Source organism: Dromiciops gliroides, chromosome 3 (genome assembly GCF_019393635.1).
Source record: "Dromiciops gliroides isolate mDroGli1 chromosome 3, mDroGli1.pri, whole genome shotgun sequence".
NCBI classification, from domain to species: Eukaryota; Metazoa; Chordata; class Mammalia; order Microbiotheria; family Microbiotheriidae; genus Dromiciops; species Dromiciops gliroides.
The window spans coordinates 596558187-596699511 of record NC_057863.1 but is presented as its reverse complement, the minus strand read 5'-3'; the positions used below and the strand labels follow the sequence as shown (position 1 = coordinate 596699511).

The following is a 141325-nucleotide window of genomic DNA, read 5'->3' as shown; positions in this document are numbered from 1 at the left end:
GATTCTATGTATTTTAATTTATGTATTTAAAAAGATTCTTCCCGAGAATGGATTCATAAGCTTCACCAGATTTCACCAAAGACACAAAAATTTGTAAGAATTCCTGTATCCTAAGGTATAGTTTCCAGTTATTTCCAAAAGTACATAGCAGTAGCACAAGCCAGAATTGAAGGGGAGCCATTAGCTGAAGATGGTGAAGACTAACTTCCTTTTTTTTGTCCAGGGCAATGAGGGTTAAATGATTTTCCCAGGGTTACACAGCTAGGAAGTGTCAAGTGTCTGAGGCCAGATTTGAACTCAGGTCCTCCTGAATCCAGGGCTGGTGCTTTATCCACTGAGCCACCTAGCTGCCCCCAAAGACTAACTTCCATAGCAGAGTAGAGACCGAAACCAAAGTCTGCAAGATCAGGGTAAGGACATCATTAGCAGCCCTGCAACATCAGAGGCATGAATCTTTCCTCCTTAAACATGTCTTGGCCACAGGTGCCTAAATACTCATTACCTTTATATGTATGCCTTTTCCCTGCTTATGTTGTGTGTATCTGTGGGAGAGTATATACCAGGTTTATGGGGCGGGGAAGGAGGAGATATAATATTGCTCATCCATACTGTCCTATTTCATTAAATGCCTTGAGCTAATGTTGCACTCTGGATGACTATTAAAGAGAAATATATTTGTGAGGGCTCACAAGATCTGATTTTTAGGAGTTCAGGTGTACAGAGTACTCAAGATGCAGTGAACTGGGACAAGTTAGAAAAACAGAGTAGGTTACAGTTTTCATGCTTTGGTTTTCCCACTTCTACTCTGGGAAGAGAAAGGAAAGAAAGAAAGAAAGAAAGAAAGAAAGAAAGAAAGAAAGAAAGAAAGAAAGAAAGAAAGAAAGAAAGAAAGAAAGAAAGAAAGAAAGAAAGAAAGAAAGAAAGAAAGAAAGAAAGAAAGAAAGAAAGAAAGAAAGAAAGAAAGAAAGAAAGAAAGAAAGAAAGAAAGAAAGAAGAAAGAAAGAAAAAAAAGAAAGAAAGAGAAAGAAAAGAAAAAAGAAAGGAAGGAAGGAAGGAAGGAAAGAAGGAAAAGAAAGAAGGAGGGAGGAACAAAAGAGATAAGGGAGGAAAGAAAGGAAGAGAGGGGGAAAGAAAGGGGGAGAGAAAGGAAGGAAGAATAAAAGAAAGAAAGGAGGAAGAAAAGAAGGGAGGGAGGAAGCCTAAAATGGAAATCAAATCTGGAGCAGCATGGCTCCATCCTAAACTGGCTAAGGTTGAGGAGTAGATTAAGTCCATCCTCACTGAAGACTTTCCTTTGAACTCCAGCACTTCAGATCTGAGAGCCACCCACACATTACAGAGAAAACACAGGATTGGAAGTTAGAAGACTTGGCTTCTAAAGCGCTGGTAAAATGATGTAGAAAGACAACTAGACTTCGGGTCAAGACACTAAGGCTGGTGTTTCAGCTCTGCCACTGATTCACTATGTGATCATAGACCAGTTACTTCACTTTCCTGAACCTTGGTTTCTTTATCAATAAAATGGGGATAATAATGCCAGCATTGTTCAACACAGTTTATTTATTTATTTATTTTTTTTTTTAGTGAGGCAATTGGGGGTCAAGTGACTTGCCCAGGGTCACACAGCTAATAAGTGTTAAGTGTCTGAGGCCGGATTTGAACTCAGGTACTCCTGACTCCAGGGCCGGTGCTCTATCCACTGCGCCACCTAGCTGCCCCCAACACAGTTTTTTTTTTTCCTTTCTTTTTTTTTTTTTTTTCAGTGAGGCAATTGGGGTTAAGTGACTTGCCCAGGGTCACACAGCTAGTAAATATTAAGTGTCTGAGGCCGGATTTGAACTCAGGTCCTCCTGAATCCAGGGCCGGCGCTCTATCCACTGTGCCACCTAGCTGCCCCTCCCAACACAGTTTTAATGAAGAAAAGGCTTTGTAGTACTTATTGTGTTCTATAGAAATAGAAATGTCACTAGTATATCAGGCAGCTAGATGGAGCAGTGGATAAAGTGATGGATTTGGAGTCAGGAAGATCTACTAATTGCGTGACCCTGAGCCAGTCACTTAACCACTTCCAGCCTCAGTTTCTTCATCTTTAATATGGGCATAATAATAGCACCCACCTTACAGGGTTGTTGTATTAAAACAAATAGCACAAGTAAAGTGCTTTGCAGACCTTAAACCCTGCATAAATGCATGTTGAGTAGTCATATTCATGTTGCTGGTAAGAGAAAAGGATTGGGCTGGATGATCTCTAAGGGCCCCCCAACTTTGAAATTTCTTTGACTCCTGTGGCACTGCATATGACAATAGTTCTGAGAGCCCAGTAGGTGGCAGCTGAGCTCTGTGCCTCCCCAGAGCAGGACTGGAAGCAGTTCCACCCTGATCCCCTCCCTAGGCCAGAACAGGAGGCCGAGAGGCAAAGGCATTGACCTCTTGCTGACCCTGTTTGCCCAGTTCTTCAGGTTGAGGCCCAGAACTGATTCAGCTGTCCCAGTGTCCTGCCCTCCCCCTTCCAGACTTCCCCTTCTTGTGAGCCCCTCTTCAGGGCGCCTGCTGGTGGAGGGTACAGCGGGTGGGGCTGAGAAGTGGAAGGGGGTGTCAGAGGATGAGACAACAGCTGCAGGACTAGAGAGAGACTGAGGAGGAAGATGATCAGACTGAGCTTAGATCCTGGAGTTTAGAGCCTGGAACCCAGAGCCCAGCTCCAGACTCCGAGAACAGAAGACCAGACTAGACTTCCCGCCAGGAAAAAGGTGTGTGGTGGAGGCATGGGGGTGGGCCTGGGTGAACTTCTCATTGTAGGTTCCTACTATCCCCTATTACTCTCCTCCTTCCCTTCTCTTTCCCCCCCCCATCCCTTCCCCCCCCCCAAGGCTCTGACCCAAAACAAAACCACTGTCTCTCCCTCAGTGAGCTCCCCTCTATCCTCCCAGCCCTGCTCCTTCCTAAATATTCACCCTAGCTCCTGACCCATCCCCCTCCACTTTCTGATAATGACATGCATAGCCCCCTTCCACTGGGGAGGGGGTGGAGACAGACAATGCTGTGCTCTGACCTGGCTCCTATTCCAAGCTCTCTCCTGGATTTGGGATGTGACCTTGGGGTATAATGATAATATTACTGTAATTAATGTCAATGTTAATAACTCCTATTTCCAAGGCACTCCAAAATTTTCAAAGTGCTTTTTTTTCCCCAACCAGCCACTGAAGCCAGGAGTATAAATACTCTCACTCCCCACCTTTCAGATAAGGAAACTGCCCCTTCTTGTCTCAGGCTCTTAGGTCAGATGGCCTATAAGTCTAAGGTATTAAGACCCTGGAAAATCAGAAAGTTTTCTTAACCCAAAGAAATGAGTAGCTGTTAATGGTGAAATACCAAGTAATGTGATATAGGGGAGGGGGTGGGGAAGAATCATCCCTTTTAGATCAAACCATCCTCATCCATGAGTTGCTTTGTCCTCTAGGGATTTGGGAAGAGCTGCCCTCTTCTCCAGAGGGGATCCCAGGCATCCTTAGCCCCCAGGGCCTCCCCAGCCTGGAGGTTCAAACAAAATCCAAAGGAGGTGGTGGGAGTAAGTAGGAAAACTCCCTGCTGTTTTCAGCATATGTGGAGATAGCCATTGAGAAAGAAATGGATGACCCTAAAAAACAGAGGCCCTTGGAGGACTTGGGGGAATCTTATCCCTTGTTTTAGCTAGATGTGGCATGTCTGTGCAAGGTAAGCCAGGAGCTTACCTTGGCTCCAACTTTCACAGGGAGAAGGGAAAAGAAGAAGCATTTATTAAGTGCCTAATGTATGCCAGGCACTGAACTAAGCCCTTTGCAAATATCTCATTTGATCCTCACAACAACCCTGGGAGGTGGGTGCTATTAGCATCCTCATTTTACTGTTAAGGAAAATGAGCCTGAGAATTGCACAGTGTCTGAGGTAGGATTTGAACTCCAAGCACTTCATCTGCTCTGCCACCTAGCTTCTTTAAGGTAAACTTGTTCAAGGTTCAGAGGATTTAGATTTGGAAAGGGCTTTCAACATTATCTAGTCCAACCTCCTCATTTTAAAGAGGGGAAAACTGAGAAGGGAAACAACTTACCTAAAGTCTCTCTGGTAGTTAAATAACAGAGCTAGAAGTTTAACCCAGGCCCTAATTTCAAGTTTCATTTTTTCCCCACTGCATCATAGCACCTTCCTGGAGGACTGTAGCCCCTTAGCATAAGGTGCCCCAGGACACTGTCTTCCCTCTCAGCACCACCTCCATATGCCTCTCTCTGACCATACTCAGAGGCCAAGCATCAGTCATGGGGGTAGAGGGAGAGCAGGAGATTCACCGTTGTTTGTGGACTCTGGGTTTTGCCTGCATTTGGCTGGGGTGAGAGGTATGTTCAAAGGAGTCAAGGGGGCTCTGGGGTCTCCTAAGCTCAGATGTCACCCCCCCTCTCATGGCACCCTTCTCTCCCTCTCACCCTGAAAAAAAAGCATAGATAGGATAAAGGAGAGGGCAAGGTCATTGCTCCAAGGGCACTTTGAATTTTGTGGGTAAGGAGCTGAGGAGGAAGGAGAGGGGAACAGAGAGGCCGAAGGTTTTGAGGAAGACTGGGAAGGGTCAGGTGGCGGAGGGATTGAGGAGAGGGAGGGAGGGGAATGAGAGGTTCAAGGACTGAGTAGACTGAGTGAAGGGGCGAATTAAAGGGGTTGAGAAGCTGAATGAGGTGGAAGGGACCGAAGGGACTAGAGGGGCTGAGGTCCTAAAAAGACTGGGCGGGGGGGGGGCGCTGAAGGGCTGAAGAACTGAAGATACTGAAGGAGCTCAGGAGACTGAGTCTTAGACTCGGGTCTTAGGCTGAGGCACTGAGGTGACTAAGGTGCTGAGGAGCACTGAAGGCCTGAAGGTGGGACTCGGGGACTGACCGCGGAACTGAGGTTATGAGGGAGATGACGGGAAATGAGGGGCTCCAGGAGAGGTCAAAGCTAGAGGCTCTACCGTGTGTCTCCGAAGGAGAGTCTTGGTTAAATGGGCTGGGGAGGAAAGCAGGGGCTGCAGGAGCGGAGGGAGGCGACGGGCGGGGCCGGGGGCGGGGTGCACAGTCCTCTTCCACCCCCTCCCGGCTCCGGCCCCGCCGGGACAGCCACCGAGCCTTTGGCTTCCTCTGCCAGCTCCTCAGGCAGCTGCCGTGCCCGTCCAGGCTCGCGCAGGTAACCGCGGAGCCGGGTCACCGAGGGAGAGCCGGACTGAGCAGGGGGGGACCCTCGCCGTCCCGGCCCGGCCCCTACCCCGTGTCTCTCTCCTTCCAGCGGGGGCGCCCGCCCCTCCCGTCCCTGGAGCCGAAGCTAGAGCCCGAGCCCAAGCCGTCAGCGCGGCGGAACGAGCAGCGCCAGCCCAGTGGGGCTAGTGGGGCCGCAGCCGCTGTCCGCGGTTCTGAAATGAAGGCGGCGGCGCGCCATCGGCCCTGAGCCCCAGAGCAGGCGGCGGGGAGGTCGGAGGGAGGAGCCGCCATGCGGGCGGCCCGGCCGGCGGACGCCTCCCTGCTCTGCATCCCCGCCACGCTTCTGCTCTGCCTCAGCTCCGCCAGCCTGTGCTTGGTGGAGGCGGGTAAGGGGCCCGTAGGGTCGGGACCGGGGGTGGGAGGGCTGCGGCAGCGATAGGGTTAAGTCTCGGGAGGATTTTACTGAGGGGAAGAACCAGGCTTTGCCCTTGGGGTGAGAAGCCGGGGAATCAGAAGAGGGAGAGCAGACGGGTAGGGGATTCTCCCTGCAGACTGTCCCTCAGTCCCCCCCTCCATTTTATCCATTTCCCAACCCGCTGTCCCCCACCCCTAACTCCCCGTCTTCCCATACGCTCACTTCCAGGTCTCTGTCCCCAGGCCCAACCTTTCCCTTCCCAATCTGCCCCTCAATACACTTAACAGCTGCTCCTCACCTCTCCAACCCCTCATATCCCAGGCCCTGTCGGTTTCCTTTCCTGCCTTTCTGCCCCTAACTCCAGATCTGTTGATGTTTCAGCACCGCCCTCCAAATCTTTCCGTCCACCGATCACCATCCTACATTCCCGCTGAGCCCCCCTTGTTTGGACAGGGATATTTGTTTCCAGGCTGTCCAAGGCCATCTCTCTAGCCCTAAAGGGAACAAATGAAGTGGTGGGAGAGAGCACAAGACCAGTCTTTAGTGTCCCGTGGTGTGCCCCTTCTCCCCACCCCAACCCGTCCCCCACTCAGCCCTAAGGTATAAACTCAATCTACATTCCCTACCCTCCCCCCACTTGCAAAGTATTCACACAGAGCACAACACAACACAGACACACGCCTTCAAGTGAATTCTTCGGGACTGAGAGCCTGGAACAGGGCAAGGGGTTGAGGATGTGTGTGTTAGGCAGAGATGCTCGAGGTGAGTTGGTACCTGTAGTCTGGAAAGAAGAAATATTTCACCCAGTGATTATATCAAGGAAGATGTCACACACATGCAAGACTGTCTGTCCCCCTGCTTTGATGATTCTTTCCCATCTGTCTCTCTCTCCCTGCCTCCATCTCTCCCTCTCTGTCTCCTTCTGACTCTATGATTCAGTTTTTCTGACTTTCAACCTCTGTACCACTGTTTCCCCAGCTCTTTGCCTCCATTTATCTACTCATATTCTCAGTATCTGTTTTTTCTGTTTCTCCATTTCTGTTTCTGGTTCTTTGTCTTCACATTTCTTAGTCTGTCTTAATCTTCTGTCTCTTCATCCTTAATGTCTCCATTCCTTCTATCTGGGAGGAGGTTGGGGCAGCATGAGCACTCCCCAGGCTTGGATTCCTCTAATCATTATGCCCTAACTCCACCAAACCTCCCTTCCCATTACCTTCACCCTCTAACATTTAACCCACAATAAATGATGAATTGTTTTTTTGTTTTTGTTTTTAAATGGTGAATTGTAAGGGAGTATTCCTGGGAGGAAAAGAGAGGACAAAAGAGTATAGGGGATATGTCTTCTCAACTATACTCACCCCTTACCAATCTCTTGCCCCCACCTTTGCCTTCTTCCTTACCTTTACATCCTATTCTTTCCCCCACTTAACCTTTACCTCTCCTTTCTCTCCATTTTCCTTAATCTTCCCTGATATTCTCTTTTTTTGTTGTTTTGTTTGTTTGTTTGTTTGTTTTTTTGGCAGGGCAATGAGGGTTAAGTGACTTGCCCAGGGTCACACAGCTAGTAAGTGTCAAGTGTCTGAGGCTGGATTTGAACTCAGGTCCTCCTGAATCCAGGGCCGGTGCTTTATCCACTGTGCCACCTAGCTGCCCCCCTGATATTCTCTTTCTCTCTCTCTCCCCATCTTTATTCCTGCTTCTCTCCTCTCAGAAGGACCTTACTGACCTCTCTCAAGTGCTCTCCTGCCCTCTGTCTAGACCTTAACAGTGACGCATCCAATTCTTTACTTATTCTATGCCCTATTCAGGATCAAGTCTTAGGGATAGGCCCCAATCAGGAACCTTCCAATATCCAGGTTCAACTCTATTCCTGCTATTCCTCCCCATGCCCTCCCTTAGCTCTCAATATGTCAAATTTGGGAAGTAAGAATCTACTGGTGACAGACCTAAAGATTCTTCCTAGTGTCTGTGTTCCCCCAGAATTAATAAGCTTTTCTCTCCCCATTCTTCTGGACCATTACCCTGAGCACAGCTTTATGGGGTTGTGGAACTGAGCCTGTTGCTAAAGGTCATTGTCTCAGGGAAGGTTGTCCCCAGCTCTAATGTATAATTGTCTTCTCTACTTCCCAGAAAACTTTGCCCTCTTGTCCATCCGGAAGTCCCAGGGGTGGAAGGTAGGACTTAGCTCCTCCTGGGTCCTACTATCTTCCTATCCCATGGTTGGGTCAAGGTCAGGGAATTTAGTCTCCATCCAAACCTAGATAAAATCCAGCAGTTATGAACCAGGTTCAGATCTATTTTCTCCATTGGTAGACTCTGGTTCTCACCCATGACTAATTCAGAGCAGGAAATTTGGAAAGCATGGGACCCCTGATCCTCTTCTTTATGTAGAGTTAGAAACAGAGCGGAGGATGGCCCTTCAGATGGGTTGAGTTGGTTGTGGTTTTCATCAGAACTAAACTGAAGGGCAGCTAGGTGGTACAGTGGATAGAGCACCGGCCCTGGATTCAGGAGGACCTGAGTTCAAATCCGGCCTCAGACACTTGACACTTACTAGCTGTGTGACCCTGGGCAAGTCACTTAACCCCAATTGCCTCACCAAAAAGAAGAAGAAGAAGAACTAAACTGAAACTACCACCACAAATAGCTCTACTCTTCCCCAGCCAAGCAGGGAGCTAGGACCTGGATCTTCTCAGCCCTGTATCCACCTCAGACTTATATGTTGTTGACATCTCTGTTCTTCAGTTTCTTTCTCTGCATGTGTACATGATTCTTGGTCCATCATTGGGTGAGAAATCGAAAACAAGTCAATAAGCTCCCCAGAGAGATGTCCTGAAGGAAGTTAGGGAGAGCATCTTTGCCTCCATTAGTTCTGATTTCAGCTACCATTCAGCTGGACCCAGGAAGGCAGAGGAGGGCCCAGAGAGCTAGGAGCTGGGGAGTGGCGTGGTTTCTCCTTCTGCCCACACCTGCTCATCAGGTGACTTGGGCCAAAGAGTCTGTTTTGGTTTCAAATTCTGCCTCCCCCTGTCTGCAGACAGCCCCTCTGCCCCAGTCAATGTCACCGTCAAACAACTGACGGCCAACTCAGCTATGGTGAGCTGGGACGTGCTTGACGACGAGGTGGTCATTGGTTTTGCAATTTCCCAGCAGGTAATATCAAACCCGGGGTAAGGTGAGATAAGGGAGAGGTGGGGAAGAAGTGGAGAAAGGGGAAATGTATGCATGGGGCTGCAGGACCTGGCTTCCTTCAGTCATGAAGACTGGGCCTGCAGGTGGCTTGTTGTGGGGAGGGAAGTATGCATGGTAGGAATTGGACCAGATATGTGTGAGTGGTGGGGGGTGCTGTTGGGATAAGGTAGGGGGTTGGAGACAAAGAGAGTTCAGGGAAAAGGAAATGGGGTTGCATGGAGAGAGGCTGTAGGAGATGGAAGAAATAGACAAACTGGAGGCAGTGGAATACTGGTGGCAATGTCAAAAATGAGGAAGAAATGGAAAGCAGTATGAATAGGGGACTGCATGGAGTGGGGGATAGGGTGGACAAGGGGCCAGGGGCAGTGTGGGTCAGCATGGACAGGTCTAGAGGGGCCGGAGGAAGTAGGGGCAGCATGCACAGGCTGGAGGGATTGAAGGCAACATAAAGTGGGAGTGAGGAGACAGAGAGGAGAGGGGCCAGAGGAAATAGTGTCATTATCTAGAGGGGTTCTGGTCTTTGCTGTTACTTACAGAAGAAGGATGTGCGGATGCTGCGGTTTATCCAGGAGGTGAACACCTCCACCCGTTCTTGTGCCCTCTGGGATCTGGAGGAGGACACAGAGTACATCGTTCACGTGCAAGCCATCTCCATCCAGGGCCAGAGCCCTGCCAGTGAGCCTGTCACCTTCAAGACCCCTCGAGAGGCAGAGAAGCTGGCCTCCAAAAACAAAGGCAGGAGCCCAAGGACAGGGTTAGGGAAAGGGAAGCTGAGGGAGGGGGATATAGGACCGAGTAGCTTGCTCAGGTCCAAGATTTGTGCTCTTCAGCCTTGAACTCTCTTAAAGGCCCCCTCTAGTCAGTCAGTGGGGACAGAGGTGGGTTTGAGAAACTTGCAGGTAGGGCTCTAGTTCTGTTACAATGTGAGGTGTGAGGTGGGGCAGGAAAGAATAAGCATTTGCATATCACCTACTATATGCCAGGCACAGTGCTAAGTGCTTTACAAATACCATCTCATTTGATCCTCACAAGTCCTGGGAGGTAGATGCTGCTGATATTATGTCCATTCTACAGTTGAGGAAACTGAGGCTGAGAGAAATGAAGTGATTAGCCCAGGGTCACATGGCTAGTAAATTTTTGAGGCTGGATTTGAACCTGTCTTTTGGACTCCAGGCCCAGGGCTGGTACTTCTGGAATAACAGACTGGAGGCCAGTCATTCTTCCTCCTATGAAGAATAAGAAGACCGTCAGGTCTAATGCTGAGTTGTCTGGAAAAGAGCACTGAGCTTACAGACATGAGAAGGCTGAGTCTGAATTCAGGTTTTTCCATTTCCGGTTTGACTTTGGGCAAGGAGTGTCCCCTCTGCTCTCTGAGGTTCGTTTCCTCCCCATATGTAAAACAGAGAGCCGGGCTCTCCAGGGACTTTGTGAAAGAGGGCTCTCAAGCTGCCAGTGTGGTCTCCCTGTGAAGCAGGGCCTTTTGTCAGGGGATTTGCCCCCCACAGACAGGAGGGCGTCTTGTTGACATGTGGGGGTGGCTGCTGGGTCTCAGTGTCCCTCCCTCTCCCCTACAGATGAGGTGACCATGAAGGAGATGGGGATGAAGAGCCAGCAGCTTAGGACAGGCGAGGTGCTCATCATCGTGGTGGTCCTATTCATGTGGGCAGGTGAGCCTTCTGGTCCCAGGGAGGGGAAGAAGGGGGAAACAAAAGGAACCCAGAGGGCTGGACCCCCTCTGTCTTCCCTTTGGCTATGTCAGAATCACTCAGGATTGAGCTCCTCAGCTTCTTCTTTTCCTCAGTGGCTCTGAGGTCAAAATGAAGTTCAATCCTTTTATGACATTTGACCTGAGCAAGAACTGCAAGAGGCATTTCAATGCCCCTTCCCACATATGGGGGAAAATTACATCTTCTCTTTCGAAGGAGCTGAGACAGGAATGTCCGCTCCATGCCCATTCGAAAAGATGATGAAGTCCATGTAGTTTGAGGACACCACAAAGGACAGCAGATTGGCAAGGTAGTCCGGGTTTACAGAAAGAAGTATGTGATCTACATTGAGTGTGTGCAGCGGGAGAAGGCTAATGTCACAACTGTCCATGTGGGCATTCATCCCAGCAAGGTGGTTATCACAAGGCTATAAACTGGACAAAGATTGCAAAAAGATCCTTGAACAGAAAGCCAAACCTCACCAAGTAGGAAAGGAAAAGGGCAAATACAAGGAAGAAACAATTGAGAAAATGCAAGAGTTAAAATGACATGGCTGTTGGGGCAGCTAGGTGGTGCAGTGGATAGAGCACCTGCCCTGGAGTCAGGAGGACCTGAGTTCAAATCTGGCCCCAGACACTTAACACTTACTAGCTGTGTGACCCTGGGCAAGTCACTTAACCCCAATTGCCTCACCAAAAAACAAAACCAAAAAAAATGACATGGCAGTAATTAAATTGCTAGAATGGACCAAAAAAAAATCACTCAGGATCACTCTCCTGTCTTCCCACTTAACCTCTTGCTCTAAGGCCTCACTGCTTTGGGCAGGAAGGAGCCTGAAATTAGGGATATGACCTCTCAGTCAGGAGACCTGAGCTCAAAAACTGGCACTTAGATTTACTGACTAGTTAGATGACCTGAGGCATGTCACTTCACTTTTCTCTGCCTCAGTCTCTTCTTCCAATGAGGATAAGAACACTTGTTTAGGAGAGTTATCATCAATTCCCTTCCATTCAATTAAATTCATTGAGCATTTATTCATATGTTGGGTGCTGGGGATACAAGATAAACAAGAAACAGTCAAGGGGCAGTTAGGTAGTGCAGTGGATAAAGCACTGGCCCTGGATTCAGGAGGATCTGAGTTCAAATTCGACCTCAGACACTTGACACTTACTAGCTGTGTGACCCTGGGAAAGTCACTTAACCCTCACTGCCCCGCAAAACAAACAAACAAAAACAAACAAACAAACAAAAAAAACCAGTCTCTGCTAGAAAGGAATTTGTATTCATAAGGAAAGAGTTAATATACCAGAAATTATAGAAGGTGAGTTCTTGGTGATGCTAGTGGTGAGCTCTGAAAGAGGGCACCAGAATGCTGCATGAAGTTCTTCCCAGGACACCCCTGGGGGACCTGGGTCCCTGACCCTTTGTCCTGTATTTTCTCTGGGGCGAAAGCTGTGGGTCTTTGGCTGCTACTACATCCAGGCTAGGAGATCCACACTTGGAGGGGCCTCGGCCCTATTGCCTCCAACTTTCTCTCCCTTTTGGCCTCAGGTTTCTCCTCCTACCCCCAAAACTAGAGCACTCTCTCCAGAGGCCCCCATGCAAGTGAGCCAAGACTCTGCTCAAGCAGACAGTCTCTTAATTGGTGGGTGATGGTGGGGAAGAGGAAGAAACAGCAGCAAGAATACCCTCCCTCCCTCAGCCCCACCCCCATATCGTGTCCCGTGGGCTGAGGGCTGAGACCCTTGCTCTGGCCTTTCACTGCTCTAACCTCAGCTCTTGCCTCCCTAGGTGTCATTGCTCTTTTCTGTCGCCAGTATGACATCATCAAGGACAATGAGCCCAACAACAAGGAGAAAGCCAAGAGCGCCTCAGAGAATAGCACCCCAGAGCACCAGGGTGGGGGTCTCCTTCGAAGCAAGGTGAGGGTACACTTGGGCCCCAAGGGCCCTAAAGGTGGGGTAAAGGTGGGCCTTGGCCAGCCCCATTCACCTCCTTGGCGATGTCACCAGGGTCAGCTCAGGGCCTTGGCACTGCTACAGCTGGACAGAGACCAGCTTGGCTGCAGTCCATGTCCCAGGGGAATCTCCAAATTAATTTTGGATCCTCTCTTTTCCTGGGGTGCCAAAGGCCAGTGCCATTGAAGAGAGGGGGGAGGAAGAGGAGGAGGAGGAGGAGGAGAAGGAAGAGGAGGGAATTCTTGATTGGATGAGGTAACAATTTAGGAAAGCTGCCTGACTCAATGGCCTTGGGCAAGTCACTTACCATGTTTGGGCTTTTGTTTCTTTCTCTATAAAACAGATCTGAAAACCTCTTACCTACTCAAAGGGCTTTGAGCACCTGGGAAGAACAGAACTAGAGAATCGTTGTTCTGACAATGGTCATTCAGATCCTGGTCCTCTCCATCTCCTCCTCTCTCTACACTATCAGCCTTCTCACCTCCCTACCCCCAGACTTGGGTTTCCTCTTCTCAATCCCTGCTCTTAGCTGTTATCTTTCCACTGTGCTTTCCCTTAAGAGCAACTCCTCTTACACACACACACACACACACACACACACACTCTCTCTCTCACTCTCACATTCTCTCTCTCTCTTCAAACCTCCCCACCAGTTCCAAAAACACTTTCAATGGATGTAGTTGTCGTGGGTATGCTGAGAAGAAGGGGTCCCCGAGCTGCAAGATGCCAAGGATCAATGGGAAGGATTGTAGTGAGGAGTGATGTTCATGCTGTCCCTGGGCACCCAAGAAGTTGGGTGAGGCTTCAGGCCAAACAAGTGGCTGGGGAAACAGGAGACTCCAGCATGTTCACTCCCTGGAGGGGCTGACTGGTTCCTACCTTTCCAGTCCCATAGGCCCAGGCTTCAACAAGGGCAGCCTGTTCCCACCACCCCCATAGATACTCCACCTCTGACTTCTCACCAGCTCCAAGCCTACTGACTAGGCCTTGGCAATTCCTTCCATCTCTCTCTCCCCACCTTCCAAATCTAAGCTCTTTATGAGCATCACTGAAGCATAACTGGCTTTCTGCAGGGAGACACTCACCCTTTCTCTTCCCTTTTCCTTTTCCTTCTACGTCCCTGTACCCCATTCCAAAAAGCCCTAGGAGCAAGGATAGGAAGGGCTGTTCCACAGTTTGGGAAAGCATTCTGTTGACTGTTTCTCCACTCCTGCCTTCCACCTCCTTGTCCTATACTGGAAAAGGCAACTGAACTTAAAATGAAATTCCAAATCCTGATTAAAAAAAAAAAAAACCAAGGGGGCAGCTAGGTGGTGCAGTGGATAGAGCACCGGCCCTGGATTCAGGAGGACCTGAGTTCAAATATGGCCTCAGACACTTATCACTACTAGTTGTGTGACCCTGGGCAAGTCACTTAACCCCAACTGCCCTGCAAAAAAAAAAAAAAAAAACCCAAGCCCAGAACCCAGCCTGATCACCAGCTCTTAGCATCTCCTATATGGAACCAGTGAGCCTCTATCATGGTACGCATACAAGCCATTCTTGTTTTCACCTTCTCCTCTCTCCCAGACCACTTTCCCCTTTTGGAAAATGCACAATGTTTTCAGTCTTTCTGCATCCATGCCCGCTAGACTGAAAGCACCTAGGACCTAGCCAAGCCATGTTCTTCAAATAACTTGACAGGGAAGGGGTAGGGCTTACAAACAGGCAGTGATTTGGCTGCTACCCTACTTCTTCCCATCCAGCCATTAGCAACTCGGGTTGGTTTGAGTGTGATGCACAATTTCCAAGATGACATATGACACTCTTAGACTCTGTTCCAGTGAGTCTGGGATGCCCCCATGGGACCTGGTCCATCTCTCATTACTCATTCTCCTATCTGTCTTCTTATGTCCTGCATCAACTTGGCTCCTTGTGTCTAGTATGAGATGATGAGAGGGAGGTCAGAATCATGTTCAGAAAACTTTAAGCAGTGAAGGGAAAGGGGAACCTGACCCTATCTCTGATAGAGTTTTATCAATGATGGATCTGGCAAGTGCCACCATTATCTGTTCACATCTTACACCTGGGTGGTCATGAGAGATTTCTGACACTGAGCTGATCCTGCTGGAGGAGGATTGGCAGAACTGATCAATTCACCAGCTGCTTGAGCACCAAGATGGGCAGAGCAGAGCAGGCCTGGCCACTTCCTCTCTTCTGGGCATTTCTTTAATTCACCATCTCATCCAGGACTCTATGAAAGCCAATGGATCCCCTCTATGCTGCTTTGGGTCCTTAGACAGTTAGTCTAGGAAAGATCTCCCTACTGCCTCTTCTGAGTGAAGATGCTTAAGAAGAGACTGGTAATAGAGGGAGAAGAATTAGAAGTTAGTATAAAAAAACCTGATCTTCCCGAATCATGAAAGATCATGACATGAAGAAAGACTGGTCCCCGCGCCTTCACCAGAGTATGAGTATGGGACCCTGAGATCCAGGAAAGAACACCAGCACCCAGGCCATAGCACCTATAGCTGCTGCACACAGTGATAGTCCCATCCTACCATCCCCACCCCCACCCCCACCCCCAGGCTCCCACTAGCCAAGGTCAGCCACCACTTCATTTCCCCATTCTCTTTCAAATGGGTAACGAGGAGAGGTGAGAATGGAGTGAAAGGCTGAGCCTCTCCATGTCAAGGGCTTCCCCACCACACCAAGAGAGGAGCCTCTCCATCTCTCTCATCTTGTGACTTCCATCCTTGCTGAAAGGGGCTTCCAGCCAAGGCTCCTTAGGGAAGAGGTCTTTACCTCCGGTACTGTTAGAGCAATAACCAATTTTTAATGTAAAATAAAAAGGAAAATGAAAAGGCAGATTGTTGTCATCTGGTCAATGCCCTGGTGCTGCCCTCGACTGTCAGTGGCTGGTGGTAAGCCAGGGTGGGCTGGGAGGGAAGTCCAGAAGGAATGGGTTTCTTCTCTCCCTCTTGGCCTGCAACTTCTTGAGAGACAGATGCCTGCTAGCCTGGCTTGTGCTGGAAGGGAAATTTTGAACAGATGGGGGTGCCATACAGGAAGAGAAAAGAGCTGCTCTATTATCATCTTCCAGAGGCTCACCCACCCCCACCCAAATCCAAACCCAGGAGCCTGACTGTAAAAACATCCAGCTTGGGGGCTGCTGGATGAGGTTCTTCTGGTGCCTTTAGACAAAACACAGTAGCTGGATGTGGAAATGCAAAGTGCTTCCTTTTTTGGGATGTAGGTCAGTACTTCCTCTGGCCTGGGTAAAAGCAATTCTCCCATCTCTCCTGGGCAGCTGCTTTCTCTGCTCCAGACTTCCCAGTGGGGTGTTCTAGGCTATAAAAAGAACATTATGATGTCCCCTGACAGAAGGCTGAAAGGTTGGAGAATAGCTCTTATTAGGTGAGGAAAATACTGGGTTTCTAAACTGAAGACAGGATTGAATAGAAAGCCCACACTGGTCTGTCCTAAGGGATCTCCCCTTGTGGGAGATACTGAGATAAAAGGGAGGGGACAGAATCCTTCTGAGACTGATCAAGATGGGGGGATGGGGCAGTCCACTCAGAAACTGAATGGGAGGAGAAGGGAATGGTGCTTTCAAAGGCCCTCAGAAGACCACCTAGTGTGGCAGGGAAGGGAAGTAAGGAACTCCCATAGCTCAGACTTAGTGTTCTTGGGAACCTGGAGCTGCTGTCTCCATTCTGCTCAACAAATGTCAAAAGAAAAAACTCTTTGGAGATGATGATATCATCTTTATATAGTAATTGAAGGTTTGCAAAGTGCTTTACATACAGTATCTTGTTTGAGATGTTGTAGCCCCACATAAATGTTATGTTCCCAATAAAATGTAAGCAGCTTGGGGGCAGGGATTGTTTTTGTATGCCCCGGTGCCTGGTACTCAGCTGGATTGGATTGGATTGAACTTTGCAATAGTCCAATGAATACAGTGAGTACTGCAGGCATTATTAACCCCCTGCACAATAAATAATGCTGTGTCAGAAGCAAGATCTGAGCCCTCTGTCTTACTACAAGTCCAGCACTCTAGACATTATGTAAAGTCCTATATATGAGTTCAAAAAAGTCAAACACATAAAAACAGGGTCTAAGAGGCAGAGCTAGACAACAGTCTGTGAGGAAAAAGATCTGGGGTTCCTACCAGACTCCAAGCTTGATGAATCAATAGTATAATTTGGCAACCAAAAAAAGCATGAATTTAGTTAATTAAAAAAAAAACAAATGTGTGGATAACTTGTTTTTACATCCTTTTATTTCCCTTTCTGACTTCTTCCTTCCTTTCCCCCTCCCCTATCCAATGAGTCATCCCTTCAATAAACATTTATTAAGCATCTAAAATATATTTGAGGATACACGCTGCCTACCTTCAAGGAGGCCATATTCTACAAAGAGTAAATACAAGAAAATTTGAAAAGGGAGAGGACATTAACAACTGGAAAGGACTCAGTGAAGGCTTCATGGAGGAAGTGGCCCCTCAGCCTAGTCCTGAAAGGAAAGCATATCTAGAACAAGGAAAGCAATAGTCCCATTCTCCTCTGCCTTGGTCAGAACACATCTGTCCCATTGTGTTTGGTTCTGGGATCACCTTTTACAAAGGACATTGACTGGGGCAGCTAGGTGGTGCAGTGGATAGAACACCAGCCCTGGAGTCAGGAGTACCTGAGTTCAAATCTGGCCTCAGACACTTAACACTTACTAGCTGTGTGACCTTGGGCAAGTCACTTAACCCCAATTGCCTCACTAAAAAAAAAAAAAGAAAGAAAGGACATTGACAAACCAGAACCAGTCCAGAGAAGGACAAGAATGATGAAGAGGGAACTAGAGCCTTGAATCATAGAATCTGAGAATGAGAAGAGACCTCAGTAGCCATGTAGTCACACCCACACACAAAAGGAACCCCCATATAACATACTCAACAAGTGGTTGTCCAGTCTCTTCTTGAAAACATCCAAGAAGGGAGACCAACCAGCTCTTGAGGCAGCCCAGTCCACAGATGGAGAGCTCTCATGGCCAGGAAGATGCTCCTTGACATCAAGCCCTAATTTGCCCCTGTAATTTCTCTTCATTGCTCTTCGTTCTCTGTCCCGGAGCCCAAAAGACTGAACTGAATCCCTCCTGCCCTTCAGGTGACAGAATGGTAGCCCTTTGGATATTTGAACACAGTTATTATATCCTCCCTGAGTCTACTCTTCTGCAAGCTAAACATTCCCATTGCCTTCAGCCCATACTCACAAGGCATGGACTCAAGGCTGTTCACCATCCCAGTTGCCATCCTAGACTACTCTCCAATTTAGCAGTGTCCTTTAAACGATGAACTGAACACAGCATGCCAAATGGGCTCTGATGACCTGTAGCATGAAGGGACGGGGAAGTTGTGTTCAACCTAATAATGAAGAAGAAGAGAAGGAGGAGGAGGAGGAAGAGCAAGAAGTTTCACTTGTATAGCACTTACTCTGTACAGGCACTATAATAAGTATTTTACAATTATTATCTCATTAGATCTTCACAACAACCCTGAGAAGTAGGTGGTGTTATTATATCCACTTTACAGTTGAGAAACTGAAGCATACAGAGGTTAAGTGACTTGCCTGAGGTCACTCAACTTGTAAGTTGACACTTAACTTGTAACTGTGACACCCAGCTGCCCTAAGTATGTTCACTGAATTTTCTTTCAAACTCCCATGACCCTTAAAATAATCTAATACTGCATTTCTTTTTCTTTTTTTTTTTTTTTTTGGTGAGGCAATTGGGGTTAAGTGACTTGCCCAGGGTCACACAGCTAGTAAGTGTTAAGGGTCTGAGGTCGGATTTGAACTCAGGTCCTCCTGAATCCAGGGCCGGTGCTCTATCCACTGCGCCACCTAGCTGCCCCTGACAGTAGTGGTCAGCTCAGACTCACAAGCAGAGAAAGCCTGGTTCCTAGCACTGTGAGTTTAGAGGCATTGCTCTTGTTGTTTGTCCTTTGTTCTCAAGGAGAACTATGACAGATGTCATGACTTGCAATGAATTTAATTTAAGTAAGGAAAGGCTATGCAAAGTTACCAGCCTCATTCTTTCCTTCGGAGCCATCTGGGTCCAGTGGCAAGATATACATCAGGATGACTGGAGGTGGCCCCAGATATTTCAAGGCAATTGGGGTTGTGACTTGTTCAGGGTCACACAACTACTAAATGTCTGAGGTGAGATTTGAACTCAGGTCCCCCCAACTTCAGGGCCAGTGATCTATCCACTGCACCAACTAGCTGCCCTATAAAGGCATTGCTATCATCCAGCTAGCTGGCTTAGGGAATAAATCACCTGCCTTCAGTACTTGGCCTACTTTACCCTGTCTTGGTCCCAGTGCTCACACTGGAACTCAAGGGCTAAAAAGGGTATATATTGCCCCTACTTAAAGAGTGCTGGATTTAGAGTCAGAAGGCCTAATAGGGATAATCTGGAGTACCCCTTGATCTGCTGGACTGGGTCATCTCCCATAGAGCTTTGCTTGTGTACTTTTGCTCTGTGGGGAATGACATATGTATAGCCCCCAGTCATGGGGACCAGCCAGGAGTTACTGGTTTCCAGAGTTCTTTAGCAAGGAGTAAGAAAGGTGCCCCCACCCTAAAGATCAAGAGGTCATCTTTGTTATACTTGAGTTCAAATTGTGGCTCTCTTATTTACTAGCTGTGTAACTTTGAGTAAATCATTGAAACTGCTTCCTCATATGTCAAATAAGGGGGTTGGCATGAAGGATCTCTAAGACTGGGGCAGCTATGTGGTGCAGTGGCTAGAGCACCAGCCCTGGATTCAGAAGGACTCGAGTTCAAATCCAGTCTCAGACACTCAACATTAGCTGTGTGACCCTGGGCAAGTCACTTAACCCTCATTTGCCCCGCCAAAAAAAAAAGGCTCTCTAAGACTTCTAGCTCTAAAGCCTCTCATTCTTTGACTTCCAGACCAGACTTAGCCTCACCTCAGTGAGGTCATTAACTCATGGTAGGAAGTGAAGAAGTAGCAAAGAGGAGAATGAGACTGGATTTAAAGAGGAAGCAAGGATAAAGGGTATTCTAGAGACTAAAATAAGGTTTGGGGGCAGCTAGGTGGCACAGTAGATAAAGCATCGGCCCTGGATTCAGGACTACCTGAGTTCAAATCCAGCCTCAGACCCTTGACACTTACTAGCTGTGTGATCCTGGGCAAGTCACTTAACCCCCATAGCTCCACAAAAAAAAAAAAAATTTAATAATAAATAATAAAATAAGGTTTGTCACTTAGAGTGAAATGAGAAGCCAAGGTCGCTTTTCCTTCCTTCCATGGAGCCCAACAGATAATTCTATCCTTCTCAACTGACTTAATACAGGAGGGCCTCAGAATCACTCCTTCCTTGGACATAAATGAAAATATTAGTTTTTTACCACTTTATTTCTTAAATAAATGTCTAAAGACCTATTCATCACTTCTTACCACCACAGACCATTTGCTAGTTTCTACATTAGTCCTATCTATTGCCTGCACCCTTTGTTCCCTGTGTCTAGTATGAGATGATTGGGCTAAGGTCATAGGTTTTTTCAAGAGACTAAAGGAAGGAGGAACAAAAGGTCTGAGAAAGTCCTAATCCAGCCTCTTTCAGAGTCCCATCAATGTTGAATCTAACAAGTGACACCATATTTGTTCAGATCTGACAACTGGGTGGTGACATGAGATTAGCAGCCCGGAGCTAGCCCTGCTTTGGAAGGCAGCTGGCAGAACTGATCTGTTTGCCAGCTGTTCAAGCACTAAGGAGGGGCAGAGCAGTCTATCCCCTCTTTAAATCTGGGCTTCCTTCAGACTCCACTAGATCAGGATCTTGGAACCTCAGGGGTAAATACCCTAAATTCACCCCTTCTAATCTTGAGAGAACATTTGAAAAATAATTTTTTTTCATTGATATAGTTTGCTTGGATATTTCAGACACTTTCCAATAAAGAACACTCCTCCCCATTCCCACCCAAGTATCTCTGGGATCATTTTATCTACTCTCATTTTTTCCAGTCAAGAACAGCTCTGATGGTTCCTTGGCATGGGGGTGGGGCACACTGAGCTCTTAAAGTATGAGGTTAATGCAAGCTCTTCATGCCTATGAAAAGACAATGCAGGAGGGGGCAGCTAGGTGGCACAGTGGATAAAGTGCTGGTCCTGGATTTAGGAGAACCTGAGTTCAAATCCCGCCTCAGACATTTGACACTTACTAGCTGTGTGACCCTGGGAAAGTCACTTAACCTTCATTGCCCTGTTTAAAAAAAAAAAAAGGCAATGCAGGAGAGTAGAAAGAACCCTGGAATGGGAGTCAGGAAATCTGGGTTCTGGTGTAGGCTGTGCTGCTTATAGTTAAGTTCCCTGGAACAAGACTTGACCTCTCTGAGCTTCCCAGCCTACGCCTAAGATAGTGTTTTTTTCCAGCATCTATTACAACATCTGGCACATAGTAGATACTTAGATGCTTGTTGAGTTGAATTGAAGTGTATCCTAGGGCAAGTCACTTAATCTCTCTAGCACGTCATCTTCCTCATTTCTAAAATGGGAATGATAAGGCTTACATTACTCACCTCAAAATGGAGCTCTGTGAGGAAAGCATGTTGTCGACCTTAAAAAGTTACAGAAATGTGAACTGGGTTATTACTGTGTTTCCAGCCTAGAAAGACTTCAAGTTCTTTGTATCTGTTGTCTCTGGGGCCACCCTAGACAAGTTCAGAGACTTAGCACCAGGGGACTTAGTGCTGGGTGGGAAAATTGGGGTTGGGGCTGGGGGATTTTAGGGAGGTCCTGGATCTCTGTGACAGTCTGGTAAAGCCTCTAGGCCCCTTCTCAGAATGTTTCATTTTATTTTTCGGTTCCAAATTTTCTTCCCTCGCCCATTGAGAAAGCAACAAACACAAATCCCATTATACATATGACATCATGCAAAAAAAAAATAAAACAAGAGAAAAGAAAAAAAAAACTTCACTGCACTCTGAGTTCATCAGTTCTCTTTTTGCCAATAGATGGCATTTTACATCATGAGTTCTTTGGAATTGTGGTGGATCACTGTGTTGAACAGAGTTTCTAAGTCTTTCACAGTTGATTATCTTTACAATATTAGATTGTTCCCTGGTTCTGTTCACTTCACTTTACATAAGTTCATATGAGACCTTCAGGTTTTTCTGAAACAATCCCTATGTCATTTCTATAGCACAAGAGTATTCTATCACATTCACATGTCATAACTTGTCCAGCCATTCCCAGTTGATAGGCATCTCTCTGTATAACTTTGGGGGGGGGCAGGGCAATGAGGGTTAAGTGACTTGCCCAGGGTCACACAGCTAGTAAGTGTCAAATGTCTGAGTCTGGATTTGAACTCAGGTCCTCCTGACTCCAGGGCCCGTGCTCTATCCACTGTGCCACCTAGCTGCCCCCATAGGCATCTCTCTAAGAATGTTTCAAATGCATACAATACACAGGATTACAAACAAAACCAAGGGCTAATTAAAATAAAGATGTAATTTTTTTCATATTCAAGTTCAATGATTCCCTAAAATCTATCTCTGTCCTACACTGTCCTGCCTTCCTCTTTTGGAGAAGTTGGATAGATTTTTGTGGCGAGTGCACAAGAAATCCAGATCATATAAGAACACCTGTTCCAAAGGTATGGAAAATCCATGATCTATGTCAAGTGAGAGGAAGGACAGTCTCCACTAGAATGAAGCCACAGATCCTCGAATTATGGAGACTTAAGCAAAGGAAACATCCTTCAACAGGTGCCAGAGGGAAAGAATCAAAGAGTTAGATTCTCCTCCTGGAATCAAATTCCAATTGTCACTTGGGGGTGGGTGGAGAGAATGCAGGCAATGAAATGATAAGACAGCAGTTTGCTAAGAAATTCCACTGGTGACCAGCTGATGACTTCTGTGACAAGAGGAAATCTCTCTCCTAACAGGTGCTCTGGTCTACAAAGGGAGTAGGCTTTTTCTAAAGCTGGCTTAGTAATCATTCCCCTTTTGTCTCAAAAGTGGGGGAAATATTTGCCCCCTGCCAGGTTTTGTGGGTGTAGGTGGCTTTTCCTTGGGTGAAGATGCCGTGCTGGATAATTACGCCCCCAGTTATGAAGGATTAGCTCATTCTGCTGGAAGACGGTAAACCCCAGCCCCATTGCTACTGAAATGGAGACTCCCTACCCCAGAACAAAGCTCTTGGCATCATAGAGAGGAGCAGTGGGTAAGGAAATGGATTTTCTAAGGCCTCCAAAGTTAGACCTAGCCGGCCCCTAGAGCTTTTCACAATTTGCTGGTACTTTGACCAACTTCCATGCTGCTGTGGATGGATCCATGAGCTTAGTAAAGTGGATACTCCCTTCAACAGTGCAGGTCACAATCTCTTCACTGTCTCCTCATCCTGTGCAGCTCTTGCCATGGTCATCTTCTGGGTGTAACGATTGGAATGACGCCGCCTGCTGGAGACTTACTGTAGAAGAGTTCTGCCCATGAAGTGAAGGTCTTTGAGGGCAAGACCAGGAGTCTTTTCTTTGGCGTCAGGAAGTGACGTTTGCTTGTGGGAGGAGGAAGGAAGAGACTGGCGCTCAGTCTCGCTGTCTTTTCCTTTGGACTCTGGTGGAGAGCGGAGCTAGAAATGTGCTCTCCCTTTAATAGATAGGAATCTAGGCCTTTCTCTCTCTCTTTACCAAATTCTTATTCTCCTTAATAAATGCTTAAAAGTCTAACTCTTGCTAAAGCTTATAATTTATTGGCGACCACTCATTAGATATTTTAGACAGTTTAGCTAGAATTTTAGCCCTTAACATGGGTCTGCTAGTATTTAGTGATACCAATGTAGCACTTGGGTTATACATCCACTGTCTTTCACTGTGAATAGCTGACCTTTTCCAATCACATGTATCTTTGATAATATCTTCTCTGAGGCAAGTCACCATTGGCAGCATACTCACATCAACCTCGAGTCTTTCCATTGCCCCTTAGAACCCTGCATAGTACATTGGATAGACAGAAGACTGGGGCTGGAGTCAGAAAGACTTGAGTTCAAATCCAGCCTCAGACACATACTAACTGTGTGATTCTGGACAAGTCATTTCACCCTGTTTGCCTCTGTTTTCTCATCTGTAAAATGGAAATAATAACAACATCTACCTAGAAGGGTAGAGATCAGAAGAGATAATGTTTGTAAAGCTCTAAGCACAGCACCTGGCACATAGTAGGCACTATATATTTATTCCCCTCACTTCACCCCCCCCATTTTGATTCTCTTGAAATCTTGGGGTTCCACAAAGGACAGACACACAGCATTACCAGGAGAACAGGCAGTTGTTAAGAAGATGGGTTTGGGCAGCAGTGGGTAGCTTAGGATCCCCCAGTGCAATGGGATTTAGTGTGGGAAGGGACTTTAGGGATAATCTAATCCACCACCTTAGTTTAGCCAATAAGGAAATGGAGGCCCAGAGAAGAGAGATGATGCAGAGGGGCCATCCAACCCCCGTCCTCAGACTCCAAAGACTCTTTCCTCTATTCACTCGGCTCATCAACACTCCCCCAAAAAGAGGAAACTGCAGTGCATATGATCCATATGATATCAAGGGCACAAACACTCACTTACATCGAAGAGCAGAACACTTCTTAGCAAACTCCCAGGAATGGTAGAATCCATACCAGTCAAAACATATGGTGCGAGAGGAAAGGCTGCTCCCACTTGTTGCTATTTTATTTTCTCTGCGTGAAGCAGAGCTCTTAAATACCGGCTAAGGAATGACAGCTATTGTTGCTTTCTGAAACCCTTACCCCAGGGACACCTGGAAGGAGCCTGGGCACACAATACAATAGGCATTAGATAAGGAACACAGGGTCTCTCTTCCATCCACCCCCATCCACCCGGGATAGGCTACCCTAGAGAAAGGGTTTCACACAAAGCAAGCACTTAATAAATGGTTTTTGCATCGAAATTGCTCATCAAGCTTGGCCCCAGGGCTAAGAGAAGAGAAAATGCACTTCCCTCCCTTCTCTGCAGAAGGAGAGGGCTAGGGATATGAAATGTTACATATATGGCCAACTTTGATTCCTTAGTTTTGCTTTTTTACCTTTCTTTTTAAATCTTTGATACTATGGCTGGGTGGGAATGAGGAGGGAGGGAAGGAGAAGGGAAGGGGAAGGGATTTATTTAGAAATGAATGGGTAGGGGGCAGCTAGGTGGTGCAGTGGATAAAGCACTGGCTGTGGATTCAGGAGGACCTGAGTTCAAATCCGGCCTCAGACACTTTACACACTTACTAGCTGTGTGACCCTGGGCAAGCCACTTAACCCCAATTGCCTCACCAAAAAATTTTTAAAAACATTGGCTTGATCATGTCATTTCCCCAAAGTTTAGGGAGCAAATATCAAGTCCTTTAGTTTTCATTTAAAGCTCATCATAAGGTGGTGCAGTGGATAAAGCACTGGCCCTGGATTCAGGAGGACCTGAGTTCAAATCTGGCCCCAGACACTTGACACTTACTAGCTGTGTGACCCTGGGCAAGTCACTTAACCCTCATTGCCCCGCAAAAAAAGAAAAAAGAAGAAATGAATGGGTAAAAGGGAAAGCTAGTGCTGTGTCCAGAGTCAGGAACACTCTTCTTCCTGAGTTCAAATCCAACTTTAGACACTGACTAGCTGAGTGACTCTGGGCAAGTCATTTAAACTCAATGTTTATCCTTCTGACTTCTCTATTTCTGTCAGCAGCAGCTCCAATCACCTTGTCTCCCAGTTTCAAATCTTTAGGAGTATCTTTTGATTCTCCTTCAGATCAGCTAGTGAATCTTTATAGTTTTACTCCTAAAACTTCTCCTATTCCAGCTTTTTCTCTCTTCTCCCTAATAATAAAAACAGATCCTCCCATAATCTGGCAGTAATCCATCTACTATGCTAGCATTACCTCATCTTGCTCTTCTCTACCCAAACCGGATGAACCTATTGCTTGATAATTTCCTACATTTCCCCCCTCCTCTCTTTTCTTATTGTTTTATATGCTTGGAATGTCCTTCTTCCACCTATTGGCCTAGTGTATTTCTACATATTTTTAGGATTCAACTCCAATGACACCTTCTCTAAGAAGCCCTCCCTGCTCTTCTGTTGGCTATAGGCTTTGTTTCCACCTCTTTGAGGGTCTGCAATTCCATCAATGCCAATGCCTCCTTCACCAAGTTAGACTACAATTCCTTTCCAGACTTGGGTTGCAAGGCTAAAAAGTCCTCCATTGTTGGCAAGTCTCTGGTGGTGAGCCTCAGGGGGGAAAAATCTCTGTCTTTATTTGAAACTTCTCCTACTTTGGTTAAGACCTACTAAGAGCTTCAGCTCCAAGGTCATCTCTCCACGAAACAGGGCATCAAAGGACTCAATATCAAGAAGCAGATTTCTACTAGATTGTGAGCTCTATGAGGGTAAAGGACCACACTTTAACTAATCTTTGTATTTCTTCCTTTTGTGTTCTGCACAACAGGATCAAACAGGCTATTTGAAAAGCACTATCACAGAGACTAGCTCATAGAACATGCTTAATAAAAGCTTGTTCTCTTCTTCCCTCCTGGATGAGATTTTCTAATCCAATCGACTCCCATTCATCTCCCTAAAGAAGAAATGCATTAAGATGTGGGCTTCCTCCTTGTTTATGGTCCTGCTGCATGGTGAGTTGCCCCTTCAGCACCCCACTCCCCCACCGCATTTTGGGCAGGAACAAGGCTCTGATATGAACAGAAACCCTGACCTTTCTTCCCAACTCAACTAACCACAGCAGCAGCAGGAACACGATCCATCTTCTCCTGTCAAGTTCTTGATGTGTACCATAGAGGTTCAAACCCTCATCAAATTTAAACATTTCTCCAAATGTAGCAATGCCTTTCTCAACACTATAATTTACCCTCAAAGAATCAGGAGCAGCCACTCCCACATCCCTGGCAACATCATTCTAGATATATGTACTAGAAGAAAGCCGCCACCCCCTCCTCAGCAACGACCCCACTAACTGACTCCCCATGCTGTGCGGTGAAATGGCAGGGCCCGTTTCCTCAACTTTCCTCACACACACACACACACACACACACACACACACACACACACACACACACACACACACACACAGAGCACCGGCCAAGAATGTTACCACTGGATGTTTGATGGCAATTAACTCAGTTTCTATTAAAGGAAAAAAAATGCTTAAATGGGAAGATTTCAAAGTCATTTCAGTCTTTTGGTCGTAAGGTTCTTTGGGGCTTACATTTGATAGTGAGCTGAAATTTGCATTAGGTTCTAAACCGACAAACTTTAGCCAACACATTTGTCTTTTCTTTGTCAAGCCCAAAGGGAAGAGCTTCTTCATGGGTAATGTTAAAGTGGAGTGATCTCCAAGCCCTACTTTTCACTGGTGCAAGAGCTCCAGAATACAATCCCTCTGTGCCTCTTGCTCTTGCCCATAAAGGGTAGCAATAGATAGTTGGTGTTTAATTTGAAAAACATCTGCCAGGTTTTCTTACTGCTACTTAGTTGTTGGGGCAGCTGGGTGGCTGAGCCTGGGGACAGGAAGACCTGAGTTCAGATGCTGCCTCAGACACTTCCTGGGTGACCCTGGGGAAGTCACTCTGTCTGCCTCAATTTCCTCAACCGTAAAACAGGGATAGCTTCTGTTTTACAGCACCTACCTTCCAGGGCAGCTGTGAAGACCAAATGGGCTTAGCATAGTGAGTGCTTCGGACATAGTAGACACTGTATGAATGATCATTCCCTTTACCCTTACCTTAGTGCAATGAGTCAACAACATGATATAGCAGTTACAAGAAGTAATGCAATCATAGGCTGTATTGAGAGGCAAGATGTCCAGGTCTAGGGAAGTGATAACCCCATCGCAGGCTGCCTCGGTTAGACCTCATCTTAAATGTAGCTTCCCGATATAGATACCACATTTTAAGAAAATTGGGCGTGTCAAGGGGAGAGATGAAGTTAAGGATGTGGGGGTATTTAGCCTGGAAAAGTTGGGGGTGGGGGGAAGAGGGTCTCCAAAGCATCTAAAGGGCCTTCACCTGGAAGACAGAAATAAGAGCAGTGCGGAGTACTTGTACAAGCATGTTTAGGGTGAATGTAACGAACACTCCCTAATAAATGAGAGCTATCCTAAAGTGGAACAAACTGTTTCAGAAAGTGGTTAGCTCCAGCTCCCCCCCCCCCCTCCTCCTCCTCGCTAGGCTCTTGGAACAGAAGAAAATGAGACAGGAGACTGAACATCCGCTTGGGAGAACAGCTACCAGGCCAGTCTGGCTGGGATGTAGGGCTCCGTTAGATGGTCACTGTCACCTCTTCTGATTCCAAGGTGCACTGGGGTCCACCCAACTAGCTGGAGGCCTTCCTCTGGCCCTTGAATGTTTTGTGAGTGGCCAAGGCGGCACGCAAGCAGTCTCTACCTCTTCATTCTCAAGACACCTACCTTTTCTGGTCATCCACGTCCCTGGATGACATCTTTCACGCTTTTCCTCACACACAAGTCATTCCCTACCCGTTACACAAATAAAAGCAGAGAAAACTCATAAAATAATCTTTCTGCAGAAGGACTGTAATGCAATAATCACCATGCTGTGATGAGAGGCAGAAGGGGCCCGGGTGTGCCATATATTGAATGAATGAGGCAGGTAGGGGACACAGTATGTAGTAGGATGAGCCTGGATTCAGGAAGATCTGAGTTCAAATCTTACTTCTGTGTGACCCTGGGCAAATCACTTAATCTGTCTGCCTCAGTTTCCTCATCTGTAAAGTGGAGAGAATAATAGCACCTACCTCCCAAGGCTGTAGTGAAGATCAAATGAGATATCTGTAAAGTGCTTTGCAAACCTTTAAGTGCTATTTAAATGCAAACTTTCATTATCATCATCATTACTGTCACAGATCGTGGGAACCTGGTAAAGCCACAATCTGAGCCTGATAGAACTGGACTAGATTACCAGGTGTGCCCAAGCTCTATTCTATGATTCTTTAACTTAACTCACACAAGTCAACACCAAATGCACACAAATACCAAACTTTGAAAATACAGATACCTATTATACTACTTTACGCCTCACCACCATCTTCAAAGAACATGTTATGTCAAAGAATTGTTCTTGGTATTGTTTTTGTTTCATGGATTATCATGTTAATCTTAGGGAACAGCCTTCTTCTCTGGTCCAAGTCAGTTAAGTGCCAAAGCTTCAGAAAAACAGGATTATTTAAATAGGAAAGCCATGTGACTATCACATTCTCTGGCTATCCCCTCATTTATCTGATCTGCCTAAGTAAGGCAAGATCTCCCATTACAGGTCAGCCTGCCATAAAAAACCCTACAGCTGAGCCTGCAATGGGATGCTTTTAAACTTAAGCCAAACACTGGCCCTTAACCTTTCCGGAGGCAGGGTGCAATCGGTTCAGAAAACAGACTCCTGAAACAGCTGCCGGGCCTGCTCTTTCAACTGGATTTATTTTAACTTCTCTATTAATAATAATAGCTCCCCAAGGCAGCCATATTCCATGTCTTACTCACTATCAGTCTACTTCCAGGGCCATCTTGTGAAGTAAATCAATGCACAAAATAACAGTTCAATAAACTGATTTTGATTCATTTTGTAGGGCAACTTGCCTTTTGCCTTCTAAGTTCCAGAATCTGGACTACTCAGGGAAAGAATGAAGTCCTACCCAGGAAAATGGAAAATACTTTTTAGGCTTGTTCCTTAAAACCTCTGTGGCCTACCAGATTAAGTATGCCTGAGTCACTTTTCTTTAAACTGGGAGAGAAATTCTACCCCCACAGGTTAAACACACATACCAAGGGCAGGACCAGGTCAAAGCAAAGCCAAAAACAAGACAGAGGCTGACTTAAAAGCAAAAACACGACCACAAGAATGCCACCACCCCTAAGATGTGTATAACCTCTATGGAAACATTCGACAATAGGCAACATTCCTAAGCCTAGGGAAGACGAGACCTGTATCATTTTGGGAAAGGTGGCTCAGTACAGGAGGCAGATCTAGATTAAAGTTCCAGGCTCCTGTCACTTCCTCACTTGCAAAACAAGGGCGCTGGACTAGACAAAAGGCAGGATGGTACAATAGAGAGCCCTAGGTTCTAATCCTGCATTTGCCACTTCCTACAAGACGTGGCCTTATGCAAGTCACTGATATGTGCGAGTCTCAGTTATCTTCATTTGTAAAATGAAAGCTTTGGACTAGATGACCTCCAAGTTCTAAACTCTAAATCTGTTACCCTCTGATTCCTATGTCTCCCCCATTAGAATACAAGCTTACAGGGGGCAGCTAGGTGGCACGGTGGATAAAGCACCAGTCCTGGATTCAGGAGGACCTGAGTTCAAATCTGGCCTCAGACACTTGACACTTGCTAGCTGGGAGACCCTGGGCAAGTCACTTAACCTTCATTGCCCACTTAAAAAAACAAGAATGTAAACTTACCAAGAGCAGGGATTGTTTCATTCTTTGTACTTTTGCTTTGTACTTACGTTACCAGCACCTAACACAGTGCCTGACGTGTATATATATAGTAAATATTTAATACTTGTTGACTGAACAACTATACTGACTGAAGCATTCTGTGATTCTCTGTGTATTGAACAGGACCATACCAGACTTATCCACAAGATCAGGGTTCGAGTCTTGGTTGACACCTAGTGACCTTAGGCCATCGGTCATTACAACTTCAAGCCTCAGTTGCTTCATCCAAAAAATGAAAATAATACCTGCAAATACCTATTTCCACTATTTTTATGAAACTCCAATGGCAACCTATATAAAAACGCACTTTGAAAACCTGATGGTACCATATAAATACAAGCCAATATTAAAAGAAGACAAGAGACTTAACCATTAAGACACTAGTCCAAATCATGTCTATGTCAACTAGAACAAAGCTTCTTAAGCTGTGGGTCGAATAACTGAATGTGGGGGTCATGAAAAATCTGGCAACATGGAAAATGGGTCACAAGTGGAAAAAGTTTAAGAAGGCCTGAACTAGAACACTGAACCCTAAGACCAGATATTGCTTGACGCTTCACAGGCTCCCAGGAGATTCCAGGGAGAATGTTGCTATGCTATCAGATGGGGTCAGTGTGTTAGCTGGTTTGGCAGAACCTTTTTTTAACCAGTCGTTTGTGCCCACATCCCTTTCCCCAAATGATCATGAGTACGTGTTTACAGGGAAGGAACTTTTTATTTTCTCTTTGTATGTCTTACACAAAGTAGATGCTTAATAAATGGATAGACAAGGGAAGGCTCAAGCTTTTTTTTAAACACCAAAGTGAGTCAATGTGGCCCAGTGAAGTGCTTTATCTGCTACTGTGTGGGAACTCCAGTTCCCCTCCAGGGCAGACGGCCCAAGCCCTCAAAGTATCCCTGGATCAGTAACAAAGACACTAGCGCCCACTGCTGATGCCGGATAGGGAATCAAAGTAAACAGCACAACAGCTTGTATTTAAAGCTGAGAAGGGTAAAGACCTACTGACAACTTTCCTTTCATCTGAATTTCTAGTCTGTTTTATACAGGCAAGGCTTCAAGGCGCTCCTCCCACAAGGCAGCAGAGAAGTTGTGGGAATGCTCTAGGCAGAAGCCCTAGGTGGTAGCTACTGTAGAAGAGGAAAAAGGAAAAATTCTTTAGGAAGGGGGATGCAACCAGACCCAAAGATATTGGTCAGGCATTGTTCCAGTTAGTCACACGATGTAGGTTCCAGGAGTGTGCAAATACTGGCAAGCAAAATGAAATGGTTTAATGAGGAATGAAAAGACCAAGACAATGGCATCTTGAAGATACAGAAAGAGAGCTCATACATTTGCTCTATCATGTCCTTTCTGTAGAACTTCTGCCTTACTTTACTCAATTCAATTGCCCTGGCTTTACTCATTTACAAAATACTGATAGGCATTTTGAGTTCAAAAATAAAAAACAAATCCAGTTTGTTAGTTGCAGAGTAACTAAAGCTAAAATACACTTCCTTGTGGACTGGTATTGCCTCCCTTAAAAAGATCTAAGAATTGTTTTTTCTAGATATCAGAAGTAGATCTCTACTCTATAGGGTAGGAGCTCACTCTGCTTAAGGCTGAGTGTTCTGGCCAGATATGGGCTTTTGAGAGACCACTGCCTTTGATCCAAAATGAATTTTTAAAAATACACAATAACACACCACCTTACTATATCTAAAGAAAACAAAAAGGACCTCGTACAAAATAAATCAAGTCTATGAACGAGCATTTTCAAAAGGTGACAAGTTCTTAAAAAAAAGTCTCATTAAAATAAAATTATTCAGGAATCTACAAAGCAAACAGAAAGGCAAAAATTGCTCTGAATACTGATGGGGTGGGCAACTCCTTCATAGGTGGGGGGATGAGACAACTGGCGTGTGCTGGAACTGATCGGCAAGGCCTTGGAACCGACGATGGCTTCGAAAGTTCCTGTCCACCCACTGAGTCAGGCTATACTTCTGTAGGGGCTTCTGTCTGAATCGGGGGTAGTTTCTGCCAGGAAGAGAAAGTAGAAAAGACAAATGGTGAAAGTGCTGCATGTTGGTATGGAGGTTTGCATGCAGAGAAGGTCGTCATTTTAGTGACCTCATTAATTTGGGAAAATCTCTGAAAATGACATTTCAATGGTTGCAATTAGACAATACTTCCCTCTCCAAAGCCATTTTTTGCTATGGTTTTTCATATTGGTATAGTAAATATGATAGCTCTTTTTTCTCCCCTCAGAACCATTTTAATTAGCACCTAGACATTATGGTGCTAGGTGCTATAGAAACATACAGATGCTCTTACTATGTAGAGTGGAAGGCCAATACATAGACTGAGAAACCATAGGGACATTTATAGCAGGATTTACTGCATTCCTCACATCAGCCCTATACTTCCAAAAGGACCTCAATGTCTTGACACAGCTGAAGGTTGTTTAGGACAAAACAGTTAAAATTAGAATTTCCCAGAGAAAATAAATCATCATGTGAGCATTACAATGCAGGTTTAAGGACTGGCCAATTCCGTGGATTGAAACAAAGAGGTTCCATATTGCCCTTCTGTGACAAGACACAGAGTAAAAGAACACTTCTGATTTAAGAGGCAGAAGGCCTAGATTCAAGTTCCTAATCAGTATTCCACTAGCTATGTGACCTTAGACCAGTCATTTAAGCAAAGCCACACCTTCAAGGGTAAAACAAGACAGCACTTGAATTGGGAATATTATATGGGAAGAGTTTTAGAAAAACCTTAAAATGTAATACAAATGTGAGCTATTATATGCAACATCAAGGAAAAAAAAATAATGGGCTTCGAATCAAAAGACCCGGGTTCGAATGACTGTTCTAACAAATTAAGTTCTAACTTGCTAAGCTGTGACAACGGGAAAGCGGTTTATCTGAGTTTCTGTGTCTTTGTCTTAAAAATGTAGTAATAATCCATGTGTTGTAAGCAAAGGAGGGTGAACAATTATAATCTAAAAGTAAAACTCTAACCTCAGTATAATCTTCTTTAAGACAAAGAACATCCAAAGTTACCTTAGTTAGCCAAAATTACCCTGGGTTTACAGGATTTTAAAACTGAAAGGGACTTTAGACATCCAGTTCAAATATTATCACTTTATGTATGAGGGAACTAAGACCTAAAGAGATGAAACAGTTTGCCCATGGTCTCCTAGCTAGCAAGCAGCATGGCATTCAAACCCAGGTCTCTCATTCCAAATCAATGTGGTTGCTACTACAGCCTCTTTCTCACTCTACTACATTCAATCAATAATTCCTCCTTCTTAAAATTTCTCCCATTCATTCCTTTATAGTACCACTACAATCACCCAAATCCAAATTCTCCTTGTCTGATTCATCTTACATACACATCAACACCAGATTCACAATGGCATTTAGCACATCAAAAAGAAACCTACTGGGGCAGCTAGGTGGCACAGCAGATAAAGCACCAGCCCTGGATTCAATTAGACTTGAGTTCAAATCCGGCCTCAGACACTTGACACTTACTAGCTGTGTGACCCTGGGCAAGTCACTCAACCCTCACTGCCCTGCCAAAAAAAGGAAAGAAAGAAACCTACCAACCTCAGCTGAAGAAGCAGCTCTGGGGCAGGAGGTATTGAGTACAAACATGAATCAGGAAATGGCTTAGGTCAAGGTCTTAAAAATTGAGTTTCATTCAAAATAATAAAACTCGGCAATAAAGGTATTAGGGGAGTGGCTACATCCATGCTCCAAAAGTCCAGCATTCATTACCATAAAGCATGCTGGGGACATGACTGTACAATTTGAAGAGGAGCAAGATTGGTTAGCTGAATGAATACCTCTTTATCTAGGCTCACTGGGAAACCCAGAGGACCTGAAAAAAAATTCAAGTCTACTCAATTAATGAATGAGGAAAAAAGGAAAAGAAGAATGACCACATAACCTGGACTAGGCCTATCCTAAGACAGGAGTCCTTAGCCTACCTTATTAGGGGATTGTCTTAACTTCTCAATTCTAAAAGTTTATAAATCAAGCGTACCTGAATGACTTAAGAGTTTTCCAAGGTCCTTTTCTCCATACCCAAACTGCTACTTCTATGTTACTCATGGGGCATGTTTTCATGTCAGACAAAGCATGGTATCGCCAAAAGTACAAAGAACAGAGATCAAGAGACCTGGGCTCCAGTCCCAGCTTTGCCATTGTGTCAGCTGGTACATGGCCTCTCAAGTCTGCCGGATGACACGAACTCTAAGGTCCCCATCAACTTAGATCTCAAGAGACTGGAGCATGAGGCCTCATCAAGCCAAATGTAATTATTACCTTTTGGGGGACTAGGTCTGTGAGCCCAGGTGTGTAAGGACTTCCTGATGGAGAAGCCACCTCAACTACTGCAGATTACCAAGTGCTCTTCCAGTTAGTCTTTGTGTGTGTGTGTGTGTGTGTGTGTGTGTGTGTGTGTGGCAATTAGGGTTAAGTGACTTGCCCAGGGTCACACAGCTAGTAAGTGTTAAGTGTCTGAGGCCAAATTTGAACTCAGGTCCTCTATCCACTGTGCCACGCAGCTGCCCCCCAGTTAGTCTTAAAGAGTTTCTTGGGGCCCTGGGATTGAAGGAACTTGTCTAGGGTCACCAAACCAGGATGTGGCAGAAGGATTTTCCTCCCTCTGAGGCCAGCCCTCCATGTACTCTGCCACACTGCTTCTCAAGAAGAAATTTAATAGGGCTAAATATTGTTGGATTTTTTCCCTCCATTAAAAAAAAAAATCAACCTTAAGACCACAGTGGGGTAAATGTGTCTAGACAACAGTTTACATGACAAAACTGGGGTTTTCCTGCACCAGAAGGTCAGTCAACTTAGTGTCCAAAGGGAGAGAAGTGACCATCCCATCTTCATCTGCCAAGGTCAGAACACAGACAGATTTTCATTTTGAGCACCATATTTTTTTTTTTTAGTGAGGCAATTGGGGTTAAGTGACTTGCCCAGGGTCACACAGCTAGTAAGTGTTAAGTGTCTGAGGTCGGATTTGAACTCAGGTCCTCCTGAATCCAGGGCCGGTACTCTATCCACTGCGCCACCTAGCTGCCCCATTTGAGCACCATATTTAAGGAGGGACATTGATAATCTAGACCCTGTCTAAAAGGGAGCAACCAGGATAGTGAGGGGACTGAGAACTAATGCCTGTCCACCACTAGAATTAGACACAAGAATTGACATTTAACTTGAAGAAGATTTACACAGAAGAAGGGAAAAGGGATTCAAATTTAATGAAGGGATGTCACTGGGGAAAATTATGCTTGTTTTTGTAGCCCCAAAAGAAAAACCAGGATCTAAAGGATGATAAGAAAACCAAACTTTATGACCTTGGGCAAGTCACTCTACATCTTTATGACTCATTTATCTCATCTAGAAAATAGGGTTATTAATATTGACTTCCCCTATTTTGTAATATTCTTTTCTTTTTTTTTTGCGGGGCTATGGGGGTTAAGTGACTTGCCCAGGGTCACACAGCTAGTAAGTGTCAAGTGTCTGAGGCCAGATTTGAACTCAGGTACTCCTGAATCCAGGGCCAGTGCTTTATCCACTGCGCCACCTAGCTGCCCCCCCTATTTTGTAATATTGTAGTAATGTAATTGCTTTGTAAATAGTAAAGTACTAAAATAAATGCTATTAGTAGAATTTCCTAACAATTTTTTAGAGTTGACCAAAATTAAAACAGGCTATGATAAATTTCCTATTCCTATAGATTTTCAAGAGTAAGAGAAATGACCGCTTGTTGGAATGGTGCAGAAAGGATTCATACTTCAGAGAGAAGTGAACTAGACACTCACTGAGGTCCTTTCCAAATCATCCAAGGCTTGCTCCAAGATTCAATGATGATGAAATGCCAATACAATTCTATCAACATTTTTTTTTGTTTTTTTGTTTGGTTGGTTTTGTTTGGTTTTTTTTTTGGTGAGGCAATTGGGGCTAAATGACTTGCCCAGGGTCACACAGCTAGTAAGTGTCAAGGGTCTAAGGCCGAATTTGAACTCAGGTCCTCCTGAATCCAGGGCTGGTGCTTCATACACTGTGCCACCTAGCTGCCCCCATCAACATTTTCATTATCAAATTCCCCTAATTCAGTCAGAAAATAGAGAATCTTAAAGAATGCAACTGAGTATGAGAAGCAAAAACTGGGCTAGGCATTCGAGACTCAGACAAGACTGACCTACATGAGGACAGAAACCCTACTTTATTTAATCTTTATCTCTCCGCCTATGTTAATAATTAGGGACACAGCAGGTTCCTAATAAATGTTTGTTAAAGTAAACCTGGGTCTCCTGAGGATTATCTTGCTGGATCATTGTTACCTCCCTTAGAATTACAGAATTTTATAGCTAGAAGGGGTCCAGTGCAATCCCCTCATTTTATAGATAACAAATCCAAGCCCAGGGGTTAAGTGAGCCAGGCAACAAGGAACAATGTGGTAACTAGAAGCCAGGCTCTCCTAATGTGGTGCTCTTTCTGCTACCACAGTGGACTGTCGCCAGACACACAAGTGACTTGCTACAATGTTACCCAGGGACCAGGTGGTGCAATTTTTATTTTTAAAATTTTCTCTTATGGCTATGAGGTGCAACCTCAGAGTTGTTTTAACTGGCATTTCTCTAATCAATAGTGATTTAGAGCATATATGACTATTGAGAGCTTTGATTTCTTCTGAAAAATATCTGTTCATCTCCTTTGACCATTTGTCAGCTAGGGAATGGCTCTTATTTTTAGAAATTTGGCTCAAATTTCCTATTTTGGGGGAAGTGAGACCTTTACCAGAGAAATTTACTACAAAAAATTTTCCCCATTTTCCTACTTTCTGATTTTGGCTGGACTGGTTTTGTTTGTGTAAAATCTTTTTAATTTAACGTAACCATTATCTATGTTATCTCCTATGATCCTTTCTGTTGTTTGGTCTTCCCTTATCTATAGATCTGATGGGTAATTTTTTCCATGCTTCCCTAATTTGCTCATATCACCCCTCTATATTTAAATCATGTACCCATTTTGAGCTTATCTTGCTATATGGTGAAAGATGTCCCTGCCACACTATATCAGCTATGGGCAGATACCAAAATGACTGAATCTGAAAGAGACTGTTCTTTGACCACCAAACTATCTATAGTCCTGTCTCTTCTATCTTTCAATAGTTTGAGGTTATTAATTAATCTTAAAAAGACATACTAGGAGCAGCTAGGTGGCACAGTAGATATAAACACCAGCCCTGGATTCAGGAGGACCTGAGTTCAAATCCAGCCTCAGACACTTGACACTTACTAGCTGTGTGACCCTGGGCAAGTCATGTAACCCTCATTGTCCTGCCCCCCCCCCCCCAAAGCACACTACCCTCTTTTTGCAGCTAAGTCCCACTCTTCTCATCCTTCAAATCACTTACTTACCTCATGGTGAGGTCTGATGGGTGCTGCCACCGTTGGTCATGCATTTGATATTCCACATTAGCAACTTGGTCCATCAAGGCATATAACTCGCCTAAGGTACCTACAATATACAAAGGTCAATATTTGAGAGTACCTCTTTGGGCTGGAACCTAAGAACATCATCTGGGTTGGTATTCAGGACGCAGGTATGTGGGAAACAGATATTTCATCTAAAGGCAGTCAACTCACAGGAATATCATAAGGCTCATGTGGACACAGGCAACCAAGAAAACCACAAGACAAGAGGAGAGAAAATTTTTAGTGCTTGTTTGGCTGTAACTTCCCAGAACTATGAAACTTTCATAATATGCATCAGAATATCAACAATAGCTTAGCATTCATGCATTAGATATTTCTTTGAGGCCTATGATAATATCTAAGAATTCTTCCAAACTCACATTACTTTCTAGTTTTCAGGGAAAAGACCAAATAACAACAGTTAAATGAAGGAATCAGTTGAAATGTAAACTAAACCTGAGTCCACCGCATGACAAGGCCTTCGAGATGGTCAATACTAGCTTGGGTTTCATTAAGAGGACTAAGGAGGTGACAGTTCTGCTGCCCTCTAAACCAGGACATATCTGGAATATTGTATTCAGTTCTAAGTGCCACATTTTGGGAAGGCCAGTCACAGCTGGAGGGCATCCAGAAGAAGATGAGCAGCACGGTGAAAGGCCTCAAGTTTATAAGGGTTGGCTGGGAGAATGGAGGATGTTTAGCCTGAAGAAAAGAAGACTCAGGGCATACATGATAGCTACTTTAACATGAAAGAGAGATTTGACTTGTTCTGTGTGGCCTCAGAGTACAGAAGTAGGAGCAAGGAGTGGAGGTTGAAAAGAGACAAATGTAGACCCTAATATAAAGGGAAACTTCCCAATAATTAGAGCTATCAAAAGTCTGCCTTGGGCATTTGTACCCACTTCCTCCTCACTGGAGCTCTCTGAGAACAAGCTGGATGATTTGTTGGGTATGATGAAGGGAGGACTTTTATTCAGGTACACATTGGACTTGAAGGACTGTGAGGTCCTTTCCAACTCAGATTCTGGAATGAATCTGTTCTCAAGCATGTGGTTACAAATTGTGCCTTCCCAATTGTGCAGAAATAGCCCTTTCAGAAAAATATCAACTCTTCCAAGGTTTCACATTGCAGTGATCCTGCCAGAACTTCACCAAGGGAGGTTTGGCAAAGTACGCACATCCTGGTGTCCAGGTCTCAAAATGGAACCACTGACAGCTCCAAGACTGTCTCTGCGGTGCATGTCCCTTAGCCCACTCATCTCTCACCACCTGGTACTTGAGCCTTATTACCCCAGCAGCAGAGACTAAAAACCTCTCATGACGAAGTTTACTCATTTCAAAATAGACAAGGAAGAAAGAATGGCAGGCTTAACACTCTGGATTCTAAGCTACCTGAACCACTGAGCAGCTAGAAGGGATCACTCAGCATATTCTACCTAAACTGAGACTCCCTGCAACCTTTCCTTGCTATAGAAGTGAGACAGAAGTTTGGTAGCTGGAATCTACACGACCAGATTGATGAGTTTACATTCAAACAGGATAATCTATAGATCAAAGAATCTGTACTCTGTCTAGTATGACTATAGTCACCCATTTTCTAGCTGACTCTACCTGAAAGTTCTACAATGGCCCAGACCTTTGCAGGAGATAGAAAACCCTCAAATAACAGGAGAAGCAAACACAATCTGTGCTGGGTTGTTAGTTTTTTGTTTTGTTTTTTTAATTGCTTATACAAAATCAAGTGCTGATGGGGTCAAAAATTGAACTTATTCATCTTCTACAATTCTTTCTATTCTACCCATCATCATCACTAACAGAACAGAGTCTCTGATTTCTCCACGAGGTCCCAGGAAGCCTCAGAAATTACTGGGATACCCACATCATCCTGTCAAGACCTCATCAGTGGTGGCACTCTGCCTCATCACTAGCCTCTGCCTCTCTGATTGGAGGGGAGGGCCATGAACTCCAAACCTTCATTTAAGGAGAGAGCTCAGACATGTAATTTCTCTCCTGACTGCACTACTTAGGGCCTTCTCTGATTGACCTTTCCACCAGGCCCTGATACCTTCTGCTCCTCTCCTTTTTGGCTTCCTTTTGTATGTTGCCTTCAACATTAGATTGTAAGCTCACTGGGGGCAGGGACTAAGTTTCTTTTTTCACATTTGTATCCTCAGCACTTAGCACAGTGCCTGGTGTGTAGGAGGTGTTCAAAAAAATATTTATTGCCTGATTGATAGAATCTAAAAGTCTGAGGGGCCTTGAGCATCCATCTAGTCCAATCCATAAACTAAAGGAATCCTCACTGACACCCAAAAAGTAGTCATCCAGTACCTGTATGAAAACTTCTAACAAGGAAGAACCCACCACCCACCTCCTGAGGAAGGCCATTCCATGGGATGTCCTATATGTAACCTCTGCCCTTCCCACCTCTACCTCTGCTTTTCTGTGTTCAGAGAAGAAGCCCTAGAAATTGAGGCCATACAGTATCATCACAGGACCCTGGAAAATGGCAGCCCTGCTCAAGTGGTAATCTCTCAGTCCTATGGTTAACAAACTTATACCTCCTACTCACCTAATTCCAGTTACTTCCTTCTCCTTTCTGAATATTAATCCAATCCAAAAAACTTTATTAAGGTCTACTCACGTGAGAGGTACAATGCTAGGCAACGGAGACAGAGATAAAGCAAAACAAACAAAAAACCACTCACTCCCCTCTGGGGAGCTTACATTTTTCCAGAGAAGGGATAAAACATGTACACAGCCAAACAATTGTATATGCACGATAATTTGAGGAAGAAAGCACCAACAACTGGGGAATCAGGAAAGGTTTGCTACATGGACTAATGTTGGAAGGAAGTCAGGTAGTTTTAGAGGCAAAGGTGAAATGGTTGTATATATCACCTTATATTCTATCAGTCAATATCCATCCCTTTCTCTTTGCTCATATGGCTGCTCCCCTTGTTCAAACCATTATTACCTTTTACCTGGACCATTATAATGGCCTCTTAATAGGTGTCCCCACTTCTCTCCTCTCTAATCCATTTTCCATAAGGCTGCCAAAATGATCTTACAAAGGAACATGTCTAACTGTGTTACTTCACTGCGCAGAAGGCTCCGATGGTTCACACAATCAGACACTCCCCACTGCCTTCAATATAAATGTCACAGCCTCTCCTTTCAGGTCCTCCACAATCTGACTACTCCACTACCTTCCAGCCTGATTTCATACCCTCCTCATTCAGACTCCATATCCCAGTCCAACTAGACTACCAACTCTTCTCTAAATGCAACACATCATCTCCTGCCTCCACACCTTGGTACCTTTATCTCTGCCTTACAGAATTTTTATCACTTAGCTCAGATGTCACCACCTCCAAGAATCCAACTCAATTCAACAAAGTTTATCAAGTGCTTCCTACACGACAAGCACCAAGAGGACACAAAGGCAAAAACAAGCAAAACTAGACCCTGCCCTAAATATGTAATAAAAATATTTTTAAGTGAAACTTTATTCTCCTGGGAGGATCCAGCCTATACACAAATAACTACAAAGTCATTTCAGTGCTTGCAGACTGGAGCCTGACCAGATTCCTCTCCCACGCCTACCCCAAGTTGTTGGTCTTCTTTCCTTCCTCACTTTACCTTGTAAAATTTTGTATATCCATCAGTTCCAGGAGAATGCAGGAGCCTTGAGCAAAGAGACAATTTTGCTTGATAAGCCCAGCGCCTAGTACAAAGGAAGGATTTGATAAAAAGCTTTTGGGGTGCTGTTGAATTTAGCAAGGAGAAAAGGAAAGCTCAGGGATGGCTATAACCACTCTATTCTAGCATTTGAAGAAGTGTCATTCAGGAAAGGAATTAGATTTGTTTTGCTTGGCCCTAGGGGCATAACTAGGACCACTGGGAAAAAGACAGAAAAGCAGATTCATCAAGCTCAATGTAAGGAAGTGCTTCCTAACACTTAGAGCTCTCTGTAAGTGGAATGAGGGAGGGTTGTTCCCTCTCCCTTAAGGTTTGCAAGCCAAGAGTGGATAACCACTTGCCATGGATTTATAAGGAGATCCTTATTCAGGTACAGGCAGGACTAGATGGTCTGAGGACTTTTTTTGCCCTGAAACTCTATTATATTTACACTGATTTGATTTATAATTGGAACTTTCCCACTGAGCTTGAGAATGGCCAAGTCACTTTTAGATTCCCTATAAGCCCCCTCAAAAACAATCCAAACATGTACTAAACACCTACATGCCAAGTCCTGTGGTAGACCCCAAGAATACAAAGATAAAATTAGGCATAGTTTCTGCCCTCAAAGACTTTATAGTTTAATAATAAAGAGGAGACAATCACGAAAAATTGTAATAAAAATCGGAGTAAGAAAAGTGCAAAGGAGGGGTCCAAAGTAACGGGTGAGTGGTTCCCTGACAACTAGGAGCAGCAGGAAAGCTTCACGGGTGAGCTCATAAGCAAGTTGGACTCTGAAAATTAAAACAGGCAGTGATTGCGAAAAGTAACGGAAAACAGTCCATGCCAAGTACAGAGGACAATGTAAGCAAAGGAGAAGATGAGATCAGAAATAAGAGAAGAATTCGATTTATCTTCAATAATTAGAGTATGTAGGGGCAGCTAGGTGGCGCAGTGGATAGAGCACCGGCCCTGGATTCAGGAGGACCCGAGTTCAAATCCAGCCTCAGTCCCTTGACACTTACTAGCTATGTGACCCTGGGCAAGTCACTTAACCTCAATTGCCTCACCAGAAAAAAAAAAAATAAAATAAAATAATTAGAGTATGTGAGATAGGGCTTGAAAAGTAGGTTGTGGTGGGGCAGCTAGCTGGCGCAGTGGATAAAGCACTGGCCCTGGATTCAGGAGGACCTGAGTTCAAATCTGGCCTCAGACACTTGACACTTACTAATTGTGTGACCCTGGGAAAGTCACTTAACCCTCATTGTCCCATTAAAAAAAAAAAGAAAGAAAAAGAAAGAAAAACAGGTTGTGGCTAGCCCTGAATGCCAGGATACTGAGTTTCTTGTTTTCATTTGGTAGCTCCTAGGCAAGTAGTCATGGTTTTAAGTACAGGAGTGAAATGATCAGAACTGTGCTTTAGGTAAGTTATTTATTAGTAGTGTGAAAGATAAACTAGATTGGAGAGGTGAAAACTGAAAGATTAATTAGAAAGCTACCATAATAATCCAGGCAAGACATTTAGAGAGTTTGAACTACAGTGGCAGCAATGGAAATGGAAGCAAGAATGGATTCTAAGAGAATTTTTTTTTTTTTGCGGGGCAATGAGGGTTAAGTGACTTGCCTAGGGTCACACAGCTAGTAAGTGTCAAGTGTCTGAGGCCGGATTTGAACTCGGGTCCTCCTGAATCCAGGGCCGGTGCTCTATCCACTGCACCACCTAGCTGCCCCCAATTCCAAGACATTTTAAGGAAGAATTATTAGGATTTGTCAACTAATGACATGGGGAAAGGATGAGAAAAAAAGGGAGGGAAAAACTAAAAGATGACTCAGATTTGGAACCTGAATGACTCCTGATAAGATAGTAATATCTACCAACAGGAAGTTCAGAGAAAGTTGGCTTCTTTTTGTGGGGAGAGGAAAAGGGATAACTTCAATATGTTGAGTTTGAAGCGCTAGCTAGCAAGACAAACAAATAGCAACATCCAGATGGGGAGTTGAAGATACAGAACTGATGTTTAGGGAAGAGACTGAGGCTGGGTATAGTTTAAGTCAACTGAACAGAATACATGATTGAAAGCATGAAATTAGTTAAGACTGCCAAGAGAGACTATAGAAATTGAAAAGAGCCAAGAAGAGTTCTTCGGGGGAGGCTCACATTAAGGATGTGGGAAGTCTCTGAAAGAGACAGATGGAATTGTCAGAAGGATAGGAAAATTATGAGAGTACAGTGTCACGAAAGCAAGGGGAAGAAAAAGTAACAAGAGAGAATGGTCAATAACAATAAATGCTAGAGAAAGATCAACTAGGATAAAAACCGAAAAAGGTCATTATAATGAAGTCATTCTTTTTTAAATTTGGGAAAGAACAATTCTGGTAGTGGTAGGAACTAAAGCCAGTTTGCAAGGGACTTTAGGATTAGTTGGGAGAAAGGCAAATAATGAATGATGGGAGAAATATGATAAGAGCTACCTTCAAAGAAAGGTTTTGCTTAAGTATTGATCAGAACTACAATCAGGTAGGTTAAAAAGTTTTTTGTTGTTTTTTTTTTTTTGCTGGGCAATTGGGGTTAAGTGACTTGCCCAGGGTCACACAGCTAGTAAATGTCAGGTGTCTGAGATTGGATTTGAACTCACGTACTCCTGAATCCAGGGCCGGTGCTTTATCCACTGCGCCACCTAGCTGTCCCAGGTAGGTTAAAATTAAAACAGGTCAGGGCAGCTAGGTGGCGCAGTGGATAAAGCACCGGCCCTGGATTCAGGAGTACGTGAGTTCAAATCCAATCTCAGACACCTGACATTTACTAGCTGTGTGACCCTGGGCAAGTCACTTAACCCTCATTGCCCCACCAAAAAAAAAAAAAAATTAAACAGGTCTTTAGATAGGGATTTTTTTTGACCTTTAACAAAAGACTACAAAAAAGATGTTGTGGTTTTGGGCTCAGAAAGACCCCTACTAGACATATACCCCAAGACAGGTCATAGGGAGAAAGGCCTCCCTATGTACCAAGAATACTGTCAGTGGCACTTTCTGTGGTAGTAAAGAACTAGAAGCAAGGTGGTGCCCATTCATTGGGAAGTAGCTAAACAAAGTGTACTGCATATGGCAAACTCAAAGGAACACAGGAAAACATATAAGCTGAAGCACGGTGAAGTAAAACAAAGCTACAACAACCACAACAAATGAAACTGAAGGCTGTGGAATCTTAACGGCCATGCTTGACCCCATGAAGAGCTGAGAAGATGATTCTCCCTCCCTTCACTACAGAGGTGGGTATAACGTGTGTGGAATAAACAGCCATTTGCAGTCAATATACTGGTTGGTTTTGCTGAAATGCTTCTCCAAACTTTTTAAATTCTTATTACATGGGGCAGCTAGGTGGCACAGTGGATAGAGCACCAGCCCTGGAGTCAGGAGTACCTGAGTTCAAATCCAGCCTCAGACACTTAACACGTACTAGCTGTGTGACCCTGGGCAAGTCACTTAACCCCAATTGCCTCACTAAAAAAAAAAAAAATTCTTATTACAAAGAAAGACTCACTAAAGGGAGAGAGGAGAGAAGTCTGGAAATAAATTTAATGTAAAAACAAAATGCATTTCTAAAAAAAGCACTCATAGTACTCTGAAAACTGAAAAACAAGAATATTCTCCTATATGATGGCCTAACAGCAGTTAAGTAGCTCTTCTCTGGTTCAAGATCTACCAGGGAGGCTCACTGGGTAGGGGGAAGCAGGGAGGGAGAGCTAGATTCTGAAATGGAGGTAAGATAATAAAAATAAGTTATCAATAAGAACGGCATTATTTTTTTGGGGGTGAGGCTATTGGGGTTAAGTGACTTGCCCAGGGTCACACAGCTAGTAAGTGTTAAGTGTCTGAGGCCAGATTTGAACTCAGGTCCTCCTGAGTCCACAGCCAGTGCTCTATCCACTGTGCCACCTAGCTGCCCCAAGAACTGCATTATTTTTCATTTGTTCTCTCACTCCCTACTGCCTATATAACAAAAGTCTAATCTCTTTTACCTGGCACTCAATGTCCTCCAAAATCTGTGTCCAAATGGCCTCTAGATCCTTACTTCCCACTATCTCCTTACAGAACTCTGTTCCAAGTAAGTTCTTCTCCTCGATACACCAAATAAATTCCCGTCCCTGTGCCTTTGCTTGTGTCATTTCCCTCTGCGTAGAATATACGGATGATGGGTTCTTAGTCACTGATACAGTGCACCCAAAAAAAAGCCAATAATGAACCCAAGGCAATTTTATGTGTAATCTTTTTTTTTTTCCCAAGTGAGGCAATTGGGGTTAAGTGACTTGCCCAGGGTCACACAGCTAGTAAGTGTTAAGTGTCTGAGGCCAGATTTGAACTCAGGTCCTCCTGACTCCAGGGCCGGTGCTCTATCCACTGCGCCACCTAGCTGCCCCCTCAAGGTAATTTTATGAAACCAAGCTAGACCTAGATGTCATCTATCACCTAACTTCAGTGGGTATTTTCCCTCACAGTGTAGACCACAGCCCACCCATACCTTCTCATCTAATGCAATTCTTGTCCACGTCCTCCAGAGTAGATCAATTGCATTTGAGACCTTCTCTCTGGGTCTACTGGTATTCCATGGATATCAGTGCAGCATTGGGGCTGCCCATCTATTTTTCTCCTGCTCTTGTTATACTCTTTCCTGAGTCACATCCCTCATACCAGTTAAATGAAGTCATCACTGGTAGGTAACAAGCTGCAGCCTTCTTATTCCTATCATATATCTCTGGGTCAATCACAATTCTGCTTCTTCAAAGTCTGTAATATTCCATGATTTCCAGTCACACCACATTACCAAAAGACTACTGCTATTAAAAAGGATAGATCCCGGGGCAGCTAGGTGGTGCAGCGGATAGAGCACCGGCCCTGGAGTCAGGAGTACCTGAGTTCAAATCTGGCCTCAGACACTTAACACTTACTAGCTGTGTGACCCTGGGCAAGTCACTTAACCCCAATTGCCTCACTAAAAAAAAAAAAAAGGATAGATCTGTGTGTCAAAGAACATCTAGGGATTGTGGTAAGTACTCATAATTTCTCAAATGCAATCTAGCCAGCTCTTTACATCTTATTTAATTTTAGGCCCAGGCCACTGCAATTTACAGTGCCCATCCAGGGCACTTGATGGACTCTCAGTGGGCATCCAATTCAAAGATAGGTGATAGTCTGACAATAAACAAACCATTTGGTTTCTCTGGTAGAGATTTTTGGCCCATCTCTTGAGTGGCTGTGGATTTCACTGAGAAAGTCTTGTGGTTTAGTATAATCAGCACAGTCACCCATAAACCAAGTCAACCTCACCATCTGAATGAATGGCCAGATCCAAAAAAGAGTCATTAATAACTCAATGTCAAGTTGGAAGTTAATCTCTCAATGGAATGGTCTAGGTGTTGTGTGGCATTTAAAAAAATAATAATAAAAGTATTTTATTATTTTCTAGTTACATGTAAAGATAGTTTTCAACATTTGTTTTTATAAGATTTCTAATTCCAAATTTTTCTCCCTCCCCCCTCCCCAAGACAGCAAGCAATCTGATATAGGCTATATATGTACAATCATTGTCGGCGTTTTTAACAATGACTTGGATGAACATAAAGATGGCAAGCTTATCAGATATGCAGATGAAACAAAGTTGGGAGGAATCTCTAACATAACAGATGACAAACTAAGCATCCCAAAAGATCCTGACAGGCTAAAAGGATGGGGATAATAAGAGGAAATGTCATATAAATAAATGTAAAGTCTTATACTTGGGCTCAAAAACATCATTTTCAATTTATCTGAACTGAAACAGAGGAAAATAAGCAGACCCAGAGCAATCTGGACAGTGACCACAAGGAAAACAACCCTGTAAGAGAACTCCAGTGTAGGCCATGGCCTGGCCTGACCTCAGAGCACTGACAGTGCAAGTGCAGCATGGCACCCCCTATTCTCAGGGGGAGGTGGGAGACTACAACTACCAAATGAAGCAGACACTATTAGGGATGGTCTAAGGACTGGCTTGGCTTAACTGTATTTCCTCAGAACAAGAGCGGGACTGGAGAAAGATCACTGGGAAGCAACACTGACATAAGGAAGAAAAGGCATTAATAAAAACATGTGTTTTAAAAAGAAAACCAAACCAACCTCACTGATACAACATAGAAGAGACATGGCTTGGCAAGTGTATGTGGAAAAAAAATGAGGGGTTTTAGTAGAGTGCCAATCCAGGATTGTGGTAGCACCAACAAAGCAATAACTGCTGCAAGGAATTTCTCCATAGGTCTCTACTACTTTTGAAAACATACATACAGGGATATATACCTATCATTTAAGAACTTTAAAACTTACAAACGCTATTCTCGCAAGCAAACTGACATTGTTTGCTAGAAACAAATCAAGTGAGAGGTAAAGTAGAGGCTCTATTACTCTTCACCAATGAACTTCAAGGCTAGTCCCCTCAGCAATAGAAAAGCTTGTCAGAGAGAACATCCCCTTAGGATACTTTGCTTCTTTTCTGCTAACCTATCAATTTATTTACAATTTCATTCTTTTGCCTTATACCTTTAAACTCCTGGAAAGAGATATTCCTAAAACGGTGATAATGCTCAGTTCAGCCCAAATCAAAGTTTTATGGCTCCTTAGTTTTGTATCCTAAGAAGAAATTAGAAGGATGAGCCTTCTGACCCTGAGCTCACTGCCTAAGAGCTCTGAAAACTAGAAAACTGAAACAACTCTAGTACGTGTCAGAGATGGAACCATTTTTTTTTAAAGTATAAAAAGAGAATGCTTGTGAACTATCTTGGGGAGCAGCTATCATCTTCCTTCCTCCTTACTAGCTTGAAAGTGCTAACACCTGATGATGAAGATAAGATGGGTGCTGGGACCTTCTTCCCCACTCCCACTAGCTAATTCAAAACTGCAGCCAACTGTAGTACCCAAGCAGCTTACATCTACATAATCATACATGATTGATGAGAGCTATAAAAGCCAGTTGGTTATCTTTTCATTTCCCCCCAGGAAATCCTTGAAATATATAGATCATTGTCACACAGGTTTTGGGGTTTTACGGCGGCAATCAGGTTAAGTGATTTGCCCAGGGTCACACAGCTATTAAGTGTCTCCAGCAAGATTTTAGCTCAGGTCCTCCTGACTCCAGGGCTGGTGCTCTCTCCACCGAATCACTTAGCTGCCCCTCTCATAAAGATTTTAAAGAGATAAGTAGGCATAGAGGTTGGTAGTTGCTGATGTCCTCTTGATCAGCTTTTCACAGTAAAATACTCTCTGTAACTACCCCTCTCCCATCATTTAATATCTCCCTCTTTTTAGATACCTTGAACATTTTTCCCTCAATGCTTCTACAATCACATCACCTTCTTGCAAGGCTATTTTCTGTGTGTATTTGGCCTGGAGTGCCACTCTGCCTGACTTAAGAGCCATTTCAAACTCCTCATATAAGGTACTGAAGTGCAATATGGGGGGGGGGGGGGCTCCATAGTCATCGATGACAAGGCATTTCAATTTTGTTGTCCTTTCATTTCATTCACAAATGTTCTTGGGATCATATCATTTACTTGGGTTTCATGCCAAGCCTTCCACAGATTTGTCTTCCCACGACACTTCTACTATTGTAAAAGGTTCTATTGCTCATCATCTTCCACTGTTCTCCAGTGTCATATTTCACAAGTAAATCTGTATTCTAAACAGATATTATCCTGGGCTGCCATGACTCTCCATCTGGCACAAAGAGCAAGTATATACTAGCTGAGGTACTTCCTGAGCCATTTTGATCTACTGAGTGTGACTACTGCATTGCTGTGCCTTCTGTAAGAAATTTCTGTAAGAGAAATGGTGAAAATCTAAGTCAATGTCTTTACCTTTATCCATTTCTCACTTCAACATCAGCAGAGCCTATTAAAGAGTTTAGGTTAGCACTGTCATGATTGTATAACACCTTTCTTTTCTTCATGCTTTCTTCTAGTTTGTTGATTTGATCTTTGGCTCAACTAGTCAACAGTCTGAATGTATACAACTGACTCAAAAATAACAGCCATCAGGAACCAATTATTTCCCATTAAGATAGAGTGAACTTGGGGCAGCTAGGTGGCGAAGTGGATAGAGCACCGGCCCTGGAGTCAGGAGTACCTGAGTTCAAATCCGGCCTCAGACATTTAACACTTACTAGCTATGTGACCCTGGGCAAGTCACTTAACCCCAATTGCCTCACTTAAAAAAAAAAAAGATAGAGTGAACTTGAATTTTTGTGATGTTTGGTGCTGGCCATATCCACTAGCTTCCCAATATCTTCTTGATATTCAGACATAAGGTTTCACAGCAGTCTATAAGCTTCGGTTTATTTCTTAATCCTGAACTTAGTTTTACACTGAAGCCATTGAATATTTAGGCCTATATTAATGATATGGAGATTCTTGACAAGTTTTTCATAGAATTTCTTTACTTCTTCATCCTCTGTACATAAGCGGCAATTATCTTTAGAGTGCTCTTGTTTATGTTTATCATAGCACTGCAAGGTCACGTGATCAAAAGTCCCATGAAATAATGTTTCTTGTTGCATTTCAGTGAACCATGAAACTGCCTCACTCCTGTGTGTCAGAAGAGTGTTTACTGTCAAAGGACCTTAAGGTTCAGCTACGTACAAAGAATCACAAGCAGAGTAAGCACTGGGTGAATTATTTGGCTATGGCAAGATATGGGTGTGATACCTGGCCCAAAGTGACCTCTCCCTCCTCTAATCTCCACAGCACTCATCTGCACTACTCATTTCAGCACCATTTAAATAACAAAGCAGTCTTAAGTGATTTCTTTTCATACATCTTATATACCAAAACGCCGAGGTACATCTCTAGGTCCTGTCTCAAGGAGACTGTAAGGGCTTTCTCTCATGCCTCTTTTTACCCACAGCACCTAGCACAAGGTCCTACATATAGAAGATTCTCAAATATTTGTTGATGTTACATAAAAGATGACAATTAAGTCTGTTTATTATGTATATTCTTCTCTTCCTTGAGAAAGCTTGCTTTTCATCCTCCAGGCTAGTACATCAAAGGGACTTGTGTGATGCATTAGACATACAAACATTTTGTATTTATAATTTGAGAGGAAGGAAGAAAAGATCAGGGATTACTCTACAACAAGTAGAACTCCCTAGTATTGTTTGTGCTGTATTCATAAACCAGAAAGCTGCCCATGAATATAACAGTTGCTGGTATGGAGTATGTAGCCTGCAAGTGATGGGCAACTCAACCTTCATCCTCCCTCCCTAAACTCTTTCATTGCAATAGCTGCCAGGCTGGTGGAAAAAGAATGTAGCACAAACTTGGACTACCAACGCTCAACTGGTTTCACTTAACTGTAGTTTTTCTTCTATTGGGCGGGGAGGGGGGGATTCTTAGGAAGTGACAAGAAGATTAAAAAGGACCATCAATAAAACTTAGCTTAAAAATAAAAATACAGTTTCATCTTTATGACTATATCTGACCAGCAGCTTTTTAATCTATGGTCCTTTGGTTTTGCCCCAACAGGCCCCCCTATTCCCCTTCACCATTAGAAATTTCCACCAGACAATTCTTAAGAATGAATAGCACTAGGGGCGGCTAGGTGGCGCAGTGGATAAAGCACCGGCCCTGGATTCAGGAGTACCTGAGTTCAAATCTGGCCTCAGACACTTAACACTTACTAGCTGTGTGACCCTGGGCAAGTCACTTAACCCCAATTGCCTCACTAAAACAAAAAAAACAAACAAACAAACAAAAAAAACCACAAACAAACAAACAAAAGAATGAATAGCACTAGGGGCAGCTAGGTGGCGCAGTGGATAGAGCACCGGCCCTGGATTCAGGAGTACCTGAGTTCAAATCCGACTTCAGACACTTGACACTCACTAGCTGTGTGACCCTGGGCAAGTCACTTAACCCCAATTGCCTTGCAAAAAAAAAAAAAAAAGAAAAGAAAAAGAAAAAGAAGAAGAATGAATAGCACTAGGGGCAGCTAGGTGTCGCAGTGGATAAAGCACTGCCCCTGGATTCAGGAGGACCTGAGTTCAAAGCCAGCCTCAGACACTTGACACTTACTAACTGTGTGACCCTGGGCAAGTCACTTAACCCTCATTGCCCTGCAAAAAAAAAAAAAAAAAAGAATGAATAACACTAGGGGGCAGCTAGGTGGCACAGTGGATAAAGCACCGGCCCTGGAGTCAGGAGGACCTGAGTTCATATCCGACCTCAGACACTTGACACTTACTAGCTTGTGACCTTGGTCAAGTCACTTAACCCTCATTGCCCTGCAAAGGAAAAAAAGAAGAAGAAAAATGAATAGCACTAGGAGCACTGTCTCTTTTGGCCTGGAGGCTGAATTTGGCCCCAAGAGCTTTCGATGTCTTCTAATGGAGGATTTCTTTTATTTATTATTTTTTTTAGTGAGGCAATTGGGGTCAATTTGTCAATTCCAGACTCTTGATGGACTTATAGACCTCCTGGGACCACCTTCCCCTCAAACAACTTATCCCCTCCCATTGTTTCCCCACATTACTCCCTCGACTTTATGATTATTATGTGAAAGAGTCCATCTACATCAAGTAGTTTCAGGGGCAGTTCTATTGTTTCTTTTGTTAAAGGTTCATTTACATTAAGCAGCTGTACCCGACTCAGGAATAATCTTTTGGTTCCCTTTTTGTTCTGTTACCCCATAAAAACCCTGTCCTCTGTTCTCATCTTTGGGTATTCCTAGCTTCTGAGCTTTGCAATACCACGTGCTATAGTTCCTCTGCCCCTTATTTCTCCTATATTGATTGTTTCCTTAATTTTCAGGTTAACAGCTTAAAGGACCTGGAAAATTATTCATAGCCTTTCCCCCAATTCAGGCTCTGAGGTGGAAAGGATCATAAAGAGTATGGAAAGAGGAGTCCTCTACAATATCCATGACCAACACTTCCCCCAGCCTTTGCTTGACAAGCTCCAGTATGAAGAGTCACCTTCTTCTCCAGACAGCTCTCCTCAGGACAACTACCAGTATTAAGAGCTTTGTCCTTCCATCGAGCTTTCAAATCCTGTCCCTTCCCCACTGCTCCTTTATTTAACTTTGGTGCTGATGAGGTACCTGGCATTTGCGATGCAGGCAACGCAGAAAAGGGAAGTAAGTTCATCAAGTACCATGAAGCCCATGGAATACTATGCTACACAGCACCCAGTCATCTAGTCTAGCAGGAACTTTATCCACAAAACCACAAGACCACAGCACAGTGCTTAGAGGCCACGGAGAGAGGACCACACGGCCTGGGCCTGGGCTCTAATCTTAGCGCTGACATTTACTAACCATCTGATCTTAAGTCAATCCATTTCCTTCTCTTGTTTCCTCATCTGTAAAATGTGGTTAGCATCACCTGCCTTGTTTATCTCTCAGAGCTGCTGTTAGGATCAAAAGAGATAATATAAGCAAAAGTTACTTTGCAAACTGTAAAGCGTTATACAACTATTACATAATAATTCCCGTTAATACATACTTTACAGAATGATAGGTTTGCATTGGTTAATAACCACAAAAGATACAATCTCCATTTCCTGGTACTAAAAGCATTATGTCTTCACTCTAAGGCTGGTCAACAAAGTGACTTTTATAACAATCTTGAGTGGAGCATTCCTTAAAGTTATAGCCTTTGGGTAAGGTAAGCTTCAGCAAATTAAAACAAATCAGTCCCACTAGCCTGAGCCACACTGGGGTGAATAAAAAGAACCCAGCACCTTCCCCCATCCCGTCCCTGTTTACCTTGGTTAGATTCCTGAGGGTTTTTTAAATGAGCAATGACGTTCTTAAGATAAATTTGCTTCTTCTGTTCCAGCTCAGTTTTTGAAAATGTCTGAATCTTACTCCTTCAAACAAAGCACACCAAGAAAAAAACAAAAACAGTTCGTGAGTTTCAGCTTAACACACGCAAGAAGTCAGGCAAACTAGTAATTTGGCTACTACAACGAGCACCCAAAGGCAATTTTCTCTTCAGGATTTAGTGACAGAAGACAGTATTGATTTACCACTATGCTAAAAGCATTTCTTGAGGTTGGAGTTTAAAATTAAAAAAAATGTACTTGAATGATTTGGTCTCCTTTCACCAGGACTAACAAAAGGGAGGAAGAACATTCAAGTTCTAGAAAAAGAGTTTCACACCCACTGAGTGCTTCGATGATAGTTTAGAAACCTCAAGGGACCTCATCAAGATGGGATTTTAAATTGGAAAAGAGCCAAAATTCCCTGGGAATATGAATGCTTGAGCTGTAAGAAAAACATCTGTGTGCATTTAAAGTGATAAGTTATCAAATGACTTTTAAATTAAGGCAGAACAATGTAGCTGTTGCTAACATCTTCCTTACTGAAAACCAAATAAACCAACCTCAAAACTTTCTACCTCTTCCCCCCAAAATGTTCAAACTCTCGAAGTGATCGACTGGAGCATGGTCTTGCTATAGTGACATAACCAAATCCCAAGCCTACAACAACACTGAAAATGTGAACCCACAAAGAAATTGCTTTGAGCCTTTAGAGTGTGAAGTCAAGCTGACAGTTCATCCCAACACCTCCCTTCTGGACTGAAATTAACCATGCCAATACTGCCACCTCCTGGAAAAAGAGGCTATGGACTGTGGAAAGCTCCTACATCTGTAAGGCTCTACAGATAAAAGGCACCTTTATCATGACCCAACCTAACTACTTTACAACAGAAGAGGCAATGGTAGAAGGAATGTGGGATGGAGAGTCAGAAGAGACCCGAAGTTCAAATTCAGCCTCTGAAGCCCACTCCCCAGCTGGGGGATTGGCAAAGTCACTTTTATGTTTCTGAGACTCCATTTTCTCATCTCTAAAATGAAGATGATGATATCTGTGATCCTAACCTCACAGACTCATGAGGATCAAATGAAGAAACAGGTAACGTGTTCTGCAAACCTGAAAGCATTCAAAGGTCAGCTACTACAACTAAGAGGAAAGGGACTTCCTCTATGTCACACAAGGAGCAAAGGCTGAATCTGGTTTTCTGACTCCCAGGCCAGTGCTGTTTCCACTCCTAGGACATTTGCCTCAATGCCTTATCCAGTTGCAAGAGAGTTAGGCTGACCTCTGCACATTTCTACGTGAGAGTGATGATTTTTTGTACATCCCATCCTCCCAACCTGGTTATCACGGTTACTATTCAAACCTACTGTGACCAGACCTCCCCTTCAACTGTAAGGGGAACAAGAAACAGTAGAAACTAGGGTGGGGCAGAGGTGCCAAGAATAGAGTGGGGACAGGGGACCCTAGGCACCACAGACAGAGGATTAGAGTTTGCAACATTACCTTGCTTTGGCCTGGAGAAGTGGAACGACTTTGCCTAATCTTCTCTCATACCTTTCCTTCTTCTCAGAACCCTTGTCTAGTCTGACCGGCTTTCATGAAAATAAAAATACAGAAAGGAGGAAAATGTCCAATTAGATCTTAGCAAAAGCAAAAGCAAACAGCAGCAGTGATAACAAAAGTCTTTTGGTGAGAATGTCCTAGATACTGGTGAGGGCTGAAGAGGCACTGGATTAATCTATGGAGAACAAGGGCAAGATAAGCTAAAAGCCCAAAGAAAAAGGAAACATATGAATCAATTTCCCCAAGATGCAAAGAAATCCAAGACCGTGCTTACTTTAGTTGACTGAACAGCCGGAGGCCTAGTTGTGTCACCTAATTTGCGCCCACCATTCCCTGACGACATTGGGACCTCTGTCCCACAAGGCTGTTCCCAGGCTGGAGAAGCCGAGGGTACTGACTCTTCACAACTACGTACGCCTGCTCTAGGAGCCCCCTTCAGAGGGCCAGCTTTCTGAGGCTGGGGCCCTTCCCAGACAGAACAAGTAGAGCTGGTTTCTTTAGTGCAAAGTTTGCCATCATTGTGGCCATGATCTTCTTTACTCATATCTTCTTCCAGGAAGGGAGGAGTTCCCAAACAGTCTGCATTACTAGTTCCATCTTTGGAAGAAAACTCAGTCTTCTTGGGACCAAGCACATCATCACAAACTGTTGTATTAAAGGGTGGGACAACAGTTATTTTCAGGAGATTTTTTTCTGGTACAAAGTGTCTGCTAGGTGATTTGGTCAGAGTGGGTGCATTATTAGCTGGGGCATTTTTCTGAGGTAGTTTAAAGATGGTAGCCGGCCCAGCCCTGGGTCCCAAGCTACAGCGTACATTTATATCTTGGGGAGAGTCAAGTGAAGGACAACTATAGCTCCCCAACGTCTCAGTTTCACCACCTGCAGACAGTCCTCCCAGACACTGTTCATTTAGTGAATCATCATCCTTCAAGAGCTCCCGAATCTCTTCTTCTGTGTAACTGAAGTGACCATCATCCTCTTCTCCCTCAGAGAGCTCCAGTAAAGAGTCATCTAGTCCATCTTCATCCTGTCCAAACGCCCCCCATGAGACTGGAACACTGTCTTTGGGTAGGAGAGGGGTGATTTTAGTCTGCTCAGACCCTGAGCCATCAAAGCCACCAGAGGAGTCTAAAGAGCAGGTCATATCTGGGGAGACAAGAGGCAGTATTTTAGACAAAGAAGAGAATTTATCATGCCAATTCCAACACTGTTTATGCAGAAACAGCCTCATCTCTGACATATCTAAAGCCCTTTTACCCCGGGGATTTTATTATTAAATATAACTTTAAGATCATGCATTAAAAGTTAAGAGCAGAAGAACATAAAGGATTGTCTTCCATACTGTGTGGAAATGTTGAAGCAATCAACAACCTCTCTGCCTCTGCCACGAGATCAATTGGAAGTAGGCTTCAGCTCCTGCTGGATGTTCCTTTCAGGAGGTGTCAAAATGACTGACTCCCACCTTCCTGCAGACACAAAGAAAATTAAAGGATCTTCTCATCACTTTCACCTCAGTTAATTATAATAGGCAACAATGCTGTACTTTATTCATTTTAATCTTGATAGAGAACATCAAAAAGTTGGATTTGGGGGTCAAGAAAACAAGAAAGGCCTCTAAGGAAAGAGTTATATAACTAAGGCTCTAGTCTACTCATTATAATTACTTTATCAAAAATGTTTTATTAATGCTTTAAAAAATTATTATTGTCCAAACAAACCCTTACCCGCCCCAAGTGACTGAATTTCATTTTTTCTTTTTTGTTTGTCTGTTTTTTTGGCAGGGCAATTGGGGTTAAGTGACTTGCCCAAGGTCACACAGCTAGTAAGTGTTAAGTGCCTGAGGTCAGATTTGAACTCAGGTCATTCTGAATCCAGAGCCAGTGCTTTATCCACTGAGACACCTAGCTGCCCCTTCATTTTTTTCTTTTCTTTTTTTTTTTGGTAAGGTAATTGGGCTTAAGTGACTTGCCTAGGGTCACACAGCTAGTAAGTGTTAAGTGCCTCAGGTCGAATTTGAACTCAGGTCCCCCTGAATCCAGGGCCAGTGCTTTATCCATTGCACCATAGATGCCCCCTTCATTTTTTCTTAAGGAGCTAAAGGGAGATAGCAAGAGTGGAAAGAATACTGGCCTTGAATTGTAATGCAAATTGAAAGCTTTGAAACAGGGGAAGGACAAGTGGAAGGACCACATTAAGAAAGTCAATCAGGGGCGGCTAGGTGGCACAGTGGATAAAGCACCTGCCTTGGATTCAGGATTTCCTGAATTCAGATCCGGCCTCAGACACTTGACACTTACTAGCTGTGTGACCTTGGGCAAGTCACTTAACCCCCACTGCCCCACAAAAAAAAAAAAAGTCAATCAGATGTAGTTACTAGAAAACATAATCACTTGTCCTTTGGCAAAAATAATTAAGGCACCAGCTTACCTCTCTCTTCCCTTGGCCCCACCACATTAAGAAAGTCAATCAGATGTAGTTACTAGAAAAAAAAATCACTTGTCCTCTGGCAAAAATAATTAAGGCACCAGCTTACCTCTCTCTTCCCTTGGCCCCAACTTTGTTCCCCCTTAAAGCTCAAAAAAAAAAAACCCAAAAAACTGAAATTATTTAAAATATATTTATTTAAAATATGCAGGTAGAAAATTTCGTAAAAAAGAGACATTAATGGGAATCATATCTTTCACTACCACTGCAACTCAATTCCTGTATTTCAAGGGGATAGAATGGCACATCTACTATCTTCCTGCTTCAGCTAGAATTACTGAGAAACTGCTTTATCCAGGAGAACAGAGAGAATTTTCCTAAGAGGTTTTCCTACAGAAAGCTTTCTAGAGGCCTCGTACAACAACCTAAAGATTCCATTCTGAGTTCTAAATCCCTTCTTTCCTTTGCCCACTTCCAAAGTCTTAGGAAATTATAGGAGGGGGAAAAAAAGGAAAATGAGAATAGATCTTTTCCTTTACCTGTTTGGGGAATAATTTTAAGCATTTATTAAGTGCTTACTTACTATGGGCATTGGGAACACAAGTAAAAGACTGTGAGAATCACTGCCTTTGTATGTCACAGGGGTGATGAGGGAAGGCACCAGGAGCTAAGTAGCAATGGTAGTATTGATTTGATTACTCTTTCCAAAGGAAGAGGGGGTAGTGAGCAAGTTTTGTCAACGGATAATCACCCACTTCACAACAGTGAGACACTTGTACCCTAATGTAGTGATCTATAATCCCACTCTGCTCCCTGCAAAGTCACCACTGAGACATGGTGGTGTAGAAGACGTAGGGTCACTAGTCACAACCCTAAGTAAACCATTCAACCAGAGCCCCAATTTATATGAAATAGGAAAATTGTCCTCCATTGTTCAACGCATTATTGTTGGAATCAAACAAGATAATGAACGTCAAAACACCTTGTAAGTTGTGATGCACTACCCAAATGCAAGCTATTAAATTCAAGTGAGGGACAGCTAGATGGCGCAGTGGATAGAGCACTGGCCCTGGAGACACTTAACGCTTACTAGCTGTGTGACCCTGGGCAAGTCACTTAACCCCAACTGCCTCACTAAAAAACAAAAACAAAAACAAAACAAAACAAAAATTCAAGTGAAAGGTCTACAAACAAAAGTAAAAGGGTTAGGGGCAGCTAGGTGGTGTAGTGGATAGAGCACTGGCCCTGGAGTCAGGAGTACCTGAGTTCAAATCTGGCCTCAGACACTTGACACTTACTAGCTGTGTGACCCTGGGCAAGTCACTTAACCCCAATTGCCTCACCAAAAAAAAAAAAAGTAAAAGGGTTGGTGCAGGTAGGTGTCACAGTAGATAAAGTACCAGCCCCAGATTCAGGAGGACCTGAGTTCAAATCCGGACTCAGACACTTGACACTTACTAGCTGTGTGACCCAGGGGAAGTCACTTAACCCTCACTGCCCCTTCCAAAAAACAAAAAACAAAAGTAAAAGGGTGAAGTGTAAGACAACTGTAGTACTTCAATCCCTGTCTTTGTAGTTTCCAGAGGCAGGGATAACTAAAGAGCCTTCATCTGAAAATGGGCAAGTCTCCTTTATAAATCTTTCTCACAAGGGGAGAAGAATCCTCCCATTCCCAGAATCCTGCCTTTCAGTTTACTCTGCTTCCAATCACTTCTGTGACCCTATTCTGTCCCTTCACTTGCCACCTGTCCACCCCCAGCTTAACACTTCAATTTACCACCCCCTCTCTGTTCCACAGCCTCCCAAATGGAGCCTCAGAAACAGGTTCCTTTTCTATTTTTATCCTACTTCAGAAAACCCACTGCTTTAGAGCACAAAGATGGTTTTTATCCAGGGAACCAAAACAATGTAGCACCTGACACACCAAAACCCCACTTATCCTAAGGCTGATTATCAGCCTGCTGGCAAAAGCCAAGGCCCTGAACTGGCAGGAGTGGCCAAGGGAAGAGCAGAAACAAAAGCAACAGGATATCATTCTCCCATGCTGCATGACTTCCAGAATTGCCTACCTAGAGTAACATCAGGCATTTCTAAGCTCTTCCACTTGCTAACTCATTCATCATGTTTGATTTTTGACACACCTCCATGCTTACCAAAAACAATAAACAAAAAAGCTGCCCCACAGCATGTACTTGAAACATAATGCTTTAAAATATAGTCATTTTGTCAGTTTTGCTTAACTTTTTTGTTGTTACAAAGGAGGGCTCAGTGATGAGTAAGGCATCATGGGCAGAGCAGGAAGGGACCTTTGGAGCTATTTATCTTATCTCAATTCACAGATAAAATTGACATGGTGACATGATAGATGTCAAAAAGCAAAATACATTATTAAAATTTTTTAAAGAAATGAATGCTTTTCAGAGCCAATAAGAAAACACACAATGATTATGGCAATGTAAGATTATTGCTAAAAAGCAACAAAATCCAAGTTAAGTTCTACAGACAATTCTGGTACCAAATTATTAAGGTTAAAGGACACACCTTTCCTTTCTGTTATCAGCAATAAACTACAAAAGTGAAAAGTGATGTATGTACATCAATCACAATCACTATCAGGTTGTTTTGTTAGGGGGAACTGGTAGGTAAAGAGGCTGTCGCATCAAAACAAAATCAATCAATAAAATTTTTTTTTAAAGAAATGAGTGCTTTATACTGCAAAGCACTTTACAAACACTAACTCATCTAATGCTTACAATTCTCGTGGGGTAGGTTATACAGTTACTACCTGTGTGATGTTGGGCAATTCATTTAACATAGCTGGGCCTCATTTTCCTCACCTGTAAAATGAAAAGATTGGACTAAGGTCCCTTCTGGCTCTAAAATCCTACATTCCTAAGCATCATTACGTTATTTTAGAGATAAGAAATCTGAAACAATGACTTACCCAAGGGCACACTAGTCTTAACTTCGGGTTACACACTTAAGGGGTAGGAAGAGATCCACTTAAAGGTGGCCCTAAGACAAGTCACTGGCCCAGGGCACCAAGAGATCCACTTCAGTGCTTCTTCCACAACCTGAGGTCAAGGAAAGGAATCCTCCAGTTCAAAATTCCCACTGTGAACTGCACCAAAGGTCATTACTACTCTTCTAGGTACTGAAGGGCAAACTAACCTAACCAAGAATAGACACAGAGGGCATAAACCACTTCCCCCCAAAGTGGGCACCGCCCAAAGAAGGGCTCCAGCCCAGCTCCCAAGGTGGCTTAATCATAAAGCTAGAGCTAGAAGGGACCTTACAAGAAATCTACTCCATCCCCATCATTTTACAGATAAGGAAAGTGATGCCTAAAACCCCAACCCCAGATGAAGTGACTTGTCCAAGATCACAAGTGAACTAAATGTCAGAGGCAGGATTTGAAACCACATCCTCTAGACTCCATAGCCAGTGCATCACAATATATGGTTGTAAGGGAAGGGGGATAAGGCATCAAAGATCCACCCCATCCCCACTTTGAGGGGTGTGATAGGGCCAAAAGGGTCAGCCACTCCTTTCTGGGGGTGGAATGGGGCTCCCACCATCCACCTCTCAATTCTGCAGGCAGTAGGGAAATCAGCCCCTCCAACCCAAGGGGCAGACTGAGGCAGGAGACATCAGCTCCCCATCTCTAGGAACAGGCAGGGGCCTAGGACAAAGGCCTGCAGCTGGGGGGGGGGCATTGGCAGGGGCACTAGGCCCCCACCTCAGGGAAACTGGAGGGGCCTGAGACATCAAACACCCCCCCATCTCTAGGAGGGAAAGAGGGCAGGGGCATCATCCTCCCAGGTCTGGGAGGCAGAGAGGTGCCTGAGACATCGGTCCCTCATCTCTTGGAGCTGGGGTCCAGGCACGAAGGGTCATCAGCCCCGCCCCCCCCCAGCTCTGGGGAGAGGCAGGAGCACAGCCCCCCACCTCTAGGAGGCAGAGAGAAGCCTGAAACATCAACCACCCAACTCGGGGGAGGAAAAAGGGCAGGGACACCAGCTCCCCAGCACGGGGGAGCACGGGGGGCCAGAGACGGCAGGAGAATCAAGCCCCCCATCTCTGGGGGACGGGGGCGGGCAGGGGCATTAGTCTCCTCTTCCCGGGAGAGGCTCAAACCCGCCACCAGGTGCTCCCTATCTCCCGCCTCCCCCGGGGTCTGGGCCTCCCGCTCCCGCCCCCGCCAGGCTCCAAGGAAACCCCCGAACCGCGGGGTGCTGCCTCGTCCCCACGGCCTCGGGGGTCAGCACACCCTCGCCGCTCTTCACCTCACGAAGCCGGGGCGGGCAAGCAGGGTTCACATAGGCCGCGGCGCCATCTTACCGCTCGCCCGAGCCCCGGCCTCGCCCACCCGCGAGGTAGCCCCTGGGCAAACGCCGGCGTGGGGGCGGGGGTGTGAGGGCCGAGGGCTACGAAGGAGGGATGCGGCGGGGGGAGGGGCCGGCGCCAGGTGATTGGCAGGAAACCGCCCCGCCTCTTAGAAGGAACGGCCTGGGCCGTGCGCAGGCGCAAAGGCTGTTTCCCTATACCCACCTCTCCCTAGCGCCGCTAGCCTCCGCCTCCTCGGTCCCTCTCTCCTTCCCCGCCTTACCTCTTCTCTAGGCTGGCGACGAAGGACGCAAAAAGGATTATCCATGTGCTCTGTTTTCGGCTGCTCCGGCCTGCTTCAGGCCAAAGCCGGAAAAACGGTCCCAAGCAACGCGAGATGTTCCAGAAGCCCAGATGATGCAACTTGGCGAAGACTCCACGTGACTATTTCTAAGACTCGCGGTTCCGGCGCCGGCTTCGGTTGGGGAAGGGGCACAAGCTAAGGCCGGAGGCAGGGCGCGCTGACGGGAATCTCTTTTCTGCACCTAGCCCTTAGAGGACTCCATCATGGGGGACGCACCGAGCCCGGAGGAGAAACTACATCTCATCACCCGCAACCTACAGGTAGCGCCCCCTACGACTACGCAGACCCTCCCCATCTAAGACATTGCCTGGCCCCCTCCCTCACCGGAGACCCAGCCCGGCCCCTCCCCATTGGAAACCCAGCCAGTCCTTAGCACCGCCTGAAGCCGAATAAAACATTCCTTTCCATTGGAGAGCCTGCATGGCCCCCTGCCCATTGGAGATTGCCCATCTTTTGTCCAAGTGAAGACTACCCCCCACCCTTCCCCTTTTAGTGACCTAGCTCATCTCTTCTCCTGGGGTGGGGGGGAGACACCTTCGATCTCTTCCACAGGAAACTTTTATTCTGTCTCCCTGGGAGATGGGGATTCCATTCCATCCTCCGGCGTGGGGTCCTTCCCCTCATAGCATCATACATCTAGAGATGAAAGAAATTTAAGAAGTCATCAAGGGGCAGCTAGGTGGTGCAGTGGATAAAGCACCGGCCCTGGATTCAGGAGGACCTGAGTTCAAATGTTGTGGCCTCAGACACTTGACACTTAATAGCTGTGTGAGCTTGGGCAAGTCTCTTAACCCTCATTGCCCCGCACAAAAAAAAAAATCATCAAGTCCAATCTTCTCATTTTACAGATGAGGACACTGAGGCCTAAAAAGATTAAAGGTACTTGTCTAGAGCCACACAGGTAGTAGAAAGTGGCAAAGACTGGATTCAAACTCACTTCCCCTCCCATCGGCAAATGGGGGATCTGTGCCCTCTTGGCACCCATAGGGTCCCTCCCCATTGTGGTGGCCTCCTGTTCACCATCAGTGGACTTCTTTTGCACCCTACTCTAAGTCTCTCCTGTCTACCTTGCTATTGTCCCCTTCACTGAGCTATCAGCCCTGTGCCTCATCTCATACACTGAGCAGAGAGCACCACTGTCCCTCACACACATACACAGCATAATGTAATGTCCTCCCCATCCCCCATGAAGAAACTGGTCCTCACTAGTTTCTCATTCTACAACAGGAGGTCCTTGGTGAAGAAAAACTGAAGGAGATCCTGAAGGAGAGGGAATTGAAAGTTTACTGGGGGACTGCAACCACAGGCAAACCACATGTGGCCTACTTTGTGCCAATGTCAAAGATCGCTGACTTCCTGAAAGCTGGATGTGAGGTGAGAACTGTCGCTCCTGACCGAGGCTTTGGGCTTAGGGAATGGCCAAGAGATGAGCTAGCCTTCTCAATGTTGTTGTGATAGACAGTAAACCAAAGAATATTTGGCATGGGGAAATATCTCGGCTATGCTTCTTGTTGTTTCCTTCTCTCCAGGTGACAATCCTCTTTGCTGATCTTCATGCATACCTGGACAATATGAAGGCTCCCTGGGAGCTCCTGGAGCTGCGTACCTCCTACTATGAAAATGTGATCAAGGCCATGCTGGAGAGTATCGGAGTTTCCCTAGAGAAGCTAAAATTTGTCAAAGGCACTGATTACCAGCTCAGCAAGTGAGTGTTGGTGCCTTCCCAACCTTTCATCCTCACCCCACCTAGCCACCTTTCTCCTCCTTGCCTCTTTTTTGTCCAGTTATGGGCCTGTGGAGCCTAGATGCTCTTTAAGTATAGGGTTGGAAGGTACTTTATTGTTGGATTTTTAAAAATCTGTCAGCCCATAAAAAACATCAACCCTTCATTCACCTACCCAATAGTTCCCATGTGGCTATAGTTGTATATTTGGGTTTTTTACAGCTCTTTTATGCCTGAGCCTTGGTTTGTTTTAGACTTGGTGTCTCTCTCTCTCTCTCTCTCTTTTTTCAGGCTATGGTATAGAAAGGTGTAAAACTGATTTAGCAAAGCAGCAGATCTCATAGCAACTCATGATAATGTCAGGCCTCAAGTCTATGATCTCATCTCATTAAAGGCCCTAGAATGTTTTGGGAGTGACCATATTCTAAGATTCAGGAAAAGATTATTTCTCCCTGGGTTTTTCCTAGACCTAGTTAAATCCATTATGTCGTGGGTTGAAGGATAGGACCTTGTATCTTTGTTGACTTTCATGTCTTCTCTTTTCCCTCTCAGAGAGTACACACTGGATGTTTATAGACTCTCCTCGATGGTCACTCAGCACGATGCAAAGAAAGCTGGGGCTGAAGTAGTGAAACAGGTGGAACACCCGTTGTTGAGTGGTCTGCTCTACCCAGGACTGCAGGTATTTAGAGGAATAGAAGGTAGACAGATTACTTTCTTAAAGCATTGCTTTCTTAGTGAAAATCCTTCAGTGGCTCACCACTGCCTGCAACGAAGTCCATGCTGCTTGGTGTAGGGTTTCACAGTCCTCTAGAGCCTGGCCCCAGGCTGCCTTTCATGATTTATCTCCCACTACTTCTCAGCTCATCTAGTACTTCACCATCCTTTGTTCTTACCATTGGAGCACCTATACCTGTAAAATATTTCACATTAGAAGATCCAGGCACATCAATTGATGCAAACATTTTTATTAATTTTACTTGGAAATAAATATTTTCATCTTATTCCTGTTTGCTTTACAAATTTTTAAAAAATGCACTGTGTTAATTGACACAGCTTGATCTTTTAAGGCATTCTTCTTTTTTTTCCTTTTTTTCTTTTTTTTTTTTGGTGAGGCATTTGGGGTTAAGTGACTTGCCCAAGGTCACACTGCTAGTAAGTGTCAAGTGTCTGAGGCTGGATTTGAACTCAGGTCCTCCTGACTCCAGGACCAGTGCTTTATCCACTGAGCTACCTAGTTGCCCCTTAAGGCATTCTTAAATTCTAGTTCTTGTAGTGTTAATATACATTAGAACCTAGCCCCAACCTTCCCCTACTCTGTAGTCTGACCAGATTGGCCCTCTTACTTGTTCTTTACACATAGTATTCTGTGTACCTTTCCTCTGCCTCCTGCCTCCCTGTGATGAACTCCCTCCTCATTGAGGGCTTTTAAAATCTCTCACTTCTTTTACAACTCAACCCTGGTGCTGCCTCCTCCTCCTCCTCCTTCTTCTTTTTGTTATTGTCGTAGTTGTTTTGGGGGGGGGAGCAATTGGGGTTAAGTGACTTGCCCAAGGTCACACAGCTAGTAAGTGTTAACTGTCTGAGGTCAGATTTGAACTCAGGTCCTCCTGAATCCAGGGCGGGGGGTACTCTATCCACTGTGCCACCTAGCTGCCTGCTGCCTCCTTCTTAAAGCCATTTCTATCCCTAGAGCTGCTACTGTCTTCTCTTCCCTTTTCCCCTCCCCAAATTAGCTTGTATTTATTTTGTACATGCTGAGATTAGATGTGGATGTACTCCTTTCTCTCTCTCTCTCTCTCTCTGTCTTCCTCTCACATATGTGCCCTCGCTCTCTTTTTCTCCCCATGGCAAACCACTGCCCCTTGGTTTCTTCAACAATAAAATGAGGGTGTTGAAATTGATGAAGGGGAAGGAAATAAGGATTTATATAAAGTATCTATTAAGTGCCAGGCCCTCTCCTAAGCACGTTTACAGATATCTCATTTGATATTATTTGATGACCTCCAAAGCTCCTTCCAACTATATATGAAATCTTTTTCAAGTGAACCACTCACTGTTTAGCCATGTCTGTCTCTCTTATGCTGTCTTCCCCAGTAAACTCTTCAGGCTAAGGATTATTCTTTTCCTGTCTTTGTGCCCCCAGGGGCTTAGTTCAGTATTTGCCATACCGTAGGTACTTGGTAAATGCTCATTGATTGAATTGTAGAAAGAGGAAAAATCGTTTGAGTTTGAGTCCCCTCTAGGGAATTACCATCTCTAGGAGAAAGGATTCTCCATGTTCCCCAAGCAACAAGGTAGGGTCATATAAGGGTCAAGGACAATTCCAGGCAAGGCTCTATGAAATTGAAGAAAGGGAGAAAGCTATTTTCAGCTGGAGGAGAGGGCTGTAAGGGAAGACTTCAAGGAGACAGCACCTGAATTGAACTTGGAAAAAAAGACTTTTAACAATCCTAGGTGAGCAGGGAGCATGTGCCAGCCTTGAGGTCAAGGATGGCGTGAATGCCCAGAGGAGAAGTACAGAACAAGACTGACCATGCGCTAATTTGGCTGGAATATAGAGTGCATAAAGGAGAGTGGCAAGAAGTGAATCTGGAAAGGAGGATTGGGATCAGTCTCAGAGCTGAACGGCTCCTCAGTGGACATACAGGCCCCATGAAGATGGAGAAAGCCACCTCCTCCCCCAGTATTACCCTCTACTTTTGAATGGCAGATCTCATTATCCCAAGGTTTTCCCTCAAGGCTAAATCTGCCACTTTGCAGTGTCTAGTAGTTGGCCCCAGGTCTGCCCTCCAGAGGCCAGAAAGAGTAAGTCCAGTCCCTCTTCCATATGACAATTGGTCAAAAATCTGCAGGCAGCCACCCTGACTCAGCCCTTCTAGCTAAACACCCCTAGTCACCTCACGTGGTGACCTCAGAGGCCTGTCACCATCCCAGATGACCTCAACTGAACACCCCGCAGCTTATTGATGAACTTCCCAAAATACGGCCCCAGGACTGAATTTTATTATACTCCCAAAATGGCCTGACCCTGGGCAAATCCAGGAAGCTATCTGCTTGTCTTTTTTTTTGTTTTGTTTTGTTTTTTGGGGGGGTGGGTTTTCGGGGCTATAGGGATTAAGTGACTTGCCCAGGGTCACACAGCTAGTAAGCTTCAAGTGTCTGAGGCTGAATTTAGACTCAGGTACTCCTGAATCCAGGGCCGGTGCTTTATCCACTGCGCCACCTAGCTGCCCCCTCTGCCTGTCTTAATGCAACTTAAGGCAGCCTTTGCCTTTTGTGGCTACCCTATCCCATGGTTGACTCATTTGAACTTAGCAGTCAACTAAAAACCAAAAAGTGACATAGTAGAAAGAGCAGTAGATATGGAGTCAGAGGCCCTGGGCCCTAATCCTTGGCAAACCACTGCCCCTTGGTTTCCTCAACAGTAAAGTGAAGGCATTGGAATTGATGAAGAGGAAGGGAATAAGAATATCTCATTCAGTAACATATGATGACCTCCAGCTAAGCCCCTTCCAACTAGAAATCTATCTGAAATCTTTTCCAAATGAACCACTCGTTGTTTAGCCATGTCTCCCCATCTTGCACTTGTGAAGATAATTTTTAACACAAGTTTAAGATATAACATTCATCTCTATTAATCATCTTATTCAGTTCTGCCCATTTTTGTAGCCTGTTGAGCTTTTTTTGAATCTTGACTCTAGTCGTCCAGTGTTTTAGCTGCCTCTCCTAGCACTGTGTCATCTGCAGGTTGGACAAACATGCTCTGTCTACCTTAAAGTCATCACTAACACTGTTAGCACAGGGCCAAGTGCAGAACCTTGGGGCACCCCACCAGAGACCTCCTTGCAAGGTGACATCAACTAGCCTTCGACCCTTCCCAAAATCCCTTAGCCCATTTGTCATCAGCCTTTCCACAGGCCTTTGTCAAATGCTTAGCTACAGCATTTGACTCATCAAGCAGTCTAGAAACCCTAGCAGAAAAGGAAATTAGGGTAATCTTGTAGGACCCGGATCTCTGGTCCATTGTCTCCTTTTCTAGATGTTTACTAAGCCTCTAATAATACATCTCAGAGTTTTGCCAGGAATTGAAGTCAGACTTTCCAGCTTCGAAATGGTGAATTCTATCCTCTTGCCTTTTTTAAAAAATCAGGACATTTGTGTTTCTCCAGTCTTTCTCCTGTTCTTGATTTTCCAAGTAGATCACTGACTGGCTCAGCAATTACATTTGCAGATTCTTACCCAAGGATGTGGTTCATCTGGGTCTAATGACTAGAACTCATCAGCAGCAATTAGGTGTTCTCTTACTCTCTCTCTATCTTGGGTATCAATTCCTCATTAGCCATTTTAGTTCTGTCTTTTCCAATGCAAAGTTCACTCTACTTGTCAGAGTAAAAACAGGGCTACTCTGCCTGCTCTCCTGTCTAGTCCAATCCCATGAACATTTATTAAGCACATCCTATGTGCAAGGGCATGCTGAGCCCTGGCAAGATAAAGATCATATGAGAAACAGCCTTTGCTTTCATTCCACTGGGAGGAGAAGGGGAATGAGATATGTAGAGGGGTGTGTATCCATGTGATACTGTGAAGAGGAGTCAAGAAAGACTTCCTGGGGGCAGCTAGGTGGCACAGTGGATAAAGCAACGGCCCTGGATTCAGGAGTACCTGAGTTCAAATCCGGCCTCAGACACTTGACACTTAATAGCTGTGTGACCCTGGGCAAGTCACTTAACCCTCATTGCCCAGCAAAAAAAAAAAAAAAAGACTTCCTATAGGAGCTGATACTGAGCTAAGCCTCAAAGAAACTAGGCCTTCTAGAAATCTGTGGGGAGGAGGGAGCTCATTTAAGGGATGGAAACAGGAAATGAGGTTGCACAGAGTCCTGTCCCCCCCCAGAGCAGTGCTCCTACCCCCTCTTTGATCATTCTCTTTTCCCCATTATAGATTTTTGTTTTTGTTTTGCAGGGTAATGAGGGTTAAGTGACTTGCCCAAGGTCACAATTCTTTTTTTTTTTTTTTAGTGAGGCAATTGGGGTTAAGTGACTTGCCCAGGGTCACACAGCTAGTAAGTGTTAAGTGTCTGAGGCCGGATTTGAACTCAGGTCCTCCTGACTCCAGGGCCGGTGCTCTATCCACTGCGCCACCGAGCCGCCCCAGCCCCATTATAGATTTTTAAATGCTTTGGTTGTTTTTAGCATTCCTCCACAGCATAGTTCATTCTGAATTTGAACATTGCTGACACTTTTCTTGCTGGACTGTGTTACACTTTTGTCAGTTTGCTTCTTGTACATATCTTTGTCTCCAAAAGTTCCCTGTGTATCCATATCAATCTCTTGAGAAAACTCTCCTTTTCCCCCTCATTGGAATCATTTCTCCATGTCTTCTGACTTGCATTCTTTTCAACTTTCCATCCTTTTTAGCCTAACTTCCCCTATAAAATTTTAGTCCTATCCATTATTTTCTTTATACCTTTTGAAATTTTTTATCCTAAAACCTATGCTGGATGTCAGACTCTACCCATCTCTCCACCTATTAGAAATTCAAAGATACGATAATCACATCCCCCAAGTTTCCCATCTCTTCCATCCCAACAACTAGTCCTTCCTTGTTGATAAGACTTTTCTACTAAAGACAGCAGTTCCTCTTATTGTTTCCCCACCTTTCAAAGGATGAGATTATCATCAAGACAACTCAGATTATTACTTAGTCTGCTTTGTTCAAAGAGAGCTTCAGCAATTGGCTGGGTTGAATTTCCCCTTGTTCCTCCAAGCCAGGCTTATGATGTTTCCCAAACTTGTCATCTAGTTTTTCTTTCAAACCAGGTAGTTTATAGTAAATTCTGATTACAATATTGCTTCTCCCTCTACCCCATTGATCTTTCAGCCAAATGTTCCTCCAGGTATACTTCCCTTTGACTCTTGCTTCCTGATCTCCTCACGTAAGTATTTATGTTTTTAATAGGCAAGGCTAATGCCTCACCTATGCTTTTGTTTGTTTGTTTTTCCTTTTTTGGTGAGGCAATTGGAGTTAAGTGACTTGCCCAGGGTCACACAGCTAATAAGTATCAAGTGTCTGAGGCCGGATTTGAACTCAGGTCCTCCTAACTCCAGGGCCAGTGCTCTATTCACTGTGCCACCTAGCTGTCCGTCCCCCCCCCCACCTATGCCTTTTTAAGAAACTATCCCGTTTTTTAATGTGGTGTGCCTTTCCAGAGCCAAATTATAATCACAAATTTCAAGCTGCCAAGTCTCAGTAATGCAAATTTTTTTTTTTTTAGTGAGGCAATTGGGGTTAAGTGACTTGCCCAGGGTCACACAGCCAGTAAGTGTTAAGTGTCTGGGGCCGGATTTGAACTCAGGTCCTCCTGACTCCAGGGCCAGTGCTCTATCCACTGCGCCATCTAGCTGCCCCAGTAATGCAAATTTGATCCTTTGACTTCAGATCTCTTGCTTACCTTGCTTATTGGCCATAATTTGTGCATTGTGGAGCTACCATGGGCACATATGGTCCACAGTATGTATTGGCCTCAGACCAGGCTTTACATCCCATCCAACTATCCACCCCAGACATCTTGCCAACCACCATCCCTGTGACTTACCAACTACCACAACTGCCTTCTGTGTATTGTCTCCCTCTACCAAAATGTAAGCTCCTTTATGGCTGGGACCATCCTTTGTGTTAATTCATCCCTTGTACTTAGCATAACTCTTGATACAGTGTAAGGCTTACTAAATGTTTTTCATTCCTTTATGTATAGACATGTAAGACCATTAGTCTTATTACTAGCTCCATCCTTGGATTTTGTGACCCTGTAGGCAGTCTTCTTCCTGTTTTGTAGCTGTTCTCTAGGGTACCTCTAAGAGACCTTGTTGAATGTGTTTTAGGGAGTCCATTAGATTTGCAAGTCTTGCAAATCTTTTTATTTCTTTTTGGCCTTTTAAAAAAATTTTGAATTCCAAATTCTCTTCCTCCAGCTCTTCCCCCAACCACTGAGAAGGCAAGCAATATGATAGCCATTATATAGGTAAAGTCATGAAAAGCATTTCCATATTAACAAAGTTGCCCCCCCCAAAAAAAAAAAAAGGCAAGAAAAATAAAGTGAGAAAATTCTCCTTCATTTTGCATTCAGAGTTCCTTAGTTCTTTCTCTGGAAGTGGCTAGCATCATCATGAGTTCTTCGAAATTGCTTGGATCATCCTGATAAGAGTAGCTAAGTTTTTCACAGTTCATCATCATCTCAATATTGCTGTTACTGTGTACAATGGTCTCCTGGTTCTGATCAGTTTGTATGGGTCTTCCCAGGTTTTTTTGGAATCATCCCCCTCGTCATTTCTTGTAATACAATAGTATTCCATCACAGTCATATACCATAACATCAGCCATTCTCCAATTGATGGACATCCGCTCAATTTCCAGTTCTTTGCCACCACAAAGAGAACTGCTATAAATATGTTTGTTTATGTAGGTCCTTTTCCTTTTGCTTTGATCTCTTTGGGATAAAGACCTAGTAGTGGTATTGCTAGATCAAAGGGTATGCTCAGTCTTGCATGACTGCTCATATATAGCTTATATTGAATTACTTGAGTTCTTGGTTGGGGGGGGGGGCGGGATTTGGAACACTAAGTTTTAAAAAATTGATGTCAAAATTTGTACTTTAGGGGCAGCTAGGTGGTGCAGTGGATAAAGCACCGGCCCTGGAGTCAGGAGGTCCTGAGTTCAAATCCGACCTCAGACACTTAACCCTTACTAGCTGTGTGACCCTAGGCAAGTCACTTAACCCCAATTGCCTCACACACAAAAAAATTTTACTTTACATGTAATTTGGTTGGTTTGTTTTTTTGGCAGGGCAATGAGGGTTAAGTAACTTGCCCAGGATCACACAGCTAAGTAAGTGTTAAGTATCTGAGGTCAGATTTGAACTCAGGTCCTCCTGAATCCAGGGCAGGTGCTTTATTCACTGCGCCACCTAACTGCCCCATTTTGCATGTAATTTGGGAAAATAAAATTCTAAACCAAAGGGTATTCTCAGTTTTATAGCTCTTTGGGCATAGTTCCAAATTGTTCTCCAGAATGGTGGAACAGTTCACAACTCCACGGATAATGCACTAGTGCACCTATTTTCCCTCATCCCTTCCAGCATTTGTCACTTCTGATGGATGTGAAAAGGTACTTCAGAGTTGTCTTAATTTGCATTTCTCTAATCAGTAGTGATTTAAAATACTTTTTTCATATGACTGTAAATCGTTTTGATTTCTTCCGGAAAGTGAGGCAAAGACATTTTTACTGGCCCTTGTTATGTGCATTCATCTCTGACAAAAAGTATGCTCTTTGTTTTCAGCTGTGATTCAGAAAGTAAAATACCGGGGGCAGCTAGGTGATGCAGTGGATAAAGCACTGGCCTTGGATTCAGGAGGACCTGAGTTCAAATTCTGCCTCAGACACTTGACACTTACTAGCTGTGTGACCCTGGGAAAGTCATTTAACACTCATTGTCCCACCAAAAAAAAAAAGGAAATTCAAATCCTATTATCAGATATCCTCTTCCTAACCCGATCCTCACCTCTCAAAACTGCCTTTCTTTTTGGACACTCTTGCTTTTATTGAGGAAGAATTGAAGAAGATGCCATGTGAGCCAGGCATTTGAGGGCTTTAGGTTTTTGCCTAGTGCTTGAAATCTTTTAACAGGACTGTCTAGATCTTCCTATTAATATAACTTGTGTCTGTGTGAATCACTGGCAGTGGGCATTGGTCATCTGGTTTGATATCACAGGTGGGTGGTTTCCTTGTCTGTTGTAGATCAGAGGTACCAAATTTGGGAGTCCCTCCTGAGTAATTTTCCCACATACATGGAAAAAATACAATACGATAACAATATTGTTAATTTGTGGTTTTCAAAGTCAATGTGTACCTTGCAGGGATCCCTTTCTATTTGAGTCTCACACCTCTGGTGTAAATGCATTCCCCAGGAAGCCAGAAGGTTATGGAAAGTCTTAAATAAATACCATGCTTAGAAGTTGGTGTTTTATCCTCTAGGCAGTAGGAAGCCATGAGCCTTCCAGATCTTAATTTGAACAAATCTTGAGCATTTTCTTTTGGAATTAATTGGGTTCAGGGCAGCTAGGCGGAGCAGTGGATAAAGCACCAGCCCTGGATTCAGGAGGACCTGAGTTCAAATCTGGCCTCAGACACTTGACACTTACTAGCTCTGTGACCCTGGGCAAGTCACTTAACCCCAGTTGCCTCACCAAAAAAAAAAAGGAAAAAAATTAATTGGATTCAGTTGGGGTGAACAAGAAGTATCACAAGTGAGTGGTGGGCCAGGCTTATCCAACTGGTCTAAATGCCTCTACTTGGAATTTGTAGGGGAAGAATCGACTGCAGGAATTGACTGCTAACCACCCCGTGTATATCAGGGCAAGTGAATGTTGTCATGTTGTCTTCTCACTGGTTTGCCTCTTGGCATTTTTTTTTTTTTATCTCTGGTAGGCTTCTGTTTTCTCAAAAGGAAAACTCTGCTCTCTTTTCTTCTCTCTCCATAGGCCTTAGATGAGGAATATCTGAAAGTAGATGCCCAGTTTGGAGGAGTTGACCAAAGGAAGATTTTTACCTTCGCAGAAAAGGTGAGAGCCAGATGGGGCCCCAGATTTCAGCTGAATATTTCTATTGCTTTATGACCTCACTCCTAGGCATTGCTACAGGCCTCTTACCAGTGGGGGTCTTGGCCATCCTGTGGGTTGTGTGATCTTTATTTTTATTTCCCAGAAGAATGAGTCCTCTCCCCTCCCCCCCCTTGCATCTGGGCCTGTTGATCTTTTTTGATTTCATTTAGATAGAAATAGTTTGCCCACATTATTAAAGACAATTCAGTGTATTAGAAAGAATATTGCACTGGAATTCAGAAGACCTGAATTTTAGGCCTGACTCTCAGCTACCTCATTGCTGTCTAATATTTAGCAAGTACTGTAACTTCTACAGCCTTGGCGTGAGCAACATGGAAAGAGCCTGGACTGAGAGACCTCAGTTCAGATACTTCCTCTGACACTAGCTGTGTGACCCTGGGCAAGTCATATCTCTCAACTTCTTTATCTGTGAAGTGCCCATGCCTTCACAGGATTATTGTGAGGTTCAAGTGAGATAACATAAAGCATTTTGCAAAAGTTCTGCATTATAGAAATGCCCCTAGCATTGCTATCTGTCTGAGGAGACTAATACCTACCTTGCCTACTTCCTAGCTTGCTTTGAGAGGTACTTGGCCAGTGTTTGTTCATTTAAATCTATTAAATCAAATGAGAAAATGATGTGAAAGCATTTTGCAAACTGTAAAGGATTGTTCAAATACAAGGGATTATTGTTTGAATGGGAGGGGGGAAAAGGAAGTCAATATAAGCCCGTGGAGTTCCTTGTTCCTTGGAAAACTGGTTGTTTTGGGCAAATGGAAAAAACCCTTGCAGTCATGGAGCCTTGCAGAAGGTAGAGTAGGCCATACACAGAAAGCAGGGTCAGGTAGGGAGAATGGTAACCACATGAAAGAAGCAGGCTAGCGTGGTGGGTGGAGAGCTGGTTGGGCAGCCAGGAAAGGCTGGGGTGAAGCCCCACCCCTGACCAGACCACATCCTGGCTGCCTCTAACATGAACGGGCCAGGGCCATGGTCCGTACTGGTCGTACTGAAGAAGGGGGCGCCCATATAAGCCCAAAGGAGCACAATTTTAAATCAACTGAATGACTCCTGGTGGGGGCTTGTTTTAGGTCATGCCTTTGCTGGGCTCTTGAAAAGTCCTCTGCATTCAGGCTGCCATAGGACACATAAAAGGGACTGGTGAGAAGTGACTGGCATGGTCAGAACCGCTCTCTTGACCAGTTGCCCTCTTGATGCTTATGCCTTGCCCAGCGCCAGCTCTGCATGATTCCTTCCATCTGCCTGCTCCTGCATGGAGTTGGAAGAAGTCCCCAAACCCTGCACACTAGGTTAGGTCTATCACAGATGGAGGATGTGTAATCTCAGCTGGGCCCTTACTGTGGCAAAACACATTCTTTATTCTTCATCTCTCATTGACTCTCTATCCCACTGCCCCCCCCCCCCCAGGCTATTCCAAACCTTCTCTCCTCAGACCTTCCTCCCTTTCTCAGCTAAGGACCTCACCTCAATATTGAGAAAATAGAGGTTATTCTCCATGAATTTTCCCTTTTCTTCTTTTAAAATAGCTAGCATTTATATGGCGCTTTAAGCGCTTAAACGTCCTCTCATTCTCTCACACAAACCATGCATAGTAGGTGCTATTATTATCATCCCTGTTTTGCAGATGAGGAAACTCTAAAGTAAAATTTAAAAAACAGATGAGGAAACTGATGCACAGAAAGGTTACATGGTTTGCCTAGGGCCACACAGCTAGTGTCTTAGAAAAGATTTGAACTTAGATCTTCCTGACTACAAAACCACTATTCTATCCAGTAGGCCACCTCATTACCTTCATCTCCAAATCCCTCAGTGTCATCCCCCACACTCTGTCTCCTTCAAGTTTCTATTAATAAGGTGACTCTTCACCTTGCTACTCTTACAGGTGCCCTTGAAAACATCTGTCTCTTCCTTCTTTCCCCCTCCCTTCCTTTCCTTCCCTCTCATTCCTCTCTTCCCTTCTCCCCTTCTCTTTCTCTTTTCTTCTCTGTCCTTGTACTTGATAAGATAAACTCCAGTGATTTTTCTATTGCCTCTAGAATAAAATAACTCCTCTGTTGGCCATTTAAAGCCCATCAAACCTGGCCCCAACCTGTCCTTTCAATTTTTTATATGTCACTCTCCTTCTCTTGCCCTTCCTTGCTCTGCTGTGCAGCCTCACAATGATATCCCACCTCCTGTCCCAGGACGTCTCCCTCCTTTTCTCCGTCTTGTTGGTTCCCTGCCTTCCAGAACTCTGCTTCTCTGTGTACTTAGAGAGGATAGGAGCAGGAGCTGTTTCCCTTCTGTCTTTGTATCCTCTGTGCCTGGCTCACAAAAGCTGCCTAAGAATTGCTCAGTGACTGCTGGATTCAGCAGATCCATGTGGGGCACCAAGCCAGCAATCGCCTTGGTGATGGCTTCTTTTAGCCGCGTTTCATTCCTGCTTCTAGTACCTCCCAACACTGGGCTACTCAAAGAGGATCCATCTGATGAACCCTATGGTCCCAGGATTGACGGGCAGCAAAATGAGCTCTTCAGAAGAGGTGAGTAGTTCATTTGTGCCTCACTGCTGGCTGGAGTTGTGGGGCAGAAGATGATGGGGACTCGGAGGGATAAAAGACAACAGCTTCACTAGGCTGGAATTCCCCTTGAGATCATTTAGTCCAACCCCCTGTTCAGTATCTGATTAGATGTCGGGAGATACATGTGACTGTTTCTCATCCATATGCACACATATCCTTCTGCTTTAAAGGAGTGGGTGACTAGCATGCCATTCTAATGCTTCTTTTCCTCTGGTGTTGCAATGTTTCATGTGCTGGCCTGTTTCTCCTGACCCGACTGTCCTGTTGGGTGGCATTCACCTCCTCTTATCCCTGAAAAGGATGCTAGGGAAAGAAGGCTTCTGTCCATGTCCATTTCCCAGGATACGTTTCTAGGGGCATGAAAACATGGGTGGGAGGACCTGTCCTATGGGGGAAACATCTCATTTGAGAATCAGCTGGAATATTCTCATTTTTCAACCCATCAAAAGGTTCTCTCTGCCCCATGGGTTACAGGAGTCCAAGATTGATCTTCTGGATCGGAAGGAGGATGTGAAAAAGAAACTGAAAAAAGCCTTCTGTGAGCCAGGGAATGTGGAGAACAATGGTGTCCTGGCCTTCATCAGACACGTGCTTTTCCCCCTCAAGTCAGGTGAGATGCTCTGCCATTGCCATTTCTGTCCAATGAAAGCTTTACCCTGCTGCAGTCCCGGGGTGGGGTGGGGTGCGTGGGCCTGGAGAGAGCCCTGAGATCAGGCTCCACATCCAGGGGCTTTCAGTCCTGCTTCTGCCTCTCCCCCTTGGGGACCATGGGTGAGACTTTAGACAGTCCCCTCACCTTCTCTGGATGGTGGGGGCTCCCCACTGCTCTGCTCTGCTCAGCTAGGCCTGCCCTCCCGGTAGTGGGCCGCCTCATTGACTGAATCCCCCTGGTGTCATGCTCTGGGCATACAGCCCTTCACTGTCCATGGTCTTGCTTGGGTCACACAGACATCTCAGGACAATCCCCATTTTACAAGAGTGGACACTGAAGTTAACATCGGTAAAGTGACTGCCCATGGTCATCCAAGCCAGAAGCAGAGCCCAGGCCTCTGAGCTCCTAGTCCCCTGTCTGCTCTGTCACCCCGCCCTTGGGGCTGCTCAGCCCTCTGTCTAAGTCGTGTTAACCAGTCTCTCCTGCCTGCCTTGTTCCTGTGTCTGCATTAGGCACTGGGGGCAGGGTGGACAAGAGAAGCCCAAGGTGTCGTGCACATAAGAGCAAGTGATTACCTGTGCAGCCGTATGGCTGTGTGTCATCAACTCTCTGTGAGCCTCTTCTCCGCTTTGTAGAGTTTGTGATCCTTCGAGACGAGAAGTGGGGCGGCAATAAGACCTACACGGCTTACTCAGAGCTGGAGAAGGACTTCGCGGACCAGGTAGTACACATGGAACCTGCCAGAGCTCTTCTAGCTCCCTCTCCACACTCTCTCGCCTCCTGCCCCGTGACCACTCCCCTGTCTCCTTTCCTGGCTCTTTATCCCAGCCACTTCCTCAAAGGCTGTGGGTCTCCCAAGGCTCTGTCCTCTTCTCTCCGCCTTCCGCATGCTGTTTGACTTGGTGGGTCTCCGCAGCGCCTGTCACCTCACCCTAACCTCTTCAACTCAGCATGTCTAAGACGGAATTCATTCTCTTTCCCTCTGAACCTTCCCGTCCCCCTAACTTCCCTGTTACTGTTGAGGGCACCACCATCCGCCTGGTCACCAAGAAAGACTCACACCTGAGGTGTCCCCTCAGCTTCTCAGCCTTACCTTCCTCCCCCACATCCAATCTTCTCTCAAGTGCTGTCATTTGTTTCCTTGTTGGCATCTCTCAGACACACCCCACCCTCTCCTCCAGCTCTGTCTGCCTCAGGTAGGCTTCTCTCAGCCCATCTGTTGGACACTCAGCTGTCAAAACGAGCTTCCTCGGGTGCAGGTCAGAACACGTCACCCCCTACTCCATAAACTCCAGGGGTTCCCTCATCACCTCCAGGATGAAAAGCACAATCCTTTTTGGCATTCATAGCCACCCTAACCTAGCCCCACCTTCAGCCTTCTTACCCCATACCCACTCGCCCTGGCCTCCCTGCGCTGTCCTGCACAGGACACTCCCTCGATCTCTGGGCATTTTCACTGGCTCTCTCCCATGCCCAAGATGCTCTCTGTCGCTTCCTTCACGGCTCGGCTACCGTCCCACCTTCTGCAAAAAGCCTTTCCCAGCCCTTATTCATCTTAGTGCCTTTAAATTCTAGTGATTTCTAATTGGTCCTGTCTATAGATTGTACATATTTGTTTGCTTGTGTTTCCCTCATTAGATTACAAGCCCCTTGAGGCCAGGCACTGTCTTTTGCCTCTTTGTATTCCCAGCACTTAGCACAATGCCTGCCATATAGTTGGCATTTAATAAGTGCTTACTGACTGATAATACCATATATAGCATAATCCCATCAGACACACCACATGGTGGTTCTCTACTTCTTCTGGGACAAAATCCAAACTCTCCTGAGCTTGTCCATCTGCCCTGGCAGCTCCCCTTCTAGCAGGTTGTACCCCAAACTTTGCACCCCCTCCCTGCCTCCGTGCATCACAGGCCATTCTGCCCCACCTAGAATGTTCTCTTCCATCTCAAACTTGGAGAACCCTGATTTTCCTTCAGGGTTCAGCTCACATCCTCAGTGTTTCTCCAAGCATGCCTTCCTCATTTTTTGGTCTGATCTTTCCCTTGCCACCTTCACTCCCTACCTCGTATTGTGCTGAATGGAAGCTCTTTGAGGGCAGGCATTGTTCCCATCTCTATGTATCCCCAGGGTACCAGGTGTATGGTAAATACTTAGTGTTTGTTTGAATTGGATAGAAAGGCCTGTGGGAACCTGGTCCTGAAGGAGTCATCTTTGCTTCTGAGATCTTTCCATCTCTGGATGACTCTGCACTGCAACCTCCAGTAGGGCAATAGGAAGGGTCTGCTTTGCCTCATCACCTCAGAAGGGATGCCAGGGCAGTTGTTGGGGGTGGGATTGTTCATTCCAGTCAGAAACAACAGCCATATTCTCTTCATCTGCCACATCATAAGACACAAAGGCTATTGGGGCTGGCAGTGTTTTGTTAAGGGCTAAAATTCTAGCTAAACTGTCTAAAATGTCTAATGAGTGGTCGCCAATAAGTTATAAGCTTTAGCAAGAGTTAGACTTTTAAGCATTTATTAAGGAGAATAAGAATTTGGTGAGGAGAGAGAAAGGCCTACATTCATCTATCTATTAAAGGGAGAGCAGGTTTCTAGCTCCCTTCTCTGCCAGAGTCCCCAGGAAAGAGCCCGAGACTGAGCGCCAGTCTCTTCCTTCCTCCTCCCACTAGCCCGCGTCACTTCCTGACACCAAAGAAAAGACTCCTGGTCTTGCCCTCAAAGACCTTCGCTTCATGGGCGGAACTCTTCTACAGTAAGTCTCCAGCAGGTGGCGTCATTCCAATCGTTACAGTTTGGAGAACACACTATCCAATCCAGCCTCACCATCCTGAGGCGCAAAATAAGCAAATTGGGTCAGCTCCCTGAACGTCCCCTTCCGCCCGGCCCCCAGGCCTGCCACTTGCTTGGGCCGCCTCTTTGTATCCACTTCACTGGGGCTCTTCAGTCTGTAGTCTGTGAATGGAGGATATTTCCTCTCCTTGTCTTCCCCACTGCTGCCGCCCTCTCCCCCCAAACCACCCTCCATTCCTTTTGTGTATATTGTACATGTGTGTGTGTCATGTGTACACTTGGCGTTGTCTTTACATTGACATGTAAGCTGCAGGAGGGCGGGGTTTTGTCTTTGTATCCCCAGTCCCTAGTAGAGTGCCCGGGACACGTGATGGTAGGTGCTTAATAAATGCATGTTGATTGGCTGAGAGCGTGGATATTAAGACAAATAAACACAGTCTCTAAGAATGATTTTTTTAAAAAGTACAAAGAGATGGATGAAAAGGGGGAGGGCATCTGGATGTCACAAGATTCAGAACTGGCTTTAATTAATGTGTGCTGGTGATTTTTAAATGGGTTACAGTGTCCCCACCACTTCCTCTCTGATTTTTTTTGTTTCACGGGTTCTCTTCTCCTTGTTTAGGTGGTACATCCTGGAGATCTGAAGAATTCCGTTGAGGTGGCCTTGAACAAATTACTGGATCCCATTCGGGAAAAGTTCAATGCTCCTGCATTGAAGAAACTGGCCAGTGCAGCTTACCCTGACCCCACAAAACAAAGTAAGGCCCGCTAGGCTGAGTGAGGAAGAGGGGGAGGGGGTAAGGGCTCTCCTCCTGGGATCCCAGGCCATCCAAAGAGTGCCCCGGTTACTTGGCTGGGGACCCAGAGTCATCCTCCATTTCCCAGCTCTGGGCTAGACCAAACTAGAATCAAAAGTCTCATCTCAGGAGGCTTTCTGGTCACACGGCGCATTGGATGGGTTAAACCCACTTCTTATTGGAATGGGAGGCTAGCTGCCCTCAGGCTAGGGGCTGGCAGCTTTGGCATGTATGACATGGGTGGCAGATCATCTGGCCCAACCCCCTCACATCCCAGAGAGGAAATTACTTCATTCAAGGCATACAGGTCACCATTTACTGTGGCGCAGACCCCAGATCTAATGCTCTTTTCTACTTCGTGGTACTGGTTCTGTGTAAGAAGACAAAACCTCGTGACATTAGGGAAGTTTGGCGTCACCCTAATTTTAAGCTAAGCGTTAAGCCTTGGGTTCCCTGTGAGGTCACAGTCGTGCTCTTGATCAGCCTCACATCTTCCAGGGGCAGCTCCTGATCCCTTTATTCTGTTGTTGTCACCAGAGCCAGTGGCCAAAGGCAGTGCCAAGAACTCAGAGCCAGAGGAGGTTGTCCCATCCCGGCTGGACATCCGTGTGGGGAAAGTGGTCAGCGTCGAGAAGGTAGGTGACTTCATTTCCTCTGGGTAAGACCTTCTGTTTCCATCTGGAGGGAAGGCCGCCTCCCTAGCTATGGGGTGACTCAGAATTCAGGGACTGGATTCCCAGGCCACGTTGTATCCATCAGACCTGCCCCTGCTTTACAGCCAAAGCCAGCCAGGGAAGCAGGGAGGAGGCTCACTGGTCTCCTGATTCCAGTTCTCCAGGCTTCAGCTGGGCCTAAAGAGCATCCCCAGACTGGCTAAGGGCCTTATCCTGCTGCTGCCATTTTGCCCTTGCCTGGGGAGGGCAGCCCACAGAAGGAGGTAGAAGAGAGAGGAGGTTGCACAACTGCGGAATTGGAGCCTGTTGGTTTCTGGCGGTTTTTTCCCCTTCAGCCACCCTACAGCCGGCACGTCATTGCTGGCTGTTGGTTCTCAAGCATCCTGAGTCATAGGTGGCATCTGTCAGTCTCCCTCCAGTGGGGTCACCAGCCCAGAGATGGGCGGGGGGCCCTGCCACTAGGCTCATCTCACCCAGCAAGCATCTCTCATCACATTTGAGAGGGAGGATGTGCCCAGAGGGCGTTCTCTAAAGCACCATCTCCTATGATGGGTGTGTGGCTGGAGCAGGGCACTAACCTCACACCTCTGGCAATCCTACCCTTCCCCTCCTCTTTAAAACGGGCCGTGACAGTCGCAGTGCGTGTGGCCAGTGCCTGCTCTGCAGCTCAGTGCACAGACTGTGATCGCCCCTCGGGTATTCAGGGAGGTCAGGACAGGAGCAGAGTCTGGATTCAGAATCCAGCCTTGTTTGCAGCGGGCGAGAGCTGGGGTTAGACCAGCCTCGGACAATCTGGGGGCTGGGAGTTAGTGAATGTGTCACTTTGTTCTTCCTGAGCCACCCTCACTCCCTCCTTTACAAATGTGGCATCCCCCAGTGCCCCACCCTGGGCTTCACTCACTCGAATCTCTGCCTCCCTAGCACCCTGATGCAGACAGTCTGTACCTGGAGAAGATTGATGTTGGGGAGCCTGAGCCACGGACGGTGGTGAGCGGTCTGGTCCAGTTTGTTCCCAAGGAGGAACTACAGGACAGACTTGTGGTGGTCCTGTGCAACTTGAAACCCCAGAAAATGAGAGGAGTGGAGTCACAAGGGATGCTCCTCTGTGCCTCCACGTAAGTAAGGATTCCTGGGAGGCCGTGGAGGGCAGGAAAGGGATGGAGCTGTGCCCCGAGGTGGGCAATGCATTGGGAATCAAAGCGGCACGTGGGCTGCCAGTTGGCAAGGCATGGTGAAACCTGCCTTTGGAGGACCCATGGAGCATGAGGTTTAAAGTTAGACTTTTGGGAACAGACTGGAACCATTCTGAGGTAGCATGCACCCTCACACCCTTTGAGGAGCCGGCTGCTTGTCATGTCGTCTCCCCCATTGCTGGGATCATGGAAGGGGGCAGGAGTCACCTCTCACACCTGTTCTGACTTTGCCCTGTAGCTTGAGGCAGCTCTAGAGCCTCCTTATTTATCCTTGTGCTGGTGTGTGTCTTTCCAGGGAAGGAGCCGACCGCCAGGTGGAGCTCCTGGACCCTCCTTCCGGCTCAGCCCCCGGGGAGCGTGTGTTTGTGGAGGGCTATGAGAAGGGCCAGCCTGACGATGAGCTCAAGCCCAAGAAGAAAGTCTTTGAGAAACTGCAGGTAAGAAGAGCTGCTGCTGCCCACCCACCCCCCCTCCCCCCCTGCATTTTATGGAGAAACTGAGGACCAAAGGGGGGACTCCCCACAGGGGTTTAGAGCCAGCTCCAATGCTGGGGACCAGCCAACTGCCCCTCCTGCTGCCTCCCCAAAGCAGGCCTCTCTTACTCCTTTCACTCTGAGGCAGTTGGGAAGCCATGACTCCCTTAGCATGGCCTCCATCTGTCAGTGACGGCATTGCCTGTGTGGAGAGAGGTAAAGCCAGGCCTCCTGTTCATTCATTTGCACCTTGGCTCCCCAAATAGATGTCGGGCTCCTTGAGGGCAGACAGAACATGTGCCTTCTAATTCTCCAGCTCTGCCTCAGTCTCCTCCTCTGTAAAATGGGAACAGCATGTGCCTCACAGGCACACATGAAGTAACTTACAGTAACAGATGCTCGCTAACCATCACTGTGATTAGAGCTACTTTATATAGTCACTGAACACTTGCTCGGTCATTGTTTGGTAGTGTGATCCCCGTGTTTCTCATTCTTCCCAGGCTGACTTTAAAATCTCTTCGGAGTGCATTGCACAGTGGAAGCAAACCAACTTCATGACCAAGCTGGGCTGTGTCTCTTGTAAAACACTTAAGGGAGGGAGCATCAGCTAACTGCAGGGTTGTCGCCCTCTGCCCTCCCGCCTCTCTCACAAGCTGCTCTCCTCCTTGGCTTGCCTCCCCATCTCTGACCCACCATCCATCAAGGAGACTCATCTTCCAGGTGCTGTCGACGGCAGAGTTGAGACTCCAAATTCCAGATATCCAGTGCTAGATCCGTGCCCCTTGAGCAGATCTGGAGACCTTGGGCTTGGGGCTGGCTGCTGCGGGAGCCCGGCCTTCCACACCTTTGCTACAGACTAGGGAACACTGAGTGAGGGAGGCCAGCAGAGGCAGCTGTTTTAGGAACTCTTTCCCCCAAAATCCGGTTTCAGTGTAATGGGGGGGGGGTTATGCTGTAATTGTTCAAATTGAAAACGATCTGTTTCTGGGCTTTCCAGGGGGATCCAGCAGCTGTGCTCCAGGGGCTGGGCCTCAGGCTGGAGCTCAGTGCCAGCAATAGGATAATTACAGCTTTTCAGTAAGTGGTGGGGTTTGGGAAGGCAAATATTTACAAGGAAAGGAATGATGGCTCAATGTTCCAGCCCCCCAAAAGAAGGAAAGCCAAGAACCTGGCTTGGTCTTACCATCTGCCTGACCCCTCACTGGCTTCCCACTGAGACTCCCTTAGTGATGCCAGGGAATCCCACACCCCCTAAACCAGGTGTGGGTATCGTTAGCATCACACTGTATGGGGGGAGGGGGAGAAGTGACTTCACCTGAATCATGGTCATAAATCAAAATAAAGTGTTTGAAAGTGCCCAATCTAGTATTTTGAGGGAATGCAGCAGGGAGTCACCATCTGCCACCCTCAGGCTTGCAGCCCTGTGTGAGCCACAGAAAGGGAGCCCTGCCGTGCCAATCACTTCCAACTCCAGGCTGCACTAAGGGGAAAGGGGAGAATGGAGGAGGAAGCGTGGAGTTTGTTGATGTAGCCACAGAGGTTGGGAAAGGAGAAGTGGGAAGGCTTTTGAGGCCTAGCCTCAATAAGAGGATGGGGTTAAGGCCAGCTTCCGCTTAAGTCCTAGTTGAAGTCCATACCCCTGAGACTAACCACTCAACTCTGGCTTGGGGGGAGGGGGGGAGAGAGGCAATGGGGGATTAAGTGACTTGGCTAGGGTCACACAGCTAGTAAGTATGAAGTAGACTCTAGCTTTTGAAGGAGGCAGGAAGAGCTGGGGCTCCCCAACCAATTTAAGCCACCTATTGAGGAAGAAGAGGAAGCAACAATTCAGCTTTAATCATATAATTAACATTTTAACCAAAACATATACAGTTTTTCATTGTATCTCACTTAGGCTTTTCAAGGTAAAGGGCTGAGGTCGTCTGGGGTATTGGAATGAGGGGTGGGGGGTGGTTTTTTTTTGGCTTTTTTAACAATCAAAGTGAGGTCAATGTTTAAAGAAATATATATATTTCTCTATATCTAACATTTCTGTAGAATAAAAATCAGAGGCTTTTGGTCTCAGTTAGTGCTAGGTCCAGCTTGGTTCCCCAAGGGGATAAGGCAGGGACTTGCCACTTCCCTTCCTTTCCCCCCCTTCTCAGTCCCCACTGCCATGTTCTCTGTCCAACCAGGAAAGGCTTGGGTGAGCTGGGCATTGTCAGGTGCCCTCACTGGAAGGGACAGGATTCCAGTAACAGAACTGAGCAAGGACGGTCAGGCAGCAGGAGTTTAGAATGGACAGGAAGAAGCCCACCCTCCCTCCCTCCCAAACCTCAGCAGTTCTGCAGGCAGTGTGGACGCTGCCCCTCAAGCTTGCTCTTACATCCAATTATATCAAGGAGCAGAGCTCAGCACAGTTTGTACAGTGGTTATTCACTCAATAGGTGTCATGACCCACAGGAAGAGAAGGACACTGGTACAGAGGCACCCTCAGGAGTCCCTTCAAGAGGCTCAGGCCCCAGCCTAGTCGAGCTCCGCAAACACCACCAGGACCAAATGAAAACATCCCTGGGCAAGGGAGGGGGGTGGAGAAGAGTTGGCTGATGGCTACCTAGTGTCTGGTGGTGGTAGCCACCGTCCCTCCAGTAGAAAAACGCCCTTCCCTGCCCAATGTGGCCTCGCCTCCCTCACAGTACCCCCCAGCCGCTTCGGAAACAGTTCCAAATCTACCTAAATAGGTTATTCTGAAAGATTTACTAGCCTTGAAAACAGGTTTCAAGAGGGTTTTGATCAAACCCATGGTCGATGAGATCTTGGCCAAGTTACTAAAGAGAAATCCAAGGTTGTTGAAGAGCATCCCTAACTTTTGGAGGCTGAAATCATAGATCATGCCCATGCTCTCCTGCTTATTCTGGCTGCCAAAAAAAATAAAATAAAACCAAACCCATGAATCCCAGGCTGGTTGGACCAAGGGACAGGCCAGGGAGGTATTCATATTCTTAGAATAGTCCAAGGATGCCTTTGGCATGTGTGACTGACCTCTCAATCAGCCTTTGCCATTCCCTAAACAAGCATCCGGTGCAAAGAGGCATATCCAGAAGGTGGAATCCCACCGAAAGGGGTGGAGGAAAAGGAGAGTACATGAGCAGCACTAGTACCAGTGGCAAGAGGTATCCCTCCTCCTCCATACCCTGTGCAGCCTACAGCCGCCTGCCACTGCCAACCACAAAAGCCAGTACCTAGGGCTGGCCTGGGAAAGGAGAGAAGCCCATCAGCTCAGAGAGGGGGCTCTCAACCTCTAGAAGTGAAGAGAGCCAGAGCTGCTACCGAGCGCAACTTCCTTTCTCTTCTCCAGTCAAATTCTGATGCCCTGAGAAGGGAGTGGGGACAAGTCCCTTCCTTCTGACCTGGGGTCATGTTGGCACCATCCCCCACTACTGATGGAAGCACCTGTTGGGAGCAGGCAAGTTGGGAAACAACGCGGAGGCTTGTGAAAAGATGTGGCCGCGGGAGTTCAGCCCTCTCCTCCGCTTTTGTGCTTTGCCCTTGCCTCCAAAGGTCAGGGACTGCTACGCCCACCCGCCTGTCCCCCTTCTGAAGCCTCAAGACCCAAAGGAATGGGGCACACCAGACAGACGCCCACACCAGCCTGAGAAGGCCAGCCAAGACCCAGAGGGTGAGAATGGCTGCCATGTAAACAGGAGCCTTGTGGAAAGGAGGCGACAGCTGGCAGGATGGAAGGCCGGCCACGTGCCCTGTAAGATGGACAGGCCGCTGTCTTTGAAAAGTGCTTTGATTCAAAACTACTATTGTGTGCTTGATTACAGGACTAATTATCCCAGAAATGGAAGGGGGGGGTAGGGAAGGCAGGGGAGAGGAGAAAGAGAGGAAGTGTTTTCAACAGAAAAGAACCAAAACATCAAACCCCAGGGAGCTCTGGACCAGGCACCGGCCTCTTTAGGGCTAGGGCCTTGGGGCCGGCTGAGATCGCTCCCTCTCCCATCATCCTCTGTCCTTCCTCGGCCAAGGCAGGATGGGGTCGGAGAGGGAGATGCGGCGACTCTGGGAGCATCCGTTATTTGTTGTAAAAAGGCAAAAGCAAACTGCCTAACTTGGTGGGGAAAGCTGCCCTCACCAGGGTTTGCATAAATATCAAAGGCCGTGGAGGCTAAGGCGGAATTCTTCCTTTGTATTAAGTCAAGCATCTGTCCAGTTCTCCAGTTGTTCTCACGCTTCCACCTGCTCAGGTCCCTGAGAGATTGTGTTCGTAGGATAGGTCAGTAGTACCAGAGTGCTGTCCCCTCAGGTCAGTCAGACCAGCTCTTCCTGTTTTTCTGTGAAAAGCAAGGGGAGTGGCCTGTTAGAGGAGGGCAGGTCCATGGATCTGAACTGCCCAAGAAGGGCCCTGGTCTGTATTTTCAGGGCTTCTCTGCTGGGCCATCCCCACTGCCCACTGCTAACGGTGCATTTATTAAGCACCAACTGTGTACGAAGCCCTTTACTACAACTATTACCTCATTTGATCCTCACAACCACTCTGTGAAGTAGCTGCTGGTATTCTTTTACAGATGACAAAACTGAGGCAGAGGCTAAGTGACTTACCCAGAGTCACACACCCAGTAAGTACTTAAGGCCAGATTCGAACTCAGGTCTTTCCAACCCCAAGTCTAACGCTCCATCCATTCGCCCCTCCTAGCTGCCAATGGTGCCACTAAGGCCAGGTGGCATTGTCAGAGATGTGGCAGAGGGAAGTTCAGTTCAGGTGACCTCTGAGATCGCTTCTCAGCTCCAAGATGCTCTAAATCTTGATCCTTTCCTCCTCCCCCAGATGTCCACATAACCTCCGTCCCCTATCACCTCTCCCCCATGCTGGGACCCTGAGAAGGGAGTAAAGAAACTCAGACCCTTCAAGGGTTCATTTAGGGTGTCAGTTCTCTCATGACTGCCGGGGTCTCCTGAGGGGACCAAGGGAAGCCCTGGGCCTGACTGACTGGAAAGAGCACTGGCCTCCCTAAGACCCGAGTTCAACAACTGGCTCTGATATTCCCTTGCTGGATGACTCCAAGGCAAACACCCAGATCAGAGCCTCCATGCCACATGCTGGCAATCGGGGACTGCACGCCCGTGTAAGGAAAGTGCTTTTCTTTTCTTTTTTTTTTGGTGAGGCAATTGGGGTTAAGTGACTTGCCCAGGGTCACACAGCTAGTAAGTGTTAAGTGTCTGAGTCCAGATTTGAACTCAGGTCCTCCTGAATCCAGGGCCGGTGCTCTATCCACTGTACCACCTAGCTGCCCCAAAAGTGCTTTTAAACCTCCAAGTGCCTCCAGGAGTAATGAGGAGCTGCAGCTTGTGGCTGGAGAGCTCAACTCCTCATGACTACTGGGGGTCCTCTAAGCACAAGCAAAGCTGGGCCCACTGTGCGACAGGTCAGCAGGGAAGGAGCCCCACTCCAAGGACCCAGGTACCTGAGGCAGTGGGATTCAGTGGCTGCGGCTCCAGGCCCGCCAACTGCACAGTGCCTCCATTCTCTGCTAGCTCTCGCTTAGTCCTGTCCTCGGGGCGGGCATGCCCATTGGCAGGGGAGGCCGAGGGGCTCTCGGCCGGCTTGTTGCCAGGGGAGCCAGATGGGGAAAACCCCAGTGCCGGCTTGCGGGCCACAGGCGGGGCAGACTTGCTGGGTTTCCTCTGGACCTGCGGCCCCCGATGTTCAGACAAGGTCCGGAGTTCAGCCACCAGGTTCCGCTGCAGGTCAGCCTGGGCCTCAGGAGAGACGGGGCGCTCCAGCTGCAGCTTCTTGGCACCCTTGGAGAAGATGAAGCTGGCGGTGGAGGCGGGAGAGGCGGGGGACTGTGGCCGTGGTGACGAGGCCTCTGGCTCGGGCGGGCCATTGGGTTGAGGACTGAGGGGGGCTTCTGTGGAGGCCAGGCTGGAGACCTTGAGGCGCATGGCTGCGTGAAGCCCAGTGGAGGGCCCAGGTGCCTGGCCACCCCTCACAGACAGTGCCTTCCGCAGTGGTTTCTGCGGGGCGGGGGCAGGGGCAGGGGCAGGGGCAGGGGCAGCTGGGACCTCGGAGGCTGGAAGAGCCGGGGGAGCAACGGAGCGTAACCGCACCATCTGCAACAAGGAGGGCGTGACAATAGGGAGGCTGGCATCTTCCTTGGGCGCAGGGATGCTCTTACTACGCCCCAAGGGCTCCTTGACTGGCTCGGACAGCTTCCCAGAACTAGGTTGAAGGACGGGGGCTGGCAAGGGTGGAGCCACGGGTGGGGGTTCAGGTGTAGGCTGGGACTCAGACTGGGGTTGGCTTTGTGAGATGGTGGCCAAGAAGGAGCTGGAGGCCTGCATCTCAGGCTTGGCCACAGACTGAGGAGGAGACTCTGGAGGTGCAGGAGAGGCCTGGGCTGGGCCAAGAGGCTCGGTGGGGGCAGGGGGCGAGGCCATAGTTGGAGCTGGGGACTCTGGCCTAGCAGGCGAGAAGAAGGCCTCATCTGGTGGGGGGAAATCAGCCATGGACAGGTCGTGTTCCTCTGGAGCAGGGGGAGGCGGGGGTGGCCAGCTGGGGTCCTGGAAGGCCTCCCCATCAGAATTCAGAGGTGCTGAGGGTGGGGCCTCGGCAACTGCCTCCACTTTCTTAGCAGGTGGTGGGGGTGGGTGATAAGATGGAGGAGGGGAAGGGGGAGGAGATCCACCCTTGGGGGGTGTAGAAGATTCCTGCTTAGATTTCCCAGGGGTCATGGACCCCTGGATAGGAGAAGGAGCAGAATTAGAATTGGAGTTAGGGGTAGCTGCAGGTGCAGTTGGAGTGGGGGGCTTGGGTTTTGAGGGTGGTGGAGAGAAAGGGGCCGGGACTTTAGGGTGAGGGGGAATGACAAATCTGTCAGCCGGGTTGGTTAGGGGCAAGGGAGCATCTGGAGGCTGCACAGGGACACCCTTATCTACAAGAGCTGGGTCACAGGATGAAACAGAGGAACAGAGGGAGGTGAGTGAGGAAGACACTGAGGCCCCAGGGGACCTCAGAGAGCAAACTCGATCAGGCTTTAGAGGCCTTGGGGATCGCTTGCCTGGGGAGGCAGGGGGCCCCACCAGCCCCTTGGGAGGCAGTGTAGGGGTGCCACTCTGGCTAGAATAGCCACTTGACGGGGAGAGTGTACGCTCAGGGGAGCCCACTAGGCGCTGCGAGGTGCTGGGAGACAGAGCTGGGACCTGCACTCCAGGGGCCGCCTCCTCGGGCTCCCCAGCAGCAGGGAGCTGTGGCTGCTTTCGTTCCGGCTTGGGGGGCAGCCCGGGGGCCCCATCGGCTGAACCTCGCTGGTGAAGGGAATAGGTCCGGCGGGGGGGTGCCGGAGCACGTTTGAGCTTCCGCAGAGACACGCTCCTGACAGACGAGTGTCCACTCTGAATGCTGATGGTGTCTGAGCCATCGGCCTTGCTGCTGCCCACGCTGGGCGAAGCCTGCCCACTGCCTGTGGCCACAGAGGCCCCGCTACCTGCTGGACTGCGGGGGCTCTCTCGGCGGGGGGCACTGCCCTCCTCATGGCCCGGCAGCCCGTCCACTCGCTCTTCCGAGCCCCCCTGGGATGACAGCGTAGATCCGTCCGACACGATTGTTTCTGTGGACTGTGAGTGGCTCCAGTTGTCACTGGAGGAAGAGGCATGGCGGCTTCGGGGTCGGCAGGAAGAAGAGGAGGAGGAGAAGCGCCCCAGGGAGCGAACAGAGGCTGGGCTGGCTGACATGAGGCTGCAGCGGCTCAGGGTGCGGACGCTGCAGCGGCTCAGGGCCACTACATCCACAGTTGGTGGCAAGACTGCATTCGGGATGATCTTGGAGAGGTAGGTGGCCTGGGGTGAGATGGACATGGCCGGGCTGAGCGGCTCTGGGGATCCCGCCCCACCGGTCATCCCCGGCACGGCCAGTGACTTGGGTCGGACCAGGGGGGACAGCCGAGCCCCTGTCCTTCGGCCAAGAAGGCTGTCATCTTGGTAGACACGATCGATGTGGCGTTGTAAGGCAGCCTCATCCCCAGACCCTGCTTCCAGCCTGACCAGTGACACTCGAACCCCAGGAACATCACTCCCAGGGACCGCCAGCTGCCCATCCACTGTGGGGATGTGGACCACTCCCCCTGCTGCACCATGACCATTGGTAAGGCGAGCAGGAGGCCTGGCCATGCCGGGCAGGTCATGCCCATTCCTTAGACCTAGAAGTGGACAAGAAGAGGAGAGGAACCAGTCAGTGAGTTAGAGCTTCTCCCCTACATAGACCAAGTGGAGGACAACGAAAACACCACCAGATCCGGGGTCAGAAGAGATCCAGCCCTGACACTGCTTAGCAGTGTGACGCCTGAACAAGTTGCTCCCCCCAGCCCCTCTCATCTGTACCAGGCAACAGCTGCCTGAACTCTCGCAAGACTCCTGCAGGAGAGCCTGAGCCACTTATTCTCCAGACCGGCTCCACTTTCCTCCTCCTCCTCCTCCTCCCCACCCGGGCGACAGCTCACCCAGCTCTTTCTGGACGTGCTGTGGGAGCCCCAGCACCGTGCTCCGCCTTTCTCGCCTTCTCCGGCCAGATTTCCCTGATTTGGAGGGGAATGAGTCATGAGGTCGGAAGGTGGAGCCTGCAAGGGAGGGAGTTAATGAGGCACGATGAAAGGGTTAATGGACACGCACAGGGAGGAGGTGTGGCGGCTGGCGAGACCCCTGCCCGGTCCCCAGCTAGGCACCTTTGCGCTGGATCATCTCAGAGCGGATGGACATGGCATCCTCGGCGGCGGAGCTCTCCATGGTGGATGTGGTGCTCTGACTACAGAAGGAAATATTGTCCTGCTCCTCGGTGCCCATCTGGGATGACTGTGGGGACAGAGAGAGAGAGAGAGAGAGAGAGAGAGAGAGAGAGAGAGCAGGCTCAGGGATGGGCCAGGGGCATGCCAGCCTCTGCTCCTTCAGGATTCACGGTACTGACAGAATGAACCCACAGTCCCATTCCCTGACTGAAGATTGGGCAAGAGAGGACCAGAGATAAACAGCAGAGTTTCAATGTGGGCCAGACCCTCTAATGCTAAACCCACTGCTGTCTGCCCTCTAACGTGCTGCTTCTTCCTCAGGCACGGTCCCTGAGGGAACCTGGGAAGCTCCGGGGAGAAGTGAGGGAATGCAGGCCAGGACAGCAGCCTCTCACCTTGATGCTCTGATTATCTCCATGGTCCCAGCAATCCTTGTTCTGCTTCTGTTTTTCTGAAAGATGGAAAGAGAGAAACTATCCTGAACTCCAGCCTCTAACTCAGGGACCTTGTGGTCAGAGGTGGAAAAGAGGAGGTGGCAGCCCTAGCATCCTCCTAATCCTGCCCTCATGGCCTCCAGCCCCAGGATGCCCCAGCGTCACACAGTACCCAAAAAGCCTGGGGAATCACAGGGCCTAAAATGGAAAGGAGGGGGGCAGCTAGGTGGCACAGTGGATAGAGCACCAGCCCTGGAGTCAGGAGGACCTGAGTTCAAATCCAGCCTCAGACATTTAACACTTACTAGCTGTGTGACCCTGGGCAAGTCACTTAACCCCCATTGCCCCGCAAAAAAAAAAAAAAAAATGAAAAGGAGGCCCAAGAGCTCATCTGGTTCCACTTGCTCCTTTTGCAGATGAAGAAACTAAGGTCCAGAGGAATCAGCCTTGGACCTGAGACACATCTTCTCACACCCTCTAACCATCCTCTGCAGTCCACCTCAAACGCCACCTCTTCCAAGAAGCTCCCTCAGACTTCCCAGAATGCTTGCTTATGCACTTCGCATGTCAGATAGTGAATCATCTCGCTGTCTGCACTGGTGTGTGCTTCTCTTCTATGCTAACAGTGCCCCCAGGGCTGGGACAGAAGGGGCTCAGCTGCCTGGGGGGCACTGGCACCTTGGTGCTGCAGGGATCGCAGTCCTTCTTGGGCCTGAAAGTGCAGCTCCTCCAGGTGAGGGGGTCGGCTGCTGGGGAAGAAGACATTGTCTTGGTGGTCATCCGACGGCAGCTGCTTGTTGTCTGCTTTGCTCGAGCCTGCGGACAGGGGAAGAAGAAAGTCTCAGGTCACAGAGCTGGAGCTGGAAGGGACCTCAGAGGTCATCCACTCCAACCCTCTCATCTTACAGATGAAGAAACTGAGGCCAGGGAGAGGAAGTGACTCAACCCCAGACCGTCTGGCTAGAAATGGTCTTCTTTCCAATGTCCTATGAGGCTCCCTCTCACTGTCTGGTTCATTTCTCCTTTTACAGAGGAGGCAAGTGAGGCGGTAAAGGACTTAGCCAAGGATGGATGGGAGGGAAGGAACAAAGTGCGGCTCTGCAGCCAGGTCCTTGGACTCCCCATGGTCAAGGGAAAGCTGCCCCACCCTCCCACTCCCCCTCCCTCCCCTCTCACTGTGTGCTCAGGGAGCAGGCACTAGCTTTTGCCTTTCTTTGTGTCCCCAGCAATGAGCACAGTGCCTAGAAAGAAAGGAAGGAGAGGAGGGGAGGGGAGGGGAGGGGAGGGGAGGAGGGAGGGGAGGGGAGGGGAGGGGAGGGAGGAAGGGAAGGAGGGAGGAAAGGAGGGAGGAAGGAAAGGAGGGAAGGGAGGGAGGGAGGAAAGGAGGGAAGGGAGGGAGGGAGGAAGGAAGGAAAGGAAAGGAAAGGAAAGGAAAGGAAAGGAAAGGAAAGGAAAGGAAAGGAAAGGAAAGGAAAGGAAAGGAAAGGAAAGGAAAGGAAAGGAAAGGAAAGGAAAGGAAAGGAAAGGAAAGGAAAGGAAAGGAAAGGAAAGGAAAGGAAAGGAAAGGAAAGGAAAGGAAAGGAAAGGAAAGGAAAGAAAGGAGGAAGGAAGGAAGGGAAGAAAGGAAAGGAGGAAGAAAGGAAGGAAGGGAGGAAGGGAGGGAGGGAGGAAGGAAAGAAGGAAACAAGCATTTATTAAGCACTTAGTATGCGCCAGACACTATGCCAAGGCTGAAGTTAAGAAAAAAAGAGAAGAACTTACATTCTAATGGGAGTAGTAAATTCCTCCCATCTTTTGGAGAAGTAGCTAGGGGATACAATGGATAGAGCTCTGCACCTCAAGTCAGGAATCAAGATGACCTGAGTTCAGATCCAGCCTCAGACACTTACTAGCTGAGGGACCCTGGGCAAGTCACTTAACCCATCTGCCTCAGTTTCCTCAACTGTAAAATGAGAATAACAACAGCACCCACTCCAAAGAGCTGTTGTGAAAATCAGATGAGAGAGGAGCACAGTACCTGGCACACACGGAGTGCTCCTTCCTTCCTTCACAACCCAATTCAAATGCTACTATCTCTAAGAAGCCTTTCCCCTCAGGCCTCACCCTGCACTTTGTTTTGGATCTTTCTACCACACTTTTTAAAAACCAAACCTGTGATCTCATTAGCAGAGGGGGGCCCTGATGCGGAATATCCTCTCCCAACTGGGATGGGCACCTTCTTTACCGCTGAGAGTCTCAGAGGGTTGCTGGGCCACTGAAAGTGTCGCTGTCTTGCCCTGTCTCCCAGAGCCGATATATCACCCTGGCACCCAGGCTTTTCTGAGTACGAGACTGGCTCTCTATCCACTGCCCCATGCTACCTTTCTCTAAGGCATTTGGTCACATAATACTGTGTATCACTGCACTCTCTTTCTTTGTGCCCTAGCCCCTACCACCCCGTGACCTCTACGGTACTGGGGCTCGGTGCTCTGTAAAGGGCCCTGGGACACACGGTCGGAGCTTGCTCGATGTTCCCTTTCAGTCCTGCATTGACTTATGTGGCAATGGAGGGGGAGAAGGAAGGAGATGGTTATTAGGGACAGGGTTCAGAGCCCCACTTTTCTTTACTCCCGCAGCAGACTGTCACTCTCTCACGCCCAGAAAGATCCCCGGGATGAGGCTGGCTCCCTTACAAGAGATCCTATTACAGACTCCTCCTCTGGGGGGGATGGGGAGGGCCTACAGAGTGCTGACACAGTCCACTCTGTCAAGTGAAGTGGCCTCTGCCCCTTTAAACAGAATATACAACATAAGCAACAAGGGGGACATGGGTCATATGACCTTGGCTAAACCTTTCTGTACCTTACAAAGGACTATTTAAAGGGGAGCCCCCCACCCTGAGGAGGAGAGGACCTGGTCACTAGGCTGGACACTGATGGCCACCCCCAGGCTCACTGGGCAGGCCATTGATGATCAACCCCCTATTTGAAATGCTTGGAGATCCCCAGGCTCACTGGGAGGGAGAAGGAGGCTAAAGGACCTAGTCTAACCCTACCCACTCCCATTAAAATGCTCAGAGATAGGGGCAGCTAGGTGGCGCAGTGGATAGAGCACCGGCCCTGGAGTCAGGAGGACCTGAGTTCAAATCCGGCCTCAGACACTTAACACTTATAAGCTGTGTCACCCTGGGCAAGTCACTTAACCCCAATTGCCTCACTAAAAAAAAAATGCTCAGAGATTCCTTCACTCTCTACCAGAAAGGTAGAGTCACAGCTTCCACCCTGACTCTCCAAGATGATCTTCTGAAGTTTACCTACTTCACCCCCCCCCACACTCACCCCAACTGTAATGGGGAACTCCAGGTTCTCCATTCTACTTCCCACAATTCCATTCAATCTCACTGAGTCAACAGGTAAAACAGTGCCTGAGCCCCAGAGATGAATAACTTGGTACTCCCTCCAACCTTCCCTAAAATAACTCCATCATAGATAATCTCTAGGGCAATATGAGAGGCACAGAGATACAGGCTAAGTTGCTTTCCCAGGGTCACGAGGTCATAATATCATAAGGACCCTACTAGACTCAGAGCTAAACAGAATTCTAGAGATTATCACAACCCTCTCGTTTTACAGAAGATGAAACTGAAGCCCAGAGAGGAGAAGTATTTTGCCCAAGGTCACAACGGTAAATAAGTTAGAGCTAAGATTCAAACCCAGGTCCTTTCTATCATGTCAAGTAACTGCATCTGAACCCAAGTCTTCTTCATTCCAAGCCAAATTCTATATTCACCATGACAAGTAAGGAAAAACCTGAGGCCCAGAGAGAAAAGAAGGGCCTTTCCCAAGGTCACATAGGAAATTAGTGGCAGGACTTGAAACCCAGGTCTCCTGACTCCATAGTCAAGAGCTCTTTCGTTGGACCGGCTTCCCAGATACCTTTTAGCGAATTCCAGGGTCTCACTGCATCCCTAACTCAGATTCAACCAATGTCGGTTCTGAAATTTAGGCCTCCCTGTTCCCAGAGGCCTCAAATCTGAGTTTCAGACTGTGCCAAGGCTTGTTGCTCAAAGCTAGGAAAACCAACCCAGTAGAGGCCCAAAGGCCCAAGAAAGACCCCAGGGGGGAGAGAAGTGCCCTGCAGAAAATGGACGGTAGCTAGAGATAAACCCTGGAGGGGCAGCAGGCAGGAGATCAGACAGGCAGGCCTTGAGGACACTGAGGGAGGCAGGACAGAGGCTTACAAGATTTCTTGGGGGGATGGGGAGAGTGACGGGTCTGTTTCTGACTTCCCAGCTCTCCCTTCCTGGCCCAGATGTACCTGCACATACACACATCCATAGATATTCCCAACCACAATCACACAGATAGCTACGATGCCCTACACTCACACACCCAGCCCAGTCTGCAAACATCAACCTTCACCCCCCCCCATGGGGCGGTGGCCAGACAAAAGGAACTCTCAGGGGCTGATACAGGAGGAAAAGGAAAAAGACCATCCCTCCTGCTTTCACCTCTAGAATATGGGGGATGGGAGAAAGCCAGTGGGCCCCACATCCCCTCCTCATCATCACATCACCTTCTCCTGACCTTCTGGCCACTATGCCCAGAATCTGCCCCAGGTGGGGGGGGGGGAGTCAGAGGGGCACCTCCCCTCCCCTTTGAAGAGCTTGGAGATTCCCCAGGCTCAGGGAGAGCCACAAGGATGCTAAAGGACTAAAGCCCCACCCCCATTCAAATGCCCAGAGAATCCTACACTTTCTCCAGGAAGGCAGGAATCCCAGAGAGAGCCAGCAGCTTAGCCCCATACAGAGTGCTTGGAGAGCTCCCCAGGGCGGGGCAGGGATGCTAGAGGATGCTCGCCCCACCCCACGCAGGCTGCTCCCCACTCACTCACTCACCCCTTTTCTTAAAGAGCCCGAGGAGCGAGGGGAGGTGCCGGCCCATAAACACAACCATGGTGGCGGCGGCTGAGGGGACCCCGAGCCCTGGGTCCCCGAAGGCTCTGGGGCCCGCCCTTGCCTGTTGGAGCTGCTCCGCCTCCGTCCAGGCTTTGGCGAGGACTGGAGACGGGAAACTGCGCCAGCTCGGAAAGGAGGGAGGGCGGCGACTCTAGGGCCGGGGGAGGGGCTGGCCGGCCGCCACTGCACCATTGGCTCCCGCCCCCTCCTCTCTCCCCTTGGGTGCTCCAGCCGGGCGGCTGGACCCCAGGCCTCCCAGCCTCAAAAACTAGAGCAAAACGGATGCCTGGGGGCAGAGGGGGTGACAGATTGGAGTACCCTCGGCCTTCACCCCAGAGCAAAAAAATAAAAAGACTGGAGGATTTGACAAGAAAGGCGTCTCAGAGAGGTTTGTCTACCTAACTCTCTCCTCATTTTTACAAAAGGGGAAACCGAGGCCCAGAAAGGGCCATGGGCTTGTCCAAGGTCACACAGCTAGTGAATAGCAGAGATGGAATTCAAAGCAGGTCAGAGAATCCCAGGATAGTAGTGCTAGAAGGGAGCTCGGAACTCAATTTATTCCAGTCCTTTGGGCTGGGCTGGGTTTTACAAAAGAGGCCACTGAAGCCCAGAGCTTCAGAAGGGACTTCCCCAAAGGTCACAAAGGTTGTAGACTCACAGAAATCCGGGGGTCATCTCTCCTCCTGATGAAAGTCAAACCCCAAACCTGGAGGTATGGTAAAGTGGAAAGAGCCCTGGTTCTGGAGTCAGGGGATCTGGGCTCAAATTCTGCCACTGATAAAGGCCTCTGTGACCTTGGGCAAGTCACTTTTCCTCCCTATCAAATAAGGAGTTGGACTGGATGACTTCTGAAATCCCATTTAGATTTATGATCCTCTACTTTAAATTGTCTTCCAACAAATAGCCTTATTTCAGTTGAAGGCACCAGCACCTCCCAAACCATCCAACTTCATAACCTCTAAGAGTTCCACCACTCTCTACCTCCCCAAACCAATCAGCTGCCAAATCCCAATTCCACTTCAAAACCATCCTGTACCCCATTCCCTCTAATTAAAGGGCCTTCATCATTTCCTGACTGCAACAGCTTCCCAACTGATCTCTCTCCTTCAAAAGAATCTTCAATGGCTCCCTATTATCTCTATGTTAAATTACAAATTCAGCCTCCTATTTAAGGCCTTCCATATTCTGGTTCCAACTGACCTTTTCAGGCTTTTTTTTTTTTTTTTAGTGAGGCAATTGGGGTTAAGTGACTTGCCCAGGGTCACACAGCTAGTAAGTGTTAAGTGTCTGAGGCCGGATTTGAGCTCAGGTACTCCTGACTCCAGGGCCAGCGCTATATCCACGTCGCCACCTAGCTGCTCCCTTTTCAGGCTTATCTTATCACTCTCCCCACCACTCCCCCCATGGCTTCTATGTTCCAGCCATGGAAATCTCATCATCCTGCAAGATCCAATAAGCCTTTGTACTCCCACTTCATCAGTGGTACCCTCTGCCTCTCTGATTGTAGGGCAAAGCCACTAACTCTGAAACCTACATTTAAGGAGGGACCCACACCTCCTCATTTCCCAGCAGCCCAGCTGGCTACCTACCCTTCCCCCGCCCCACTTTTCAGCTTTCTCTTGTGTGCAGCCTTCCCACATTAGACTGTAAGCTCCTTGAGAGCAGGGACCATCTTTCATGTTTGTTATTTGTATTCCCCAGCACTTACACAGCGCTTGGCACATGCTAGGTGCCTGACTGAGGGACTGACAACCAAATTGGACTAGCTATTATCCTCCATACTTATAATGCACTCAATTCAACTCCCTCATAACATTCTTTAATCTCCCCTCAAGGTTCAGCATAGGAGCCACCTCTTCTCTGAAGCTTTCCCTGATCTCCCCGCCAGGTGCTATTGTTCTTTCCCTCCTCCAATTATCGGGCATCGTGCCCCATCTGTCTGTACATGCTGGATGCTCAGTTGTTTGAATCCCTAGCACCTAGAAGCAGCTGGCACAAAAGATAAGGGAACTGGGCTTGGATTCGGGAAGGTTCAAATCTTGCCTCTTTTGACTTGCTACCTTTGTGATTCTGGGTACACCACTCCAACCTCAATGTGCCTCAGACCCATCAGTCATAGATGGCTTGTTATCAGTATTGGTAAAAAGCTGGTGGAGGGAGTTCCCACACCTAGAATTATCTGAGTTGGTAAAATCCCAGATCCTTTTCTGTGTACACCCAACACAGTGCCTGTACCTAGTAGGTGCTTCATAACCGTTCAGTAGGGGCAGTTAGGTGGCTCAGTGGATAGAGCACTGGTCCTGGAGTCAGGAGAACCTGAGTTCAAATTTGGCCTCATTCACTTGACTCTTACTAGCTGTGTGACCTTGGGCAAGTCACTTAACCCTCAATGCCCAACCTAAAAACAATAACTGTTCAGTAAATACAGGGTATCCCTAAAGGGTCTAAGACTTTGGGAACACCCTTGATTTACTGTTGCATCCATGGAGTTGATTCCAATTTGGGACAGGTCTAATGGTTAGAAATCTCTTCCTTGCATCCATCCAAAATCTCCCTCTGCAATGTCTACCTATTGCTTCTAGGCCCCTCTTGAGCCAAGGAGAGAAAATCTAATTCTTCTTCCATAGGATTACCCTTCAACTATTTAAAGAGAGCTAGCATTCTCCTCCCTACCACCCCCAAGCTTTCTCTTCTCCAAGCTAAAAATTCCCAGTTTTTTCAACTTGTTCTCAAAATATGGTCTCATCATCCTTTGAAGGCATTCCAGCCTGACAATGCCCTTCCTAAAATGCCCAGAAATGAACACAACACTCTGTACCAGGTCTACCCAAAGTGAAGACACCAGGGCTATTGCCTGCCTTGATCTTGGCTCTAGCCCTTCCCACAGGATCCAAGACCCTGGTCCAGAGCAGTTCTCCCAGGAAAGGAGCAGGTGGCCAGAGGTGAGGTCAGGGCTTGGGACAGGAGGGACCTCATTTTAAAGGCCTCAGCCACTGAATCATCCTGAACTCAGCCCAGTCCTGTGAGAGAAAAGGAAAAGCCCAGGTCAGGAGGCTGCTATGATTATCTACATGCTGCTCTGGCTAGGGGCTGGTTTGCCGGCCAGGCTCCCACCAGGGGGGCTGGCTCCGCTGAGGTGCTAGAGTCTGCTGGAAGAGCCCGGCTCTCCTGGGCATACATAACCTGCAGGGACAAGCATGCCAGGGCACAGCATAGTGCTGGCCTGGGAGTACAAACCAGGATTCCCTACTTCTTAAGTGGGTGCCCCCCAGAAGTTAGCCCCCTCTCTGGAGCCTTGGTTTCCTCACATCTTAAACGAGGATATTTTCACCAACTTTATATGGTTATTGTGAGGACATCATCATTGTGGAAATGGAATTCAGGGTTATTACCCTATTGGGCACACTCCAAAAGCTGGCCTCTCGGAGCCAGGGCAGGGCGGCCCACCTTGTGGAAAAGGGATTCATGGCGAGCAGGGTGGGGGGAGGTATTGAGGGCAGAGGAGAGCCAGCCAACAATGCAGACATGAACACTGTCTACCACTGAGTTAGTGCTGCAGGTAAAGGAGGGTAGAGAGTTATGCAGCCCTGGATCTGCCCATAGGGAACTCTCCAGCCTGGGAAGACACAGAGTCACAACAATCACAGCAGTAAATAATAACCCAATAACTACAGCGAACATTTACAAAGTGTGTTATCTTGTCTGATCTGAGGGAGCTGGGCTAGAGCCTCTCTAAGGTCCATTCCAGCCCTAAATTGATGCTCTTTTTGCTCTCTGGCCTCATCTCCACTGAGGATCCCCAGCCTAGCCAGTTCAGGCCCAGGACCCCTCTCACCTAGCCCTCCAACAGTCCCCTTGTGGCCCTCCCTGATCCTGGCTTCTCTTCCCTCCCACTTATCCACACAACTCTCCTAACTAACACCAGCTCTGACAGGCCCTTCTTGCCTCCAAGGGAAAAGAGGAAATCTTAGGGCAGCTAGGTGGCGCAGTGGATAAAACACCGGCCCTGGATTCAAGAGGACCTGAGTTCAAATCTGACCTCAGACACTTGACACTTACTAGTTGTGTGACCCTGGGCAAGTCACTTAACCCTCATTGCCGATCCCTCCAACCCCCGAAAAAAAGAAAAAAGAAAAGAAAGAAAAAAGAAAAAAAGAAAAAAGAAAAGAGGAAATCTTGGGTTTGCCAACAAAAGCTCTTCAGAACCAACTTTTCCAGGTTTACTGCATGATAACATCACATACTCTGAAGTTCCAGTCACACTGGCCTACATAGGGTCACAGGTTAGAGCTGGAAGAGAACCTGAAGCTCCAATCCCACCCCCTCATTTTACAGTTGAAGCTGCAGAGCAAAGATTAAATGGCTCAAGGTCACACAGGTAGCGAGCGGCAGAGGGAGGATCTGAACTCAGGTCTTCCTGACTCCAGGCTCAGTGTTCCATCCACTACAGGATCTGTAGAACAGATATAGTAAGTAGTACAGTATCTATAAGGAAATACCACTTTATCTGTTTAAGTAAGTTGTACCCTCAGAAGAATGTAAGCTCCTTGACGGAAGGGCTGGGGTTTGTTTTTGCGGGGCAATGAAGGTTAAGTAACTTGCCCAGGGTCACACAGCTAGTGTCAAGTGTCTGAGGCCTGATTTGAACTCCTGAACCCAAAGCTGATACTTTATCCACTGCGCCACCTAGCTGCCCTAAGGAAGGGCTGTTTTTAACTGTTATCTTTGTAACCCCAGTGCCTGGCACACACTAGACCCCTAATAAATGCATGGTGAATAAATGCATGCACACCTGAACCAAGGCACTTATATAAAGGCAATTAAGAATGCTCTGAGGGGCAGCTAGGTGGCACAATGAATAAAGTACCGGCCCTGGATTCAGGAGGACCTGAGTTCAAATCCGGCCTCAGACACTTGACACTTACTAGCTGTGTGACCCTGGGCAAGTGATTTAACCCTCATTGCCCCCCCCAAAAAAACCCAACAACAACAACAACAAAGAATGTTCTGGGTGTGGCAAAGAATTGGAAATTGAGGGGGATGCCCATCAACTGGGGAATGGCTGAACAAGGTGTGGCATATGAATGTAATGGAACACTATTGTGCCATAAGAAATGATAAGCAGGCAGATTCCAGAAAAATCTGGAAAGACTTAAGTGAGTAAAGTGAGCAGAACCAGGAGAACACTGTACACAGTAACAGCAATGTTGTGTGATGATCAAGCGTGATAGACTTAGCTCTTCTCAATGATCCAAGACAATTCCAGAGGACTCATGATGGAAAATGCTCTCCACATCCAGAAAAAAGAACTGTGGAATCTGGATGCAGATTGAATCCTACTGTTCCTATTTTTCTTTTTGTTTTTTTGTTTTTTGAGATTTTCCCCTTTTGTTCTGATTCTTCTTTCACAACACGACTAATGCAGAAATAGGTTTAATGTGATTGTACATATATAACCTATATCAGATTGCTTGCTGTCTTGGGGAGGGAAAAAAAATTTGGAACTAAAAATCGTATGAAAACAAATGTTGAAAACTATCTTTACATGTAACTAGAAAATAATAAAAAAATACTTTCATGATTTAAAAAAGAATGTTCTGGGTGAACTGGAAGGGACCTTAAGAAGCCATAGAGTCCAACTTCCTCATTTTGTAGATAAAGACACTAAGGCACAGAGTGGTTAAGTGACTTGTTCAGGGTCACACAGCTACTAATTCAGGCCCTGATTTCAAATTAAGAACTTTTTCCCCAAAATGTCATTTCTCCAGACCCACTCGCACAAGCAGCGACATATTAACCAGAGAAGTTTCCCTCCGTATAGATGGCATATATACGCCCCCATACTGCACATATACAGATAGATATACACATATCCGCATACATACCGCCTTATGCATGTGTCCTCTCACACATACTGTTCACCTTTCCACACATGCATGTACCCATACAAGCCACATGTCCCTGCCCATTGTTCTCACATAGATACAAACATACACACATACAGACATTCATATACCATTTCCTTCCTACCTGCCCCCCCCCCAGACACACGAACCACCCTCAATCCCTCCCCACACACACATACTCTTCACACATGTACAGGAGCACAGATATGTGGGTAGAAGGGACCTCAGAGGGCATCCAATCCTCCTCCCAAAATTTTACTAAAGAAACCCACCTGGAGAGATATGATTTCCCCTTTAAGGCCATACAGGTAGTGAGTGTCAGGCCCAAAACTGGAAGCAGGTCCTCTGACTAAATCCAGGACCCTTCCTGATAAACTACCCTGACACTACCACACACCGCCCCCCCACCCCAATTGCTAAGCATACAAATTTATCACCCACTTCCCATGAACACACCTGTACTCCCACACACTTCCCTAACACCACACAGGCGAGTGCGCGCACACACACTCGCGAGCGCGTGCGTGCAAACACACACACACACACACACACACACACCATAACACCGCCCACAGACACATGGCATCTCGGGCACTGGCGGAGAGCCCAAAGTGGGGCGGGGTGGGGGTGGAATCAGAGTCATTCTGCTCCTTCCTTCCTCAAAGGAGCTACCATTTGTAGAGAAGACAGAGAACTAGGATTATAATTAGTCAGGTCTATGTCCAGCCTTTACTTCACCAGCCATTTGGGGGGTGTGGGAGTAGGGGTTCTTCAGGCTCCAATTCCTCCCTCTCCTCCCCCCCCACCTCCTGAGCTCCAGTTCCCCTATTCAACAACTCCCAGTGTTGAGTCTGGCTTCCATTAGCCCCACCTTCAGTGACACGTCCCCTTTGTCATGCCTTGCCACAGCCCCAGGAGAGCTGGGGCCAGGAAGCCTGAGGAGAGAATCAACTTCCCTGCAGATGTGCAGTAGCATGAGTGAGGTGTGTGGGAAAGAAAACTGGCTCTATGGCTCTATGGATTTCATCTGCCAGATAACACCGCACCCATTTGCTGCTATATTTCTTTGTGGGATTCTGCTGCTGGTTTTCTTTGAGTGGCTTTTTTTAAGTGCAGGTCCCAGGGGCAGGTAGATGGTACAGTGGTAAAGCACCGGCCCTGGATTCAGGAGTACCTGAGTTCAAATCCGACCTCAGACACTTGACACTAGCTGTGTGACCCTGGGCAAGTCACTTAACCCTCATTGACCTGCCAAAAAAAATTTAATTAATTAAAGTGTAGGTCCCTGTCTCCCTGGAGGGAGGAGGGGGTCTGTGTGTCCCTCCTTCCCTCCTCCCCCCACTCCAGAGCAGAGGCTGCTTTGGGACAGGGACAGCTCCTCCTCCAAACAGGCAAAAACTTGGGTCCCAAGCCAAAATCTAAAATTCCTTTGGTTACCTCAGGGACAATAGGATTCTACTGGTTGGGGGGAGAATGAGCTCTGCTACAGAAGGGAGGCCCTGGGAACCCAGACTCAAACACTGGGTGGGGAAGTTGGGCAGATCCTCACCCCCTCTAGAACAGAAAGGAGGTCAGTCTCTTTCCCAGCCCTGACCCAGAAGAAAAACAGCCACCACCAGGTCTAGGAGAAACAGGCAGGAGATGGGAGGGGGCTGCGCAAAAGCAGCCTAGAGGGAGGAAGCAACAGACTGGATACCCCTAGGGATGAGGGTGCCAGGTGCACAACAGCCGCACATCACTGAAGCCAAGTCCCCAAGCCTGGGCTTTGAGAACAGCTGGTTTTGAGTCCTGAGACCAGAAGCTGAAGGACCTCCTCATCCTCCAGGCAGCCACTCCCTCCTTACCTACACATAAGCAGCTCTAGGTGGAAGCAGGCCTCCAAAGGGCCTAGGTGCAAGCAGAAGGTCAAGGGGAAGGAATAGGGAACCACTCCCAAGCCTGCTGGACTCTGTCTGGACTCCATACCTGGAACACTGTACACGGGCCTGAGAGGGCTGTCCAATACCACCCCCACCACCCAGCCCAGGGGCCGAGGAAGGGAAAGAGGAAAAGGAGACCTCAATCAAACCCTGCCCCCAGATAGCCCGATGTCATAGAAAGTGAGTAGTGATAATAACCAATGACATGTCTAAGGTCATCCTGTGAGATCCATGTGACAGATGGCATTATCCCCACCCTATAGACAAGAAAACTGATGCTGAGTGAGGTTAAGTGACTGCTTCCTAGTCACAAGACTATTCATTGTGAGAGGCAGGATTTGAACCCAGGTTTTCCTGACTTCAAGTCCAACACTGTACATTATGCCCGCTGCCTGGACGGACGAAGAGTCTAGAACAGGGAGTTCCAAAGATAGAAGTTTAAAGTCCTGAAGCTCAATAAAGGGCTGTGTAAACTTGGGAGAGACGCTTCTGTTTCGGAGTCGGGGTAGGAGACCCCCAAGGCCATGACTCAGAACAGAGCCCTTCATGGTCCAAGGTCCTTTCCAGGGCTGCAGTTCCTTCCAGCTCTGCCACTCTATGATGTGGGAAAGATCCTCTGGAGGGTGATGTCTCAACCTGCCCCGTTCCTGTACAAGGGGCAGGGGCAGGGGCGGGGCAGGAGGGAGCGCCCCAAGCACCCGCCTGACTCAGGGCAGAGGAATGAGCGGGGGAGGGGTATCCCAAAGGGGAGGGACTCAAGCCCCCAGCTCCCCGCCCCCAACCTCCCTGGCCAATGCCTCAGGGCCCAGGCTTTTCCACACCAGGAGGGGGGGGGTGTCTACTTGGGGGGCATAGAGAGAAGGGGGGGAGGGGATGGGGCTGAGGATCCCAGGCCCGGCTAAGTGCCCCAGTTGCTCTAAGGAGGGGTAAAGAAGGTTTGAAGGCGCAGGGAGATTGATGGAAGGATGCAATGGCGATGGCTGCATCTTGTAAAGCCCAGTGAGAATGGGGTATGGGGGAGTCCCTGAAGCCACAGCCCAGCCCAAGTAAAGGAATGACTCTTCCCTACCCCGAACCCCCCATTCCCCTCACTCCCCCACCTGTCACTACCAGGCAGGCCGGGAGAGGTTGGAGAAAGGACTGGCCCTGCCTCAGGGCCCCCACTACCACCTCTGGGCCCAGGGAGGCCCCTCTCTGTCCTCAGACAGAGGGGGAGGGACATTGGCTTTTGGACAGTGTTCCAAGGGACGGAAGGGAAGGTTTACAGCCAAGGAGAGGGAAAACACCCCAAGCGGGTGTACTGAAAGCCAGGGGAGTTTCCAGCCCAGCCCCACTGAAACAACAGCAGCCCCTCCCCCCCACCCCCAGCCAAGCGGACCAGCAGGTTTTAAGGTAAATATTGGGGGGGGAGGCTAGGAGGGCCGGGAGGAAGCGAGTAACCTTTCAGCCCAAGGACCCCTCAGGCTACTAAGCAGAGCCGCGTACAAAGAGCAAGAATCAATTATTGTGCTAACTGAATCTCTGCTTTAGTAATCCAAATTAGAAAAGTAAAGTAAGAATTCCTTATTGGTGTCACACTTTGGACTTTCCAAAGCTCAGCTGGGACGGTATCTTCCCCACACTTCTTACAGAAAGGGAAACTGAGGGCTACACAAAAGAAGCTGCATGCTCAAGGTCACAGAGGATGAGCCTGATTACCAGGCTTGCAAGTTTCCCCAACAATAAGTCCCAGTTTCTCTCCTCCTCTCCTTACTCCCCAAAAGTCAAGTGGAGCGAGTGACAATCAAGATAAAGGCTGGGGACTGGCATGCAGCAGACTCCCACGGCTTCCCAGGGCACACGGATGACCATCCCAGAGTAGCTCCAAGAGCCTGCAGTGTCTGGGGTGGGAGGCCCTGGATTTGAACCCTAACCTACCCTCCTTACACTGCACATGGGCAGCCTTAGGTGAGTCCCAGCCACAGGTCAGGCCCTCGGTTTTCTCATCAATTAAAAGGGAGGCAGCATGCAAATGTGGCAGACTGAGAAAAGTCTTCAGAGGTGCCCCCTCAGCCATGCACACCAGCCACAGGACCCTGGACAGGAGCGTATTGGTGAGATATTGTAAAGGCAGAAAAAGATTTGTAGATTGGGGAGAGGGGGGTGAGTCAGACACAAGCTGTGAGCCTGTGTAACTGGAGGATGGTGGGCCATTAATAGAAGGGGGGAGGGGTTGCCCTGGATTCAGGGGGACCTGAGTTCAAATCCAGCCTCAGACATCTGACACTTACTAGCTGTGTGACCCTGGGCAAGTCACTTAACCCCCACTGCCCCGCAAAAAAAAAAGGAAAAAAGAAGGGGGGATAACACACAACCTCTCGAAGATCCAGGCGACTCTTCAAATTATAAATTGCAAGGCCATAACTGCTTTACTCAGAGGAAGGGAATTTCCATTTGGGGACTTCTTGGGAAGGGGGTGAGGAAAGAAGGACCAACTTCATTGTTACAAGGAACGCCTAATTCTAGAGGGAGCCAAGAGGCACAAAAGTTAGAGTGCTGGGCCTGGTGTCAGAAAGACCTTTGTTTGAAATACAGCTTCAGAGTGACCCTGGGAAAGTTACAAACTCTATTGGCCTCAGTTTCCTCAAATGTAAACTAGGGATAATAATAGCATCTACCTCCCAGGGAGGATCAAATGAGATGATATTTGTAAAGCGATTAGCACTTTACCTGGCCCATAGTAGGTGCTATATAAATGCTTATTCCTTTCCCTTCCCCATCCCTCAATTAAGAAACGCCCTCCATCAAAGCTGACCTCCATGTACTCCCAAAATTTTAAAGTCTTAGAATTCTGCCTGGGACCCTAGGAAAGGTCAAGGGATGAGTCTGGGGTCAAAGGCCAGCCAGTCTGTGTAAGAGATGAGTCCAGGTGTACCAGTCATTGGCCAATTCCCTAACACCCAATGGAAGCACAAGTCCAGATCTGAGCACACAAAAAAGAGGAGTCAGACTTGGACTGGCAGTTCTCCCACTTTTTGGTCTCAGGACCCTCCTTCAGTCTCAAAAATCAACAAGGGCTCCTCAAAAGAGCTTTGGCTTCCTTCAAATCTCACCTTCTGCTGGAGGTCTTTGCCACCCCCCAGCTGCTAGTGCCCTCCCCTCTCGTATTTCTGTTATTTATTTATTTTCTTTTTTTGTTTGTTTTGTTTTGTTTTTAGTGAGGCAATTGGGGTTAAGTGACTTGCCCAGGGTCACACGGCTAGTAAGTGTTATGTGTCTGAGGCCGGATTTGAACTCAGGTACTCCTGACTCCAGGGCCAATGCTCTATCCACTGTGCCACCTAGCTGCCCCTCACTCTGTCCACTGAACCACCTACCTTCCTTTTACTCTGTATGTCTTGTATGTACCTAGTTATTAACATGTTGTCTCACTTATCCAAATGTCAGCTTCTCCAGGACAAGGCAGGTCTGCCTTTCTTGGTATTCCCCACCCCACCCCACCCCACCCCACACTGAGCACATGCCTGACACATAGTAGACACTAATAATGCTTGTTGATTGTTTGATCCATTTCTAGGGTTCCTTGCAGCTCAAAATCCTATGAGAACCTCTGTCTTTCTCCAGTCCATCCTAACTTAGGTCGATACCTAATCCCATCAGCCATCCTCAAGTCCACTGGGAATGAGGATGAGGCTGGGATTCCGCACAGTGCCCTGGCACTTAAAAAGCGCTTAATAAATGCTTGCCACATGGACCAGGGGCCAGAAAAAACTGGATGCTTACTCAGGAGCTTAGGGAAGGCAAAAGAAGGAATCTCCAAGGATCCAAGGGGGAGGAGGGACAAGGAATGAAGAAACAAAACTAAACAGGTAGCAGCCCCACAGGCTATTCCCCACCAAAATCCCAAAGCCCAAATAGGTTCCCTGGGCAGGTCCTATTATGCGAGCCAGGGCTGTACCTCCAACCACTGTGCTCCTCTCCCTCTCTGGGTTTCACCCCCCAGTAGGATGACCAAAAGAAGGGCGTGATGATTTATTGTGGTAAATAAGAACACTGGATTTGGAGCCAAGCAGTGGTAGGATTGAGGGGAGCTGGGGTTGGGGGGAGGGAAGAGAGGAAGAATCAGGAGCACAAAACACGCAGGCAGCAGCCACCACTGTTTCCAAGCCAAGGGCTAAAGCCAAAACAGAACAGGAGAATCTGAGCCCCAGCTGCATTGCTTACTAGATGGATGACCTTAGATAAGTCACTTCATTGGAATGCCTGCCTTCCATTGGGGGATAGACTATAGGTACAAAATGAGGCATGCACATGTCGTCAGTGTGCTAATTTGTTTTGTTTACTTGTACTTTTGTTATGAGATGGGCCTATTTTGGGGTGTGGGGCAGGGCAGAGGATGGTGGTGTGCAGGGAGTCATTGGGAAGTGACAGTCTTTTTTTTTTTTTAAGGACACCAGTAAAACCCTTTCAAAGTTCTTTATTGCTAGATAGGAGCTATTAAGGTGTTGCCCTCCCCATCCTATCTCCCATGGGGGAAGGATGCAAAGACATGATGAATTTTTTCCTACCCAAAGGAACCAGGAAGTGTTAAGGAGGCTTTACACCTGTGTGATTGGCAAGATGTGCTAAGAATATTAGCCACCCTAAAGCAGGCTCCACTGAAGGGAAGGCCCGGGGGCAGCACAGCCTGCACCTGACCAACAACATACATTACTTCCTCCAGTGCTCCCCAGTCCACCTCCTCCCGGGGGACAGAATTCCCAGCTCCAAGTAGGGGCTGGACCTTTGACTTCCTCCCCAATGTCCTGGCATAGCCTCCCTCTCCCTACCCCCAACACAGACATATACACACACGGAAGCATATACACACACGGAAAGGGGGAGGCGGGGGCAGGGGATCACAGCCTTTCCCTTCCCTTCAGTCCCCACCCAGACCTGTCCAAATGCAAATTCCTAAGCTACAGTTTGAGCAGTGTTTCCATGGAGCTGAGAACAAACATAAGGAGATCCCATCCCATCTCTCCCCCACTGAGACACCTGCCTAGGCTCCCACACACACAGCTGCCCCTCTCTACCTTTCTACCTTGACTCCTGACCCAGTGGCCCAGGGAGGAGGGAGCAGAGCTAGTCTAGAAGACCTCCTGGGATGTCTTGGAGGTTAAATCTAGGTTGGCCTCCCTGCACTTTTCAATTTCAAAGGTCATTAAGTCCAACCCTCTCACTTTACAAATGAGGAAACTGAGGCCCAAATGAGTTAAGTGATTCACCCAGGATCACACAGCTATACATTTCTGCAGTGGGATATGACCCCCCCACATCCATAGAATTTAGAACTGTAGATCGCATTAGTCCAGCCTTTCCCCTCACTCTGTCAGGGAGACTGAGGCTCAAGAGATTGAATTCAAATTAATATATTCATTAAGCACCTATTATGTAAAGAAGGACCTGTTTCAATGAGAGTCTATTAAATGAAGCCGAATGGTATAGGAAGAGAACCTGGAATCAGGAGACTTGTATCAAGTCCCTCAACCTCTGAGAGTATAAAATGAGGTGACAAATATCTACCTCACAAGGTTGTCTCTTGTTTAAAAAGAGAATGACACAGCTCTTTAAACCTACAGAAAGGAGTTATGTTAGGGGCACTGCTCCTGCCTTCGAGGGAATTTACAACCAATCACATGACTGTCGATCATCCCTCTTTCCGGAAATTCTCCCACTCCCAGCCCTCCCCACCCCCACCCCCCCTTGGCTCCCAAACTCCTGACTTCATACCAAACTCCAACTGTGGGCACTGCTCACCACTGAGCATTCGGCCCTCTTCTCTCTCCATCTACTATCTCCCAGGACAAACTGCTAGTTCTTAGCCAAGTCTTCAAACTATCAACTCTCTGGTGTACGGGATATGCCCCGAAATCTAAGACCATACCTCTAGCAACCTCCAGGACATCCCCCATGTGCATACGCTCCCAGGGCCTCCAATTTAGCTCTTGGCTTCCTCATTTCCCCCTAAACCTGCTTATGACTTTGGCATTTCTATCAAAGGTACTACCGTCCTCCAAAGGGACTGGGAATCACCTCAATTCCTCTCCCTCATTCCCATCATCTAAACAGAAGATCACAGATTCAGAGCCGGAAAGGACTTCAGAAGCCATCTGGTCCAACCCCATCATTTTTCAGAAAAGGAAACTGAGGCACAGGGAGATTTCAGTGTCTTACCAAAGATCATACGAGTGGCAGAGCCCAGCTTCAAACCCAGATGATCTGCCTGGAAATCCGTTGGCTTTTTTCTCACCATACCATGTCATCTCTTCCCTTTTTCTGGTTAATTTCTCCTCTACAATATCTCTCCTTTCCAATCCCATGGTCTCTACCCTATCCCTAAGTCCCCACCACCTCTTATAATAGTCCTACCAGCTCTAGACCTTGTTTCTGAACAAGGGGTGGCCGTAGATGCGTACATTTGGAGTTAGAAGAGGTCATCCGATCCGACTCCAAAAGGAAATCCCATCCGACTGAATCAGCCTCAGTCTTCTTATAGCACACAGATATTATTTGACTTTATGCATGTCAAGTCTATTTTTCATAGTCTTCTAACAGGTCTCCCAGTGTCCTGTCTCTCCCTTTCCATCGTGCACAATCAAGCGATCATCCATTAAAAAAATCAGTTCAGGGGCAGCTAGGTGTTGAAGTGGATAAGACACCGGCCCTGGATTCAGGAGGACCTGAGTTCAAATCTGCCCTTAGACACTTGACACTTACTAGCTGTGTTAAGTAAGCAAGTCACTTAACCCTCATTGCCTCCCCCACACACACACAAATCAGTTCAGATCCAACATTCCCTTACTAAAAACAAACAAAACTTAAAAAAAATTATCATGGGGGCAGCTAGGTGGCGCAGTGGATAGAGCACCGGCCCTGGAGTCAGGAGGACCTGAGTTCAAATCCGGCCTCAGACACTTAACACTTACTAGCTGTGTGACCCTGGGCAAGTCACTTAACCCCAACTGCCTCATTAAAAAAAGCAAACAAAAAAAATTATCATGACTCCCCATTGCCTGAATAAATCAGGTCCAAATTCTTCAACCCAATCCCACACTACAGGGCATCCTCAACTGACTCTACCTAATCCCATTCTCCCTTAAAAGCATCCTCAGCTCCAAAAAACAAAACAAAAACAAAAAGCATCCTCAGCTCCAAGCAGACCAATTTCCTTGTCATCCCCCTCCTTCATCATATTAGGTTCATTCCCTGTACTTTATTCAGGCTTCTCTTCTCACCTGGAATGCCCCCTCCCCTTTTCCCAAAGGATAATGGGACTTTGAGCTCAAAGCACTTTGGGGATCATGTATTCCAACCCCCTTGCTTAACAGATGTGGAAATTGATGTTCTGAGTAGGAAAAAATTGCCAAGGCTAAGACCGGTGGTGAGCATAAGAATCAGCATTCGAACACCGGTCATCTCACTCCAGCCCCATCCTCTCTGCAGTGTATCATGCATGCTTATCTATGACAAATGAAGGCCCACGCTTCCTTCAGTGCCCAACTCAAGACTCATCTTCTCTATAAAGCCTCCCCTTGTTAACCTTTCTGAATTCCTCCCCACACATGTCTAAGGCTTGGATAGTAAAGTGCCACTTTTGCCTATCACCTTAATACATTGTCTGGAAACAAGATATCTCCCCCCACGTCTTGTCTTGTCTCTTCAACTAAACTGTCAGTAACTTGAAGATAAAGACTGTTTTCTTGTCTGATACCCTTCAGCCAACCCCAGGGAAAACACAAAAGTTCATCAGCAGTGAGGGATCTCTGAGCACTTATCCCATCCGGGTCAGCAGGATCATAAAACACAGGAGAGAAGAGCCGCCATTCTCCATGCTATATTCCTCTTTCCTGCCTGGCTCTAGAAGAAGAGGAAAAGAGAAGGATGGGGAACTGACTGGATTTCTCAGTTAGGAAGGTGAGGAGGATGTTGGGCAGAAGTGACCAGAATCCAAGGATCCTCTTAGCCAAGGCCTCCCAGGGTAAAGTGTTGGGTAGGAAGACACCCAGTCGGTCCTGACGGGGGATACATCCCACAGAGAAATGGCAGTTTTTACCTCAGTAGTTATCTAGCCCAATGCCCTCCTGCTCATTGTAGAGATGCCAAAACTGAGGCACAGAGAGGAAGAGGGACTTACCCAGGACTACTACAATCTGGTACCCCATCTCTAGGAAGTACCCATTCTCTCTCCAAGGAAAGTACAGAAAACCACATTCCCTGTGCCCAAATTGGACCAAAGGACCTGGGGGAAGTCCCTTTCCAGCTGCAGGCCTCAGTTTCTATATCTGTAAACCAAGGGGGTTGGAACTTGATGGTTTCTACAAATGTAAACAGTTCATTAATTAATTCCAAAGTCCCAAAGGACTAGGGAAAATGGGGAACAGCTTCCCCCGGTCCCTCACCCACAATCCTTCCCATCAGGTTCCCTGCCCATGAGCAGGCAGCTCCCCTGTGGGAGGGGAATGTGAGGAGAGGGTGAGGCTGAGCCTCCTCCCCCTATCTATCTCTCTGATGTCCTCTCCCACACACACACATATCAATCCCAGTTCATGTTACAGTTCTCCCAGCACTGAGGGAACTAGAGGGGGAAGCCAGGAATCCTGTTGCCCAGCCTCAGGGGACCCTCCCCCACCCTGGGGGTTGAAATACAACCTTGCAGGCAGATCCCAACACAGACTGGGGCCCAGGCTGTTCCAGCTGGGTGACTGAATTGAAAAGGGGGGGGATAGATGAGGGAGGGGCCTAGACCCTTGGCGGTGGGGGGAGGGTGCCCCAGAGAACCAGTCAGATGGCTGATGTGGTCAGATGGAGCCAGCCCTGTGCCTCCAACCTTCTGCCTCCAGCTCCCTCCTTTTGTCTCTCCCTCCCTCCAGTCAACTTTCTGCCCTCTGGGGTCTGCAGAGTGGGACAGAAGAACAAGTATGAGTGTATGTCAGCCACTATGTAAAACAGTATAAGACTGTGTCTGTATATAACTCAATGTCTGCACATGACAATGTGAGTCTGTGTGACTGTCTGGCTGTGCTGGTGTGTGTAAGTGTGAGTACATGCAATTGTGAATCAGTGTTCTGCACACAGTGGGAGATTAATGATTGCTGAAGGGAATTCATGCCTAGATAAGCATGTAGACACATACTTTGCACCCACAGCTGCAAATCTATGCAGGTGCCTGTATTACCATAACCAGAGTGATTGTGGACATCTGTATACCAGTGTGCTCATTCAGATACATCCCTATGCAAGCATGCATACATGCCATGTGTAACTGTGCCCGTGTGTAAATGTGTAGCCAAATCTTCTATAATTATATGCCCAGATGTAGATGGACACAATTACACAAGACGTAAAGAATAAGCATGTCCTCCGTCCTGTCTGTGTAACTGTGTCAGTATGTGCCATGCATGTGTGACTTGTGACAGTGTCCATGTGTGCACATATATGTGTAAACATGTACCTGCTGCCCGGCTTCTGTGACTGTGTGGATGGACATCCATGGGAGCAGTTACAAGCATATTGTGTAACTGTGTGTCAATATGCACACACTCCTGTGTAAGCATGTATCGCTGCCCCGTTTGTGTAACTGTTTCTCAAAGGGTATGTAAGTGTGTGCAGATGTAGCCTACAGGCGCAATCATGTGTCCCTCGCATGTAACCGAGTCCCTGTGTGCATGTGTGAAGGTGCATGTCTAAGCATGCAGCTGGGTCCCCGTGTACACGGCCCGGGGGAGGAGGGGGGGACCAAGGCACTGGACACACGGCCCCACAAATCCCCCCTAGCTCGGGCCGCGCAGGGCTGCCCCTGGCCCCCTCCCCTCCCCCTCCCCTCCCCGCCCCCGCCTACCTGTTCCCTGCCTCCCCCGGCGGCGCCCGAAATGCCAGAAGCTGCGGGTCCGGCTGCTGGGGGGCTTCCTCTTGTGGTGGGAGTTCCCCATGGCGCGCAGGGTCCCTGGGGGGCGGGGGCGGGGATGGGGATGGGAGTGGGCGGGGGAGGGGGCGCGCGCTACATGGCGTGGGGCTGGCGCGCGCTCGGGCCCCCGCGCGCTCCGGCAGCTCCGGCCGCCACCGTCCCTGCAGCCAATGGGCACGCCCGGGAGGGGCGGGACCGCGGAGGGGAGGCGAGGGGCGGAGCGCGTTCCTGTATGCGGGCTCTCCCCCGCCCCTCCTGGGACGCCTACCTCCGGCCCTCCTCCCAAAGCCTGGCAAGCCTGGAGGCTCCTGGGAGGAGGAGGCGGCGACGGTCCCTGCCGGGGCAGAGCCCCGGAACGAGCACCGTTCTACCTGGTGGGGGAAATGAGAGATCGGTGGGGTGCAGATCCTTGGTTTACTCATCTGTAAAATGGCGAGAACGTGCACTCACTCCCTCCCTCGCAGGAATTCATAAATCAGATTTAGCGCTGGCAGAGACCTTACAGGTAGTAAGTGGCAGACCTGGGATTTGAACACAGGTCCCGACTCTAAATCCCAGTGTCCCTTCCCTTGCATTGGGAGTGGTGTTAGATGATCTCTAAGGTCTCTGATCAGCCCTAACGTTCAGTTTCTATGCTCAGCAAGCAAGTCTGACCCTTGTGTTACAAACAGAAATAAATACTGAGGCCTGGAAAGATGCAGGGGTGTGAAGGAGAAGAGCTAGGATTCCACCATGGGTCTTCTGACTGAGATTAGCAGTCTTGCCATTAAAAACGTTGATTTGCCTGACCAGGGAGCCGGTTTCTCTACCCACAGACTGGCTCCGGCCTCAGCTTGCTTCAAAGCTCCTCTCAGCACCCTCCCCCACTCTGCAATGGATCTGGAATCAGAAATCAATAGCTTCTGATAATTACTACTCATGTGACTTTGGGCAAGTTCCTTCCCCTCTGTGAGCCTCAGTTTCCCTATCTGTAATATGGCAGATGAGCTAAATGATCTCTAAGATTTTTTTTCCAACTCGAAATCTTAGGATCCTCTGGCACCTCAATGAGAGCCCTAGAAGGGAGTGCTACCTCGGTTTTCCTATGTGAACAGGTTGCTAGAGAGCTAGGAAGTGGAGTGGGGAGGAGGAAAGGGTCAACAGCAGTGAGAAAGAAGATACTCAAGTTAATCTATCTCAAGAAAAGAGGACTGATCTAAAGATGCTTGGAGATCCTGGTGGAGTAGAGGTGGTGGGTGCCACCTACTCAGGCTGAGAACCTGGAAGACACTAAAATGCCTAAAGACCTTTTATTCCATTAGACTGTAAGCTCCTGGAGGGCAGGGACTAATCTTCTGCCTCTTTTGTATCCCCAGCCAATGGCACACGGTGGGCACTTAGCAAATGCTTATTGACTGACTCTAGGGGTGTTAGTGGGCTCCACTTTAAGTATCCCAAAACACAGACTTTTCTCCTCCTCAACTTCAATGGTCAGCCCTCTCTTGTACTACCTCTGCGTGTGTGTGTGTGTGTGTGTGTGTGTGTGTGTGTGTGTGTGTGTGTGTGTGTGTGTGTGTGTGTGTGTGTGAGAGAGAGAGAGAGAGAGAGAGAGAGAGAGAGAGAGAGAGAGAGAGAGAGACACGGTTGGGCCCCAAGAAATTCCCAGAACATATAAACTTCACAAGGGGCAGAGGTAGTGAGTGTCTTGATCCTCTTCCCCCTCCTGCCCAGGGCAGGGCTGGGCACAAAGGAAGCACTGAGCACAAATCCACTGATTGACAGACAGCTCATTTTTCAAAATTCTTCCATCTACAGAAATAAAGCTAATACACAAAATGAGAGGAACCCAAAGGGTTGAAGCAGGGTGGCATAAGCTGAGATAAGAATCAACCTTCAGAACTGACGGGAAGGGACCTTAGAGCTCACCTAGCCCAACCTGCACATTTTACAGATAAGGAAGCTGAAACCTTGCCCAAGGTCACCCAAGGAACAGGGCAGGGGACTGGAACCCAGGGAGGTCCTCTGCCTCCAAAATCCAGCATTCTCATCATTGCACTGAACTGACTGTGCGTAAGCAGAGGCTGGGTGACTGTGGACGGATGGGATGCTGGGAATTCTGATAGGCTTTGGTTGAGCTTACCTCTGAGGTCGGGATTCAAAAGCTTTTCAGGAGTCGATCTGTTCTACAAAGTGGGGTCTCTGTGTGTTCACAGAGCGAGACAGGCAATTTGGCAAGGGATGAATTAGGATTCTCATCCTTCTCCAATCAGAGTGCTGGCCTCCCCTGTCCCAGGCAGGCATCCACCACAGCCAAGATACCATGTGGGTAATTGCAGCATTTCCCATCTCTGCACTCCACCCCCAAGGGGTACAATGCTCCTTCACATGGGGTTTACTCAGCATGTGACCAGAGCAGCTGAGATGGCTTTGCATTGGGATGGGGGGCCCTCTAGGGAGGCTCTCTCCCTTGACCTAGTCCAGGTATGCACAAGAAGTCTGACACTGCCTGGGTATCCCCTCCCACCCTCCTATAATAGGTGGTCAGTCCAATAAGGCACTGGTTTGGCCAGTGGGTGCCATCATCTCAGGCCCAGGGAAGAGTTGAGGACCCAAGGCAACAGATGCCAACCTTCACTGCCTGCCATGATCAGCTCCCACCACCATCCTTTACCCAAATCAAAGGGGTGCAGCCCCAATCCCTGGTCCCTACTCTTCTCCTCCCTTACTACAGCATCTTCTCAGGAAGAGACCATGAGTTAGCTCCCTTTGGTGTGAAGTCTTCCCCCATTAGAATGTAATCCCCTCATATAACCTGGATCAGATTGCTTGCTGTCTTGGGGAGGGAAAAAAGAATTGCAACTAGAAATCTCATAAAAACAAATGTTGAAAACTATCTCTACATGTAACTAGAAACAAATAAAATACTTTTATGAGAATGTAATCACCTTGAGGGCAGGCACTGGCTTTCTTTTTGCTTTGATCTGTATCTTAGCACAGTATATGGCATGTAAATATTGGATAAATGCTTGTTGTCTTGATTTTTCTAGTAATAGAGAAGCCAGAGATGCCCAAGTCTGCCACTTTCCACACACAAGTCTTCCACCCCACACATCGAAGCAGTAATTGTCCTCTCCCCTCCATCTCCTTACCCTCCCCTACCGTCCCCATTCTAGGGCAGGTCCCCGATATCCCCTACCCACATCCTGGAGTTTTGCTTCCCACTAGTAACGATAATTGCCTTCTCCCTCATGTTCCAAAACCATGAAAAGCTTCCTTTCCCCAAATCCCAGAGCAGGGACTCAGAGAAAATTAAGAGCTAGAAGAAACCTTGTTGAAACATCTGATCCAACCCCTTTGTTTTCAGATAGGGAAACTGAGGCACAGGGAGGTTGTGAATTGGCCCCAAGGCCATGTACCTAATAAGGTATCAGAAGGCAGAATAGAACACAAACCTACACCATTCAAAGCAGTCGTTCCATTATACCTCATTCCCCCCCCCCCCGCCCTGCAATGTGAGCAACATTCCCCCCCCTTCCTCATTTTCTGTACCTGTGACTTAACTTAAACTTGACTTCATTTCAGGGCAACAACTGCCCACCAGGATCTCCCCAGCTGGATTAACCCCGACCCACCCACCCACCCCCATGCCCTCCACAAACATGCAGTGCAGGAACACACACACATACAGGTTCCAGATTCCTTCTTTTAGGGGAGCCACCCCACCTTGTTCTGATCTCATGGCCCTTTACACTCTTCCGATGCCCTCTTCAAGTTTTTGTTTTTGTTTTGTTTCTTGCAGGGCAATGAGGGTTAAGTACTTGCCCAGGGTCACACAGCTAGTAAATGTCAAGTGTCTGAGGCCGGATTTGAACTCAGGTACTCCTGAATCCAGGGCCGGTGCTTTACCACTGCACCATCTAGCTGCCCCCTCTTCAAGTTTATATATATTCTGTTTATCTGTGTCTAGGAGATTCCTCCCTCCCCAACTAGATTGAGTGCTCCCTGCGGGCAAGGGCTAAGCCTTCCTCTTCTTAGTCTCCCCCATGATGCCAAAGGGTCTGGCACACAGCAAGAGCTCAACAAATGTTTGAATGGGCATAGGCCCAGGGCTCCAAAGCCGTGGGCCCAGGGCTCAGCCACAGAGCAAGCAAACACATTTCTCTTTGTTCCTTACACAGTGTCCTCCCTCTCCCCCTTCTCTCATGCTCAAGACTAGGGGAAACCATAATACTAATAAAAGCTCTTCAATACTATGTCAAGGATTACAAAGGGGGGAGGCAGTGGAGCACAACAGAGAAAGCGGTGACTCTGGAATCCAAGATCCTGCTTTCAAATCCTGTCTCTAATGTGACCTTGAACATGTCACTCAGACTCCCTGATCCTCAGTTTCCTCATCTGTAAAATGAGGGACTTAGGCCAGAGAACTTCTCAGGTCTTTCCTCCCTCTAGATCTATGCCCCATGAATTTTGGTTTTCCTCAAAATACCTCCAATGAGTCAGGGAATGGGAGTAGTATCCCTGGTTTACAGAGAAGGAAATTGAGGCTATGGGGAGTTAAGTGACTTGGATACAGCCACTCAGCTAGTAAAGGTCAGAACTTCAACAAAAACCCTACTCGATGTCAAGGGTCCTTCCCATCTCTCTGCATTCTTCCTGGTCCCTCTGCCCTTTAAGCTTAAAGCCTATCTCTCATTCCAGTGGAAAAGAGACCAGGAATTCCAGAGTTCAAGGGACTGAACCCTTGGACCCGAGAGACAATATCTTCAGTCAGGAGTTAAGGGTCTGGGGGGTCAAGGGGAAGGGCATTGGCCACCACAGGATGGGGAGCTCTCTAGAATGGGCTCAGGCCAGGAGTTCCCCAGTCATGCAGTCTCCATGGCTAAAGAAAACAGGTGAGTTAGGCTCCTCCCCTCACCCAAACACAAGTCTCAAATGCCCTGGGAAGCCTTCTCTCAGACTCAGCCATCTGACTCTAGTCCTACTTTTCATCCCAACCACCTCCATCCCATACACAACTGGAATTCATCACAAGGTCTAGTTCTCTCTCTTTGCCTCTGGCTTTATACACAGATTAAATATGTCTCCTCCTATCTAGCTAGGAGATCCCCTCAGGATGCTCGCTACATAGCCAGTGCCCTCAAAGGATAACTGACCTACAGTATTTAGAATTAGAAGGGCCAGGGCAGCTAGATAGGGCACCGGCCTTGGAATTCAGGAGGACCTGAGTTCAAATCCGGCCTCAGACACAACACTTACTAGCTGTGTGACCCTGGGCAAGTCACTTAACCCCAATTGCCTCACCAAAAAAAAAAAAAAGAAGAAGAATTAGAACGGCCTTTTAAAAATCATCCTACCCATTCATTTTATAGGTTAGGAAATTGAGGCTCCACGAGTCACACAGATAGTAGGCACACAGCCAGGATTAAAGTCCATGTGTGCTAACTCCAGGTCCTAACTCTCTACACACTGAATTTCTTCAGTATTTTACAGTGACAAATCACAACCACAATAATTATCCCAGGATATAAAAACAAGCAGGGAAAGCATCAGACCCCAATCTATCAAATAAAAAAAAAAATACAGATTGGGAAACTGAGGCCTAAAAGGCAATGAAGCCAAAGATCACTCAGCTAGAGGTGGCAGAACTAGGACTTGAGCCCTTATCTTCTAACCCCCAAGGCTAAGGTTCTCTCACTAGACCAAGTCTCCTGGTTTAATAATGATAATGAATCCTAATTCTGGGTGTGCCAAGAGATTTCTATCTCAGAAACAGATGATTATACTATACTCTGAGAAAGCCTGAATTGTGATTGTTCAAAGGGTACAGTGGGAAAATCAATAGGGTTGGCAGCAAATTTACTAAGGTCCAAACCCCCCTTCGGATACTTGTTAGCTGATTGACCCTGGGCAGGTCCCTTCCCTGCAACATTCAATTCAATAAACACCTACTAAGCACCTACTGTGTGCCAATCACTGTGCTAGAAGTTGAGGACTTAACCTCATATGAAATAATGTCAGTGATGTGTTTATAAAACCTTAAAGTACTATGTAAAGATTGATTATTATTGTTTTGGGTTTTGGTTTTTGTTGGGGTTTTTTTTTTTGCAGGGCAATGAGGCCAGATTTGAACTCAGGTCTTCCTGAATCCAGGGCTGGTGCTTTATCCACTGCACCACCTAGCTGCCCACATTTATTATTGTTGATTCTGCTATTGTTATATGTCAGTCAAGTATTAATTAAGAACCTACTATGTGCCAGATACAGAGCTAAGCCCTGAGGATACAAATAAAGTGGGGGGAGGGGAGAGAATATGCAAACAGCTGCTTACAAACAAGATCCTAGGGGAAAACCTCCAAATAATGCCATAGGACAAACAAGATCCTGGCAGAATATAGTGGAAATAGTCTTGGAGGGCAGGTACTGTATTTTGGGATTCAGAAAGACTACCTGGAGAAGGCTTCCTTATCTCTGACATTTCTATAGCATGTTACTTTCCATTTTTATTCACTTCTTTTCATTTCAATTGCTTCATTAAACCAAGAGGAACCATAGTATAGTGGATAGAGAGCCAGAAAGACCTGAGTTCAAGTTCTAGTCTTTAACCCATTGTCTGTGTGACCCTGGACAAGTCACTTAACCTGTGTTCTCTCCTCAATTCTCTAGGACTCTAAATTGCAGAGAAGGTATATATCTGCATTAGCAGAGGGAGTTCCCTAAATCAATGAAATCATAGGTCCAGTCCTTATCTCTGTCCTAGCAAAGAACCATCCAGAAACCTCCCAGAATGGAAAGACCCTTCCAAGGCCTCCCTGGCAGGAGGGCAGCAGCATGAGGAGAGCCTCCTAGTACTTTCATCAAAGTAGCTTAGAGGTCATGCCTCATTTATTGATGGAGAAAATGAGCCCCAAAGATGATCAGTGACTTTCCCAAGGTCACCCTGTTATTCCCTGGTGGAACGGTGCCTAACGCATAATATCTGACATTTCTGCAAAGTTTCCTCCCAAAAGTTGTTTTCAAAGATATTTCATCTGATCCTCACAGCTGTCCTGTGAAGTACATATTCTGGGCGGGACCATAGATTTAAGAACCATTGAGCTCCTTCCCTGTCTCCATTTTCTCCCTATTCTAGTCTATCCTGCACTAAGTGGTCAAACTGATCTTCCTGAAGCACAGCTGACCACATCAGTCCACCCCTATTCAATAACCGGCAGTGGCTCCCTATCACCTCCAGAAACCAATAGGAAACTCTCTGCTTGGCATAACCTGGCCCCCTCCTCCTTTCTTTTTTTTTCTTTTTTTTCTTTTTTTTTTTTGGTGGGGCAATGAGGGTTAAGTGACTTGCTCAAGGTCACACAGCTAGTATGTGTACCACCTAGCTGCCCCCCCTCCTCCCTTCTTACACCTTATTCTCCTCCACACCCACGACAACCCAGCTGTACTGGTTTCCTGGCTGCTCCTAGCACAAGACACTGCAGGCATTTTCACTGGCTGTCCCCATGCCTGGAATTCTCTCCCTTCTCATCTGTTTCCTGTCTTCCTTGAAGTCTTAACTAGAATCCCACTTCTTATAAGAAGCCTTTCCTGGGGCAGCTAGGTGGCACAGTGGATAGAGCACTGGCCCTGGATTCTGGAGGACCTGAGTTCAAATCCAGCCTCAGACACTTAACACTTACTAGCTGTGTGACCCTGGGCAAGTCACTTAACCCCAATTGCCTCACTTAAAAAAAAACACAAAGAAGAAGCCTTTCCTAGTCCCCCATTAATCCTAGCACCTTGCCTTCTCTTCCCTGGCCCAGATTATCTACAATTTATCCTTTCTATTATCTTTTTTTTTTTTGCTAGGTAATTCAGTGGATAGAATATAGGACTTGGAGTCAGAAAGATCTGAGTTTAAATATGGCCTCAGACACTTTGTAGCTCTGTGACCCTGGGGCAATTCACTTCACCCTGTTTGCCTCAGTTTCCTCATCTGTAAAATGGGCTGGAGAAGGAAATGGCCGACCTCTCCAGTATCTCTGCTGAGAAAACCCCAAATAGGGTCAGGAAGAGTCTGACACGAATGAACAACTTGTTTGCAGGTTGTCTCTCTTCCTCAGACTGAGTTCCTTGAGAGCCCTAAGTTATATTTGGTCTTTCTTCCTAGCCCCAGTGCTTGGCACAGTTCCAGGTACCTAGTAGGCACTTAATAAATATTTGTTGATTTGACCCAACCTCAACAAAGCCCCTTCCTGTTACAGATGAAATAAATGAGATAAAGAGAAGTCAAGTCATTTGCCCAAGGTCATACAGGTTGTAACTGACGGGACCAGTATTTTAATTCAGAGGCCTACTCCAAATATAGCACCTTCCACTGTGTCTTAATACCATCTAAAAGCATTATTACCCCCATTTTCCAGAAAAAGAAACTGAGGCTAAGAAAGATGAAGTGCCCCAAAACAATACAATTTGTAAGTGCCAGTGGTAGGATTTGAATCAAGGTCTCCCAGACTTCCGGAGGCCAGCACTTTATCCAACATTTCCCTCTTAGTCTTCTCCCTCTTAGCTCCAGGCCCCTTTAAATAATGAATATTGTGACCTCCCACCCGGGACCAGAAAAATCAGAGCACCTTCCCTTCTCTGCCAAAGAAGACGAGCGTGGCACTGTGTGACCTTAGGTATATTGCTTCCCCTCCATAAAATAAAGTAGTTGGGCTCAATTGATCTCTAAGGTCATCTATGACTGCCCATAGTTCTAAATTCCCTAGGCTGGGGGAAAAGGGTATGAGTTTGTGTGTGTGTGTGTGTGTGTGTGTGTGTGTGTGTGTGTGTGTGTGTGTTAGAAGAAACACAAGTCTGAGTCCTGTTCGGCTCTGTTACTCACCAGTAATGTGACCTTGGGCACAAGGTCACTGCTGTTTTCTGGATCTCAGTTTTCCCACCTACAAAATGCAGGTGTGGAATGAGATAGCCTCTAAAAGTAAATGTCGTGCTCTTTGGGACCCATCATTGTATGGACGGGGAAAGAGCCCAGGACCAATAAGAATCATAAGGCTTAAAGTTAAGTTCTTGACACCATGAGTTTGCCCTCTCTGGGCCTTACTTTCCCCATTTGTAAGATGAGGGGGTTAAACTTGATGCTCTCTCATGTCCCTCCATCTCTAAAATTTTATAAATCCACCACTCAGTGAGAGGCATCGTAGTGTTAGCAGTCAAACAGCTGCCCTTGAAGCCAAGAAGACCTGGGTTCAGGTCCTGGATCTGACGCATGCCGGCTGTGTGACCTTGGCCAAGTCACTCAACTTCTCCATATTTGAGGCAAGTTGCAGAGAAGTGCTAACTCGAATTAGTAGTGGGTCTTTCATTTCCTGGGAGTTCTCTTGAACCTGAACCAATGAAATCACAGGCCCAGCCCCTAATCCTATCCTATGATTCTATGAGTCATAGGTCAGACTGGAATGTGACCCCATCCCCCTCCATCCGCTATGTATGTATGTAATTCCCACTACACACACACACACACACACACACACACACACACACACACTGTCCGTCTCTCTTCCTCCCTCCCTCCTTCCCTCCCTCAGGCTCACCCGCCCCTATCCACTGGGCATTGCCAACAGGGATTAAAGCAATCAGATCAATTTCTTGGTTTCTTTTCAGAAAAAGAAGAGGAGGAGAAGTAGGCCTAGATGGGAGTGAAGGAAACAATTCAAATAATGAGAGGCTGGAGGGAAAGAGTGACTCTCCTCTCCACCCCCGCCCAGGAAAGCCTTGGGGCAGACAGGCTCACACGTGGGTGAGGGCCCTTACCTGACCTGCATGCTGGAATCCAGTGCTACCTAAATACCTCAGGTACATAAGCAGGTGCAGGGGGTGACCAAAGCACTGGCTCTGGCCAGGAACGAGATATCCATTAGGATATCAACTGGCCCATCACCCAGCCTCAGGGTGATCTGCCTTGCCAGATTTGTCCATTCCGTGACTATGTCCAGGCCAGGAGAAACCATCATACACACCTATGTGACCCTAGATAAGTCCTTTATCCTCTGGACAGCAGTTTTCGGCTTTGCAAAAGGAAGGGGCTGGATTAGAGAATCGCTAAAGCCCTTTCAGCTCCAAATGCCCTAGCAACACCACTGTACCCAAAGACTTGCCATCCTGGACAAGCAGTTCTCAGGGTCTAATCACAGTCCATCGTACTGTGATTTCCTTTTGGATGGGTGGGGAGGTGACAACAAATAGTTTGGCACTGAGGAGATACCTAGGGGCAGACCCTGCTCGGGAAGGGGGCGGGGGAGGTACGTACAGTTCAGTATACTTTGAGACCAATCTCTCTTCCAGCCCCTGTCCCTTGCTGCTCTAGCTGAATGTCTTCAGGCAGGCTAAGGCAGAACCAAGGCAGTGATCCAAAAAGACCACAGCCAGGCCGGATACAATCACACAAGAAGCTTTTTCTCTCCTTTCCCTGCCCTCTTCTTCCTGCCCCCCCAAACCTCTTCCTTCTAATTCTCTCCTCCCTCCTTCCCTCCCAGGGCTGATTAAAGGACACTCCAGTGGGTAAACATAGCACCCACCATTTCCTGAAACATGGGCAGGCGGCTGCTGTGGGCAGGATAGTGGTTAGATGCTGGGGGACAGGGAGCCCCTGGGGCCTAAAGAGGTCCCCACTTCCTCCCAGGCTTGGAAGAAAAGCTGAGAGACCTCCCCACCTTTGCTTCCAGGTCTGGGGGGGGGAAGTAGGAGGGGTGAGGGAGCTGAGGGAACAGGTCCAACTCAGGTGATACAGGGAGAAATAGGGTAAGGATCTAAAGGCCTGGGTAGGGAATCAACCAAGCAGGGCCACCCAAGACCAGGGCATGGTGTAAAGACACTTCAGAGTTATATTCAAAGTTGTTGTGGAAAGGGTGCTGGACTTTTGAGTTCAAGTTCTGTCTCTGAAACATACAAGCTGTGACCTTGGACAACTAATTTAACCTCTCTGGGGTCTCTTTCTCATCTGTAAAAGGGATAGTCCTTGAACTCCCTTGTCTCACAAGGCTGTTATGAGGAAACCACCAGTTAACCTTAAAAGCTCTACAGAAATCGGAACTGTTATTATTATCTCAGGAGCCAGGAGAAGCCTGCCAAATTAAATCCACAAAGCCAAATTCCCTTCCCAGCCCCCTTCCCCCACAAAGAAGCATACCTACCTAGCCCTGCTGTGTATCCCCAGGGAAGTTCACTACCCCTCGGTACATGCTTCCCTACCCCAACTTAACATTGTTGAGGAAGATGAAAGTAATGAATTGTCATGGAAATGGGGAAGGGGGTCCAGCTGATAACCTCAGCTGGGACATGACTAATATTTGTATTGTGAGGACGGTGGTGAGTAAGACAAAGACAAAACTGGAAAGGGAACAAAAAACAAATAGAAAGAGGCTTTCTTGAACCCCCTCTTCCCCACCATCCACAGCAAGAGGCACCCTGGACAGGGCCAAGTCAGGAAGCTGGGGAGACTGGTGATCAGCTCCCCTCTTAGAGGAGCCACCTCGGATTCACGACAAACTTGGTTGCCAATCTCCCTCACTGCCCCAGTTCGGGCAGGGTAGGGCAAAACAGAACAGAGCCCGACAAGCCTCACTACCCTGGGGCTGCCCAGGGGAGCTGGGCCCCAGGCTCCTATGACCCCCTGACTCAGCAAAGTCCGTACAGCTGCCAGGAGACCCAGCAAAGCCCCCACATTCTGCTTGCTGTGCCCCAAGGGAGCAAAACAGAGGATCTGGTCCCCTGAACCCGGAGAAGTCTGGGGGAGGAAAAGAGTCTCCTCCCTCCCAGCTCGTCCCCCCCAAAGCCAAGACTACATGGGCTCTGCAAACCTGGAGATCCCCTGCCTAGAAGTAGGGGGTGGGGTCGGAGTGGGGGGCCCGCCCCCCTTCGCTGAGGCAGTGCCCCGGAAGTCCAGAGAGGGGCTCCTGGGTTCTGCCCCACCTTTCCTCCCCAGTATTCCGAGTGCACCCCCCGCTCCCCGGGCCAGGTCACCCCCGCCGCTCCCTGGGCACTGCCCGACGGCTCCGGGAGCGGGGCGCCTCCCTCTCTCCCCCCCCCCCACACCGCCCGCCCGCCCGCCGGCGGCGGCTCAGCTCTGCCCAGCGCTGCCCAGCCCTGCCCAGCTCAGGTGAGCGGAGCGCCAGCCTGCCTTACCTCTGCCCTTGCCTCTGCCCTTCCTGGCCTTTTCCTCGGACTTCTTGCCCTTGGGGGGCGGCTCGGCGCCCTCCCCGCCTGGCGGCCCCTTCTTCTTTCTCCGCTTGCCCCGCAACCAGCTGAAGGCGCGGCGCAGGCCGCCCCGGGACTTCTTCTTGCGGGGGACACCGGCCTGGCCCTGGCCCTGGCCCTGACCCTGGCCCTGGCCGCTCGGCTCCTCGGCCGCAGGTGCGGCGGGGGCAGCGCGGGCCGCCATGGGCCGCGTGCGGGGCGGCCGGGCAGCCTCAGGCCCCCGGGGACCGCGCGGCGCCCATGCGGGGCCGGACTCCGGGGTTCCCTCCCTGGGCAGCCGGCGCCGCCGCGCGAAGGGAGAGCGAGGAGCCGAGAAAAAGTTTGAGCGGCTCCCTGGGGCCGAGCGGAGCGGAGCGGGGCAGGAGGAGCGGAGGGGCCGGCGGGGCTGGGCTGGGCTGGGCTGGGCTGGGCTGGGCTAGGCTAGGCTGGGGCGGGGAGAAGCGCAGAGAGAAGGGAGAGGCGGGCCGGGAGGTGGGGAACGGGAGGGAGCGCACTGGCTCCCAAGCGGCTCCCCGCACCCCGCACCCCGCACCCCCTCCCCCCTCCTCTGCCGGCCCGGTGCCTCCCCTGACCTCCCGGATCCGCGGAGGAGAGCGCACCGCTGCGCGCCTTCTCCCCGCCGGGGCGTTGGGGGTGGGGGTCCGGGAGGCCAGGTAAGTGGGGCTCTGGGACGGACTGCCTGCTGGAAAGGCGAGGTGTGCCCAGCCCGGAGCCCCCGGACTTCAGGGTAGGATCCCAGCAAAGGGGCAGGAAGTGTTCTGGTATCCCATAGGGGAAGGAAGCAAGGTATCCAGGTTGCCATCTCATGTGCCAAGGCATGTCAAGTAAGGTTCGCTGCCAGGAGAAAGGGGGCAGCGTGATCCGGGGTTCTCTTCGGGAAGGGAAGGGAGGGGGCTATCCCGGGAGGAGATGAAGTATTGCGAGAATCAGTCTCTCCCAGAAAAGAGGATCGGGACTTGAGCTGATCCATTGAAAAAGCGTGGAGGTGCTACGGTGTTTTCCTCGGGCAGGGGAGGAGAGTATTCCAGGGTCCTAAACAGGAAGCTGGGGTGAGGAGTATTCGGGATTTTCGGGGTCGAACATAAAATAAATTGAGGACCTCTGCGGCCAGGAGGTAAACTCTGGGGTTCTGTCTCAGGATGAGAAAATGAATTTGTCAGTGTCTGCCTGGTAGTTTAGGAATGGCTGAGACTAGCCCGACGTCCCAAAGAGACCCTCAGCAGGAAAGACTCTCAGCAGGATAAACAGCTGTATTAGTCACAGTGTAAATGTATAAGAGGGATCTTCCCTTATATTCCCTTTTCTCATCTCCCCCCCTTCCCCCGCCCTTTCTATCCATCCTGCTCTCTCTCTCTCTCTCTCTCACACACACACACACACACACACCACACACCCAACACCACCACTGTCCTTATTTGTTCCACGGGAAGGGATCTTGCCCCCACACCCCTGAGTATGGGACTGGGTCTCAGGATTCCTGGAATTCTTCCCCTAATTAATGAGCAAGTTTCTAAACCTTTGTTTCTTTCTGGTTGCACTGTGAGGCCCCAGGGCACCTCAACCGGGCCACGTGGCCCCTACAATAGGCTAACCACCACTGTTAGCCTAGTTAATTACTGCTTACTAAGTGCTTTGAGATCTTCTAGGGAAGAAGGCACAAAGAACGACTTAGGAGGAAGGAAAGGGAGAAACAGTTTCATTTCTAGAACCCCAAAACACCAGGGGCCAATTTGAGGCATGTAACCTAACCTTTGGGTCCTTTCCCAAGGCTGGGGAGAGGGGGCGGGATGTCTAAAGCTCTGTTTACTCTGCCTCTAGATCAAGCCAAATCCTCCTCCAGAAGGTAAGTGCATTATGGGAATTGGACTGACAGGCACTAAGGTCCAGTAGAAAGAGCCTTCCTTCTACTAAGAGCCAGGTGCCTGGGTTCTAGTTCCACCTTTGCTTTTTCCTGGTTTTATGACCTTGGGTAAGTCCTTTACTTATTTATCATATTAAAGATGGGAGGCAGCCTGTTAGTAAAATAGAACACTGGTCCCAGAGTCTGAAAGACCTGCTTTCAAGTCCCAACTCAGCCCCTTACTGGCTATTTGACCTTGGGTAAGTCATTTAACTTCTGAGTACAGTAGATGAGTCTCTGAGATTATAAATTGTGGAGCAGGTCTGCATTGGCAGAGGGGCTTTCCTAAATAATTCCCTATACACAATCGTTTCCTATAATATAGTTTCCCATACCTATGAAATCAACGGTCCTGTCATTGTTGCCATCATGGTAATGTCAAATACAGATTTAGTGACTGACTTATTTTACTGAGGACTGTACAAAAATGAGGAGAGGTAACTCACAGTTACAGAATCAGAAGGAACCTGAGGGCCCATCTAGTCCACCCAATACTTGAAAGAAAATCCTGACTAAAGTGTATTCCACAGGTGGTCATCAGGCCTCTCTGCCTGGACACCCTCAGTGAAGGGCCACTAGCTATCCAGCCAGCCAGCCATTCCCCCTTTGGATAACTCTACTATTTGTTAGGAAGTTGTTCGAAATATGGAATTATAGATTTGCCTCTTCGAAATTTGCACCCATTCGTTATCCATATCAGTAGGCTGGCCATTGGCAATGAAGTCTTAAGTTATGGCAACCAATGAAACAAAGACTAATAACCAAATGGTGCTCAGTGCACGGGTCGCATCCCCCTTCTGATTCAGTGACAGTGGCTGAGGCCACCAAGGTGACAGAAAGGTACTAAGACTCAGAGTTTGTCAACAGCTGTAAACATTTATTTAGTTATTGGTACTCTAAATGTGAGCTCCTTGTCCAGTGATCAGTGAGCTGATACTCTACCAGAGGAACTGAACCATGTCAGAAAAGGAGGTGGGCAGGACATGTTTGGAGATTAAGGGATGACAGATGGACTGGCAGAATACTATACCAATAAAAGTCCAAGAGGAGGGCAGCCAGTAAAGTATATGGAATGGATCCATTACTGGAAGGTTTATGGGAGGACACAGAAAACTGGGTTGCACAGGATGAGAGGGTGTGGCTCAATTCCACTCTTCACCTTTGGGGAAAGGACCTCCATTAATGTTTCAGTCCTTCAGTGGAGCTCTAGTCTCAAAGAAGTATGTTGGAATAACAAACTTGAATCACTGTTGTGCTTTCCTCTCAGTTCTTATGCAGGGATTATTATCTTTATTTCAGAGAAGAGAAAACCAAGACCTAAAGAGAGGAAGTGACTTGCCCTGGGTCACTCAACTAGTCCCAAGGCTTCTTAGCCTCCATCTGGTGTTTTTTCTTCTGCACCACACCATCCCTGCATAATCTTCTTGATCCCCTTCTCCAAATTTTTTGGCCACTAAAGGGTCGGGCAAGTCAGGATGGGAGTGGACACCTGCCTGACCACCTCCAATTTCCCCTGCCTCCTCCATTGAGTTTGATAAGTTATCAAACAGCCATCAGCTTTTTTGAAACACCTGCATACCACATCCAGTTAATATCTATTACTCCCTGGGGCAGCTAGATGGCACAGTGGATAGAGCACTGGCCCTGGAGTCAGGAGGACCTGAGTTCAAATGTGACCTCAGACACTTAACACTTACTAGCTGTGTGACCCTGGGCAAGTCACTTAACCCCAATTGCCTCACTAAAAAAAAAAAATATGAATGGTTCAGTGACTTGCTCAAGGTCACACAACTAGTGTGTCAGGGGCAAGATTTGAACCCCAGTCTTCCTAGCATGCAAGTGAGTTCTCTAGCCATGCTGCCTCAGTTTAATAAATGCTTGTTGACAAATAGGTCACCTGTTATTTTCCTTGTGTGGGGTCTGCATAAGGCTTTCCTTACTACAGCTTCAGGAAGCCCTTTGTCTGAGGCACAGCTGTGTTTCCTTCCCCATCCCCCAGTGAGGGACTCCCTGAGGGCAGAACCATATTTCATCATCCCACCAGGAGCCCCCAAATCAGGGCTCTTTCCCCAAAAACTAGGGTGGGGAAGTTCCCTGGGAAGATTCTTTTGTTTCCCCTCATGTCAGGGGTTCCCCAAGGACAAGGTTGTGTTTCCCCCTCAGACCTGGAGGTCTTTTGCGGGGGTTCACTCCTGTGGACTCCCTGACCTTGCCTGTCCCCTCTAGTCAGGAGCCAGGAGAGGCTGGTTCTCAGCCTTGGCAGGCAGAGAGGCTCTGGATGGACTGAATGGGCCGTTGGGCGCCTGGCTCCAGCCTCCAGCCTCCAGGGATTAATGATTACTGAGATCCATTTCAGTGCCACTGCAGAAGGGAAGGACACTGGTGCAAGATCAGGAAATCCCTTCCCTCTCTCCCTCCCTCCAAGTGGAGCCCAAAGTCCAACCTGGGGTTTAGGTAGCTAACTGACCTGAGTGGAAAGAAAAATCAACAGCCACCAGAGTTTCAGTCTCTTGAGCCTCTTCCTTTCTTGTGCCCCCCCCCCCCAGCCCCCTGCACCAGAGAGAGAGAGAGAGGAAATGAAGAGGCTTGGAGGTCCTTTTCCATATCCTGATGACTCAGGGAGGTTGCAGAGCCAGATGGTTGTCAGGAAGCTATCGAGGGTCTGGACAGGGCTCTTGGCCAAGGGAGAAGGGAGAGGAAGAGAAGTTGGAAGGAGGGAAGGGTGATCATGGAGCAGCTAAACCCCATTAGCACCTCAGCCCCAGAGAGAGCCTCTCCATCCCTGCTTCTGGGAAACTAAACTCCACTCTATAGTTTGCTAATTGTATGACCTCTGAGCAAGTCCCTAAGCCTCAGTTTCCGGTTCTAGAAAAGAAAGGATTAGAGCAGTCTTTTTATCTTCTGTGTAGTCTTGATAAGGAGCAATCAGGAGAATCAACCCCACTTACTCTTGCTGATAGAAAAAGTGCTGGACCCAAGATGCCCTTCCTAACCTAGGCCCCTCCTACCTTGCCAGTCTTCCTACATCTTCTTACACCTTCCTCCCCAACATGTACCTTCAGTCCAGTGACAACGACCTCCTGATTGTTCCACAAGCAAGATACTCCATCTCTCAGCTCTGGGCATTTTCTCTGGCTGCCACCCATGCTTAGAAAGCTCTCCCTCCTCATCTCTACCTACTTACTGGCTTCCTTTAGGTCCCGGCTACAGGACTTCTACAGGATACTTTTCCCAACCCCTCTTAACTCTAGTGCCTTCCAATCATTTCCTATTTGTCCTGTGTATTTATTTATACATATTATTTGTTTGAACCTGGGTTCATATTCTCACTTTGTCATTTACTAACTATATGACCTTGTGCAAGTCCCTTACCTTTAGATGATTTCTAGAATCCCTTCCAGGCTAGAATCCTATGAATCCAAGATTTAAGAAACCCTCTCCCAAGCTCCTCTCCCATTGTCAAGGCTTCCCCAGGGAAGGAAGAAATTATTGAATGCCTCCTATGTCCCAGGGATTATGCTAAACTCTTTACAAATATTTTATTCTCCCAACAACCCTGAGAGGTAAGTATTTTTTACCCCACCCCAATTTTATAGTTAAAGAAACTGAGGCAGACAGAAATTACATGACCTGACCAGGGTCATATAGCTAGTAAGGGGTGGGAGAATGATGCTTGGGGATCCTCTCCCATATCCTGATGACTCAGGGAGGTTGTAGAGCCAGGTTGTCAGGAAGCTAACAGGGACAAAGCAAGGTCTGGATAGGACTATTGGTATGCAGAAAAGGGGACAGGGTGGTCAAATTTGAACTCAGCTCTTGCTGACTCCAGTTATAGCACTCTATCTACTATGCCACCTAGCTGCCTGGTTGTGTAAAAAGAGTATGAGTTTTTTGTTTTGTTTTGGTTTGGGTTTTTTGTTTGTTTTGTTTTGTTTTTAGTGAGGCAATTGGGATTAAGTGACTTGCCCAGGGTCACACAGCTAGTAAGTGTTAAATGTCTGAGCTGGATTTGAACTCAGGTCCTCCTGACTCCAGGGCTGGTGCTCTATCCACTGCGCCACCTAGCTGCCCCCAAGAGTATGAGTTTTGAATCAGTGGACCTGGCTTCAAATTTCACCTCTGGGGGGTGGCTAGGTGGCACAGTGGATAAAGCACCGGCCCTGGATTCAGGAGTACCTGAGTTCAAATCCGGCCTCAGACACTTGACACTTACTAGCTGTGTGACCATGGGCAAGTCACTTAACCCCCATTGCCCTGCAAAAACAAAAAAACAAATTTCACCTCTGTCCTTGCCACCCGTGGGACTTATGTAAGTCACTTAACTTCTGTGGGCCTGAGTTTCCTCATCTGTAAAACGAGGGGGGTTGGACTAAATGACATCTAAGGTCCTTTCCCTCTCTAAATCTCTGGTCTTATGAGCCTTCACCAGCATCTAAACTGAAGCTTCTCTGGGTGCGAAGGTGTGAGGCTCCTCCAGTCCCCAGCCAGCCGATCATCAGTGGGGTTATCTCCCCATTTTTATACATCAAGGCCCCAGAGAGGACAAGAGACTAACCAAAAGCCATGCAGTCCAGAAGACCTCTAGAGTCCTGCCCTCCTGCCTCCAATTGAATTCTCTAGGGCTCCTTTCTCGCCTTTTTTGTGGGGGGGGAATCAGAAAGTAGGAAGGAAAATAGATCCTCTGTCCAAGGAACTTAAAGGAATCAGTGCTTTGATGGCCTAGAGCAAAGGAAATTCTAGTCCAGGCGGACCTCTCATTGGAAGGTAGGGGCAGTTTCCGGTCAAGCCACAACCCAGCTCCTCCCCCTGAAAGTCAACCTGCTGCAATAGAAATAGCACTTGAAGTCAGATCTGGGAGATCTGAGTTCAAATTGTGGCTTTGCTACTTATCAAGTGTGAGAACTTGCACAAGTCCCTTCTCCCTCTCTAAGACTCAGTTTCCTTTCATATAAAATGGGGGTATGGTTAGGGTTAGTGATAGAGACTAGATCCATGATTTCACTGGTATAAGAAATTACCAGTGAAGATTTTTCTCGGGCAGGTAGATGGAGCAGTGGATAGAGCACCAGTTCTGGATTCAGGAGGACCTGAGTTCAAATCCAGCCTCAGACACTTGACACTTACTAGCTGTGTGACCCTGGGCAAGTTACTTAACCCTCATTGCCCTGAAAAAAAAAAAAAGAAAAAGAATTTTCTCAATCAATGTAGGTCTACACCTACTTGTCAACATAAAGTCTTAGAGTTGCCTAGAGTTTCTTAAACTCTTTCTACTTTCAACCCCTTTTTGCCTGAGAAATGTTTACACAACCCCAGATATATAGGTATGTAAAATAAGTATACATAACCTTTTTCTGTTGCCAAATTTTTCATTCCCCCCCCCTACACACACACACACACACACACACACACACACACACACTCAGTTATATAACCCCATAGGGGTAGTAACCCACAGTTTAAGAAGCTAGGGCCTAGAGCATATTTTCAGGTGCTTAATAAATTCTTGTCTATTTCCTTTCTCCTCAGAGTCATAAAAGTATGTGGTCAGAGACAGCACTTGAACCAGGGTCTTCATGGCTTTGAGACTAGTTTTCTATTCACTACTGTGGTAATCATTTGTTTTTTATTTAGAATTTTATTTTTTCCCAAATTACATGTAAAATAAATTTTAACATCTATTTTATTTTATTTTTTGTGGGGTAATGGGGGTTAAGTGACTTGCCCAGGGTCACACAGCTAGTAAGTGTTAATTGTCTGAGACTGGATTTGAACTCAGGTCCTTCTGAATCCAGGGCCAGTGCTTTATCCACTGTGCCACCTAGCTGCCCCAACATCAATTTTTAAAACTTTGTGTTCCAAGTTCTCTTTCTCCCTCCCTCCCTACCCCCCCCCACTTAAGAACTCAAGCAATTCAATATAAGTTATACATGTATAGTCATGCAAAACATTTCCACATTAGTCAGGTTGTAAAAGAAAACAGACCAAAAAAACTTTAGTAAAAGGAACTAAAAAAAAAATATGCTTCAATCTGTATTCAGACACCATCAGTTCTTTCTCTGGAGATGGACTGCATTTTTCATAAGTCCTTCAGAGTTGTCTTGGATCATTGTATTGCTGAAAAATAACCAAGTTATTCACAACAGATCATCTTAAAATATTGCTATTATTTTTGTATACAGTACATTTCACTTTGCATCAGATCACATGTAAGTCTTTCCAGGTTTTTCTGATACCATCCTGCTCATCATTTCTTATAGCACAACAGTGTTCCATCATAATCTCATCCCACAATTTGTTCAACCATTCCCCAGTTGATGGGCATCTCCTCAATTTCAAATTCAACTTTTTTTTTTATCTCTTTTCAGATACCAACCTGGTAGTGATATTACTAGGTCAAAGAGTATGCATGGTTTTATAGCCCTTTGGCCATAGTTCCAAATTGCTCTACAGAATATTTGAATCAATTTACAACTGGTAATCATATTTTAAAAATTAGCTTTATTGATGCCTTTGAGTTTTTACTTCCGTCATTTTTGGAAATAGCTCTGTAATCCCCTTCAGTTTTGGGTGGGTTTTTTTGGTTTTTGTTGGGTTTTTTTTGGTGAGGCAATTGGGGTTAAGTGACTTGCCCAGGGTCACACAGCTAGTAAGTGTTAAGTGTCTGAGGTCAAATTTGAACTCAGGTACTCCTGACTCCAGGGCCAGTGCTCTATCCACTGAGCCACCTAGCTGCCCCCGGGGTTTTTTTTTGGGGGGGGGGAGGCAATGGAGGTTAAGAGTGTGGAAATTTCTTTTTATTTGGGGACCCTGCCTTTGGGATGAGATTAAAAAGCCTTAGGCCCTCAGGGGTTTTTTCTGGGTAAGAGGAGCTAGGGCGCCTCCCCCTCCACTTCAGCTGGGGCGACCCCCCCCCCCCCCCCCCCCCCCGCTCTGAGCCGGGCTAAGCTGGGCAGACTGAAAACCTCGAGCCAAGGGTGTGCCACAGTGCTGCCCCTGCCCACAGTAGGGAGGTGCACAAAAACCCTCAGAGACGCTGGGGTTTGCTTACACCCCCCCCCCCAGCTAAGCCTGGGGAGCATGGGCTCCGCCAGCCCTGGGGGCGGCCAGCCCCAGATTTTACCTGAGAGAGAGACTTAATAAAAAGGGACACTAGAGACGCTGAAGGAGGCAGACATACGGAGTTTGGGAGACACCAGAAGATTAAGAGAACAGGAGACGGTACAGGAGGGAGAAATCGAGGAAGGGCTATGATACAGAGACGCTAGAGACGTCAGGAGGGTCGACAAAGTGAAAGGGGCTTGGAGTTAGAAGAAAGCAGCTGAGCAGTGAAAGCACTGGGAAGCTGGAGTGAAGGAGAAAAAGAATGAAAGTTGGAGAAAGCTGGAGCATATCCTAAGGCAAGAGGCGGAAAAAGCCCTTATTATATTAAAAGCAGACAGGTTGTATAATTTGCATTTCTTAACCCTTATCGTTTATGTTGATTTTTATAAATAAATTCTGCTTTGATTATTTAATTAAGAGGCTTCTTAATTGCTTATCAATTTGGGAGCAGTGTGGAGAAATTTTTTAACGGCCCATATTAAATTAATAGCAGTCAGATAGCCAGCCAGTCAAAAGTCCCAGATTAGTCCTCCAGTCAGATTAGTCCCTCCAAATTAGGCCAGCTAGTTAGCTAAAATATTTTTATATTTGAATGGCAACCGCGGCAGGACTTATGGCCCAATTATAATTTTTCTAAAGTTATAATTTTTCATATAGTGCACAGCTATATAATTTTTTCAGATTAGATTTAGTTATAGTTAGTTGGGGGCGGGGGGGGGGGGGGGCGGGGCAATGAGGGTTAAGTGACTTGCCCAGGGTCACACAGCTAGTAAGTGTTAAGTGTCTGAAGCTGGATTTGAACTCAGGTACTCCTGAATCCAGGGCCGGTGCTTTATCCACTGTGCCACCTAGCTGCCCCTAATTTTTTTTTTAAAGAGACTTGCCCAGGGTCACACAGCTAGTAAGTGTCTAAGGTCTCATTTGAATACAGGTCCTCCTGACTCCCAGGCTGGTGTTCTATCTACTGTGCCATCTAACTGCCCATATCCCATTCAAATTTAACCCTCCTTTGGAACAAAGTAAAACAGTTAAACTAAAAAGACTGATGGAGCTACAATGTAGACAACATTCCAATCCCTTAATCCCCTGCCTCTCAGCAGAGAGGAAGGAAGTATGTTTCATTATTTCTTCCTCAGGACCATCATTGGCTAAAATGGGATAAGCCTGCATTGTCTCCATTCCAGGACTGTTGTGAGGAAAGAAACTGGATAGAAAGAGGAGCCAATATATCATTCCCATAATCCACAAACCAGAGTCGGAAATGGAGAAATGCTTCCGTTTGATCTGGGTCCACATCTTTGCACCCTCCCACCCAGCCCCTTCTTCCATACCTGGGTTACTGGGAAATATGGCTCATCCCTGGTCTTTGTAAAGCACCTTGTCTTCTTAGAAAGAACCTTTTTTCTATCCACTCTCTGCTTGGGTCTTCAAATCAGTAATGCAGTAGGTAGCCTGGGAGGTAGGCAGGGCAGTTTATTGTCTCCATTTTTCAGATATGGAGACTGAGGATAAGGAATCCATCAGGTTACATATTGTATATGTAGTGAAGCTACAGTAGGAAGAGTAACCCAAGTCTGGGGAACCAAGTCAGAGTTCTCTCCAGGAAAGGACAGAGAAAGAAGATAAAAATATGCCCTCAGAGGAAGATGATCATACATGTTTATATAGTACTTGTAGGTTTACAAAGTGCTTTTCTCAAAAGAGAAAAGCAGCAGAGTGGAGAGACAGCTGGTCTTAAAGCCAGGAACACCTGGAATCAACCCGTTTCTTAAACATCTAGACAGTGTGACCCTGGGCGAGTCTCTTAGCCTCTCAGCTCTCTGGGCAGCTCTTTAAAACACTGAGTTGACTTGCCTTGGTAGAGAGTTTCTTCCCTCCCTCCCACCCCCCATCCCTGCCCATGCCTTTTCCTCCTATCCTTGCTCATAACAACCCTGCAAGGTTAGTTAGTATTATCACCATCACATAAGAAAGAAAGAGCACATTTGGCTCACCTCTAACACTTACTAGCTGAGATGACTTGAGTGAGCCACTTCTCACATCTCTGAGACTCAATCTCTTTATCTGTAAAGTGGGGATGATGATGAACTACAATTCTCATTATGATGTCAACTTCAAGAGCAGTGCTCATTCCATTGCTTGCAACTGCTGGAGAGGCCACGTGGAGAAGTGGAGGGGCTGAGCCTGAAGTCAGGAAGACCTGAGTTCAAGTCTGACCTCAGACACTTACTAGCTTGTGACCCTGGGCAAACCACTTAACTTCTCTGTGCCTCAGTTTCCTCATCTGTAAAATGAGTTACACTAGAGAGGCTCTAATACCTCATTTCATTTCCAAGTCTATGATCTTATGTTAAAGACTCCCCTGGGCTTACTGTAGGGTATGTATAAGTATATCTCTCTGTGTGTGCACAACGTGCATGGACATATAGGCGTGGGAGCTCAGGGGAAAGCCATCTAGCTTCATCAGCCTCCAGCTCCTATAGGGATTATGCCCCAAAGATACTCCTAGCTGCCTGGTGAGGAGTCCTGATGTCACCTCCCTTGCCCTTTGGACCAGTCTTGCTCTCTGACAGGAGATAATTCACCACTCAGACATCCCTGCCCTTTGAGTAAGGCTCCCAACCCACCAAATCCCCCCTAGGCTTCCCCTACCCCTAGGTGGTCATCAAATCATTGAAGTATCTCTGAGCTGGGGAGAAACCTGAGAGGATGTCTAACTTAACCCATACTGAGCATCCTTGCCAAATGGCCAGCCAGTCTCTGCACTACTTGAGGCGATCCATTTCACCTTTGGATAATTCTAATTGCTAGCAAGTTTTCTCTTCCACTGAGCCTAAATCTTCCTCTTTTCCCTCACTGCTGCTCCTTCTGCCTTCTTGGAGTGAGCAGAGCAAATCTAATCCCTTTTCCACATGATAGCCCTTGAGATATGTGAAGGCAGTGATATTTTCCTTCCCCATCTAATGTCCTCAGCTCAAGTGGACAGAGACCTTGTTTGTGTGAGCGGGAAAGCCCCAACATTAATTCAAATAGACTTCTGGTCAGAAAGTCTCTGCAGGACCTCAGACCTGGGAATCCTTCAAGGCTTGCAAAGGATCCAGGGGTATGCTTGGGGTTAGGAGGTGGCTGGAGTGACCTTCTAGCCTCTGCTACCACCCAGGAAGGCCTTGTGTGCTCAGGGTTGTTGGGTGGGGCTGGTCCCCTACGCTGAGTGTTTGCAAACACCCACTTTACTGGCCCTTGGCACTGTCGCTGGCACAATGCCCAGTGTTCTAAGTTGGAAGGAAAACGCCCATACTTAAGTGGTGCTGTTTCCTCCATCAGCCAGAAAGCTGTCAGAGTTCAGATCTGGGGACTTTGGCATAGAAAACCCTTACATAGAACAAAGGATGAAGCTTAGGGTCCCCTCCGGATGTCCCAGGAGCTGTGTGATTTATAGAGGCAGAATATCCCAGAGAAACAAAGACATGGACAGATGTGGCATGTATAATAGAAAAGACGCTGTGCTCAGAGGCAGGAGCCTCAGTGCAAGCCAGGATCTAACTTTTATTTAAGCACCTCAAGGCAAGTCACTTCACCTTCATAAGCCTCAGTTCCCTTATCTGTAAAATGGGGATAATAACACTTGCACTTCCTACTTCCAGGCACCACTGTGAGGAATGAACTTTGTAACACTAAGGGCTATGAAAATGTGAGTTATTGTTTGGTTTCTCTGGGCTGGGAAACTCCAAGTGGGCTGTTGCTGGGGGGACTCCCCTTACCTATGCAGATCAGCACTTGTTCTGCTACAATTGCCTGGAGGCACTGAAAAGCTTAACTTGGCCTGGATCTCCTAGCTAGGACCCTATGTGTCAGAGGAAGCATGGAACCTAGCTCTTTCACTACATGTCACTGTTATTATAGCTATTGTTTATACACAAGAAGACACAGAGAGAATCCTGGAATGTTTGAGCCGGAGGAGACAATTGGCCCCTAGGAGCCAGGGCAAGCTCCCTGAGTATAAGGGCCTGTTTGTCTTGTGTCTGTATCCCAAAGGCAGACACACTTAACAGAAGCTTGTTGATTAAACTGCCCTTGGAGACCTTCTAGTTTAATGGAGATACAACCGAGGTCCAGAAAGGGAAAGGGACTTACCTTATTAAGATGGGTACTAAAAAAAAAAGAGATGAGTACTGGCCTCAGATGGAGGCAGCTGGGTGGCCCAGGGGATGGAGCACTGGGCCTAGAATCAGGAAGACCTGAGTTCAAATGCGACCTTGGACACTTATTAGCTGTGTGACCCTGGGCAAGTCATTTAACCTCTGTTTTCCTTAATCCACCGGAGAAGGAAATGGCAAACCACTCCAGTATCCTTGCCAAGAAAACCTCATTGACAGTATGGTCCACAGGGTCACAAAGAGTTGGATATTACTGAATACACCCCAGTCTCAGACACTTACTGTGTGACCCTGAACAAGTCACTTAACTCCTGTTTACCTAAGGAAATAATAAACCACTCCAGTTTTTTTTTTTTTATTTTGGCTGGGCAATGAGGGTTAAGTGACTTGCCCAGGGTCACACAGCTAGTAAGTGTCAAGTGTCTGAGGCTGGATTTGAACTCAGGTCCTCCTGAATCCAGGACCTATACTTTATCCACTCCACCACCTAGCTGCCCCTACTCCAGTATTCTTGCCAAGATAAACCTCATTGACAGTATTGTCCACAGGGTCACAAAGAGTTGGACATGGCTGAACACACACCAGGCTCAGATGCTTTCTAGCTGTGTGACCCTGAGCAAGTCATTTAACCTTTGTTTGCCTCAGTTTCTTCATCTAGAAAATGGAGATAATAATACCTAATACTTCCCAGGGTCATTGTGAGGATCAAATGAGATAATAATTTGATAGCATTCAGCACAGTGCCTAGCACTTAGTAAGCATTATAGAAATGTTAGCTGTTAGAGCTTGGAATACAAAGATAAAAACCAGTCACTGCCCCTTAATGTGCTTACATTCCTGGGGGGGTGGCGGTGAAGGGGGGGTCGAAACACAAACAAGGAGGTCCAAGATATTAGAAAGAGAGAAAGCATCAACAAGTGGGAAGATCAGAGAAGGCTTCCAGGAAGAGATAGCGCCTGAACGGAGCCATGCAGGAAGTCCCATTTTCTACAATGTTGAAGGTAAGAAAGAATGGCATTACAGGCATGGGGTACAAAGTCCCAGAGGCAAGAGAAGCAATACTGAGTTCGTAGAACAGCTAGTGGGCCTGTTTGGCTAGAATTTATAGTCTCTTAAAAGGAATACCGATAGACATAGGACCTATGATTTCATTACTATAGGGAACTCCAGGATAAGAGAATTCCTTCTAACCAAGCAGGTCACCACCCTCTCTGCAACTTACAATCTTTTTATTTTATTTTATTTTTTTTAGTGAGGCAATTGGGGTTAAGTGACTTGCCCAGGGTCACACAGCTAGTAAGTGTTAAGTGTCTGAGGCCGGATTTGAACTCAGGTAGTCCTGACTCCAGGGCCGGTGCTCTATCCACTGTGCCATCTAGCTGCCCCTTACAATCTTAAAGAGTCCATAGACTTAAGTGATTTGCCCAGGGTCACATAACCAGCATGTGTCCGTGGACAGCCAGGAAGAACTTAGATGGTGGTTCCGGCACATCCTGGTTGTGTGACCCTGGGATAATCACTTAACCTTGCTGTTCCCCCGCCCCCCAGCCCCCAGCAATTCTTTGGGACTGTCTCTCTAGCTATTTCACCTGACTGTCTTTCCTGTTAAGGGGGATAATGTGAAATTAGTTGGACAACATTGTGTGATGATCAACTGTGATAGACTTAGCTCTTCTCAGAAATACAATGATCCAAAAAAAAAGAAAAAGAAAAAGAAATACAATGATCCAAGACAGTTCCAAAGAACTCATGATGGAAAATGTTCTCTACATACAGAAAAAAGAACTGTGGATTCTAAATGTAGATTGAACCATACTGTTTTTACTTTTTTTTTTTTAAGTTTTTTCCTTTTGTTCTGATTCTTCTTTCACAACATGACTAATG

General features: G+C 47.2%; 4 protein-coding genes and 1 pseudogene across 18 annotated transcripts; 3 read left to right on the top strand and 2 right to left on the bottom strand.

The window, feature by feature from the left end:
* The first annotated feature begins 2400 nt into the window (after positions 1–2400).
* On the top strand, positions 2401–13973 carry FNDC5 (fibronectin type III domain containing 5). Of its 6 annotated transcripts, none has more exons than XM_043991742.1 (7): positions 2401–2750; positions 5287–5584; positions 8651–8766; positions 9342–9540; positions 10380–10472; positions 12303–12433; positions 12813–13973. In XM_043991742.1, the coding sequence occupies exons 2-7, from the start codon at positions 5488–5490 to the stop codon at positions 12816–12818; spliced, it is 642 nt and encodes a 213-aa protein (XP_043847677.1). In that variant the 5' UTR covers positions 2401–2750; positions 5287–5487; the 3' UTR covers positions 12819–13973. The 6 variants fall into 6 exon arrangements, with proteins under 6 accessions (XP_043847677.1, XP_043847676.1, XP_043847680.1 ...); XM_043991741.1 differs by lacking the exon at positions 2401–2750 and adding an exon at positions 4743–4883; XM_043991740.1 differs by lacking the exon at positions 2401–2750 and adding an exon at positions 5030–5187.
* LOC122746210 lies at positions 10542–11059 on the top strand (annotated as a pseudogene).
* A 16691-nt stretch (positions 13974–30664) lies between the features above and the next one.
* Positions 30665–61555, bottom strand: LOC122749285 (S100P binding protein). 7 transcript variants are annotated; one of them, XM_043995570.1, is made up of 9 exons: positions 61243–61414; positions 59901–60030; positions 59742–59793; positions 55875–55998; positions 54807–55678; positions 54473–54561; positions 52913–53016; positions 37391–37490; positions 30665–31983 (listed from the first exon to the last, which is right to left on the bottom strand). In XM_043995570.1, exons 5-9 carry the CDS (start codon positions 55674–55676, stop codon positions 31839–31841), a joined length of 1308 nt encoding a protein of 435 aa, XP_043851505.1. In that variant the 5' UTR covers positions 55677–55678; positions 55875–55998; positions 59742–59793; positions 59901–60030; positions 61243–61414; the 3' UTR covers positions 30665–31838. The 7 variants fall into 7 exon arrangements, with proteins under 7 accessions (XP_043851505.1, XP_043851508.1, XP_043851506.1 ...); XM_043995573.1 differs by having other exon boundaries at positions 55904–55998; XM_043995571.1 differs by lacking the exons at positions 59742–59793; positions 61243–61414 and adding an exon at positions 61508–61555.
* Positions 61556–61698: 143 nt separating this feature from the next.
* YARS1 (tyrosyl-tRNA synthetase 1) lies at positions 61699–83547 on the top strand. Its single transcript, XM_043995566.1, has 13 exons — positions 61699–61906; positions 62874–63020; positions 63176–63351; positions 63922–64051; positions 72909–72989; positions 75476–75568; positions 76082–76217; positions 76895–76980; positions 79677–79812; positions 80389–80486; positions 81447–81640; positions 82014–82155; positions 82692–83547. Exons 1-13 carry the CDS (start codon positions 61850–61852, stop codon positions 82800–82802), a joined length of 1587 nt encoding a protein of 528 aa, XP_043851501.1. The 5' UTR covers positions 61699–61849; the 3' UTR covers positions 82803–83547.
* A 460-nt stretch (positions 83548–84007) lies between these two features.
* On the bottom strand, positions 84008–126560 carry KIAA1522 (KIAA1522 ortholog). 4 transcript variants are annotated; one of them, XM_043995560.1, is made up of 7 exons: positions 126212–126560; positions 92066–92203; positions 91349–91404; positions 90894–91020; positions 90672–90788; positions 87639–90371; positions 84008–86507 (listed from the first exon to the last, which is right to left on the bottom strand). In XM_043995560.1, the coding sequence occupies exons 1-7, from the start codon at positions 126465–126467 to the stop codon at positions 86485–86487; spliced, it is 3450 nt and encodes a 1149-aa protein (XP_043851495.1). In that variant the 5' UTR covers positions 126468–126560; the 3' UTR covers positions 84008–86484. The 4 variants fall into 4 exon arrangements, with proteins under 4 accessions (XP_043851495.1, XP_043851498.1, XP_043851500.1 ...); XM_043995563.1 differs by lacking the exon at positions 126212–126560 and adding an exon at positions 114008–114130; XM_043995565.1 differs by lacking the exon at positions 126212–126560 and adding an exon at positions 111775–111898.
* Positions 126561–141325: the final 14765 nt, after the last annotated feature.

Excerpts from the sequence above, each read along its gene's own strand:
- FNDC5 (XM_043991742.1), top strand. The coding sequence starts at position 5,488 with ATGCGGGCGGCCCGGCCGGCGGACGCCTCCCTGCTCTGCATCCCCGCC. Across the intron at positions 5,585-8,650 it reads CCTGTGCTTGGTGGAGGCGG|ACAGCCCCTCTGCCCCAGTC; the intron begins GTAAGGGGCCCG and ends CCCTGTCTGCAG. Across the intron at positions 10,473-12,302 it reads GGTCCTATTCATGTGGGCAG|GTGTCATTGCTCTTTTCTGT; the intron begins GTGAGCCTTCTG and ends TTGCCTCCCTAG.
- LOC122749285 (XM_043995571.1), bottom strand. The coding sequence starts at position 55,676 with ATGACCTGCTCTTTAGACTCCTCTGGTGGCTTTGATGGCTCAGGGTCT. Across the intron at positions 54,562-54,806 it reads CGGCTGTTCAGTCAACTAAA|CCGGTCAGACTAGACAAGGG; the intron begins GTAAGCACGGTC and ends TTTTCATGAAAG. Across the intron at positions 53,017-54,472 it reads CTTCTCCAGGCCAAAGCAAG|GAGTAAGATTCAGACATTTT; the intron begins GTAATGTTGCAA and ends CTTTGTTTGAAG.
- YARS1 (XM_043995566.1), top strand. The coding sequence starts at position 61,850 with ATGGGGGACGCACCGAGCCCGGAGGAGAAACTACATCTCATCACCCGC. Across the intron at positions 61,907-62,873 it reads TCATCACCCGCAACCTACAG|GAGGTCCTTGGTGAAGAAAA; the intron begins GTAGCGCCCCCT and ends ATTCTACAACAG. Across the intron at positions 82,156-82,691 it reads AAGTCTTTGAGAAACTGCAG|GCTGACTTTAAAATCTCTTC; the intron begins GTAAGAAGAGCT and ends CATTCTTCCCAG.
- KIAA1522 (XM_043995560.1), bottom strand. The coding sequence starts at position 126,467 with ATGGCGGCCCGCGCTGCCCCCGCCGCACCTGCGGCCGAGGAGCCGAGC. Across the intron at positions 91,021-91,348 it reads GAGATAATCAGAGCATCAAG|TCATCCCAGATGGGCACCGA; the intron begins GTGAGAGGCTGC and ends CTGTCCCCACAG. Across the intron at positions 90,789-90,893 it reads TGAGATGATCCAGCGCAAAG|GCTCCACCTTCCGACCTCAT; the intron begins GTGCCTAGCTGG and ends CCTCCCTTGCAG.